General features: G+C 42.6%; 1 protein-coding gene and 1 pseudogene across 6 annotated transcripts; both read right to left on the reverse strand.

Annotated features, from left to right (window-relative positions):
• Positions 1-410: 410 nt before the first annotated feature.
• Positions 411-1,646, reverse strand: LOC129037821 (large ribosomal subunit protein uL3-like; annotated as a pseudogene).
• A 23,455-nt stretch (positions 1,647-25,101) lies between these two features.
• Positions 25,102-71,036, reverse strand: OSTM1 (osteoclastogenesis associated transmembrane protein 1). Of its 6 annotated transcripts, none has more exons than XM_063667055.1 (9): positions 70,495-70,993; positions 60,255-60,369; positions 50,651-50,748; positions 47,139-47,306; positions 45,374-45,539; positions 40,654-40,992; positions 38,720-38,901; positions 36,510-36,636; positions 25,102-26,767 (listed from the first exon to the last, which is right to left on the reverse strand). In XM_063667055.1, the coding sequence occupies exons 1-6, from the start codon at positions 70,894-70,896 to the stop codon at positions 40,937-40,939; spliced, it is 1,005 nt and encodes a 334-aa protein (XP_063523125.1). In that variant the 5' UTR covers positions 70,897-70,993; the 3' UTR covers positions 25,102-26,767; positions 36,510-36,636; positions 38,720-38,901; positions 40,654-40,936. The 6 variants fall into 6 exon arrangements, with proteins under 6 accessions (XP_063523125.1, XP_054345963.1, XP_054345970.1 ...); XM_054489995.2 differs by lacking the exons at positions 25,102-26,767; positions 36,510-36,636 and adding exons at positions 37,643-38,060; positions 38,280-38,433 and having other exon boundaries at positions 70,495-71,036; XM_054489988.2 differs by lacking the exon at positions 36,510-36,636.
• Positions 71,037-144,179: the final 73,143 nt, after the last annotated feature.

The raw sequence follows: 144,179 nt of genomic DNA on the forward strand, positions 1-144,179 counted from the left end.
GTGTGGGAAGGGACAGGGACAGGGGGTGATAGTCTACATTCCTGCCACCCCCAGCCTCCCTATCTAGTTTCTGCAACTGACTAAACAGCCCAGAGTTTACAAAGCGGAAATTCACTGGGGAATGTGACATGTCAAATCATAATGTTTATAAGACTTAATGAGTAGGAATAAAACCACAATTTTCCAAGTAGTGATATCTGGAAGAAAAATCATGGAAACCATATCCACAGGGGCTTCAAGCAGAGCTGCTTCCCTGAGGCAGAGGAAGAGTCTGGCTCCACGTGAAAACCAATGTTCACTGCTGCCCATGTATTGTGGAGTCACACCGCTTGGAAGACACAGCCACTTTTCTTTATTTTCCAGTGGAAAATAACTTTTATTGAGACCACACCAGCTGCGAAATTTGTTCCTGGCATTAAGCTCCTTCTTTCTTTGCAATTTCGTCTTTCTTGAGTGGTCCCATGAATGCTTTCTTCTGCTCCATGGTCTGGAAGTGGCCATGGCCAAACTTGGAGGTGGTGTCAATGAACTTAAGGTCAATCTTCTCCAGAGCCCGCCGCTTCGTCTGCACCAGCAAGGACTTGCGGAGGGTGAGCACCCGCTTCTTGGTTCCCACCACACAGCCTTTCAGCATGACAAAGGCATTGGTCACTTCACCATAGTGGACAAAGCCACCCGGAGGGTTGATGCTCTTGTCAGACATGTCACAGTCAGTGGAGGCATTGTTCTTGATCAGCTTGCCGTCCTTGATAAGGTAGCCCTGGCCAATCTTATAGATCTTCTTGTTGATCTCAGTGCGGTGATGGCAGCCTTTCTGCCAAGCACGTGCCACAGAGAAGGCCACACGAGCAGGATGCCATGCCCCAATACAGGCCACCTTGCGCAGGCCTCGGTGGGTGTTGCGGGGCAGCTTCTTGGTGTGCCAACGACTGGTGACCCCTTTGTAGCCTTTGCCCTTGGTCACCCCGATGATGTTGATCATCTCATCCTGCCCAAACGCTTGGTTCACACTTACCTGCTGCTCGAGCCTCTCACAGGCCCAGTCCAGCTTCTCAGCCACGGTGCCTCTGTTCACCTGGATCTCCATCAGGTGGGCCTTCTTCTGGTGCAGAAGAAGCAGGCGCATCTGGGTGTGGGCAATGACGCGGACGACTTGGCAGTACTTCTTCATGCTGCTGAAGTCCTTCTCCAGCTGCTTCTTGACATCCTTATCTGCCATTTCTTGCAGTACTTCGTAAAGGCCTTCTTTTTAGATTTATGTCAGTTCTTATAGAAACGCCTCTTGCAGTCATCACTGATGTGCTCAGCGAAGACAGTCTTGAAGGTCCAGAGGTCTCGAGGGGTTTCCACATAGCCCACAATGCCCACAACCACCATGGGTGGCGTCTCCACAATGGTCACAGCTTCCACCACCTCCTTCTTGTTCACCTTGGATCCTGGCCTGTCGACTTCCCTCATGATGTGGGTCATGCCAGCCTTGTATCCCAGGAAGGCTGTGAGGTGGACCGGCTTGGACGGGTCATCCTTAGGGAAGCTCTTCACCTTCCCACGACGCCTGCTGCTGCACTTCCGGGCAGGAAGCCGAAGGACCCATGTCTGGGAGCGGAGAACTTTCTGTGAGACATCACGCAGTCAAATCCCGCCGGTAGAGCACAGCCACTTTTCATCAACGATTTTTTTTTTTTTTTTTTGAGATGGAGTCTCGCTCTGTAGCCCAGGCTGGAGTGCAATGGTGCGATCTCGGCTCACTGCAAGCTTCGCCTCCTGGGTTCACGCCATTCTCCTGCCTCAGCCTCCCGAGTAGCTGGGACTACAGGCGCCCGCCGCTGCCAGGATGGTCTTGATCTCCTGACCTCGTGATCCGCCCGCCTTGGCCTCCCAAAGTGCTGGGATTACAGGTGTGAGCCACTGCACCCGGCCACATCAATGAATATTTTGTAGGCGACCATTAAAGACTGAAAATATCTATGGTAAGGCAAGAGATGACAGAAACCTGGACAGGCCTGGAGGAGAAATGGTGTCACCCAAAAGGGCTCTGTAGTTATAAGCGAGGAAGCAGCAGCTGGGTTCGTCAAGGGTCTGTGTCAGTCACATCTGTATTTAATGGTTTAGTGTTATTTTTTCCCATATATATTAGTCCATTCTCACACTGCTGTTGTCAGAGGTGTTCTAACCAGAGCGACTCCATCTTGAGTGAGGGCTACGAAAATGAAGCTGGGACCTGCTGGGCTGCATTCCCAGAAAGGTATTCCTAGCCTCTAGATGTTTACAGTTAATGAAACAGATTGGTAATGTTTACTAAGCAGACCCAGACTTGGGAATGTTCTAATATCCTGATATCTGGAGAACAAAGACATTCCTAATTTTGTTTTAAAGATAATATTCTTTTTTTTTTGAGACAGAGTTGTTTCGTTTTTTTTTTTTTTTTGAGACAGAGTTTTTTTTTTTTTTTTTTTTTTTTTTGAGACAAAGTCTTGCTCTGTCGCCCAGGCTGGAGTGCAGTGGTGCAATCTTGGCTCACTGCAAGCTCCGCCTCCCGGGTTCACGCCTTTCTCCTGCCTCAGCCTCCCGAGTAGCTGGTACTACAGGCGCCCGCCACCATGTCTGGCTAATGTTTTTGTATATTTTTTTTAGTAGAAATTGGGTTTCACCGTGTTAGCCAGGATCGTCTCCATCTCCTCGTGAGCTGCCTGCCTTGGCCTCCCAAAGTGCTAGGATTACAGGCATGAAAAAGATAACATTCTTGCAAAATATAGTAATTAAGAAAATTAATCCTTTATCACAAACTCTTGTAGCAGAGCACATCTCCCCATGATCTTTTTTCTTGGTGGTGGTTGTTGTTGTTTTGAGACAGGGTCTTGCTCTTTTGCTCAGGGTGGAGTGCTGTAATGTGATCTCAGCTCACTGCAACCTCTGCACAAGAATCAGGGAATTCTTGTGCCTCAGATACCCAAGTAGCTGGGACTACAGGCTAATGCCAACACACCTGGCTAATTTTTGTATTTTTAGTAAAGACGGGGTTTTGCCATGTTGGCCAGGCTGGTCTTGAATTCCTGACCTTGAGTGATCCACCTGCCTTGGCCTCCCAAAGTGCTGATTTGGGAGCCACCGCCTGGTGCATGATTTTTTAAATTTTATACACACACACACACACACACACACACACACACACACGCACAAGCATTGTACGTTGGGTGGATGCATTCCTCCTCTTATTTATGGGAATGCCCTACTCTGTCTGTGGAGTAGCTGTTCTTTCACCACTTTACTTTCTTAATAAACTTGCTTTTGCTGTGCACTGCGGACTCACCCTAAATTCTTTCTTGCGTGAGATCCAAGAACCCTCTCTTGGGGTCTGGATTGGGACCCCTTTCCTGTAACACTATTAAGAAATACCCAAGCCTGGGTAATTTATATTTAAAAAAAAAAAAAAAAAAAGAGGTTTAATTGACTCACAGTTCAGTATGGCTTGGGTGGTCTCAGGAAACTTACAATCATGGCAGAAGGCACCTCTTTACAGGGCGGCAGGAGAGAGAATGAGTCCGAGTGAAGGGGGATGCCTCTTATGAAACCATGAGATCTCCTGAGAACTCACTCACTGTCACAAGAACAGCATGGGGAAAACTGCCCCCCATGATTCAATTATCTCCACCTGGTCCTGCCCTTGACACGTGGGGATTATTACAATTCAAGATGAGATTTGGGTTGGGACACATAGCCAAACTATATCATTGTGCCCCGGCCCCTTTCAAATCACATGTCCTCACATTTCAAAACACAGTAATGCCCTTCCAACAGTTCCCCAAAGTCTTAACACATTCTAGCATTAACCCAAAAGTCCAAGTCCAAAGTCTCATCTCAGACAAGTCCCTTCTGCCTATGAGCCTGTAAAATCAAAAGTTTGTTACTTCCTAGATATAATGGGGGTATTGGCATTGGGTAAATACACCCATTTCAAAAGGGAGAAATTGGCCGAAACAAAGGGGCTACAGGCCTCATGCAAGTCCAAAATCCAATAGGGCAGTCATTAAACATTAAAGTTAGAAAATAATCACCTTTGACTCCATGTCTCACATCCAGGTCACACTGATGCAAGAGGTGGGCTCCCATGGCCTTGGGTATCTCTGCATCTCTGGCTTTGCAGGGTACAGCCCCTCTCCCAGCTGCTTTCATGGCTGGTGTTGAGTGTCTGCAGCTTTTCTAGGCACACAGTTGTTGGTGGATCTACCATTCAGGGGTCTGGAGGATGGTGGCCCTCTTTACACAGCTCCACTAGGCAGTGCCCCAGTGGGGACTCTGTGGGGGCTCCAACCCCCATTTCTCTTCCACACTGGCCTAGCAGAGGTTCTCCACGAGGGCTCTGCCCCTGCAGCAATATCCAGGCATTTCCATACATCCTCTGAAATCTAGGCAGAGGTTCTCCAACCTCAATTCTTGACTTCTGTGTACCTGCAGGCCCAACACCACATGTAAGCCACCAAGGCTTGGGGCTTGCACCCTCTGAAGAAATGGCCCAAGTTATACCTTGGCCCCTTTTAGCCACAGCTGGAGCTGAAGCATCTGGGGCACAGGGCACCATGTTCTGAGGCTGCATGGAGCAGGGGGGCCTAGGCCTGGTCCATGAAACCATTTTTCCCTCCTCTGGACCTGTGATGGGAGGGGCTGCTGTTAAGGTCTCTGACATGCCCTGGAGACATTTTTCCCATTGTTTTGGTGATGAGTATTTGGCTTCTCATTACTTACATAAATTTCTGCAGCCAGTTTGAATTTCTTCCCAGAAAATGGATTTTTATTTTATTTTATTTTATTTATTTATTTATTTATTTGAGATAGAGTCTCACTCTGACACCCAGGCTGGAGTGCTGTGGCATGATCTCAGCTCGCTGCAAGCTCTGCCTCCTGGGTTCATGACATTCTCCTGCCTCAGCCTCCCGAGTAGCTGGGACTACAGGTGCCCACCACCATGCCTGGCTAATTTTTTGTATTTTCAGTAGAAACAGGGTTTCACCATGTTAGCCAGGATGGTCTCGACCTCCTGACCTCCTGATCCACCTGCCTTGGCCTCCCAAAGTGCTGGGATTACAGGCGTGAGCCACCGCACCCAGTGGATTTTTCTTTTCTATTGCATCATCAGGCTGCAAATTTTCCAAACTTTTTGCACTGCTTCCTTTTGGATGGTTTGTTGCTTAGAAATTTCGTCCACCAGATACCCTAAATCATCTCTCTCAAGTTCAAAGTTCCACAGATCTCTAGGGGCAGGGGCAAAATTCCACCAGTCTCTTTGCTAAAGCATAGCAAGAGTCACCTTTATTCCAGTTCCCAACAAGTTTCTCATCCCCATCTGAGACCACCTCAGCCTGGACTTCATTGTCCATGTCACTATCAGCACTTTGGTCGAAACCATTAAACAAGTCTCTAGGAAGTTTGAAACTTTCTCACATTTTCCTGTTTTCTTCCGAGCCATCCAAACTTTTCTAACCTCTGCCTGTTACTCAGTTCCAAAGTTGCTTCCACATTTTAGGTACCCTTTAGGCAGCACCCCACTCCTGGTACCAATTTACTGTATTAGTCTGTTCTCATGCTGCTATGAAGAAATACTTGAGACTGGGTAATTTATAAAGAAAGGAGGTTTCATTGACTCACAGTTTAACATGGCTGGGGAAGTCTCAGGAATCTTACAATTAGAAAGGTACCTCTTCCCAGAGCAGCAGGAGACAGAATGAGTCCAAGTCAAGGGGGAAGCCTCTTATGAAACTATCAGATCCCATGAGAACTCACTATCATGAGAACAGCATGGGGGATACTGGCCCTGTGATTCAATTATCTCCACCTGGTCCTCACCTTGACACATGGGGATTATTACAATTCAAGGTGAGATTTGGGTTGGGACACAGAGCCAAACCCTATCACTATGTCTTCTCTGTATTCTTATAGCTCCTACAACTTTATATAATGGTCCTATCAACACAATGTGCCATTGGATGTTCTGTTGTAAAGAAGCCTGCATGGATCTACACAGTTTTTACCTGATGTGTATAAGATGTTCTCTGACTAGAGTAGAGAAGGGAAGTTGGGAAGAGATCCATTGTAGGTGAAGAACTGAGGAAGTGGGACCTGAGATGTTTGAAACAAGAGCCTGTGGTGTCATGCAAAGAGCATGGGCTCTGTCATTAGAAACACCTGGATATGACTCATGGCTTACACTTACCAGTTGTGTGACCTTGGACAAGTTTCTAAGCTTTTCTGAGTCTCTGTTTCATCATATGTAAAAGTGAGTATAACATAATCAGAAATACTTTGAGAGAAAACCAATATAAAAAATCCCCTAGCAGGAGCTCAGCAATGGGTAGTTTTTATCACTATTCATTTTGAAACACTGGACACTTTAGTGGTACCCAAAGTGTCCTAGCTTTTAATGCTGAAGGATTCAGCAACCATTTCAACATCATATGGTGCAGAACAACACTGCTGTTACTGCTTCATGTGCTAATAAAAAGCCTGTGTACCAGGCAATTTGCAAAAAGTAAAGCACCTCATGTCTTCCCTTACTAGATTATGGGATTCTATTTTTTTTTTTTTTGAGACAGAGTCTCACTCTGCCCAGGCTAGAATGTAGTGGTGCCGTGTCAACTCACTGAAACTTTCGCCTCCTGGGTTCAAGCAATTCTCCTGCCTCAGCCTCCTGAGTAGCTGGAATTACAGGCACCCACCACCACACCTGGCTAATTTTTGTATTTTTAGTAGAGACGGGTTTTCACTATGTTGGCCAGGCTGGTTTCCAACTCCTGACCTCAGGTGATCCGCCTGCCTCAGCCTCCCAAAGTGCTGGGATTACGGGTGTGAGCCACCGTGCCCAGCCCTAGATTATGAGATTCTTCTTTTTTTTTTTTTTTTTTTTTTTGAGGCAGAGTTTTGCTCTTGTTGCCCAGGCTGGAGTGCAATGGCACAATCTCGGCTCACCACAACCTCCACCTCCTGGGTTCAAGGGATTCTCCTACCTCAGCCTCCCAAGTAGCTGGGATTACAGGCATGCGCTACTATGCCCGGCTAATTTTTTGTATTTTTAGTAGTGACAGAGTTTCTCCATGTTGGTCAGGCGGGTCTCGAACTCCCGACCTCAGGTGATCCACCCACCTCAGCCTCCCAAAGTGCTGGGATTACAGGCGTGAACCACCACACCTGGCCATGAGATTCTTAAAGAAAAGAATGGTGGCTTATTCATCTCATCAACTTCAGGACTTAGCATCAATAGGCATATCACAGTTCCCAATACTGTATGGGCATTCTCACTGAAGAATTTAGACTGATGTGTGAAAAAACCCTAATGATATGCCATCTTTGTTTTTTTAGTTTTTAATTTAATTTTTATTTTATTATTATTATTATTTTGAGACCATGTTGCCCAGGCTGGAGTGCAGAGGCTCAAGAGATCCTCCCACCTCAGAATCCCGAGTAGCTGGGACTACAGGTGTGCACCACCATGCCTGACAATTTTTTTTTTTTTTTTTTTTTTGTAGAGACAGGGGTCCCTCTATGTTGCCCAGGCTGGTCTTGAACTCCTGGGCTCAAGCAATCCTCCTGCCTCAGCCTCCTAAAGTGCTGGAATTACAGACATGAGCCACTACACCCAGCCGACGTGCCACCTTTCAAGATGATGAGAAACACTATGAGGAACTGTCAGAGTGCAGCCCCAGTTTAGGAAGAATTGCTATTAGAACCAATTGCTTTGGGATGATTGAGTCTATGTGTCTTACTGCCCACACTGATGTTCTTGGGAGCTTCGTTCCTGGCAGACAATTCCGATTCCAGTCAACATCATAATTGCAAAACCCATTGCTATTTGAACAACATCCACAAACCTCCAGCTTGTTTTATTTTATTTTTATTCTTATTTTTGTGTAGAGACAGTGTCATTATGTTGCCCAGGTTGGTCTTGAACTCCTGGCCTTAAGTGATCCTCCTGCCTTGGTCTCTCAAAGTGCTGGGATTATAGGCATGAGCCACCACACCCAGTCTTTGTTCATTCATATATTCAACAAGTATTTATCAAGCATCTCCAACAAGTATTTATCAAGCATCTCAGGTACTATCTGAGATGCTGGGAATACATATGGTGAACCAGACAAGCAAATGCTTATGGAGCTTCAATATCACTAAGCATCAGGGAAATGCATACCAAAACCACAGTGAGATATCATCCTACCCAGCTAGACTGGCTGTTGTTTATTTATTTATTTTTTAGACTAGGTTATGAGACTGGCTAATTTTTGTATTTTTGGTAGAGACGGGGTTTCACCGTGTTGCCCAGGCTGGTCTGGGCTCAAGCAATCCACCTGCTTTGGCCTCCCGAAGTGCTGGGATTACAGGCATAAGCCAATGTGCCAGGCCTAGACTGGCTATTGTTAGAAAGATAAAAAACAAACAAAAAACCAGATTCTGGCAAGGATTCAGAGAAAAGTAAACTCCCATACACTGTTGGTGGGAACAAAAATTAGTATAGCCAAGGGGCTAAGGTGAAGGTGGGGATGGTTATTGGGTACAAAAAAAATTAGGAAGAATGAATAAGACCTACTGTTTGATAGTACAACAGGGTGACTATAGTCAGTAATAACTTTTTTTTTTGAGACAGGGTCTCACTCTCTTGCCCAGGCTGAATTGGAGTAGCGTGATCTTGGCTCACTGCAACCTCTGCCTCCAGGACTCAGGTGATCCTCTTACCTCAGCCTCCTGAGTAGCTGGGACTACAGGTGTGCGCCACTACACCTCGCTAATTTTTTGTTTTTGTTTTTTTTTTTAGTAGAGACAGGGTTTCACCATGTTGCACAGGCTGGTCTTGGACTTGTGGGCTCAAGTGATCCACCCACCTCGGCCTCCCAAAGTGCTGGGATTACAGGTGTGAGCCACCGCACCTGGCCTAATAATAACTTAAAAGCGCATTTTTAAAAACTTAAATAGTGTCATTGGATTGTTTATAACTCAAAGGATAAATGCTTGAGGGGGTGGATACCCCATTCTCCATGATGTGCTTATTTCCCATTGCATGCCTGTATCAAAACATGTCATGTACTCCATAAATATATGCGCCTACTATGTACCAACAAAAATAAAATTTTAAAAAATTATACAGAAAGATAATTAGTGCAGCCATTATGGAAAACTATATGAAGATTTCTCAAAAAACTGGAACTAGAACTACAATATGATCCAACAATCCCACTGCTGGGTATCTACCCAAAGAAAAGGAAATTAGTATATCCAACGGGTGCTTGCACACTCATGTTAATTACAGCACTATTCACAATAGCCAAGATATAGAATCAACCTAAATGTCCATCAATGGATGAATGGATAAAATGTGGTATATATACACAATGGAGTACTCTTCAGCCATAACAAAGAATGATGTTCCCTGGAGTTCATTATGTTAAGTGAAATAGCCAGTCACATAAAGACATATACCACATGTTCTCACTCATATTTGGAAGCTAAAAAAGTTGATCTCATGGTGGCAGAGAATGTATGGTGGTTATTAGAGACTGGAAGGATGTGTGGGTGGGTCAGGGGGATGAAGAGAGGTTGGTTAATGGGTACAAACATACTGGTATAAGTATGAATACTTTCTTAAATGTTCAATAGCAGAATAGGGTGACTATAGTTAGCAACAATGTATTGTATATTTCAAGATAGCTATAAGAGAGACTTGAAATATTCCTGACACAGAAATGATAAATACTTTAGGCAATGGATAAATACTCTGACTTGATCATTACACATTCTATGTACGTAACAAAATATCACATGTACTTCATACATATGTACAAATATGCACCAGTAAAAAAATAAACTCAATGATTTCAGGTCATGGTAGGTGCTATGAAGGAGACAAATAGGTTGATGAGCTGGAGACTGAGTGGATAAAGGTGGAGCCTCCTGCAGATAGAGTGCCTCAGAAAATTTCCACTGGAGGAGAAGGAGGCAGTCAAAGAGAGAAGGGAAGGGTCCAGGCCTTGAAGCAGTGAACAGTGGGCGGAATGCAAGGAACAGAGTGGAAGACAGCTGGCTGGAGCATGGAGTGAGGGGAGAGCATTAAGACACGAGCCTGGGAGAAGCAGGCAGTGTCAGTTCACAACGGCCAAGCAGGCTAACCAAAGTGAAAGGTTCAGGCTGACCACAAGATTCTCAGGGTTCTCTCACAAAATGTTTGGTGGTTACTTTCTGTGTGTGCACACTCTGTTTCTTCTGCAGGGTACCAAAAGGGCAACCTGGACCATGAGAAATGTAAACCTGTTCTTCATCCAAGTGATGAAAAATTACTCATCAACTGCACAAGTAAAAAAAAAAAATTCTTTGCTCTCAAATTATACTATAAGCTATTACTTTTAAGTCAGTTTTTGTCTAGCCTAATGAACAAGGCCCTGTGTTTTCAACCCATTCTTAAGGACTGAATGGGAAGCAGGCCTCCCTGGGAACAGTTTATCAAGAGTAATCTCTTTGATATTTGTATTAATCTGTTTTCATGCTGCTGATAAAGACATACCCAAACTGGGAAGAAAAAGAGGTTTAGGGACTTACAATTCCACATGGCCAGGGAGGCCTCAGAATCACGGCAGGAGGTGAAAGGCACTTCTTACACGGCGGCGGCAAGAGAAAAATAAGGAAGAAGCAAAAGCAGAAACCCCTGATAAACCCATCAGATCTTGTGAGACTTATTCACTATCACAAGAATAACATGGGAAAGACCAGCCCCCATGATTCAATTACCTCCCCATGGGTCCCTCCCACAACACATGGGAATTCTGGGAAATACAATTCAAGTTGAGATTTGGTGGGGACACAGCCAAACCATATCATTCCACCCCAGCCCCTCCAAATTTCATGTCCTCACATTTCAAAACCAACCATGCCTTCCCAATAGTCCCCAAAGTCTTAACTAATTTCAGCATTAATCCAAAAGTCCACAGTCCAAAGTCTTATCTGAGACAAGGCAAGTCCCTTCTGTCTGTGAGTCTGTAAAATCAAAAGCAAGCTAGTTACTTTCTAGATACAATGGAGGTACAGGTATTGGGTAAATATACCCATTCCAAATGTGAGAAATTGGCCAAAACAAGGCAGTTACAGGGCCTGTGCAAGTCCAAAATACAGCGGGGCAGTCAAACTTTAAAGCTCCAAAATGATCTCCTTTGACTCCAGGTCTCACATCCAGGTGACGCTGATGTAAGAGGTGGGTTCTCACGGTCTTGGGCAGCTCCGCCCCAGTGGTTTTGCAGGGTACAGACCCCCTCCTGGCTGCTTTCATGGGGTGGTGTTGAGTGTCTGCACCTTTTCCAGGTGCATGGTGCAAGCTGTCGGTGGATCTACCATTCCGGGATCTGGAGGACAGTGGCCCTCTTCTCACAGCTCCACTAGGCAGCACCCCACTAGGGATTCTGTGTGGAGACTCCAACCCCACATTTCCCTTTCACACTGCCCTAGCAGAGGTTTTCCATGAGGGCCCCCTGCAGCAAACTTTTGCTTCTGTCTTCTTCTGAAATCCATACATCTTCTGAAATCTAGGCAGAGGTCCCCAGACCTCAATTCTTGACTTCTGTGCACAGCAGGCTCAACACCACGTGGAAGCTGCCAAGGTTTGGGGCTTCTACCCTCTGAAGCCACAGCCTGAGCTATATGTTGGCCCCTTTCAGCCACAGCTGGAGTGGCTGGGACACAGGGCACCAACTCCCTAGGCTCCACACAGCATGGGGACCCTGGTCCCAGCCCACAAAACCACTTTTACCTCCTGTGCCTCTGGGCCTGTGATGAGAGTGGCTGCCATGAAGGTCTCTAACATGGGCTGCAGACATTTTCCCTATGGTCTTGGGGATTAATATTAGGCTCCTTGCTACTAATGCAAATTTCTGCAGCCAGTTTGAATTCCCCAGAAAATGGGTTTTTCTTTTCTACCACATAGTCGGGCTGCACATTTTCTGAACCTTTATGCTCTATTTCCCTTTCAAAACTGAATGCCTTTAACAGTACCCAAGTCACTTCTTGAATGCTTTGCTGCTTAGAAATTTCTTCCACCAGATGCCATAAATCATCTCTCTCAGGTTCAAACTTCCACAAATCTCTAGGGCAGGGGCAAAATGCTACCAGTCTCTTTGTCAAAACACAACAAGAGTCACCTTTGCTCCAGTTCCCAACAAGTTCCTCATCTCCATCTGAGACCACTTTAGCCTGGATTTTATTGTCCATATCACTATCAGCATTTTGGGCAAAGCCACTCAACAAGTCTCTAGGAAGTTCCAAACATTCCCACATTTTCCTGTCTTCTTCTGAGCCCTTCAAACTGTTCCAATTTCTGCCTGTTACCCAGTTCCAAAGTTGCTTCCACATTTTCGGGTATCTTTTCATCAATGCCCCACTCCTGGTACAATTTACTATATTAGTCTGCTCTCATGCTGCTAAGACATACCCAAGACTGGGAAGAAAAAGAGGCTTCATTAGACTTTCAATACCACGTGGCTGGGGAGGCCTCAGAATCATGGCAGGAGGCCAAATGCACTTCTTACATGGCGGCGGCAAGAGAAAAATGAAGAAGAAGCAAAAGCAGAAACACCTGATAAACCCATCAGATCTAATGAGACTTATTCACCATCACAAGAATAGCACAGGAAAGACCAGCCCCCATGATTCAATTACCTCCCCCTGGGTCCCTCCCACAATACGTGGGAATTCTGGGAAATACAATTCAAGTCGAGATTTGGTAGGGACACAGCCAAATCGTATCAATATTTTTGTCTCAACTTTTTTATGGTACACCAGAGTAAGGAGACACTTGGATGGACACCTTTCAAACACCTGAGAATGCAGAAGGAAAGTAGTTAACCAAATCCATAAAAAGAAAGTAATGAGTAAGGCATGCAGAAAAGTTCTAAGCCTCCTGAATTCATCCAGAGCTGAGGGTCCCTATTGCTCCATGGAGTTGATTAGGATGTTATCAGACCTTTGTACCTGAGAAATACTGGGCCACTGACTAGCTAACTGGAGGAACAAATTAGAAATCTAATGATTAAACTGATATTAAAAGCATTTTTATTTCCTACTTTAATTGGGATTTCTTTTTTATTCTATCTTACATGAGTTTTGCTCTTTAACTCAAGAAACATATTTTGAAAGCAAAAATGCATGTGTGATACTGCTATTATTTTTTTCCAACAAAAGAAAAAAAAATTCATCCAGGCACAGTGGCTCACACCTGTAATCCCAGCACTTTGGGAGCCCAAGGCGGGTAGATGGCTTGAGCTCAGGAGTTCGAGACCAGCCTGGGAAACATAGCAAAACCCCATATCTACAAAAAATACAAAAGAAAATTAGCCAGGCGTGGTGGCATATGCCTGCGGCCCCAGCTACTCAGGAGGCTGAGGTGGGAGGATGTCTTTAGCCTGGGAGGTGGAGGTTGTAGTGAGCTGAGATCATGCTACTGCATTCCAGCCTGGGCGACAGAGTGAGACCCTGTCTCAAAAAAAAAAAAAAAGAAAAAGAAAAAGAAAAGAAAAAGAAAATTTTTTCTTCAATGCCTGGAGTTTTCTTTCATTTTACTGTTATTTTAGAGAAGCAAGGCAGTGTGACATAGTAGAAAGAATTGAGGGCCATAAGTCAAAAGACTTGGTTTCTAGCTGTCATGGGAAATCATTTCATCTCTTTGAGGCTTGGTTTCCCTCAGGAGCTATTAAGCCATATACAGAAGAGTTCCTTGGGTCCCTTCTAGCTTTAAGAGTCTGTGATTCTAGAATCAAGGAGCTGTTTCTGAAAGGAGCTGTTTCTGAGGGAAGATAAAGGAAACACAGGCCGGGTGCGGTGGCTCAAACCTGTAATCCCAGCAGTTTGGGAGGCTGAGGCAGGCGGATCTCTTGAGTTCAGGAGTTGGATACTAGCCAGCACAACATAGTGAGACCCTGTCTCATTGCTGTTTTAACATTTTTTTAATTTAAAAAAATGTAATGAAAGATGAGAGAGGCAAGAAGAGACAGAATCTAAGAAAAACAAAGCTTTGAAGAGCAAGGATCCTCAACATTGTACTGTAAAGTCAACCTGCTCCCTGTTAACTTCCTTGGAAAAGTGGAATCAACTTTTTGAGCTTTTTATCTTTTCTTCTGTGTCCTGGCTGGTGAAGTTCAAATAAGCACTAAATTGGAGAAAGGCAAGGAGCTGGAGGAATAAGGATGAGAAATGGAAGGATGGATCATTTAGACACTGCAATGCCAGCCCCAAAGTCTTCTAGGTATGAAGGTGACAATTTGGTCCTAAAGTTCAAAAAGGTTAAAAAGGATTTTTTTTGTGTGTGTCTGCCTGGGCTGCTCCCAATAACCTTAATTCAAAAGGATCCCCATTGTTTAATTTATCCAGAATCTTCTCTTAAACCTTTTGCAGTGTGCATCAGCTGGGATTTCAACAAGAGATAGTTGCCCTGAAGGTACTTTGATAGGCGAAGTTTAGAAAAGTTTCTTGGTCCTAAACGAAGTCTAATCTTTTACTGTCTAAACCGATTTGAATTCATTTCAGGCCAGCTTATTCTTAGAAATATATTTACAGAGGCTGGGCGCAGTGGCTCACACCTGTAATCCCAGCACTTTGGGAGGCTGAGGTGGGTGGACCACTTGAGCTCAGGAGTCTGAGACCAGCCTGGGCAACATAGTGAGACCCCATCTCCACAAAAAATTTAAAAACTAGCTGGGTGTGGTGGTGGGCACCTGTGGTCTCAGCTACTTGGGAGGCTGAGGAAGGAGGATCGCTTGAGGCTGCAGTGAGCCATAATCACGCCAGTCTGGGCAACAGGTGAAGACCTTGTCTCAAAAAAAAAAAAAAAAAAAAAAAAAGAGATGTTTATTGAAGGAAAAACTAACAAGAAGGGGTGATACACAGCATAAGGCATGTAGGAGAAAGGGCGTGTTTCAGTTTGAGCAACTAGGTGGGTATTGTTACCTGTTTAGTGAGATGGAAAATCAGGAATTTGGTTTTAGACACGTGATGTTATGAGCTATAACTCCTAAACTAAACTATAACTCCTCCTGGGGAATATGTGCATTTTAAAGAAGAAAGCTCTCAAGGATCAAAAAAGGTGAAACTAGAGTGGTGGATTGGCAGGCAGCTGGGTTGTCATTTTTAAATCAGGGATTCAAAAATGGGCTTGGAGAACTGCCTATGGAGAAGGCTACCAGGGCATGATGACCACATCGTTATAGAGATGGGCACAGACTCTGGAAGAAAGCCTGGGACATTTCTTCCTCTACCTCCTCCAGTCTACATCCATCCCTCCCCTGCCTTTTTCCCTAAGATTTGTTCTGGTGCTACGAACCTGCGGTTTAGCGGAAAATATCCCCTCAGTTGCTCCTGACTATACTTTGATCCAAAAGGCTGGGTGAGATCTGCCTCACCCTGCAATCCCTCCCAGAGCAGCCCTCACCCCTAGTTCCCAAGCTCGCCACCCTTGAGGGAGGAAATAGCGGATGCTTCCAAAAAGCTGCCAGACTCTGTCCCTGGGAAAGGAGCCCAATTCATCTGAAAATCAGTGACAGGAAGAAGAAGCAGCTGGAATTGCTGGAATTGAATATTCACACAGAGCAAGAAAGAGAAAGAGGCAGGAGCCAGGTTTCCTGAGCTCTGATTCTCAGAAGCCTTGCTCTTCTCCAAAGTTATCCAAGCCCAGCTGTTTCTCCCAAACAAGAGGAGCCCCTTGAAAAAACAACAGTCCTTAGAACAAAAGAATTTATACCCAAAAATGTTCCTCATAACAAATTCTTGTCTCTTTCCATCTAAATACCTACCACTTACTTGGCATTTGAAATGTTTCAAGTTATACCAGCTTGAAAAAACTTATTGATCTCCGCTTATTATACTGAAGTTAGACTATGAAGCCATCAAGAAAACTTGGTTTATATTACCTACAGAATCAGTTAATCTAGAGGAAATCCTCATGCTTTTATAAAAGCAACTTTGCTTTTCATGTAAAATTATAATTATTTATTAAAATGGCAAAAGAAACAATAACCACTCCATTAAAAAGATATGCAAGTCTGGGTGTGGTGGCTCATGCCTGCAACCCCAGCACTTTGGGAGCTCAAGGCAGATGGATCGCTTGAGTCTAGGAGTTCAAGACCAGCCTAAGTGGCATGGTGAAACTCAGTCTCTACAAGAAAATACAAAAATTAGCCGGGCATGGTGGCAGGCACCTGCAATCCCAGCTACTCAGGAGGCTGAGGCACAAGAATCTCTTGAACCCGGGAGGTGAAGGTTGCAGTGAGCTGAGATCGCACCACTGCACTCTTGCCTGGGCAAAAGACTGAGACTTCATCTCAAAAAAAAAAAAAAGATATGCATTTTAAAGTTTTATATAAAATGTAATTGCCCATGTACAATTAAGTTCCATTCTCACTGATTGTTAATGAGTAATCCCTGGTTTCTCACCCAGTATCTGCCTGGGTCCTGTTCTGGGCCCAAGACTCCACCATTGGTATACTGGTATGGCATTAGATCTCAACCTCTGCAAGGTCAGGTCTGCTTCCATCAGAGTCTCTGCTGCAGCTCCAGTGCCTGGCACATGGCCTGCCTTGTCTTAGGGGACCAGTGATATTTCTTCAAGAATGAATGAATGGACACAATCCAGCACCAGGACTTCAGGATAAACTGAATCTGGTTGGATTATTTCTGGAGAGGCTGAAAGGAGATAGAATTTAAGGGATAAATGTGAATCAAAACAGAAGAACTAACACCAGAGGAGTATCGAATATGCTGTGATTCTGTTTTCTCCTGTGAGAGACTTTTGTGAGGACAATGTAAGAGATAAGGGGAAAGTTTGGGCAGAAAAGGTCAGGAACTTGGGGTATCAACAGGGAAGTGAAAGTTTTCCTAGGCTCGAAACAAAGCGTGGGACCTGGGTGTCACTCTTGCTGGTGCTGGTTTTGTGACATTTGACAGGTCATCGGCTTCCAGATGAGATCTGGTCTCCATGAAACCTATCTAGAAATCAGACTCCTTCCAGGATGGCTTAAACATTTCAAAACAAGTTGACAACATACATCTTTACAATGAGTTATACTGAAATTAAGGAAACTTCAGTTCAAGGCCACATTCCTCAAAGAATGTTTTTAATTTTTTCTTAATACCTTAATAAGGTTTTGTGGAAGAAAAAAGGGGTGGGCAAAACCAATGTTAACCTGATTTCTTTATTGTAATTCTCAGAGCCTTTTATATATATTATATATATTATAAATATATGTATATTTTTTAGATGGAGCCTTGCTCTGTCGCCAGGCTGGAGTGCAATGGCGCCATCTCAGCTCACTGCAACCTCCACCTCCCGGGTTCAAGCAATTCTCCTGCCTCAGCCTTCTGAGAAGCTCTGACTACAGGCGTGCCACCACACCCAGCTAAATTTTTTATTTTTAGTAGAGATGGGGTTTCGCCATGTTGGCCAGGATGGTCTCAATCTCTTGACCTCGTGATGCGCCTGCCTTGGCCTCCCAAAGTGCTGGGATTACAGGCGTGAGCCACTGTGCCCAGCCTAATGTTAATGTACATATATACATTATGAATCGCCAAGATTGTGTGTGTGTGTGTGTGTGTGTGTGTGTGTGTGTGTGTGTGATCTCTGAAGACTAGAATTCTGCAGAATCTTTTTTTGGGAAATACTGACTTATTGAGTAATTCTACCTTCCTCTTATATACTTTTTTGCTGCAGAAAGTGTCAACACCTTTCTCTTCAGTGTCAACACCCATAAACAAAGTGTCAACACCTTTCTCTTAAGTGTCAACACTCGTAAGTGTCAACACCTTTCTCTTCAGAGGTCTTCATTTTCTTTGTGTGTGGCATGGCAAAAGCCAAAAAGAAAGTTTAGAGACCCAATATATCTAGATATATATACATATACAGATAGATAGATTTTTTAAATTTTATTTATTTATTTTGGAGACAGGGTCTTGCTCAGTCACCTAGGCTGGAGTGCAGTGGTGTGATCATGGCTCACTGCAGCCTCAACCTCCTGGGCTCAAGCCATCCTCCCACCTTCGCCTCCCAAGTAGCTGGGACTACAGGTGCATGCCACCATGCCTGGCTGATTTTTGTATTTTTTGTAGAGATGGGGTTTCGCTATGTTGCCCAGGCTGATCTTGAACTCTTGAGCTCAAGCAATCCATCTGCCTCAGCCTCTCAAAGTTCTGGGATTACAGGCGTAAGCCACCATGCCTGGCCAAATATGTATTTTTAAATAAGAAGGAAGTAAGTTTTTCTTACAAAGTAGGTTTTGTCTTTTTGCCTATTGAAGCCAGGACCTTTATTATTCCTTTTTTTATGTATAAAATAGTCCCTCAGTGACCATCACAAACAGAAAAATATAACAAAACTGCTTTCCAAAAGACCATGAAGTTAGAAAAACAATTTTACCAAAATATAACTTTAAAAAATACACTTAAATAAAACTACCACAAAACAGAGATATAATGTGATTTTACTACCATATATTTGAAAAGTAGAATGACTCATTATTTTAATATTTCCTAAGAGTATTGTTTTATAATTTGCCCAAGGATTTGATTTGATTTTCTACTGGCCCCAAAGGTGGCAATATCTGCTTATGAAAGCCTTGATTTGGGCTGTGTAGGCTGCCAGAGTTTTTTTCAGACTTTTTTTTCATTAAAACGAGATTGCACTATAGGTCAGCAGCATCACCCATGCTTCCTAGATGCTTATATGATCAGAATTTACTTTTTCCTTTTCCTTGAATAAGATTTTTTTTTCATACTTAATGAGTGTAAAGTATTCTCTGAGAGGAATCCACCAATGTTGAAATTTCTTCCTCCTTAGGAAAAGACAGTAGATTGTCAGTTTATTTACCCTTTGTTTCACTCAAAATATTTTCTTACAAATTCCCTGCAGGCTTTCTCTCTTCCCTCCTTTCTATGGAGATTTGTGAAAAATGTGACACACACACAACTGATAGCAGTGGCATGGGCCTTGGCCCATCATCGTTTGTCTTTTAAGAGGTGTCCTAAAAAAAAAATTTACAGAAATTAGCTGGGCGTGGTGGTGATGCCGGTAATCCCAGCTACTTGGGAGGCCGAGGCAGGAGAATCTTGTGAACCTGGGAGGCAGAGGTTGCAGTGAGCCAAGACTGTGCCACAACACTCCTGCCTGGGCAACAAAGGGAGAATCCATCTCAAGAAAAAAAAAAAAAAAAAAAAGAGGTGTCTATAAGAGTTTGAAACTAAATTTTTAATTCCTATTGGTATAATATTTATAGATTCTTTTTTTGAGTCAGGGTCTCTGTCATACAGGCTGGAGTGCAATGGCATGATCTTGGCTCAGTGCAGCCTTGACCTCCTGAGCTCAAGATCCTCCCATCTCAGCCTCCTGAGTAGCTGGAATTACAGGAGCGTGCCACCACGCCTGGCTAATTTTTTATATAGACAGGGTTTTGCCATGTTTCCCAGGCTGGTCTTGAACTCCTAGGCTCAGTGATCCTCCCACCTCAGCCTCCCAAAGTGCTGGGATTACAGGCGTGAGCCACTGTGCCCAGCCTTATTTATGGATTTTCAAAAAATAAACAACCTGCCATCATCCTTAGCAAACTAACACAGGAACAAAAAACCAAACACCACATGTACTCACTTAAAAGTGGGCGCTGAACAATGAGAACCCATGGACACAGGGAGGGGAATATCACACAGTGAGGCCTGTCAGGGAGTGGGGCGTGGGGAGGGGGAGTATAAGGAAAAATAGCTGAAGGATGCTGGGCTTAATACCTGGGTGATGGGTTGACCGATGCAGCAAGCCACCATGGCATACATTCCCTGTGTAACAAAACCTGCACATCCTGCACATGTACCCTGGAAATAAAAATAAAAATAAAAATAAAAATAAAATAAAAAAAGAAAAGAAAAATGTCTAATAAACGTAAGACATTTTCAACTTCACTTGTAGTCAAAGGAATGGAAGTTAATAAGTTATCACTTATCTAAGAAAGAAAAGGAAAATAATTTAAAAAATAAAAACCACACTAGGCCCAAGTAGGCCCAGATAAGAAATACATCTTGGCCAGGTGCAGTGGCTCATGCCTGTAATCCCAGCACTTTGGGAGGCCGAGGCGGGTGGATTTCCTGAGGTCAGGAGTTCGAGACCACCCTAGCCAACATGGTGAAACCCTGTCTCTACTAAAAATATAAAAATTAGCCAGGCGTGGAGGCGGGCGCCTGTCATCCCAGCTACTCAGGAAGCTGAGGCAGGAGAACTGCTTGAACCCGGGAGGCCGAGGTTGCAGTGAGCCGAGATTATGCCACTGCACTCCAGCCTGGGTGACAGAGCAAGACTCCGTCTCAAAAAACAAACAAACAAAGAACAAAACAAAACAAACAAAAAAATGAAATACATCTTAGTAACTCAAGCAACTCTTATTTGACTATCGTCTGCTCACTTTTATACTCTGACAGATGCTTCTCCTCCCTGTAGCATGAAGGAATACAGCAATAAGGGCTGAGGCTGTCCTGGAGGATAGCTAGAGAGGCGGCACTGAGGAAAGGCGCACAGTGAGACTCCAGGATGAGCCGCCCATGCAGTGCTGAAGATTCTGGGCTGCCCTGTCAAAGCACGGTAAGAAAGTGGGTGGTCCCGAGCTCTGAGAGCTGCCCCCACTCCAGTAGGAGTTCTTCCTCAAGAGAGATTCTTCAGAGACAGAGTCGCACTCTATGGCTAAGGCTGCAGTGCAGTGGTGCAATCATAGCTCACTGAAGCGTCAAACTCATGGGCTCAACTGATCCTCTCACCTCAGCCTCCTGAGTAGCTGGCATATGTCACCATGCCTGGCTAGTTTTGTTTGTTTGTTTGTTTGTTTAGACAGAGTCTGGCTCTATCACTCCAGTTGGAGTGCAGTGGCATGAACTTGGCTCACTGCAACCTCCGCCTCCTGGGTTCAAGTGATTCTCCTGCCTCAGCCTCCTGAGTAGCTGGGATTACAGGCGTGCAGCACCATGCCTGGCTAATTTTTGTATTTTTAGTAGAGACAGCGTTTCACCATGGCCAGGTTGGCCTTGAACGCCTGACCTCAAGTGATCCACCTGCTTCGGCCTCCCAAAGTGCTGGGATTACAGGCATAAGCCACTGCATGGTTCCATTTGCTGTACAAGTTAGAGCGGTGGCTGGATTACAGAGCTGTTGTGTAGCTCTGAGACAACTGTGCAGGTTATAATTTCTCTACTTGCCTCCTGGATTCGTTTTTCATCCTTCCTTGCCCTGCTCTGGGCCCAAGGAGACTGAACCAACCCCTTCAGATCAGAGGGCAAGAGGAGAGAGGGGTCAGGCTTCATTCTCTATGCCTTTGCTTAGGAGCTGTGTCTGTTGGTAGCTGTCATGCTCCGCACCTATCACTCCCATCAGGTGGCCCATGTCACCAGGCTCTAATACCACTTTTCTCTCCCCTTGCTCCTTTAGTCCTAAGGGAAATAATGGCTTCCTGGAGCCAGACTTTGGGTGCCTCATGCCACAGGGCATGGATTTAGCTAGTAGCCATGGCAGTTGCCTGGCAAGACCATTCTGTTGCCTTCTGGCAACCTCCATAAATCACAGGACTGGATTTATGTGATATTTAAAATCTTAAAGATTTAATTAAAGATTTTCGAGTAGATGAGCACATAAGATCAGATATGTAGTCTGAGAATATTAACCTGGTAGAGTATTAAATGTATGGGAAAGGGAGAGAATGGAGATGACACCAGTGAGCAGATACTGCCATGGTCCCTGTCAGTGGTGATGACAGGTGAGATACACAAGGTCAATGGGAAGGCTCCAGATAGACATCTACTCCAAAGGAACCAAAAACCGATTGTCTTCAGGGGACACAGTGGAAGGATGTTTCAAGTAGGAATCTGCCAATGTTGTCTTTTCTGAATTTCCTTTTGTGAGGAACTGCTCCTCTGCTACTCTGCATGATTTTGATGAGGCTGTCAATTGCAGGACTCTGTCCCTCTGACCACAGCGGGGTGTGTATGTGATAGTGGTAGGTGCGACCAAGAATAGTACCTCAAACCCAGCCCATCATAGTGCCTCATTCTCTTGGGCAGTGTGATTGATCTATTGGTGGTCATGTGCCTCAATCTAGGCCAATCAATGCCTTTTTTGGTGACTTTTCCATTTGGAGCTGAAGGAGAAGGGGCCTTACTTTCAGAAATATGTGAATGGGGATGCTGCAGCCTCTTTTTTTTCCCCACAACAAGAAGAACAAAGACAACATAGACAAGTGGGTGGAGAGTGAAGATGGTGACTTCCTTCAAGTTCTTGAGTCTGGTCAAACTAGAAGCGAGATCAATTTCTGGACTTCTCAGTTATGTGATCCAGTAAATCTCCTTTTATGCTTAAGCTAGTTTGAGTTTTGAGTTGGGTTTCTGTCACTTGTAATCAAAACAAGTCTGAACTTTAAAAAAAAAAAAAAAAAAAAAAGCGGGGGCTGGGCACAGTGGCTCATACCTGTAACCCCAGCACTTTGGGAGGCCGAAGCAGGCAGATCACCTGAGGTCAGGAGTTTGAGACCAGCTTGGCCAACATGGAGAAACCCCGTCTCTACTAAAAATACAAAAATTAGCCGGGTGTGGTGGCATATGCCTGTAATCCCAGCTACTCGGGAGGTTGAGCTGGAAGAATTGCTTGAGCCTGGGAGGCAGAGGTTGCAGTGAGCCAAGATTGTGCCACTGCACTCCAGCCTGTGTGACAGAGCAAAACTCCATCTAAAAAAGAAAAAGTAACATGCTCTTCCTATTAGAAATAGGCTTAAGAAACTTCCATGAGTCCACAGTAAATTCAACGGAATGAATGTTTAAGCAGATACGATCTAAGGAAGTTTTATTAGCAAACTATGGATAAATCAAAGGTGTTTAGGAGAATGTTAGGGAAACCAGTTTTGCTCATTTTCATTCTTTATTTTCCTTCTTATGCTAGTAGTTTCTGCTTTTGAAATTCTAAGAGGAAAAGAAACAGTAAGTGTAGCCAGCCAAGGGAAAAGGAATAGACTGAGAAGCAGTAGAGGAAGCCTGGGAACAGAGTGATGGAGAAGGGAATCATGAGAAACGCCATGGCGTATGAGACAGCTCCAGCCTGGGAGTCAGGACCTGCGTACAGTCCTGGCTCTGCCACAAATGTGCCATCTGCTTGCATAAGCTAGTGTGACTAAGTTGTAATTTCTACACTTGAGAAATAAGGAGACCTGGAATAAAAGATGATTAATATTCCCTTTCAACAGTCTATTATTCTAGTGTGTCCCTATTTTTAGCAGGAACATGAAGGAAGCAAGGGATTAGGGAGCATCACTATTGGATTCATAGCTGTGAAGACAGTTTCCCAGAAGGGTTCCCAGGAGGTCTGGCTTGGAGGGCAGCTGCTCCAATGCCCCCGGACCCAGGCTCAGATCAAACCACAGGCATCTGAGGCTCTGGCTTTATCCTGGAAGGGTTAAGATGTGGTCAGTAAGCGGGGGAACCAAGCAAGGTCTCCTTGTTTTGCTAAATAGTTAATGTAATCCCCTAGGCAGAGAGGGTAAAACCAACCTAATTTCCTCCTTCCCTCCTCACCCTTTTCCCACCCAATGAAGGAATCCTGACTCAACCTAAACCCCACCCACAGCAGCATACCTGGAACCCATCCAACCTAGCAAGTGCAGCCTGCCTAGTGGCGACCTGAGCAAACCAATTTCTCACCGGAAAATTCAATAGCCTGCTATTATCACAACCAGGAAGACAGGGAAGGAGCAGTTTCATCCTCACAGCAATTTAAGCAGGAGGAGAGAAGAGTATGGGGAGGAGTGGTGAATAAACACACAGGAAAAGGAAGTTCTGCAGAAGTTTGCTCCTGCTCCAAAGTTGGGTTTGAAGGGTAGTGTATAAGAAGAAATGAGTCTTCTAGCTCTTTAAAACCTTCTGCCATTTCTGCCAAAATACCACCAAAGAGTTTCTGAGTTCTCAGATTCCTGAGAAACAAGACCTGCCACACAGTAGGTGCTTGGTAAATAATAATTTTATGTTATTTTAAATTATTAATTTAAACACTAATTGAAAGTTAAACTAAAGGACGGGTGCGGTGGCTCACGCCTGTAATCCCAGCACTTTGGGAGGCCAAGGTGGGCGGATCATGAGGTCAGGAGATCGAGACCATCCTGACCAACACAGTGAAACCCCGTCTCTACTAAAAATACAAAAAAAATTAGCCGGGCCTGGTGGCGGGCGCCTGTAGTCCCAGCTACATGGGAGGCTGAGGCAGGAGAATCGCGTGAACCTGGGAGGTGGAGCTTGCAGTGAGCCGAGATCGTGCCACTGCACTGCCGCCTGTGACAGAGCGTGACGGAGCGTGACAGAGCGAGACTCTGTCTCAAAAAATAAAATTAAATTAAAATAAAGTTAAATTAAAATAAATTACTAATTATTAAGCATCTCGCTCTGTCACCCAAGCTGGAGTGCAGTGGTGTGATCATAACTCATTGCAACCTCAAATTCCTGGGCTCAAGTGATCCTGCCATCTCAGCCTCCAGAGTAGCTGGGACTCCAGATGTGCACCACCACACCTGGCTGTTTTTTTTTTGTTTTTTGGTAGAGGTAGGGTCTTGCTCTGTTGCCCAGGCTGGTCTCTAATTTCTGGGCTCAAGTGATCCTTCCACCTCCCAAAGTGCTAGGATTGTAGGCATAAGGCCCAGCGATAAATATTTACTGAGTGGATAATTGAACAAATGGATGGACACATCTGTTGGTCATCATATTGACTCTTTGTGGTGCCAGATGTGATGAGCCACAAAAGTAAAATATGCTCCATGAAAGAGAAGGGAGGATCAGGAGAGGGGCTCACGCACACTCAGCTGAAGCTGCTTCCCCACTCTGGACTATCCAGGCAGAATCTTAATATTGGTCACAGTGCACAGAGGGTATTTCCTTCAGTCAAGGAGCTTCCTATGGGCCCTTCCTATAGGCCCAGGACCACGCAGTTAGTTATTAGTCCCTGACTTATAAGAGCTTGCAGTCTAAGTGAAGAGACAGTGTTAGCTCGGAGGAAATAATGACATGATTTGCACAAATCAATAAATAATTGGCCTTAAGTAATGTAGGGAGATGTATAATTATAATGAGTTCGAAGAAAAGAGAGATAAGTGGGGCTAGAACAGTCCAGAAAGCACCATTAAAGAAGTGGGATTTGACTTTGATGCAGAGAACAGGCAAATGCTCATTCACGTGGGGGAATGTGGGTTAATTTTCTGAACCCTGATCCCACCTGGGGCATCACAGTGCTATTTTCCAGATGCATGCCCAAGTCCCCTTTCAATTTTCCATCCCTGGTCTGCATGGCAGGCGAGATTTCCATCACCATTAGAGCAGACGGGGCTTCACAAAGAGCAGTCCAATTTGAGTGCTGATGAGGCCAACAGGTTTGATTCAGAAGGTTGTTATTGCTGCCAGGCTGTAACTTAGACATATAAATTTGCTGCTTCAAATGTTCCATCAGGAGAATCAGCTGGGGAGCACTAATCCTAAGTGAAACCGTCTTGATTACAAAGGAAGAAATGACAACACCATATCATTTAACTGCTGAATCCTTAAAATGAAACACAAAGCAGCATTAAAGTTCTCTGCCTGTAATGCCATGGTTTAAGCAGTTAATCTTATTTTAGCTGAATGGCATGTTCATTACAGCAAATAAGTAGATAATGTGTGGGATTACTGAAGTGGGAAGATAAATTAAACCAGTTATGGGCATCATGTTGGTTTTTTTTAACTGTCTGATTTAACTTGGTATTTTTCAACAGCCAGATCTAATAAACACTCATTTAGCAGAGATTAAGGAGATGGGACTCTTGCCCAGAAAAGGTATTATATATGACTTGAGATGCTAGTTTTAAGGGCAGTAATTCATGATACTCAGCACTGGCTCCAGCCTGGAATCTTCAGCGCTTTAACAGGAGGGGTTCATGAGTGGCAAAGCAGTGCTTCTCACTTTCCACTAAATAGTTACGTTTCTACCATTTATACTTTTCACAGGCAGCTGAAGGACTTTTCTTCAAGGTCTCAAACATTCTTTTCTGTAGACCTGCTACAAAGACACCTTCTAACATCATACAGTGTAGTTCAGGAATGTATTTTATCTTTTCTCAAACAAGTGCTACTCTAACTTCAAAAACCATTCATTGAACTATGGGTACAAAGGACAAAGGAGATAGAGTCCTTGAATTGGAAGAGATTACAATGTAGTCTGGAGAGGAGGAATAACAATCACACACAGTAAAGAACAATAAAGAAGCTGGTAACAGCATGAGCGGGTGCATAAACAAGTGCCAAATTACATAGCCAATTTGTGCAGTGTAGCCCATAAGGAAACAGATGGACAAATACTTACTGAGCAGCATGAAATACTCCAGGTTGGGTATTGTGCTGTAGGCTTTTTGTATACTTAATTTGTGCAAAATTTTTTTTTTGAGGCAAGTATTATGAACTCCCATTTCACAGGTGTAGAAACCGAGGCTCAGAGAACCAAATTGCTTATCCAAGTAGGAGGAAAGCCCCAGGTCTGATTTCAAAGTCCTTGCCTTTTCCTTTATGGCAAGTTGCTTCTCTGAGAAATATGAAGAGTCAGGAGCAGAAGAAAATCATGTAAGATGTCATGGAAGGAGTGGAATTGGATCTGAGTCTGAATGTACCCTTCAACCCAACTTCAAAGCAGCAAATGCCTTGATGCAATCTGTTTGACAGTCAATTCTGCTTCCAGGAATTCAGCCTAAATAAATAATTAAGAAAATGTCCCTTTAGAAAGTTTGTATCTGTTTGCACTCACACCATATATTATGTAAATTCATTGTTCTCATGCCAATACCAGACATTATCATTCCTTTTCAATATCTGCCAGTCCATTAGATGGAATATAGTATCACCATGTAGCTATAATTTGTGTTTCTTTAGTGGGTAGATATGAACACCTATTCATATCTTTGCTGCCTAACTTTGTTTTAGAATTCTCTGTGCCTTTTCCTTTGCTGATTTTTTTTGAGACAAGGTCTCGCTCTGTCTCCCAGGCTGAAGTGCAGTGGCATGATCTTGGCTCATTTCAGCCTTGACCTCTTGGGCTCAAGCAATCCTCCCACCTTAGCCTCCCAAGTAGTTAGGCACATGCTACCATGCCCAGCTAATTTATTTTTTTATTTTTTTTTGTAGAGAAGGTTTTACCAGGTTACCCAGGCTGGTTTTGAACTCCTGAACTCAAGCAATCCTCCCGCCTCAGCCTCCCAAATGCTGGGATTACAGGCATAAGCCACCATGTCCTGCTTTATTTTTCTATATTTATTTACCTCTAAATAATTTTATTTTAAATTTAATTTTATAAATTAAAATTAATTTTCATTATCGCATTTAGAACACTACATATTAAGATTTTTGAATTGTCATATATGCTGCATATTACTTCTAGTTGATTTTTTTTTTAACACAGACAAATCTGAGTCATTTTCTTTATAATTTCTGCAGTAGCATCCTGGAAATACAGTTACAGCAAGAGGTAACCTTCAGAGTAGACAGCTTTCTCAAAATGGTAGCTCAGGTGAAGGGATAGCCAGGGCAGACTTGTACAACTTCTATCTGCAAGGACAATCCCAGTTGTGCAGACTCAGGGCTCCAATGAGATTCATAGTTGTTAAAAGGACAAGTAACTCCTGATGGCTATACAACTAAAGGTCGCCTCAGTTACACTGATTTCTTAGTAACTTGAATTCCTAGGATAATATCTAATTTGTTCAAAGTGTACTATTCTTTTAGCATACTGTTAAGTCCACAAATACTATATGTGACATTTTGTCTTCAGATTGATGCAGGATTTTTCTTGGCTCCTTCACTGGACTCCCAACCGGAGGGAAAATTTACTCGGCCCACCATATTCAACCCCTTGTGGGTGGGAGCCTGTCAGCAAGTAAGTGCGGGATCCAGCCGGCCGCTCCGGGCACCAGCAGAAGCAAGCTCCATGTGGGGCCCATGGCCAAACCAGACATGAGCAAGTGAGTGTGGGATCTGGCCAGCTGTTCTAGGCACTGGCAGGAGGAGGCTCCATGTGGGGCTCATGGCCAGATCAGGAGTGAGCAAGCGAGTGCAGATCTGGCTGGCCACTTTGGGCACTGGCGGGAGCAAGCTCTGCAGGACCCATGGCACCACCGAGGTGAGGATGCCCATGACCCCAAAACCCCAGGGGGCATGTTACAGTGCTCTCTTAGTGCCGCCATCTGCAGATGGCTATGTGTTAACAGCTCAGCTGTCCCCTTGTCTCATCACGTGGGGTGGCTGCCCTCTAACAGCAAGGGCGAAGGGCTGGTGTGATAGCCTTTTTGGGTCCCCACAATCGGTGAGTCCTGAGCTCTTGTCCATCCAGCATCCAAGAAGAATGAGGTTGTGTGGACACTTGAAGGATGGTGAGGGTAGAGAATTTAATTGAGCAGTGGAAATGGCTCTTGGCATAGAGGGGAGCTGGAGAGGGGATGGGAAAAGCAGATAGTCTTCCCCAAAATCTGGCCGTCTCTTCCCCAAAGTCCAGCCATCTCTCCTTTCTACTGACTGAGTCTGGGATCTTTATAGGCACAGGATGTGGGTGGGTGGAGTGGGGTGGTCCACAGGTAGTTTTGGAAAAGACAACACTGGATTGGTAAAAAGACATTATTCAGAAAGAACCAATCAAGAGAGAGTGAGCAAACAGGAATAGAAGTTCTCACTTTGGACTGCAGGTTTCAGGCTTTTAGGATTGAAGATGGGGTTTCACCAGGGACTCATCTGTTTGCCTAGGCGTTTGGCTGCCTCCTGCCACTCTCAATATTTTTGTTTGTTTGTTTCGTTTTCACTCTCAATATTTTTTAGTGAGTTTTTTAGTTCATTTTTGTGCTATGTTCATCAGGTTTGACATCAAGATGATGCTGACTTTGTAAAATTAATTGGGACTTCCTTCCCTTCCTCCCTCCCTCCCTCTTCCCTCCCTCCCTTCCTTCCTTCCTCCCTCCTTCCCTCCCTCCCTTCTTTCCCTTTTCTATTTAATCTACTTACTGATATTTGAGTTTAACATGTCATGTTACTATTTGTCCTGTCCTGTGTTCCTGTTTCCCTCTTTTTTTGATTTCTGTTATATTGATATTTCCCCCTTCCTCCATTAGTTTGGTAGTTATACCCTCTTTTACTTTTTTTTAGCAGTTACCTTAAACTTTTCAACATTAATCCTAATCTTCAATGTTACTTGAATTTTTGTCTTATTCCCAAATAATGCAATAACCCTAAAACATTTTAACTCCAAGAATATTGTGATGGTTAATTTTATGTGTCAACTTGACTGGGCCACAGGGTGCCCAGACATTTGATCAAACATTATTCTGGGTGTGTTTGTGAGGGTATTTCTGAATGAGCTTAGCATTAGAATCAGTAGACTGAATAAAGCAGATGGTCCTCTCCAATGTTGGTGGACTTCATCAAATTAATTGAATACCTGAATAAAATAAAAAGGCTGATAAGAGGAAACTTCTCCTGCCTGACTTGTGAGCTGGGGCATTAGTCTCCTGCCCTCATTGGAACTACATCGACAGCTTTCCCAGGGCTGCAGCTTGCCAAATGCACATCTTGGGATGTCTCAGGTGCCATAATCACATGAGCCAATTTCTTACAGTATGTATGTATGTCATAGGAGACATTTATATGCTAAATATATATATGTCATAGGAGACACATAATAGAGAATATATAATATATAGATCATATAACATGTAGATTATGTTTCATATAGAATGTTATATATGTAGATTATGTATTTCCTATGACATATTAAACATAAAACATATATAAAATATCTTCTATGACATACATATTAATTATTAAATAGTGGCTTATGGCCAGGCGTGGTGGGTCACGCCTGTAATCCCAGCACTTTGGGAGGCCGAGGCAGGCAGATTACCTGAGGTCAGGAGTTTGAGACCAGCCTGGCCAACATGGTGAAACCCCATCTCTACTAAAAATACAAAAGTTAGCTGGGCGTGGTGGCATGTGCCTGTAATCTCAGCTACTTGGGAGGCTGAGGCAGGAGAATCGCTTGAACCCAGGAGATGGAGGTTGCAGTGAGCCAAGATTGTGCCACTGCACTCCAGCCTGGGCGACAGAGTGAGGCTCTGTCTCAAAAAATAAAATTAAATTAAAAGTGGCTTATATATTATCATATATAATATGGCTTATATACCATATAGCTCTCTCTCCTCTTGGTTCTGTTTTTCCTGGAGAACCCGAATACAAATCACCTCTTGACTTTTATGTAACTTGTGCATTTTATTCTTTCTCTGTGTGTATGTGTGTGTGTATATATATATATATATGTTAACTCCACATGACATCATTGTATACAGCCAGTATTTATTTAGATTTATCCATATAGTTACCCTTTATACTAATTTCCTGTTCTTGCCCCTGTGAGTTTCCAACTGGGTTTATTTATTTATTTATTTATTTTTCTGAGGCAGAGTCTCGCTCTGTCTCCCAGGCTGGAGTGCAGTGGCTCGATCTCCGCTCACTGCAAGCTCCACCTCCCGGGTTCGTGCCATTCTCCCGCCTCAGCTTCCCGAGTAGCTGGGACCACAGGCACCCGCCACCATGCCTGGCTAATTTTTTGTATTTTTAGTAGAGACGGGGTTTCACTGTGTTAGTCAGGATGGTCTCGATCTCCTGACCTCGTGATCCGCCCGCCTCGGCCTCCCAAAGTGCTGGGATTACAGGTGTGAGCCACCGTGCCCGGCCCCAACTGGGTTTATTTTACCTCCACCTGAAGACGTCTTTAGCGTTTTTTTAATGCAGTGCTACTTGTGATAAATTCTTTTTGTCCTGAAATGCCTTTATTTCCCTTTTAATTTTGAAGACCATTTTTGCTAGGCATGGAATTCTAGACAATTGGTTACCCTCTTTTTTTTTTTTTTTTTTTTTAAGCAGACTCTTGCTCTGTCACCTAGGCTGGAGTGCAGTGGTGCAATCTCAGCCCACTGCAACCTTTGCCTTCTGGGTTCAAGCAATTCTCCTGCCTCAGCCTCCTGAGCAGCTGGGATTACAGGCATACTTACTACCACGCCCGACTAATTTTTGTATTGTTAGTAGAGATGGGGTTTTGTCATGTTGGCCAGACTGGTCTCGAACTCCTGATCTCAAGTGATCCGCCTGCCTCGGCCTCCCAAAGTGCTGGGATTACAGGCATGAGCCACCACACCTGACCAATCAATTACCTTCTTTCAGCACTTTGAAAATATTCCATTTGTCTTCTGGCTTTCATTATTTCTTTGGAGAATCCAGCAGTAAGTCTAGTGGTTGCTCTTTTGATGGTGATGTCTTTTTTCTCTAGCTATTTTGTAAGATTTTATCTTTGGTTATCAATTACTATGAATGTGCCTGGGTTTTTTGTGTATTTTAGATTCTGCTTGGGTTTTTTAATCTGTGACAATGCTTTTCACCAATTTTGAAAGTCCTCAGCTATTATCTTTTCAAAAGTTGCTTCTAGGCTGGGCACAGTGGCTCACACCTGTAATCCCAGCACTTTGGGAGACAGAGGCGGGTGGATCACCTGAGGTCAGGAGTTCAAGACCAGCCTGGCCAACATGATGAAACCCCGTCTCTACTAAAAATACAAAAATTAGCCGGGTGTGGTGGTAGATGCCTGTAATCCCAGCTGCTCGGGAGGCTGAGGCAGGAGAATCTCTTGAACCTAGGAGGCGGAGGTTGCAGTTAGGTGAGATCACGCTATTGCACTCCAGCCTGGGCCACAGAGCAAGATTCTGTCTCAAAAAAATAAAAATAAATAAATAAAGTTGCTTCTCTCACATTTTCTCTGTTCTCTGCTTTTCAGGGACTCTAAATACATTTATATTAAATCTTCTCATTGTATCCCCTATATCTCTTACCCCCTTGTCTGTACTTATGACTTTTTTCACTCCATGTTTCCTTCTGGAAATGTTCTTCTAATGTATTCTTAATTATTATTTGCTATAAAATCTTTCCATTTAGTTCTTAATTTCAGCTACTATTTGTTTTTGTTTGCAATTTTGTTCTTTTTATGGTTTCCATAATTATTAATCTTGTTTCTTGTTTTAGCTCTTCAAACCTATTAAACACATTTCAGAGCAATTTTCTGTCAAGTAAAACTTGACAAAAAAAAAAGCAATCAATAAGTTCCAGTTCCACTTATGATACAGAAAGCCAAGAAGCGTTGCTTTCACAAACTACTTTGCCTTGGGCAGAGTACAGGATGAAAGATAGCAGCAAATTAAAAAAAAAAAAAAAAAAAAGAGAAGAAAACTGAAATTTTAACAAATGCTTCAAGAGTAAGTGTGGGCTAGTGTGACAGCTTAGAATCCCCGGAAGCCACAGATACAAGGAGAGTTTAGCCCCAATTACTGGCTCTTTTTCATAGCCTCCACTGGGTATTCATAAGAAAAACTGGGGACAGAGCAGGAGAATTGAAAGAGACTCCTTTTGGTGACACAGGCATGCAGGTGACAACCAGCTACCACTGTGAGAGAGACATGAAACCCAGGTCCTTCTCTTACATAAAGAAAAAGCCATCTGCCACCAGGGAAGTGATACAAAACCTCCTATCCCCTGGTTTCAGCCAACAAAGTTGGCTGTAGGCAGGGAAGAGTTAAGCAAAAACCATCTGCCGTTGGACGGGGCAAGGAAACTCACACTTGTGACCATGATCCTGCACTGATACAAAGCAGAGGTTTGGCGCCAGTGAGAGAGGGACAGGAAACTCACTCTCACCTAAGACCCCACAATTACAAAACAAGTCCTGAGTGCCACGGAGAAAGGGGACCCAGCCCTGAAGCTCACAAACCCATGGTTTGCATGAGACTGAGGCTGGAGGAGGAGAACCGCCTCCTGCCCCAACCGTAAGCCTTGCACAAAGTAGTAAGCAATAGATTTCTACAGCTGAGGAGGAGCAGGGGCAGAGAGAAAGAGATATCATTGGTGGTACAAGTGTGCAGAGTCTGCTAAAACCTGAGGGTGGAGCAGGAACACAGAAAAACTCTGGCACTGTAGGCCATACACTAAGCCCACAGCATCAGCAGTCCACCACTGAAGAATTTGAAATCTGTGATATACTGAAAGTAACTATAGCAGCAACAAACTCAAACCCAGATCAACTATTTATTAGAGTTATTTGCCTCTCCCCCAACACTAATGGCCTAATAGAAGGACAGCTGTGCCCATTTCCAGATATAAATACTATTTACCTCAGTTTCTACTGTTCTTTAACATGCAACATCCGACATTTAATCAACAATTATAAGACATTTTAAAAAGTAAGACTTTGGGAGGCCGAGGCAGGCGGATCACGAGGTCAGGAGATCGAGACCATCCTGGCTAACATGGTGAAACCCCGTCTCTACTAAAAATACAAAAAATTAGCCGGGCGTGGTGGCAGGCGCCTGTAGTCCCAGCTACTCGGGAGGCTGAGGCAGGAAAATGGCGTGAACCTGGGAGGCGGAGCTTGCAGTGAGCCGAGATCATGCCACTGCACTCCAGCCTGGGTGACAGAGCGAGACTCCGTCTCAAAAAAATATAATAAAAAGTAAGAAAAAAAATGATCCATTATCAAGAGATAAAGTAGTCAACAGAACCAGATCCAGAGATGACCCAGATATTGATATTATCAGATAGAAACTTTAAAACAACTATAATTAAAATGCTAAAGGACCTAGTGGAATGGAAGGACACCATGCATAAATAGGTTGGGAATTTCAGCAGAGATGGAAACTGTAAAAAAAGAGTTAAATGAAAATGTTAGAAATAAAAATATGATATTAAGAGATAAAGAGCCGGGCGCAGTGGCTCACGCCTGTAATCCCAGCACTTTGGGAGGCTGAGGTGGGTGGATCACAAGGTCAGGAGTTCGAAACCATCCTGGCTAACACAGCGAAACCCCATCTCTACTAAAAATACAAAAAAAAATTAGCAGGGCGTAGGTGGTGCATGACTGTAGTCCGAGCTACTCGGGAGGCTGAGGCAGGAGAATGGCGTAAAACCCGGGAGGTGGAGTTGCAGTGAGCTGAGATCACGCCACTGCACTTCAGCCTGGGAGACAGAGCGAGACTCCGTCTCAAAAAAAAAAAAAAAAAAGAGAGATAAAGAATCTCTTCAACAGGCTTATTGGTGGACTAAACACAGCACAAGACAGAATCAGTAAGCCTGAAATAGGTTAACAGAAATAATCCAAATTGAAACACAAAGAAAAATAGAGTGTATAAAAGAAAACAGCACATCCAACAGAGCCGTGGGACAATATCAAATGGCCTAACATAAATCTAATTGCAGTCTCAGAAGAACATTTGATCATATAATGGTTGAGAATTTTCTAAAATTAATAAAAAACAACAAACAGATCCAAGAGGTTTGGAGAATCTCAAGCAAAAGAAATACAAAGAAAAACACACCCAGAGGCTGGGCACGGTGGTTCACGCTTGCAATCCCAGCACTTTGGGAGGCCAAGGTGAGAGGATTGTTTGATCACAGTTGTTCCAGACCAGCCTGGGAACATGGGGAAACCTCATCTCTACTGAAAAAAAAAAAAAAAAAAAGAAAAGAAAAAAAGCTGGGTATGGTGGCACATGCATGTAATGACAGGTACTTAGGAGGCTAAGGTGGGAGGATTGCTTGAGCCCAGGAGGCAGAGGATGCAGAGAGCTGAGGTCACACCACTGCACTTCAGCCTGGGCAACAGAGTCGACCCTTCGTCAAAAAAAAAAAAGGCACATCGTAGTTTAACTGCTGAAAATTAAAAAAAAAAAAAAAGGATATCTAGAAGGCAGCAAGAAAAAAAAATTACATATAGATGAACAAAATTTAGAATTACAGCAGAACTCTCAACAGAAACTTTGCAAGCCAGGAGGCAATGGAGTAATTTCTTTAAAGTATTAGAAAACTTAGACTTTACCACAATCCTACCAGGTAACTTGAAATCTTGGTGTTGGTGAGGCTAATCAGGGCTAGAATTGAGAAGAAAGATGGTGGTACTGTGGGAACAAGAGTAAATGACAGGGCTTAGATGCAAGGTGCTGGGGTGTACCTGAGAGCCAGAATGACATGGGTATGCCTCTTGAAATCAGACCATCAATAAGCAAGGTCCCCAAACCCAAAATGGGTTCTTCAGAGCCAGACCACATCAGACTACATTCTCTAAATCACTTTCAGCACAGTGGAGTTGGTTACAAGCAAAATTGCATAACTGCAGTGCTCAGCTAAGCACCTATTCCCCAGTGTCTCAAAGACATAGAATGAATGGTACAGATTGTGACAAAAGCCAAACTACAAAGGATAGTTCCTATGATTTCATCTATTGTGATATCAGGAGACAGGAAGAAGGTGAACAGATAATCCACTGATGCAGAGGTCACAGACCTAGGAGGAAATGAAGCAGCTAAACACCCATGTGCTCCTATTTGAGATACTGGGTTGAAGCAAGGGGTAAGTCCTGAATGGATGGTGGGCCAAATGTGCCAAGTAGTGCAAGGTCAAGCAGAACTTCAATTCTTTCCACAATCTCCATCATTTCCCAAAAGCTTAAAAATATACAATCTAATTTTACAATTTTTTTAATTTTTATTTATTTTTTGAGATGGAGTCTCGCTCTGTGGCCCAGGCTGGAGTGCAGTGGCGCGATATCAGCTCATGGCAAGCTCCGCCTCCCGGGTTCACACCATTCTCCTGCCTTAGCCTCCCAAGTAGCTGGGACTACAGGCGTGCACAACCACGCCCAGCTAATTTTTTGTATTTTTTAGTAGAGACAGGGTTTCACCATGTTAGCCAGGATGGTCTCGATCTCCTGACCTTGTGATCCGCCCGCCTCGGCCTCCCAAAGTGCTCGGATTACAGGCGTAAGCCACCATGCCCGGCCTAATTTTACAATTTCTATGCATACACTCTTCCAAGACAAGTGACCCCCAACTTCCCTTTTCCATGTGGACTGCTACCTCTAGTTCCCTCATATACATTCAGGAATCACAGGATGGAGCCACGATTGGGGGTAGTGGAAATTCGATCTAGAGATTCTACTTGCTTATTTACCTTCTTTATGCTATCCTTATGCTAGTTGTTTGCCTGCACCACAGTAAGAGAAAAGCAGCAAGAGGGAACGTGAGCATGGGGTGGGGAGGGAGGTGGGTGGGTGTTGGATTTTGACTGCTCAGAATCCCTGGGTTATACAAATAAACATTGTGCCTTATTTAATGGAGGACAGCCAAGATATAAAGAGGGTTTCAAAAAGCCAAGGCCAAGCAAGCCCTTGGTATCTCAGCTTCTATTACATTACTGGCAATAGCACTACAAATCAATGTAGAAAATGAGGTACTAGTAGGAGAGAGAGGAAAAGGAAGAAATAGCTGATCACCTCTGGAAAGAGGGATGGCTGCAAGGCTTTCTGCTGTGGGCCCCTGCCTCTAAAGATACCCAATACAGTGACAGTAGCCTTCTCCTACCTTCTTTTTATTTTTTTGCTGGAATGCAGTGGTGTGATCTTGGCTCATTGCAAACTCTGCCTCCTGCGATTCTCCTGCCTCAGTCTCCCGAGTAGCTGGGATTACAGGCACGCACCACCACGCCTGGCTAATTTTTAGAAGAGATGGGGTTTCACCATGTTGGCCAAGCTGGTCTCAAATGATCCACCAGCCTCAGCCTCCCAAAGTGTTGGGATTACAGGTGTGACCTACCGCACCCAGCCCTTCTCCTACCTTTGTGTGATCACTCTTCTGTTTCAGAAGTCAAAACAGGACAAGCAACTAATAATTTTCAATTCTGCTTATCTATACTCTAGTTGTATACAATTATCTGAGAAATTACAATTGAATTATTTTCCACTTCCAATGCTATTGGGCAGATCTTTCAGACATGATCCTGAGCATTTAAGACAATGGAGGAATTACCACAATTTCTAGCTAAAATGAACCTATCATTCCTTTTACTTTTTAATTTTAAAAATATGAGATGGGGGTCTCACTTTGTTGCCCATGCTGATCTTGAACTCCTGGCCTCAAGCGATCACCCTGCCACAGCCTCCCAAAGTGTTGGGATTACAGGCAGGACTCACTGCACCCAGCATCATTCATTTTAAAGCTCTGAAATTTTTTGATTGCATTGGGGTACTGACATGGATTTTTTTTTTTTTTTTTTTTTTGAGACAGGGTCTCGTTCTGTCACTCAGGCTGGAGTACAGTGGCACAATCTTGGCTCACTGCAACCTCTGCCTCCTAGACTCAAGTGATCCTCCCACCTCAGCCTCCTGAGTAGCTGGGACTACAGGTACACACCGTGATGCTCAGCTAGTTTTCTAATTTCTTGTAAAGACAAGGTCTCACTATATTGCCCAGGCTGGTGTCAAACTCATGGGCTCAAGTGATCCTCCCGCCTCAGCCTCCCAAAGTGCTGGGGTTACAGGTCTGAGTCACCAAACCCAGCAGATTTTAAAAAATACCTGTTTATCACAAGAAAAACATATTTAAAAAATAATTATTGCAAAGCTCCACACTATATGAAGCATGGATCAGTCAAATTATCTTTTAAAAGCCCTCTTTAATTCCAAGGAGACAAAGAAAGTTATTGGTCATTAAACATGTTACATGTATGACTAATATTTATTATAGCTAATATAATAGTTTAGAACAAGGAAATTTAGTAGAGTTGTAACATTTTGGTGCTACATGTATAATTCAGCATAAGCCAAAGCCTTTTTAAAATAACCAATACTATCATTTTATGAAATCTTTACAAGATAAGCACAGTAGTACAATATTTAAGCATCTCAAGTCTCCATTTAAGAGTTGACTATCAAAGAATGACTGTTATAAATAAAGAGCTCTATGATGTTCTGCTTATTTAGTTAATAAGGTAGGGACATAAGTGACACACTTTTTAGAGGAATCCATGCAGCCGACAGAAAGTCAGATTAGGTAGTCTCTAGGGATCCATCCAGCTCTGGGACTCTATGATCAGATGGCCTCTAAGGTTTCTTCTAGCTCAGAAAATAGAGGTACCTGGAACATAATTTTTTAAATTTTAAATGGTTATATAGGTTAATAGTATTTTTTGCTTTTCAAAATTCATTGCTGGTGATGTCTATTACTTATTTGATGTCATGTCTTTGGCCAGGAATGCAATCGTAATTAGCATTGTCCCAGGAAAACATTTCATTTTATAAGGAGCATATCCCAGAAACATTAGAAAATACTAGTCCCAATATAAGCAACATTTACCAACTAGACTCTGGGCTACACTTTAAAATATCTGATGTTCAGCCAGGTGCGGTGCTTATGCTTGTAATCCCAGCACTTTGGGAGGCTGAGGCAGGAGGATCACTTGAACTCAGGAGTTCAAGACCAGCTTGGGCAACATAGTGAGACACTGTCTCTACAAAAAAAAAAAAAAAATTAATTATCAAAAAAAAAGAAAAAATATATCTGATGTTATTTCTATCTCTGAAGTTCAACAATAAATAAATAATCCAAAGTACATTTTTATTTGCAGCAAAATTTAAGACAGATGGTACTTTCTTTTTTTTTTGAGACAAGGTCTGGCTCTGTCGCCCAGGTTGGAGTGCAGTGGTACAATCTCGGCTCATTGCAACCTCTGCCTCCCGGGCTCAAGACATCCTCCCATCTCAGCCTCCCAAGTAGCTGGGACTATAGGCACTTACCACCATACCCAGCTAATTTTTGTACTTTTTGCAGAGACAAGGTTTCGCCATGTTGCCCAGACTGGTCTCGAACTCATAAGCTCAAGCGATCTGCTTCAGCCTCCCAAAGTGCTGTAAATACAGGTATGAGACACTGTGTCCAGCTGATGGTACTCATAAAAGTAGGCATCTAAACTCAATACCTGAAAAACAAATGTGATGTTAAATTACATCTGAAATTTTAAAAATGTATTTAAAAATCCAAATAAAGCTTACAATTCCTTATTTCCTTTAATGTGTCAAAAAAACACTTAAAGATATTCTTGTGAATACATATAAGCTGTGTCTCAGCATTCAGTACTATGCAAATAATTTTTCAACATGACAAAATGAAAAATTTACACACTTCAGGGTAGCGCTTCATACTTATCTTCGAAATCTATTGCTGTTGCTGGATCTAAAGAGCAATGACTCAACCAGAAAAAATAGTAAAGGCTGCCTTTTCCTTTTTAAAGTGCTTATTAGCTTTATATCCAAAAACAATGGTTTTTACAAATACATAATACTGAAAGGTGCTCAAAAAGTCACCACTTACAGAATTGAACATGTCATTTTCTAACTCTGCACATGTAAACTTGTTTTATCTGCATTAATGAAGATTGCTTCAAATGGCTCTCAATCACATGCTTCAAACCAAGACAGTGCTAAGTTCCAGCAGCATGAACAGTGACAGTAGAACAAACCCCAGCACATTTTCAGTGGATCACAGCAGATCAGAAAAAGTGTAACAGCTTTTGAGTATGTTATACATCCAAGAGCCTTATATTTCACTCCACATATACAGTAAACATAAAAGAAAAAAGAAACACTTTGTCTCCCTATAGAGCATTTTATAGGATAGGAAGGGATTCAAATTCTCTTATTATTTAACAAAACTCTTGTTTCTACATAGAGATTTTATATTCTTCATGTTTACAACAAAGCCTATTTCCACCAAAAAAGCAAGAAGAAATTAATAAATGAAATCCTGAACTCTAAAAACCTAAGAAATAAAATTGTGAACAATTCTGAAACGAAGTGTTTTTTTTTAAAGGCGAATACAAACATACCAAAATAGAATTTCTGAGCATGAAATATGTGATTTCATTTCAATCGTATCACTTTCATCTGATTGAAATAATTTAGAAACAATAAGGATGATCTTAATCTCACTACATTCTGCATGAGACTATCGTTCCGATTCATCCCCTCAATACACACCACTGTCCAACAGTCTTACAGTGAGCATCCTCTCAGGTCCCTTTCTGCTCGCTGAACCTTAAGCTGGTTTTACCCCTCCTTTCTCTCTTCTCCAAAATCCTCTATATATCTTAAGAGGAAAATATTCCTTTAAAAAATGACAATTTAAATACAGTGTGATAATGCTACATTTGATTTAAAGTAGTAATAAATTATAAATTGCCAAATAACTTAATGTAATTCACGATGCAAATCCTTGGTATAAAAATAATCCATATTGCCCTGAATATAATAAAGCAATCCAGTGATTTTTAAATTACTTATGAAATAAAGGCAAAAATAAGATGTAAAATACTATTTATAAAAGTCAAGTAAGAAACCAGTTACCATAAATCTTTTTTACAAAGATAAATGTAATGTGGCTTACTACTTTTAAAAATTGTTAGGGAGGTTTGGAATCAGTGGTTTCAAAAATAACTCTAGGGAAAATAGAGACTGAATTATATATTATTGTGATGTACAACATATTAACTATAACAATAATACTGCAATGGGGGGTAATTAATCTTTGGGTCTGTTACTTTCTAACAAGTACATTTCTTTTTCAAAGTCTTTGCTATAACTGATTAATTTTTAAATGTTAATTTTCAAAAACTTTTCTACTTGAGATACTTATGTTAATAAGACACCAGAAGTCTAGAATAGTAATAAAATACCTATAAAATAAAATAATGATTGTTCTTGCATCTTCTGTTATTGTGACAAATATACATTAAAATAGATAACATTGCTACACCTGGAAATTAAAAATATCCAAATCTGTTAGAAAGAAGTGGAAAAGGAAAGAAAAATGGAAAATTCTTATTTAAAAATGGATCTGAAGTCCTTGTATTTCTTAAGAACTTGACTTGTCAAATCACAGTTTATCTTCTTTCTGAAACCAAATTGTGTCTTCCACCATTCATTCACGTGATATGTCAATTCTCCATTTTGTAGGTCTCAGTTTGAATTTTCCTGAATGTTTGCAAAACTGGTACTGGACTTGAGACGTTTGGCTAGATAAATAAAAAGAATTATATTTTAATTTAAATTTAATTATCAAACATGATTATTTACTATTTTTATGTAATCTATAGTATTTGTCTATTAATTCTATGTTTGAATCCTAACAGTTCCAGCCTTATAAGAATTAAAACCTAATTGAAACTTTTTTCTACCAACCTCAAAAAAACATAACTTTGTTAGAAATTGCACATGACTTTGTTAGAAGCAGTACAAATAAAACATCATTTGTATCTTCTTGAACATCACAATCTTAAATATGTAATGTAGATGAAATAAATGTACTTAGACAATGAAAGTGCTATAAGGTAGAATAACAAAATTATACATCTAAAAGTCTAAGTTAGAAATCCAAATCTGAATTTCTCTTAAAAGAATTCAGTGGAAACTTCCCCAACCTGATAAAGAGCATGTACAAAGATTCTATAGCAATCATTATGCTTAACTGTGAAAGACTGAATGGTTTTTCGCCCTAAGATCTAGAATAAGACGAAAATACCTGGTCTTGCTTGACATCATGCCACTAATTTATCACCAGTGCAATAAGGCAAGAGAAAGAAAAGGAAAGGTATACATATTGGAAAGAAAGAAAGAAAACTGCTTCTATTTTCAGATAAAAAAAATTCAGTGAAAGAACTCTGTAATGGGAAAAACAAAACAAAACATTTTAATGATCCTCAAAGAAAAGTGAGTTGTATATTATTATGGAACTCTGTATTGTAAAAAACAATTTTTAATGACCCTCAAAGAAAAGTGAGTTTTATGTTATATACACACACAAACACATATGGCTGCTAACAAAATACGTTACCATCAATTCTGATTTGATGCTAATGGGACTGAGTCATTAGGGTTAATAAAACAAATCATGGCTATTTGGCTTGGTAATATGTTTTGTACTTATAGTTAAACATGAATGTTGCTCATGTTCTAGAAATGAAAAACAATCATGCCCATAGTGAGAGTATTTTATACTGAGTAACTAAGAGTCTCCCTACTTCAGAGCTTCACAAAACTTGGGTAGAGGTTATGATTTAGAAGCTCTGCAATGGGACTCTAGTACCTGTACTTTTTTTTAAAGCTCTGCAGATAATTCTGATGTGTAGCCAATGATGAGAACCAGTGTTTCTGGTTTCTTTATCTTATTTTATTTATTTATTTTATTTTTTTTGAGACGGACTCTTGGCTTTGTCGTCCAGGCTGGAGTGCAATGGCTCCATCTTGGCTCACTGCAAGCTCCACCTCCTGGGTTCACACCATTCTCCTACCTCAGCCTCCCAAGTAGCTGGGACTACAAGCACCCAGCACCATGTCCGGCTAATTTTTTTTTTTTTTTTTTGTATTTTTAGTAGAGACGGGGTTTCACTGTGTTAGCCAGGATGGTCTCGATCTCCTGACCTCGTGATCTGCCCGCCTCGGCCTCCCAAAGTGCTGGGATTACAGGCATGAGCCACCGCGCCCGACCTACCAGTGTCTCTGGTTTCTTTCTTTTTTTTTTTTTTGAGACAGAGTCTTGCTCTGTCGCCCAGGCTGGAGTGCAGTGGCACGATCTCGGCTCACTGCAACCTCTGCCTCCTAGGTTCAAGTGATTCTCCTGCCTCAGCCTCCCGAGTAGCTGGGACTACAGGTGCCTGCCACCACGCCTGGCTAATTTTTTGTATTTTTAGTAGAGACAGGGCTTCACCGTGTTAGCCAGGATGGTCTCGATCTCCTGACCTCATGATCCACCCGCCTCGGCCTCCCAAAGTGCTGGGATTACAGGCGTGAGCCACTGCGCCCGGCCTGTCTCTGGTTTCTATCAACTGTAAGTGGAAAACCACAACATGACTTCCTGGACGAGTGTACTGCTTCAGCTTAAAATAAAGGGAAAACTTAAACTAAAACATTGACCTAAACTAAAATCTACTTCTTAAGCCTTCAGTAGATTTGGGAGGCAAACCAAATCAATGTTTGGGTTTTTGAGAATTACTTTGTTAAAAACTGCTAGAAGTGATCTAGCTTCTGACTAAATTTAAAATGACTTAATAAACTGGCCAAGTTAAATACGAATGAGTACATACACCTACATCTTCCTTGCCTTTATATTCCCTACCTGATAAATCCCCACATCCTTTAAAATTCTAGCCCAGGGATCATCTAACGGTGAATTTCAACACCTCTAATGCAGTTAGCTCCTCCCTCCAGGCAGGGAAGACAAACAAATAAAGTAGAGAATAAATGAAAAAGATGATTTAAATAACCAATTATTTAATTTAAATTAGTTTAAGTGATTAAGTGCCATTAAAGAAAGACGGCACAGAAGAACGAACAGAGAGGTGTATTCTTAGACTGAGGAGTCATAAAAGGTCTCTTTGAGCAAGTAACTTTAGAGCTAAGACCTGGCTTGCAAGAAGCCAGGTAAGGAAAGAGGGAAGGAAAAGGGGCAGTGTGAATGAGCTTGGTAGCGGAGAAGAACAGAAAGGAATCAGATTGTCCACGGCACCATGAGCAATGAGGAGAATGGATGTGACGAGTTTAGAAAGGTGGCTATGGGCCAGGTCATGTACAGCTTGGAGAGCAGACCCTGGAAAGTAAGTTTGGATTTATTCTAGGTACAATGGGAACACATTAAGGGTTCCAAGTTAGTAGAGAAACATGGTGAATTTGTGTTTAAAAAATTATTCTAGCCACTATGTGGCGTATGGATTTTAGCAGATCAAGAAATGGAAGGAGGGATACCAGTTAACGGGCTTTTGCATTAGTACAGATAAGAAATGAAGATGGTTTGGGCTAGGGTTTACCAGTGGAGGGAGAGAGACAACTGACTAAGTAGGACTGGCAGCATATTTGCTAATGAATTAAAAGGGTTTAAGGGGAATGTGGGAATGGAAAAATAAAAGAAAGAAAATAATTAAGAAATGACTACAAGGTTTGTGGCTTCCATAGCAAATAGTGACACTAGTAGTGACTTTTACTTTGACAGCAAACAAAAAATCCTGATCACAAGCAGTAAATACTTTCCATAAAGTTAAATAGATTTGCAAGGCAAATAAGATGCTAAACTTTAAAAGTATACCAAGCTCTGAAAAATAGTTTCTCAAAGGTGAGGTGCCCACAATATTTTGCTATTATTCTAAGTAAGTGCTTTAAGGACCTGAGCTACTACATATTTACAGAATGCTGGCAGCCTTCAAAAAAGCTTTAATAAATACACCCATGACAAAGACTCTCCCCTCTAGTAGCTAGCATTTTAAGGTTAACAAAACATTACAAATTCAGTTCAAACTGATCTACAGGTAAACTTTTTTTTTAAAATTAGATATATTAGAAGTGAAGTTAGATGAAGTAGTGATCGAAATTTATAGGGAAAAGAATTTTTATATCAGACATTCCTAGACAACAAATAGTATTTGAGAGAAAAGAAAATTAACCTTTTCCCCTAAACAGTTCTCTTTTTTAAAAACTACAATTATTAAGGCATAAACCCATACTTTCATTCTGATAATAAACAAGAAAGCCACGTGACTTAGAAGCCACTCTTCCTTAGCTGGATGGGATCTTTAGTTAGTGCTTCTTTTGCTCTGGCCTATTTCATAGGGAGAAAGAAAGGGAATTAATATGTATTGAACATATACTACTATGTCAAGTAATCTCCTTGGAACTACGATTCTAATTTGTTCACAAACAAACTGTATGTCAGCTATAGTTTCTTCCTGCCTGCCACACTTTCAGGTGGTTCTACCATGACTCCAATGGGTCTAAGAGCTGTCTGTATCTCCCTGCTATTGCCATGTTAGGAGTGCAAAGCCTCTGTTGTTATTTTTCTGTTGTTGCCAACCTTATTCCAGGGGTAATCTAGCTTTCTCAATTTAATCATCTGAAAGACACTGTGTTTTAATTTTTTTTTTTTTTTTGAGACAGTCTCACTCTGTCTCCCAGGCTGGAGTGCAGTGGTGCGATCTCGGTTCACTGCAACCTCCGCCTCCCAAGTTCAAATGATTCTTCTGCCTCAGCCTCCCGAGTAGCTGGAACTACAGGCATGCACCACCATGCCCGGCTAATTTTTTGCATTTTTAGTAGAGATGGGGTTTCACTGTGTTAGCCAGGATGGTCTCGATCTCCTGACCTCGTGATCCACCCGCCTCATCCTCCCAAAGTGCTGGGATTACAGGCATGAGCCACTGCACCTAGCCCTGTTTTAACTTTTTATTGTCTACACTTACAAAATTTTCACAGATCTCTTTCACTAGTAAGCATGATTGTAAAACTTAAAGCAGAGAGTCCTTTTAGGCTAATCTACTTTGAGTTCTCAGAGTAGCTATCATTTCTAAAACAAGCCTAAATTTTAAAAATACAGGCTTTTATCTATAAAATAAATAATTGTAAAAAACTTACGCAGAATGAGTTTGCGTTTCTTTTGCTCTGAGTGAAGAAAGCTACTAAGGTAGAAGACAACAGGTAGAAAGAGAATGAACACAGAAACAGCAATTACAGGCACTGTGTCACTGCAAGGGACTGAACAGTTGAAAGTTCGACTCCATAGTTTTCGAGTGATGTTCATCTGGAACAAGAACAAACAATATCATTCTATTTTATATTTAACTTGTCTTCAATTTCTTGTAATTATTTTGCTAATAACTAAACAGGAATTAGAATTTAGACTAAATACATACCTCTAAAAACCTACTGATAGTTGAGGACAACTTCTTCTGCCAGGAAAAAAACCTGGTTCACAATACAGTCATTGTATAAATTTATATCCATACAGAAATTTCATATTCTAAGTCCATAATACTGACCAAAGTATTCTAGAATGTCAACTATTTGTACATTCAAACAAACAACTTGTATGAAGAGGAATATAGTTAGGCCCTGTTTTATTCATTTACAAAATATTTATTATTTATTGAGAGCCTACTAGAAACCTGGTACTGTTTTAGGCAATACGAATGGAGCAGTAAAAACAAACAAAAATCCACACTGTACATTTCATTTTAAGTACTTTTTACCATCTCGAATATTATTGGTTCTTATAGTTCCCTCTGAGCTGCTGTGATAATTCACACTCATTCTCAATTTTTAAGCTCATTAATTCTGACCTCAAGTTCTCTACTTTGAGCCAATAATTTCTCAGTTTCCTCTAATGCCCCAAAACGCTGTTATCATAGTGCCTAAAAAGGCATGATTGCCATCTAGTGGCACCCTATGTAAAGGCAGGCTATAAAATGGAGAAAAAAAAATTTTTTTGACCATTCAATTAATACATGTTTATTAAGCCCATTATATGCTAGACTGTCCTAAATACTGAATGGTGAACAAAAACAGCCTAAGTCCTCGTCCTCATGTGGCTTATATTTTAGTGAGGAAGACAGACTAAAAATAAATAAACAAATAAATATTTTCAGATGGTAATAGATACAAGAAAATAAAATAATGGAATAGGAAGTGATTGAGGAATGGCTTCTGAAACATGTAGTGAAATCCAGAAACGTCTTTTTTTTTTTTTTTTTTGACACGGAGTCTCGCTCTGTCGTCCAGGCTGGAGTGCAGTGGCGCGATCTTAGCTCACTGCAACCTCTCCCTCCCGGTTTCAAGCGATTCTCCTGCCTCAGCCTCCTAAGTAGCTGGGATAACAGGCGTGTGCCACTACGCCCGGCTAATCTTTCTAATTTTAGTAGAGATGGGGTTTCACCATGTTGGTCAGGCTGGTCTTGAACTCCTGACTTCGTGATCTGCCCGCCTCAGCCTCCCAAAGTACTGGGATTACAGGTGTAGTCACCGTGCCCAGCCCAGAAACTTCTTAAATTAGCAACAAGTGCACAAGAAACTGAAATATAAACATATAACAATACTTACACCTCTGCAAATGGCACATATTTTCAAATTTAAAAAGATTAAAATGTACCAAATCATCAACTCACTTATGAAGTGCCTAATTAATTTCTGTTTTATTTTTATCCTAACCACGAGACTACTGAGGAAATATCCATTTTGGTTTAACAGACCAGGATATTCTAAAACTTTACTACTTTATAACTAGTTATTTTTGGTTGAAGACAGAATATGCAGATTCCACCCTATCTCCAAAAAGAATAATCATACTGAAGGTACATTCAATAACACTCTAAAATATGTATCACATCAGAAGCAAAGTACTTACTGCATCTTCCACATCAATGCATAAATGTGTTCCAGGTTCAGCCTTATTCTCAAGTTCATTCATTTTTTGCATTTCACTGTACAGACTACTCAGAGTTTTGTATGCTTCACGGCAGTTTTTGCATACTTCTGAATAATTTTTTGTCTGTAAAAGACTATGTGCATTCTCCTAAAATGACAAAGGCACATGTAATATATACAATAAACATTATACGCAATATCTCTTTAATGTAAGCTATTTACCCTTCTAGAAGACGGGAAACAATATGGTGTGTTAAAGTGCTAAGCTGTGATGTTGAGTAGGTTACTAAATCACTCTGAGTCTCAGTTTTATCATCTATAAAATAAAACAACCTCTACCTGTATTATAAGTCCAAAGGATTAGAGACCCGGTATGTGAAGCAGATGGCAAACTGTTTGGAACTTTCTAGGTGCCTCTAAACTAAATTTTGAAAACTGCTGCATTAGCTAATGTTAACTGAGGATAACAATAATTCATATGCCAAATGACTAGTAACTAAATACAAAATTTCCTAAATTATCTCATCATCACAAACCTGCACTTATCTATCCTACTCTCACTGAATAAATAAAATAGGTTCCTGCCTATGCTGACTCCAACACCATAGTTTATCTTACTGAGACAGAACTTTTTAAATGGAAAGGGAAAAGGCACCAAAACTGCATCCCCACTCAACTCTCTTATCACAAGGCTCATAATCCAGGCCTTTCTAGTCAACAAAAAGGGCCAAATACCAAAGAATTGTATAACCTAAAATAAGGATAGTGGAGGTACATAAAATATTATGCTAGTAAATCTCAATATTTTGTACTTCTAGACTGACACTTGTCTTTTCAAGAATAAGTTTGCTAAACACTCAATTCACACCTTTGCTTTCTATGCCCTTTATTCTTTACCGTGTAGTATGAAGAAAGAATATTAACTGAACATTGGGATGAAAGAGAAAAGAGAAAAATCAAAGTAATTACACTGATGTTGGCCCAACAAGGTTAACCTCACCATCTACTTGACAGAAAAACTAAGTCTTTCCTTAGTCTGCTACAAGAAATAGCCCATTGCTTGGTTTTCACAGAACAATTGTGCACTTAGCTAAAAACTGAGCACAGGGCCAGGCGCGATGGTTCACGCCTGTAATCCCAGCACTTTGGGAGGCCGAGGCGGGCGGATCACGAGGTCAGGAGATCGAGACCATCCTGGCTAACATGGTGAAACCCCGTCTCTACTAAAAATACAAAAAATTAGCCGGGAGTGGTGGCGGGCGCCTGTAGTCCCAGCTACTTGGGAGGCTGAGGCAGGAGAATGGCATGAACCTGGGAGGCGGAGCTTGCAGTGAGCCGAGATCGCGCCACTGCACTCTAGACTGGGTGACAGAGAGAGACTCCGTCTCAAAAAAAAAAAAAAAAAAAAAAAAAAAATTGTGAGCACATAATCCATTTAGCTAAAATTGTGCACATAATCTTGATGGGGAGTAATTTAACCTTTTTTTTTTTTTGAGACACGGTCTTGCTATTTTGCCCAGGCTAATTTCTGACTCCTGGGCTCAAATGATCCTCCCACCTCAACCTTCCAAAGTGCTGGGATTACAGGCAGGAGCCACCATACCTGGCCACAATTTTTATTCAAATTTAAAATGCACATATCTTTTGATAATATCAAAGTTGCAGACATTAGGATGAAATCACCTTTGTCAGACCCAGACAAAATAGAGACACAAAGAGTCCTTGTTTCCAAGGACTTTCTAAAAACCCCACAAGAAACCCTTTCATGCCCTTCATGCAACTCCTGCTTTCACATGGTTTATCACTGCCATTCTTTAGGACTGCAGTAATTCAGATAAGATGCACTCAAAAGAACACTTGCCCAGTAATGGCATCTCCACCAATGAACTGACAACATGGCTTTGAGCCTCTGGAACCAATGAACTCAGTTTCTAAGCAGCTTGTGTGAACCTCTCCCTTTTTGCTAATAAAAGCTTCCCTTTACCCTTCCCTCACTGGATGTACTGGTGGTTTGACAGTGCATTCCAAATTATGATACTCCTTTCTTATTCCCTAATACTCATCATATTTGCAGATAATTTTCTCTAGTGTCTTTTTCTTAGGTTGACAATATAGTAATTCCACTTCTAGAAATCTACCAAACTCATACAAGTACTCTAAGTTAAATGAAAAGAAGACTGTTTATGGTGTACAGTTTAAAACTTATTATTTCCAGAATTTTCCATTTAATATTTTTGGACTGCAGTTGGCCACAGATAACTGAAACTGTGGAAAGTGAAGCCATATATAAGAGGGATGACTTTATAGAAAAATTGCTATTTGAGTGTTATAACACACATCAGTCCACTAAAGGCTCTGAAGTCCTGTAGTAAAGCATTTCCCAACCTTAATGGAATACTAAACCCTTTCTGATAGGACATCTATCAACATGCTGCAGAACAAATTCTGAGAAACGTTCACCTAATTTTTTTTTATTTTGTTTTTTTGAGACAGAGTCTCTCTGCAACGCCCAGGCTGGAGTGCAATGGCACGATCTCAACTCACTGCAACCTCTACTTCCCGGGTTCAAGCGATTCTCCTGCCTCAGCCTCCCAAGTAGCTGGGACTACAGGCGTGCACCACGCCAAGCCTGGCTAAGTTTTGTATTTTTAGTAGAGACAGGGTTTCACCATATTGGCCAGGTTGATCTCAAACTCCTGACCTCAAGTGATCCGCCCGCCTTGGCCTCCCAAGGTGCTGGGATTATAGGCATGAGATACTGCACCTGGCCCAATTTTTATTATTCTCAGGGAAATTCATAATTCAGTGCTACCACATTTATTACAGAAGAAATCATACATGCTTATATCCTAAGCATGTGTACATCTACTATGGGGATTACTTACTTGTTATGTAAGTTTCAAAACTACATTTTAACCAGAGTTCCAACCTCGTCCTTCACCACGACCAGGCAAGTTCCAATACCAAAATTCAAGAGTCAGAGATAGAGATGGCAATAATCTACAAGGTTAAGATTCTTAAAGCTACCTTTTATTATCATAATTCAATACTCAAAGTTATCTTACTAAACAGTGCTTTTTAAGGTAGGTAAAACATATTTAAGCAAATTTCAGGCAAAGAATAAACTTCCTATAGACAGAATCATACTACACTGCAAAATACCTACGTAAGTCAGATTGAAAACCACTGTTTTAATTAAACAATCACACACCTCAATCAATGTTTTCACACTCATTATCTCACCAGATTCTCATTACAAAATACTTGAAGATAGGCAGGATAGATATTATCTCCATTTTACAATGAGAGAACTGAAGTTTTCATGATTTGTAAGTAGAAGAACTTACTTAAGAGCAGAAATACAGGTCCACTAACTCCTCTACATCATGAATTTAGATAAATATCAGTAATTAGTGCTATAAAAACTTGGAACTGCACATTATTCCTTTGTATAAGGCAGCATTTTAATTTTAAATATTATATATAAAATACCTGAAGGTTATGCTCAAAGCAGGTCAGGGTGTGATTAAATAGATTAAGGAAATATACTGTGCTGTTTGATAATTCTTCACTGTTGTTTGTTAAACAATCTGTCAAAAAAATTCAAAAAGTATATTAATATAACTCAAGGAACAATTATATGTTGTCATTTATCTCTTAAGCTATCAGCTTTGTTTCACACTACAGTAATTCTTTATTCAAACAAGCATGAATTTTCCAAATATATGAAGCTTACCCCTTTTATTTTCCAAAAGTTAAAAAAAGTCATAACCATTTTCATGAGCATCTTAAAATAATCACATACTCTCCTCTTTTCATAAAAATATACCAAATAAAATTCAAATGGACTTTTGATGGCACAAGGTCATAATCACGGAATATCAGCTATCAAATGCTGCCTTAACAGTGCTATTTAGGCATAAGACTGTTTACCCTGCATTAATTTTACCGAAACTCATATGCCTTATCATTTTTTGTGTCAAATTTCATAGCTCTCTGCATCTTCCCACTTCACTAATGAGTCATTTATTGTACCTAACAGGGTAACTTTTAAAATTTGCTCTTTCTAATCCATCATGAGTTGGGAGCCCAGAGAAACAAACTGGTGAGAATTTTGCCTAAAATACTGACGTGGGGGCTTCAAGTAAAGTCTAGAAACAAAATTATTTTACATTTTTAAAAATCCTACATAAATGGTATTTCTCTGCAACTGGCTATTCTTGCTTAGAGTTAGCTCAAGTTCACTCATTCCTTTTATTTTCTATGTATGTGTATATCACAATTTATGTATCCATTTTCCCTTCTTCAGGGAATAATCTATTCTTTTTTTTTTTTAAAGAAACGGGGTCTTGCTCGGTTGCCCAGGCTGGAGTGCAGTGGCACAACTGCAGCTCATTGCAGACTTGAACTCCTGGGTGCAAGTGATGTTCCCACCTCAACCTTCCAAAGTGCTGGGATTACTTAAAGGCATGAGCCACTGCGCTCAGCCAGGGAACCTAGTCTTTATCCTCAGGTAAACCTTTGTCTTTACCTCTCCTTGTGTTCTCAGCCTGCCGTCTCCAACTGAGGTTCAACTGCCTGGTTCCAGATCTTGGAACTTGTGGTCAGCCGTTTCCATCTGACTCTCCTAGAATCCTTGCCCTCTTTATCTTCCACATACTCACAGACATTTTCATCCCTGGACAGTCCCCATCTACTTTCTGTACTCTCAGTCTGGTTATAGAATACTACTACAGAAATTCTAAAATGATAATGAAGGGACTCAATTCAAATTCATGTGTTCTGATCTCAGGGCAACAAAATGATCCCTGTAGATGCCCTACTAATTGCTCTACAAGGGATGTTCCACATATTTTCTCATCTCTAGTCCCAGCGCTACTCTTGTTCCCCTTAATTTCAACAGATGGCTTTGTATTATGCCCACCTTATTTAGAAATTCAGGGCCATCCGATAGGATCTCTCTCAACTGGAAGTGGAAAGACAACATGCGAAGCTATTGCAATTACCCAGGAGAAAGGCAGCAGGGCAAGTAGAATTCGTGGAGAAAAGAGAGACTGACTAGGTAGACACTAGGATATGACACACTAAGGTACATCCATGTACTCTGATAGACAACAATCACTACAACGAAAGTTAACACTTACTAAATACTTGCTATGTTCTAAGAACTATGCTTATACTGCACTTTAAACACATTTGCCCATTTAATTCTTGCAGTGATTCCATGAGGCAAAAATTATCATTATCTCCATTTTATAAATAAGGAACAGAGATAGGTTTAGATAAATTAAGGAAGTTGCCCAAGGACATAAAACTGGTTAAGTAAAAAGCTAGACTCTGTACTCAGTCTGATTCTTGAGGCTGCACTCTCGAACACTGCAAAATAAACATATTTATATCTACATTCTAAACCATTAAAAGTTCAAGACTCGGAATCTACAAATACATGCCACTGCCTACTCCCTCCACTACCCATGGATATCTTACACCATACAGGGATTCAGGCAGTCCCCACCAACTGATCAGAGTTAGCAACTGAGATGAAACCTAAACCTGGTAGACAGTGGGCAGACAGCACAGTAAAGCTCCTTTGTGTAAATCAGAAAAAGATATTCCCTCTGGGTGGATAAATTACAAAAGGTCATTCCTGCCTCCAGAAGCTAAGCTGGAATTCAGCCCCATTCACCTTCTTGCACAACCCCCTGTGCAGGGCTCCTTCTGCACCCATTGTACACAGGATCCTCTTGGTAAACCTATTTCTGGAGTTGTCCCCTCTGAACTCACATACTCTACATTCTCTGAAGCTTTATCTTCTCCAGAACATGAATCTCATTCTAACTTCTCACCCTTATTTAAATAATCTGAGGGATCACTACAAATTAGGAAACTAAGCCACAAAAATAGGTGATATGCTGATGATCATACCACAAGTTAATAAGCCACTGAAATAAAAATAGGCCAGCACGGTGGTTCACACCTGTAATCCCAGCACTTTGGGAGGCAGGTGGATTGCCTGAGTACAGGAGTTCAAGACCAGCCTGGGCAACATGGTGAAAACCTGTCTCTACAAATAATACAAAATTAGCCAGGCATGGTGGTGTGCCTCTGTGGTCCCAGCGGCTTGGGAGGCTGAGAGGGGAGAATTGCTTCAGCTTGGGGAGGTTGAGGCTGCAATAAGCTGTGATTGCGCCACTGCATTCCAACCTGCATGAAAGAGTAAGACCTTGTCTCACAGCCCCTCTTAATGCTAGTTTAATATCATCATGAAGTAGCCCGCAATCCTTTCAGGGATGAGGCAGAGTTGATAAATAAAAACAAACAATTACATAGTTTTTGTACATGTTTATAAAAACAATTATATAGTTTTTGTAGTTGATGTGTTGCAGGGAAGTTGAGGGAACACAATTTCATTCACAACAGTTGTACCTCTGTGTTATAATGAGCTATGTCATGACAATTGACATACACAATATAGGGATAAAAGGGGTCCACATACTGCCTGCAAAAGTAGTATAAAGTGCATTATCATGAGAGAGCAACAGCAAATTTCTTCTATGCAAGATACATAATTAAAACAAATAATTTCTTCCTAAAAAGTAATTTATAAAGAAAGCTTCTCTGTAGAACAAAAGAACTTAATTTCTTCTATCTTATTGACAGTCATTTACTTTTTATATAAAATAATTTGAAAATTAAACTAAAAGCCAATATAGACTGGTCATCTTGTTAAGTACTACATTAATGCAGTACTATCAAAACTTTTTCAATGATCATTAAGACGGTGGTAACATAAAGCATAAAGCAGTTCATTTATATAATGGGGTTAAAAAGTCTTCATTATTAAAAAGCCGTGACTTTCTGAATTGAAATAACACATCTCTAGTAAATTCCTTTTTTATCTTTTTGCAGGAATTGGGAGCTTAAGATTATAAACAGTGAAAAGCTATATGTTTTAGAAATTGGTGAGTTAAAGAATATTAATAATAATAAAGCTTCCTTTAAGCACTAAGTGAAGTGGTCATTATGAATTTCCTTCATCTTAGATAATCAATGGAGCCTCATCAAGGACAGATTAGCAGAGTGGCTTTCTCAGAGAAGGCTCAGGCATCAGCTTAAGAGTCATTCTTTTTTTTTTTTTTTTTTTTTCCTGAGACAGAAGAATCTCACTCTGTCACCCAGGCTGGAGTGCAGTGGCATAATCTCAGCTCATTGCAGCCTCCACTGTGCCCGGCCTCAAGAGGCATTCTTAAAGGTATTAAGGATTCAAGTTAAGACCTCACAGAGAAACCTACTAAATTATCATAACAGGAATTATGCATCTTTAAATAAAGCATTTGGCATCTCTTAGGAATTTTACAAAGATCTTTGCTGTTTTTCAAAACTAGTTTTATAGAAAATAGCAGAGATAATCACCAATTTAGGGTAAGCTTCAGAAAATAAAAATAAACTATGGAAACTTTGTACCTAAATGACTTAATTAAGTTTAACAAATATGAAAACTAAGATACTTAAGATTATAAGATACAAATAATATGATTATAACGCTTAGTACATTTCCCTCTGGATAAAACATGGGAAAGAAAGGTTTTGGGCTGGGCGCGGTGGCTCACACCTGTAATCCCAGCACTTTGGGAGGCCAAGGCGGGTGGATCACGAGGTCAGGAGATCGAGACCACGGTGAAACCCTGTCTCTACTAAAAATACAAAAAAAATTAGCCAGGCGCGGTGGCAGGCACTTGTAGTCCCAGCTACTCGGGAGGCTGAGGCAGGAGAATGACGTGAACCCAGGAGGCGGAGCTTGCAGTGAACTGAGATCGCGTCACTGCACTCCAGCCTGGGCGTCAGAGCAAGACTCCGTCTCAAAAAAAAAAAGAAATGTTTTGGTTAATTGACTTTCTGGTTAACCATTAAGTACTACTGTTGTTGCTTTTTAAAGCATCGAGACATACATTTTATGTATTAACTGAAAGTTAGTTTTCCTTTGATGAATCAGAATATACATCGGGATTACATAGTGGTTCAACAGCATCATTATGCTCATTAATTATCACCCAGATCACCTGTATCACTGAAGATATAAGTTGCTCATAAAGAAAGAGTTTTCAGTGTGTAAGAACAAATATCTGAACTGATAATTTTGAGGCCTATCTTATTACAATAATGCTTCATACTGGATACCGCTTACCAAAGAACCAAAACACTAAAACAGTCATGAACTCATCAAATCTGGTCATTCTGCTGATTATTTAACTGTTGTATGCACAAGATAAGCAAGAAGGGTCTCAATAACAAGGCTATCCCTATGTCAACAATACACAGCTTTAAAATTCTGAGAAACCTTTAATATACTCTCTTTACTTTTTAGCAGTCATTCTCCATCAGAAAGAGCTAGTTTCCATGTTATTTGTAGTATGAGTAGAAAGAGTTGCACTCTTAACACTTCTTTTGACCTTCCATCGATTTCCAATAACCAGTTTCCTACCAAGACTAATGCCATTTGAAGACACAGGAATTCTGAGGAGAAAAGGGATGGGAGTAGTACATGGATGGCATTCTCTGCTCTCTTGGATTCCTAGCCTTCCTTTCATGAATAATAACTGCAGAGACTAGATGCCACCCCTATTTCAAGGTAAATTAAGCAGAACAGAAAGATAGTTTTGGGCAGTATACTCATTTTAATAATATTCTTTCTAGTAATATTTTACCTTTTATGTTTTTACATTTTTTCTGTTATTTAATAATATTATTTTACAAAAATTCTAATAGCCCCTGTTATGGTCTGAATGTGTCTCCCAAAATTGGTATGTTGAAACTTGATGGCCAATACAATAATATCAAGAAATGGGGCCTTTAGGAAGTGACTAGGTCATGAGGGTTCCTTCTTCACAAATGAGATTTACTCTTCCACTCTTCTGCCATGTAAATGGGATGATGAATGACGATAATTTTTAATGCATAATTCTGGAAAATGAAATAGCTAATCTCTCTAACCACATCTGACATACAAATACTCATCACAGATTTGAACATTCTTTTACATTTTTTAAATTTCTATATATTTTTGAATAGGTATTAAATGTATATGGCATAAAATCCAAAGGGTACAAATGAAAATACAGTGAAAACTAAACCTTCCTTCCTTTCCTGTCCACGCAGCTATCCAACTGCCTTCCCTCAAAATACATATGTATTTTTAGAACACAAAATATCATACTTCTCTGTACCTCACTTCTTTTACCTGAGACCATATATCTGGGCCAAATTAATTTTAATTGGGAAGAGTCTTTTAAGTAAGTCATATCTAATTGCTTAGCATTTTATTTGGTCCTCAGAAGTTCAATGTAAGGAATATTTTCAAGATAGGATGCCGCACAGAAGAACAAAATGCCCTAAGAATTTATTCTAAAGCATTTTATACCTGCCATCCTGAGTAAAACATTTTCTTTTCAACTAACTGGGGAAAAAAGGTCTGTACTTCGAATTAGTGAAATCTTTATTACAAAACACCTTTTAAGCCAGGCACAGTGGCTCACACTTTCAATCTCAGCACTTTGGGAGGCCAAGGAAGGAGGATTGCTTGAGTCTAGGAATCCGAGACCAGCCTGGGCAACATGACAAAACACCATCTCTATTAAAAACACAAAAATTGGCCAGGCATCCTGGTGCTGCCTGTAGCCCCAGCTACTTGGGAGGCTGAGGCTGGAGGATCACTTGAGCCCTCAAGAGGTGGAGGCTACAGTGAGCTGAGATTGTGCCACTGTATTCCAGCCTGGGCACAGAGCAAGACTCTGTCTCAAAAATCAAACAAACAAAAACACCTTTTAAAGAAAAAAAATGCCGTGCCTAAGTATATAAATTTAGTCACATCCGTCAAAAGAAGTGAACCCCTGGCTCGTCTGAAGGTAGTGAGTTATCTCAATTAATTGTTCAGTCGGTTACAGACTGTGTTCTACTCTTTCCCCTCTTCTCACTGCTGCACTTGACTAGTCTTAAAATAAAATTTAAAAATAAAGAAGTGAATCCCAGTAGATATCCACTTATTCCAGTTAACTGATTTTAAATTATTTATAATTAACATATTTTTCTATGTTAATGGATTTTTCTAAAAAGCTTAAGAATACTTAAAAACAGGTCTACATACATTAAGCAAATGTTCTTCAATCATATTTATACTAGAAAATTTTACTCTGAAAAGTAAAGGATAGCTAAAAAGAAAAAGTTGTGTTAGTCAAGCTTCGGAAACAAAATTTTAAAAGTCAATATTCAATATACCATGGTATACTGACAAGGGAAAAAAACTGGCTGGGGCTTCTTATCCCATTTTAGTTTTTCTTCATATGAACTAAACAAAAAGACAAGTCTTTATAAAAGCTAAGCTACTTAATGACTTACAGGTACACAAATTTTTAATCTATCCTTCTATTTCCAAGGCCCCTCCCTACTTCACATTTTCTTTCCTTCTTGCCTAACCTATAGCAGTAAACTTCTTCCTGGTCTCTTTCTCTTCCAATGAGGTTCCATGAAAAAAGGATCTTTGTAGTTTTTTGTTTTTTGTTTTTTTTAAAGGCTTAGAAAGTGCTAGGTTAAATGATGTTTAAAAAACCTTTTTCTTTAAGACAGGCTCTTGCTCTGTTGCCTAGGCTGGAGTGCAGTGGCGCAGTCATAGCTCAATGTGGCCTCCAACTTTTGGGCTCAAGCACTCCTCTCACCTCAGCCTCCCAGGCAGCTGGGACTATAGGCGTTTGCCACCATGTCCAGCTAATTTTTTTCTTTTCTTTTCTTTTTTTTGTAGAGACTCTGTCTCTACAAAAAATGTTGCCCAGGGTGGTCTTGAACTTCTGGGCTCAAGCAATACTACCATCTTGTCCTCCTGAAGTGCTGGGATTACAGGTGTGAGCCTCCCCATTGAGCCAAAAAAAAATCCTTTTAAAAAAATCTCAATGCATTTAATATTCCAGGTGCATTGTAAATCCCAAAGATATTACAACATACAGTAGTCAACTCTTATCTTCAAGGGATATATTCCAAGACCCCCAATGGATGCTTGAAACCAAGTATAGTACCAAACCTTCTATATACTATGTTTTTTCTATTTCTATGTTTTTTTTTCAAGTATAGTACCAAACCTTCTATATACTATGGTTTTTTCTGTTTTCTATATCATACCCATGATAAAGTTTAATTTATAAATTAGGCACAGTAAGAGATTAAAAACAAAAACTAATAATTATGTTACTATTATTAAAGAATTAGTAAGTAAACTAAGGGTTACCTGAACACAAGTAGTGCCATATCATGACAGTTGACCTTATAACCAAGATGCTCCTGAGTGCCTCACAGGAGGGGCAGCATCTACAGCATAGATATGCTGGACAAAGAGATGATTCATAGCCCAAGTAGATGAAGCAGGATGGCATGGGATTTCATTATGCTACTCAGAATAATACACAATTTAAGATTATAAATTGTTTACTTCTGAAATTTTGCATTTAATATTTTTGGACTGCAGTTGACTGCAGTAACTGAAACTACAGCAAGTGAAACCATGGCTAATAGAATACTATATAATCATAATAGGAGAATACTGTATAAGCCTTTCTTTTCTTTTTTTTTTTTTTTGTTGTTGTTGTTGTAGACAGGGTCTCGTTCTGTTGCCCAGACTGGGGTGCAGTGGCAGAATCATGATTCATTGCAGACTTGACCTCCCAGACTCAAGTAATCCTCCCATCTCAGGCTCCCAAGTTGCTGGGACTATAGGCACATGCCACCAAGTCCAGCTAATTTTTTATTTTTTGTTGAGACAAGGTTTTGTCATGTTGCCCAAGCTGGTCTTGAACTCCTAGGCTCAAACAATTCTCCCACCTTGGCCTCCCAAAGTGCTGGGATTACAGGCGTGAGCCACCATGCCTGGTCTATAACCCCTTCTTAATAATATGGTGATATTCTAAGCAGTATAAAAAATGTTGGCCCAAATAGTAAACTACTCTATCAGTCAAGGTCCTACTTTCCCTTGCCAACTTTACCTCCCACTACGCTTCCTGGAACATCTGTTGCCCTTTTATACCTCTGTGCCTCTGCCCATGCCACTGCCTGCAATGTCCTTCTCTCATTTCTACTTTTTTTTTTTTTTTTTTAAAGACAGGGTCTTGCTCTGTCGCCCAGGCTAGAATGCAGTGGCACAATCATATCTCACTGCATCCTTGAATTCCTGGGCTCAAGGGATCCTCCTGCCTTAGCCTCCCAAGTAGCTAGGACTACAGACACACACCACCATGCCCACCTAATTAAAAATACACATATTTTTGTACAAACGGGGGTCTCACTATGTTCCCCAGGCTGGTCTCAAACTCCTGGGCTCAAGCAATTCTGCCTTGGCTTCTCAAAGTGCTGGGATTACAGGCGTGAGCCACCTCACTGGCGTCATCTCTACTTATTGAAATCATGTGCAATAGTACAGGCCTAGGTTCAAAAGGTAGCTCCTCCAGGAAGTCATTTCAAATTCTCCCCAGTAAGATTTATTTTCTTCTTCCTCCAAGGACTCTATAACTTTATTAAAGCATGTATGTGTCCGTCCTAGGTTGTATTTGTAAATATATCTTTCTCACTCACTAAATTATAAGACTTGAAAAATAAGAACTGCCTAGCACACAGTTGGTATTCAAAACCTTATCTGAATTGGAATAGTGATTTTAATTTTTCCAAAGAATATCTAAAAATAGATCTTATTACACAATTACACACAAACCTGCGAAGAAGGTAGAACAGATGTTATCATCCCACCCCACCCCCTGCCACACACCACTTGAGAGATTACGGTAAACATCATAATTATTATTATACTAAACAGTTAACATTTCTTGAACATTAAGTATGTGTCAGGAGTTGAGCTAAGTGCTTTATAGTAACTGCTACACTTTTCTGCCTTTCGCTATTTGCTCAGTTGCCATTAATAAACCATGGTGTCCATGACAGTTTATTTAAACTTAGCAATAAAAAGTATTATCTAGCTTCAAAGATCCCAAAATTCACTAAAATAAAATCTGAAATCTGTACTACTGAACCATAACTGCAACATGAAAATGAAAGAATTACTTACTTGCACAATTTGCCTCCTGCCATGTGGTATTAAAAAACTCTGAGAGAATCACAACTATTTGCATTCTATCTGCCATTAAGAGACTTCTGGCACAACTCTGACTCTCTGAAGCATTCTGTAACAAAAAGAAGACAGAAAAATACAATCTGAGTATTTTTAGACTTTGCAAACAACTTGAGAGGCAAAAACCTTACAAAAAATAACACTTATTATAAGCTTTTTAACATTTTGTTTGATATGATCAGATAATGTTAACATTAATAATAACAATGACAATAAAGTAATTAGCAGCTAACATTTATTGGTACTAGGTTCACTTGCAAAGGAAGAAAATCTTTGTATCTAAATAGTTTGTACCCAGATGGAAAAATATGCTTTTGCAGATCATTTTAATAATGAAAGAAACTCATGCTATGCAAATAATAAATCCAAGTTCCCAAATCATTTGATCCTTATCTATTTCCTTTCCCTTGTGCCCCAAGCAAAGAACTAACTCCTGCTGACCCTTAATTCTTTCAAAGTTATTTAACTCCTACTATTTACTAGGCATTATAAAAATCCTGAAGTTCTGAGGATATAAAAAATATAAAAGAATGCCCTCAATTCTGGGGCTTCAAGAACCTCTCACAGATACACAGACGAGTTATACAGTGTGATGAATAATGAAAGAGAGTGGTAACTCCTGGGAAACAAATGATCAGTCATGTGGGAGAAGAAATGGAAAAAAGGAGAAAAGAGGGAGAAAAGGAAGAATTTCTGCTTTAAAATATTTGCTGATGTTCATTTTGGGAAGGTTATCTTCTTTGTAGCTTAGTTTTGTCATCCCATTAAAAGGTACATTTGAATGAGTGCTTGCTTTTAAAATAGATAATTGAACAAAACATTTTATTTATTATTATTATTATTATTTGAGACAGAGTCTCACTCTGTCACCCAGGCTGGAGTGCAGTGGCAAGATCTCAGTTCACTGCAGCTTTTGCCTCCCGGGTCCAAGTGATTCTCATGCCTCAGCCTCCCAGGTAGCTGGGACTATAGGCACATGCCACCACACGCAGCTAATTTTTGTGTTTTTAGTAGAGACGGGGTTTCACTATGTTGGCCAGGCTGATCTTGAACTCCTGACCTCAAATGATCCACCTGCCTCAGCCTCCCAAAGTGCTGGGATTACAGGCATGAGCCACTGCACCTGGCCATGAACAAAACATTTTAAAACACTTTTTTTTAGAATTACCTTCTGAGCAATACCAGTCATAGAAGAAAATTTTCTATTATCATTTTTTTTTTTTTTTTGAGATGGAGTCTCACTCTATCGCCCAGGCTGGAGTGCAGTGGCGCAATCTCAGCTCATTGCAACATCTGCCTCCTGGGTTCAAGTGATCCTCCTGCCTTAGCCGCCCGAGCAGCTGGGACTACAGGCACGTGCCACCATGCCTGGCTTATTTTTATTTTTAGTAGAGATGGGGTTTCACCATGTTGGCCTGACTGGTCTCGAACTCCTGACCTCAGGTGATCCACCCGCCTCGGCCTCCAAAAGTGCTGGGATTACAGGCGTGAGCCACCGTTCCTGGCCTATTATCACTTCTTAAGTAGAAGTAATAATACTGTATTGATACAAGCCTGGGTCACTAGCTAGTCACCTTGGGCAGCTGACCCAACCTCTCTAAGGTTCAGTTTCAAAATCAAGGGTCCTACAGTTACTGTATTAAATGAAATAGCATACATTAATCACTCAGCACACTGTCTGGTACACAGTGACTGATAATATGCTATTTCACCTAGCTACCATGCTGCCAACCTGAGGTGCTCTAAGTAGGTTTAGTTGGATAAATGTAATTAGTTGGTTAAGTTGAATCTTCATAAGTAGGTGACTGGCTATTTTAAAAATCAATACAGTAGAGCCTGTATGAGTGTTCAATGTGTGGAATAGTTCAGTTGAGGAAGATATCAATGTAGTTTTGAGAAATTAGGAAGGAGTTCATGAAGGAAGCAGGATATGAACTAAGCCCTACATTGAGGAAGAGAAGAGGATTCGAAAATAGAGGAATTAAATGATCATGGGGTGAAAGTGATAATGATTATGTGGTATTCGGAGAGTATTCAGTAGTCTATGAAAGTAGGGCTATTAAAGGGCTAAGTTAGAACAAGGTTATGAGAGGCCTTGAGGGTCATGAGAGTTATAGCCAGTGAGAAATTCTTTAAGATTTATGAGGAGGGTGTCATGAAAAGCAGTTTTAGGAATATATCTTTAGGCCGTGATATATAGGGTGAGGAGGCAGGGAGACTCATTACACTACTTCCATAGCTCAGGTATAATGAAAGGATGATGGCAACAATGAGGACAGAAAGGAAATGATTAATAATCCAAATGATGATGAGGTACTTATTTAGTACTTACCACTTCTAAATGTTCCAACTGCATTTCCTTATTTAATCCTTATAACAACTCTATGAAATAGGTAGTGTTAGCTGGGTAGAGGGTAAACTATCAGAGGTGACTGAGAAGGAAGAATTGGAGAGATAAAGAAAAACAAGGAGAGCATGATGTCCTGTAAATCAAGGAAAAGGGAAGGGGTGGTTATTTGTGTCAAATCCTGCTGAGAGAATTGGAGGTATATCTGTCAACACTGGCAGTATTGGTGACACTAATAAGAATGAGTTTGATGGAGTCCTTGGGTGTGAAAGTGAGATCAGAGTGGGTCGAACAGGGAATGGAAGATGAGGACGTGGGAAGAGTGAACCTAGACAACTGCTGAAGAGTTTGGCCTTGATAGAGAGATAAGAAAGAGAGGTCACCAAAGAGCAATGTGGGACCCATGTGTCACTACCCTGATGCATGGTTTCTTAAAGCATGATATCCACCTATATATGTTTAGGTTTCTCTTCTGGACAGATGTCCCCTTACAATGGAAACTGTCACATCTTTGTATTCCCAACACCTCGCCAAGTGACCAAAAAATCAATGGTCCTTGTTTATACTTAGAACTCTTAATACTCAAATCTATCCTAACCACTTAGCAGAACCCTAACCATCATGAAGCCAGCCATTTCCTTTGATCATGCCTGCACCCAGGAAGTCAGGAGCTGCTGGCAAAAAATTAACAACACAGATTAATTCCACAGTAAATCCATAATCCCAAACCATACCCCTCACTTTTCTATCTGCTCATTTTCTCCTTTTTACAACCGCTATTTCAAATCCTCTCCACTCTCCTAGAAACTCTGATCTCTCTCCCACCCTTTACTCTCAAAAGAAGATCTAGCCTCCTGGATGATAGAAGCCTTCGAGCTGAAACTCTAACCTGCCTACCTCTACAAGCAACCTCTCCTTCTACCCTCCTATTATGGTGGGAAAGCACCTGTCCCTTTCAAGGCCCTTCTCTCTGAGAATGCCCTAGATCCCATCTACCCTGCCTTTTCTGGAAACTGACCTTGTCTGCTTCCCACTGCCTCCTACAGAATCTTCACCTTCTCTAAAGGACCCTCACAATCAGCATTTAAACATGTCCAGCTCTCTCCCATCTTGGGCAAGGAAGAAGGGAAGGCAGGACAGAGGAATGGAGGGACAGGGGAATGGAAAGAAATGACAGAAAGTCGGCCTGGCACCATGGCTCACGCCTGTAATCCCAGCACTTTAGGAGGCCAAGGCAGGCAGATCACCTGAGGTCAGGAGTTCGAGACCAGTCTGGCCAACATGGTGAAACCCCATCTCTACTAAAAATATAAAAATTAGCCGGGTGTGGTGGTGCACACCCATAGTCCCAGCTACTCAGGAGGCTGAGGCTGGAGAATCGCTTGAACCCGGGAGGTGGAGGTTGCAGTGAGCCAAGATTGTGCCATGCATTCCAGCTTGGCTGACAGAGCGAGCCTCTGCCTAAAAAAAAAAAAAAAAAAAAAAAAAAGAAAGAGAGAGAAATAAAAGCAAGCCTCTGAGTCCCACATTTCTCTTTAGCGACCTCTGTTTCTTATCTCCCCATCAAGGCCAAACTCTTCAGCAGTTGTCTAGGTTCACTCTTCCCACGTCCTCATCTTCCAATCCCTGTTCAACCCACTCCAATCTCACTTTCATACCCAAGGACTCCATCAAATTCACTCTTGTTAGTGTCACCAATACTGCCAGTATTGACAGATGTATCTCCAACACGCTCAGCAGGATTTGACAAAAATAACCACCCCTTCCTTTTTCCTTGATTTATAGGACATCATGCTCCCTCATTCTTCCTTATCTCTCCAATTCTTCCTTCTCAGTCATCTTTGAGAGTTTACCCTCTACTTAATCTTAAACTCTTAGTGTTCCTACGCATTCCTCAGGTATGTTCACCCATGTCATAATTTCAAATGCCATTTTTCTGCCGACACTCCCAAAGGTGTTATCTCCAGTCCAGTCCTCTAGATGTGCAATATATCCACTTAGAAAGCTCATAAACACCTCAAAATCAACAAGTTCAAAACTGAGTTAATGATCTTCCCCCACTAAACAGAATCCTCCCTCCAGCTCAATAAATGACAACCCTATTCACTAAGCTGCTCTTATTAAAACCCTGGAAATCACCACTATCTTTTCCTTACTCCCCACATTCAGTTAACCTCCAAGCCTGTAATTTCTGCCTCCTAAGTATCTCTGAAATCTACCCATTTCTCCACATCATGACGGCCCCCACATAGCCTAGCCACCACTGTCTCTCATACCACTGCAACAGTCTTCTAATTCATCTCCCCACATATCTTCTTCCCCTACCCTCCCCAGCCCCTACCCTTTCCATTTTCTGTCACATAGCCAGCATAGCCTTTTAAAGTACAAATCTGATTATGTCATTCCACAGAATTAAACCTTTCAATAACATCATACTGCTTTAAAATCAAAGTCTAAGATCCTTAACATACCCTACAAGGCCCACATGACCTGGCACCTGTCTACTTCTTTAGGCTCAGACCACGGGTCTCCTTCTTGCTCACTGTGCTGTGTTCTAGACCTCAAATACACCACAAACTCCTTCCCATCTCAGTCTTCATGCCTGCTATTTCTTTGCATGTATACCTTCCCTCCCCTGCCCTGTGTTTTCTCCAATTGTAGGTGCCTGCTTTAATCACTGACCATTCTACCTATCCCCCAGTCATACTCAAGATCAGCACTCTTGTCATATGCATTGGTAGCATCTGGGTTTTTTAATCAGCAACACTTATCACACATGAATTAAATAATTATTTGTATAATGAGATGCTTAATGTCTGTCATCAGACTACAAGCTCTGCTCATTCACGCTATATCCCTAGTAGCTACCAGAACCTGTACATAATAGGTACTCAATAATTTTTTTGAATGAATGCAGAAGAAATATTACATTTTCTGATCTCTAATGAAAGACATAGATTATTATACTATGTTCTGGTTTTCTCCCTATAGTCCTCAGAATTTAATAATCTACAGTAAAAGTATATTGAATACTCACCAAATACATAACCCAAATGACTAGCACTTCACAAAGATATACAGATACATAGATACATAGAGATAGATAGGTAGATGGATGGATCTATAGATCTAAATTTTAAACACTATCTAAATTTTAAACAAACCAAATAGAATAGCACAGAGCCTACCAATTCAGAATCTGAGGGGGAAAAAGCATCCTCAGGACCATTCTGATAATGCTGAATCACAATGAAACTATGTCCCTATCAGTTTAAACTAAAAGGAGAAAGTATGACTCTAAGGAAGAGGGAATCCCTCAGTTCTATCATTCAGGTTTCAGAAATCACTGTATTTTTTACCTTGAGATAATAAAACTATATGCGATCCCTGTCCCAGAAATTCTAAAAGGAAGTGACAAGAACCTAGGATTGTTATCAGGGAATTCTATTATAGTTAAACTAATTATATTGCTGTACCACATAAATAGCTTACTAGTTTCTGGCTTTGATTCTTTTTTTCTCCTTGTTATACTCCTCTCCTCTCTCAATCAATCCATGTCCATTCACACTAAAGAAGGGTAGAAAGAATGCCTTGAGATTCAGCTTGTAGGTTTCCCCTGATGAACCAGCCTTGCTCTGTTCTCTCATTTTTTTTTTTTTTTTTTTTGAGATGGAGTCTCGCTCTGTCACCCAGGCTGGAGTGCAGTGGTGCAAACTTGGCTCACTGAAACCTCAGCCTCCCAGGCTCAAGTGATTCTCCCACCTCAGCCTCCTGAGTAGCTGGGATTACAGGCACACGCCACTACTCCTGGCTAATTTTTTGTATTTTCAGTAGAGACGGGGTTTTGCCATGTTGGCTAGGCTGGTCTCGAACTCCTGGCCTCAAGCGATCCACCAGCCTCAGCTTCCCAAAGTGCTGGGATTACAGGCATGAGCCACTGCATCTGGCTCTGTTCCCTCCTTTAACTTGGCATTCCTTTCACTCTTTTGCTCTAAATTGCTATGGTACAATTTATAACACTCACTGATATTTTCCTATTTCCCCATATAAGGTACTTTATTTCCCGTAACTATTCTGATAAAGGCCTGAATCTTACCTTTCTTTTCCTTCTTATCCTTTTACCAGCCCAATATTCAAGAATAGTAGGTGCTTGCTAAAAACTGATTTAAATAAAAGACTGAGTCTGAGTTAAACAAAATACATTACACTGGATAGGCTGGGCGTGGTGGCTCACGCCTGTAATCCCAACACTCTGGGAGGCCAAGCCAGGTGGATCGCCTGAGGTCAGGAGTTCGAGACCAGCCTGGCCAACACAGTGAAACCCTGTCTCTACTAAAAATACAAAAATTAGCCAGGCATGGTGGTGGGCACCTGTAATCCCAGCTACTTGGGAGGCTGAGGCAGGAGAATCGCTTGAACCCGGGAGGCAAAGGTTGCAGTGAGCCGAGATCCCGCCATTGCACTCCAGCCTGGGTAACAAGAGGGAAACTCCGTCTCAAAAAAAAAAAAAAAAAAAAGGGCTGGGTGTGGTGCCTCACACCTGTAATCCCAGCACTTTGGGAGGCAGAGGTGGGCAGATCATGAGGTCAGGAGATTGAGACCATCCTGGCTAACATGGTGAAACCCTGTCTTTACTAAAAATATAAAAAATCAGCCGGGCATGGTGGCGGGCACCTGTAGTCCCAGCTACTCAGGAGGCTGAGGCAGAAGAATGGCATGAACCCGGGAGGTGGAGCTTGCAGTGAGCTGAGATCGCACCACTGCACTCCAGCCTGGGTAACAGAGCAAGACTCTGTCTCAAAAAAAAAAAAAAAAAAAAAGAAAATACATTACACTGGATAAATAAACCTCCCCAAGGGACAACTAATTCCTTCAAGTTCACTCATGACACATTTTTCCATAGGTTTTTGTTTTGTTTTTTTTTTTTGCAACGGAGTCTTACTCTGTCCCCCAGGCTGGAGAGTGGTAGCACTATCTTGGCTCACTGCAACCTCCACCTCCCGGGTTCAAGCAATTCTCCTGCCTCACTCTCCTGAGTAGCTGTGCACCACCATACCCGGCTAATTTTTTTTTTTGTATTTTTAGTAGAGGCAGGGTTTCATCATGTTGGCCAGGCTGATCTTGAACTCCTGGCCTCAGGTGATCTGCCTGCCTCGGCCTCCCAAAGTACTGGGATTACAGACATGAGCCACCATGCCTGGCCTCATAAGTTCATTATTATACATGATGGTTCAACTCCCAAACCAGTCCATATAGCCTTTTAAATCTATAAAGTACCTCAGAACTGTAGAAGTCACACTTTTGAGCTAATGAATCATACCCAGCTCTACTGGGGAAATAAGGGGAGCCAAGACCAAGGCCTAGGATGAGTTGGAGAGAAAATAAAAAAAAAGTTTCCCTGCCTCTTTTCACCTTTTTATCTACTTCCTTTCACATCAGGGTGAGTTGAGCTGGGTACCCGGGTTGCTGTTAGAATCTGAGGGAGAGGAAGGGGGTTTCTACAACTCCCCCACTGGGAAGCCTCCTCTGGGTAGTGGGGAATTCATATGGAAATTCATATGCAGATTGGGTGATGCCCATAATACTGCACCCTAGAGTTTGAGGTGCTACTTTTAGCCTCTTTTTAATTCCACAGTACCTACACACATAAGAAAAGTATTTGCTGCCTTCAAAGACCCAAACTTTGCATCATGATCCCTGGCCATTCTGCCCACAGTAGCACTTGTTCTTCAGAGTAAATGGAACCCTAAAACAACTCATCTTAACCGCTCAACACTGAATATGATGCTATATCGTATCCTGCTGTAGTTGACAGGGACATGTCTTGGGTACTTTATTTTAAAGTGATAGTAAGATATATATTCCTTGCTATACCCAATGGAAGTGTGCCTGGAAAATACTGCATGTAAGCCTGAATTTATTTACCTTGAAAATATGTCCTTGGCCAGGTGTGGTGGCTCACACCTGTAATCCCAAATCTTTGGGAGGCTGAGGTGGGTGGATTATTTGAGGCCAGGAGTTCGAGACCAGTCTGGCCAACATGGTGAAACCTGTCTCTACTAAAAATACAAAAATTAGCTAGGTGTGGCGGTGCACGTCTGTACTTCCAGCTCCTCAGGAAGCTGAGGCAGGAGAATCACTTGAACCCAGGAGGTGGAGATTGCAGTGAGCCGAGATGACACCACTGAACTCCAGCCTGGGCAACAGAGCAAGACCGTCTCAAAAAAAAAAAAAGAAAACAGAAAAAAAAACATGCTCTTTACAGAGAGATTGACCACAGAATTTATTTAATGCAAATAAATTCCCCATTTATGTAAAATGACAGATTTTTATTTTATTTTTATTTATTTATTTATTTTGAGATGGAGTCTCACTCTGTTGCCCAGGCTGGAGCGCAGTGATACAAACTTGGCTCACTGCAACCTTGGCCTTCCAGGCTCAAGTGATTCTTCTGCCTCAGCTTCCCGAGTAGCTGGAAGTACAGACGTGTACCGCGATTCTTCTGCCTCAACTTCCAGAGCAGCTGGGACTACAGGCACATGCCACCAGGCTCGGATAATTTTTGTATTTTTAGTAGAGACGGCGGTTTCACCATGTTGGCCACGCTGGTCTCGAACTCCTGACCTCAGGTGATCCCCCCTGCCTCAGCCTCCCAAAGTGCTGGGATTACAGGCATGAGCCACCGCACACAGCTATGACACATTTATTTTAAATAATAACAGGCTGACTTAAAGCAGGATACAACTAGGTACAAATTTATATTTAGTGCAACTATAAACAAGTTTAGACAAGTTTAAATTTATGGAATAATTCCAACCACATTTTCATGAGACTACTTGCTGTCCCCGTAATACAAGAGGAACTTTCTCATTCTCCAATCCCAATGTTATTCCTCATGTTTTTCCTTTACCAAGCATATCCGGCCCACACCTCGTGACTCCACCAACCCTGACACTCTAATCTTTTCCTAGTCTAAACTTTATAAAGTGCTTAGGAGCAGGAATTGTGTCTGTTTTTCTTTTTAAAATTAAGTCCCTCACAGCAGCTACCACACAACTAGAAAACCCTGAAGGTACCAAGAATGAAGAGCAGTCTTACAATTTCTTAAAAATTTACCTCCCATTTACTTAGAGGTATTACTATGTGTCGTTTTCTAAAACCTCCTTTTATCCCCATTTTACAGATCAGTAAACAGGCACAGAGAATGTAACTTGCCCAGAGTATACCGCTAATAAGCAGAGTGGAACTGGAGTCCTGGCCGCTAGCTCCAGGCTGTTCACATCACTAAAATGAAGTCACAGGCAATATCTCTTTTAATTCTTCCAACAGCCGCATCAGGCAGCTGTTCTTTCCACTTTATAGAGGAGGAAACTAAGGTTCTGAGAAGATAATTAATCCAAAGTTACATAGTTAGAAGTTGGTGGACATGAACATTTCTGGCTACAAAGCTCAAATTCCTAACCACTACCAGTGTCTCCACCCCACTTGTTTCAGAAAAGGATCCTTGCTGGGAACTCCAGGTGAAGATGAGAAGAAGCTGTGGTGGAGTGGGTGGAGGAAGAGGAAGAGGGTTGGGGAATCAGGACCCCCAAGAAAACCAATCACATCTATATGAACCAAAGATGTCCAACAGCATTCTTGGAAGCAAAAACCCAAATCTCAAGCCCCATAATGCCACCCCCTTTTTCTGATGCCCCAACTCCACAGACCCAGTCCAACCCCTTTTTCTTACTGTTGGGGAAACTGAGGCCCCCAGCGTTGACCATCATTACATCCTCCTCCTTTCCCAACTCTCCCGCGCCACAGTCCCGGACGTGGTCCTGTACCCACCCCCGCGGCTCGGCTGATGTTGTCCATCTTGCTGACGACCTGTTGGAAGAGGGGGTAGCAGGTCTGACAGACGCGTACGGGCCGGGCGCTGCGCACCAGACACCCTGTCAGCTCTGCGCTGCTGTTGGCGAAGTCCAGCAGGAGCTCCCGGCACTCGGGATCCAGATCCGGCAGGTCCGGGGGCAGCGACAGAGGCCCCAGCCCTCCACCGTGCAGGAGGGACAGGGACAAGTCCTCCACCTCCATCAGCTGCTGCTCCGACAGGAGGTCGTGGAAGACCCTGTGCGGACTGCTGCCGAAGGGGAGCGCGCCCAGGGCCAGCCCCGACCACAGCAGCAGCCCCAGCGGCAGCCACGGCGGCAACGAACACCTCCGCTGCGCGGCTGTCGGGCCCGGCGCCATCACCGGGCTCACACACCCCAGCGCGCCCACCGCCGCCTCTCCGCCCCCAGCCGGCACCGCGGAAAGCCGCCGCTTCCGGTTTCCGCGGGCGCAGGCCGAGAGCCGGGTCACGAGGAGGGCGCGTCACGGCCCCGCCCCCTGCGCGCGGCGCCCCGCCCCATTGGCTGCCGGCTGCCTCCGGGCCGCGGGCCTTCGCGCGTGCGGGAGCGCGCCCACCCTGCGGCCGCGCGCTCTCCAGGCGGCGTTAGGCTCGGGGCGGGGCGGAGTGGTGCACTGGGGGATCCCGAGCCGAGGCTCGCAAGCCGGTGACTACGAGCACCCACCGCTTTGGACAATTGCATCTCGAGGGTCCTGACCCTTGAACGCCCACCCCTCTGGGAGTTCCGGGCGTCCTACAAGTTTCTTACCTCGCTGGACCGACGACGGCGTCCGCTGTGGAAATGGCCGTCGGCTGCGTTCGCAGAGAAAGCCCGCTGGCTGGTGCCTCGGCAGATTTTCTGCATGGTGTTCCTTAGCGTAGTTTTTTCCTCATCCCATTTGGAGAGAGTAATAATGCCCGTTGGTTATTATAGGTGGTGGAGACTAGCGGTTTCCAAGCTTTTTGTTTTTGTTTTTTAAAAAACTCTCAACTGTCTGCCTCAGCGTTGTCAGAACTCTCTGAGATGAGGGAAATATTCTATATCTGCGTTATTAAGGCAGCCACTGGCCACATGTGTGGTGTTGAGCCGGCTGAAGAACTGAATTTTAAATTTAATTTAGGGCCGGGCGCGGTGGCTCACGCCTGTAATCCCAGCACTTTGGGAGGCCGAGGCAGGCAGATCGCTTGAAGCCAGGAGTTGGAGACCAGCCTGGCCAACATGGCGAAACCCCGTCTCTACTAAAAATACAAAAATCAGCCGCTGGGCGTGGTGGCGCAAGCCTGTAGTCCTAGGTTGAGCGGGGAGGATGGCTTGAGCCAGGAGGTCGAGGCTGCAGTGAGCCGAGATCGCGCCACTGTACTCCAGCCTGCACGACAAAGTGAGACCCCATCTCAAAAATAAATAAGTATTTAACTTTAAGTAGCCACATCTGTGTAGTGGCAACTGTACTTGACGCAAGTCTGGTCCTACAGTGGCCAACAAGCAGGTTTGCTTGGAACTGAAGGGGTACCAGGGACGCAGTGCGTTCAGTGCTAAAGCCCGGGAAATCCTGGACAAACTGCTCAACTTCAAACTCCTATCCAGTTTCTGACATGCCCGAGGCAATAGCAGGGGACACTCTAAAAAGCGTCCTGATACCGTTGCCAGTCTGTAAAAAGAATTTAAGCTCATAACCTGGAAAACAGTTTTCTGACAAGTATCTGACCAACCAGACTGGTAGAAAATTATTTCCGGGCTTTGTGTCATCCTGCTTTTCAGGGTTGTAATTTTTGCCTTGTAAATTGCAGAGCTGCTGCACTAAAGTCTACTTAGCTTAGGGTCCTAATTTATGTTTCTGAGGGTTCTTCAAAAACTTTTTTGTTGTTGTGTATTTTGTTTGGTTTGGTTTTGAGACATAGTCTCGTTAGACTGCCCAGGATGGCCTCGAACGCCTAGGTTCAAGGGATCCTCCTGCCTCGGCCTGCCAAACAATTGGACTACAGGCACAGGCTGCTGTGCTCAGCCTGGGGGTTCTTATAGTTACTTTTTACCCCGTCTGTTTGGTTATTGTTTTATGTTCCTAAATTTGCTTGGGATAGCTAAATTTTGTTTCATTTTTGTTACTAAGAAACTGAATAGCAGGAAATTTGATTTGTGTAACAATAAATGTATTTCCAAAAGAGAAAATAAGTTGTCTTAAGTTTTGCAAAAGTCATCATGTAACTCTTAGGTCTTTCTACGTATTAGAATTATCTTTCTTTTAAATTCTTTCAAGCACCATCCTGTGTTGCAGGTGGATGTGTAAATTGTTAACTTCTATGGAAATCAATGTGTAGAACCAACAACCTTGCAAATGCACGAGCTCTTTGATGCAGCAAGTTCACAACCTTGTCATAGACACTTATTCATTGCAATATTGTTTGTAATGGTAAAAGGATGGCTTCAAAAAGCATGTTAAGGGGCCGGGCACGGTGACTCATGCCTGTAATCCCAGCACTTTGGGAGGCCGAGGCGGGCAGATCACCTGAGGTCAGGAGTTCGAGACCAGCCTGGCCAACATGGTGAAACCCCGTCTCTACTAAAAATACAAAAATTAGCCGGGCATGGTGACGCATGCCTATAATCCCAGCTACTCAGGAGGCTGAGGCAGGAGAATCTCTTGAACCTGGGAGGCAGAGGTTGCAGTAAGCCAGGATCACGCCACTGTGCTCCAGACTGGGTGACAGAGCAAGACTCCATCTCAAAAAAAAAAAAAAGTTAAGGAAATTACAGACACTTTCCCTCTTCCTTTCCTTTCCTTTCCATTCCTGGAACAATTCAATCTTAAAGGTCAAGTAGAGCAAGATAAGCATCTGTGCTTGGTAGGAATGGGGTGTCAGAGGCCCAGAGAGATGTGTCAGAGCACAGGTAAGCTGAAGAGGACAGTGGTGTGAGGGAGGGTGGCAGCATCAGCCTGATGCAGAATATTGGGTTCTGAGTGGATAAGAAGGGTCTCCATGCAGAGAATTGGGCAGCAGTGACTGGGAGGTTGCTTACATTCAGAAGGATTGATGGAATCAATAAATATATTAAGAATAATTGGAGTCCAGTTTCAGACTGTCAGAGAAGAAAGTTACAAATATGAAAAGAGAGAAATGAACTCTAACGTTGGATTAAAATTAGAAATATCAGTGCAAATTCATAGCTTAAAATACATAGTCATCCCTTGACACCAGCAGGGGAATGGTTTCAGGACCCCCCCACAGATGCCAAAATCTTCAGATCCTCAAGTCCCTTACATAAAACGCCATGGTATTTGCATATAACCTACACATTTCCTTCCGTATACTCTTTTTCTTTTTTCTTACATTCTGTTAAAGCATCTTCTTTATACCTTTAAATCATATCTAGATTACTTATAGTACCTAATACAATATACATGCTATGTAAATAGTGGTTATACTATGTTGGGTTTTTCATTTATATTATTTTTTATTGTTACTTTTTTTCTACTAGGAGATACTACTTTTTAAAAAATTATGGTAAAATATACATAACATAAAAGTTACCATTTTTAATGTACTTTCAGTGGCATGTTACTTTTTATTGTGGTTTTATTTTTCTCTTTTTTTTTTGTAGAGATGGGGTCTTCCTGTGTTGCCCAGACTGGTCTCAGACACCTAGGCTGTAGTGACCCTCCCACTTCAGCCTCCCAAAGTCCTGGGATTAGCAGTATGAGCCACTGTACCCAGCCCTCAAATATTTTAGACCTGCAGTTGGTTGAATCCAAGGATGCAGAACCCATGCATACAGTGGGCCAACTATATATAGTATAGAAATAAATACAGATGTAAATTTATGTATATATATTTTATATGTGTATGTACATATATGAATATATGGTATATGTATACATATATACGTATTTGTGTGGGTGTACTTCCTCTGGCTTTGTCCACTTAGAACACTTAGTAGCAAAGGTACCCCAGTGATAATGAGCATGCATAATGCCCAGATCTTGGATTCTAAGTATCATTCTCCACTAAAAGGAACCAAGGATCCTTGGAGAAATGGCTGATTCAGAAAAAGCACAAATTGAGACTGGATCATCTTGTGCCAGAAAGTAAGGAAGTGCTCAAAGAATAATGTTGGAAACATGTTAAGGGCATACAGAAACAGCTTGAATGGACTCCCGCTGGTCAAATCTGAGTCACTCTCAACATCGAAATAATGATGGTTAACAAACTATAACCCATTACATAAAACCACAAGCTCATAGTGATCAATTTAAATAATAGATTGATAAGGACTAATACATTTACATACTTTCATAGATTCTCCCCACCAAATACTTATTAATTACAAAAGGGGGAAAAGGAGTAAATTTACAGTGGAAAACCTTGTCCAGTCCTATGTTAATCAAATGATCAACATGAACATCATCATAATGGAACATATAGAAATTGTGTGCACCTGATAGGCTGCAATTAGAAAAATACAGTGTCAGTTCTGTTATATTCCTGCCAAAGATGCATAATCTGATTCTAATCATGAGGGAAGTGTCAGACAAACCAAATTAAAGTTCGTTATATAAAATATCTCGACTATAATCTTCAAAAGTGTTACAGCTACAAAAGTCAAGGAAAGATTGAGGAACTGCACCTGACAGGACATTACTGGGACAACTAGCAAAATTCAAATAGGGTCTGAGAATTAGATGGTAGTTATGTACATTGCTGATGAGATTAATGATTATGAGAGATTATATTCATCATGATACAATAGCCCCATAGTGTAAGAATAAGGAAAGGTCTTGTCTTGAATGTAAACCTGATAAAAAAAGTAATGCTATTGCCTAAATTCAGGTCCTTTGCATCTCTTGTCTACGATATTGTAACAGCAAAAACTAGCAATCAAAGGGAAACGTCTGGAAAACCAGAAAAGATGGGAAATTGACCTACAATGCCACCTCACATTCCTCTTGTAAATTCAAAATGTTAATCAAGACTCTGTGAGACTTTAAAAAAAATGTTTTCATGAGAAATTGTTAATAAAAATTACCTCAAATTTGGAAATAAAGTAAAAAACAATCAGCATACTGGGGCATATTTTCTTATTCTTTCTTTGTCTTTTTCATATGGATTAATTAAAAAACCTTGTCTTTGAGCTCTGAAGTTCTTTCTTCTGCTTGTCAATTCTATTGCTGAGACTTTCCAGAACATTTTGCACTTCTATAATTTTTGCATCCATTGTTTCCTGAAGTTTTGATTGTTTTGTATTTATGCTATTTCACTGACAATTTCTCCCCTCATTTCTTGTATCATTTTTTATTTCCTTAAATTGGACTTTGCTTTTCTCTGGTGCCTCCTTGATTTTAGCTAATAACTGAACTTCTGATTTCTTTTTCAGGTAAATCAGGGATTTCTTCTTGGTTTGGATCCATTGCTGGTGAGCTAGTGTGATTTTTTTGTGGGTGTTAAAGATTTTTTTGTGGGTATTACCAGAATTGTTTTTCTGGTTCCTTCTCAGTTGGGTAGGCTGTGTCAGAGGGAAGGTCTAGGGCTCAAGGCTGCTGTTCAAATTCTTTTGTCCCATGGGGTGTTCCCTTGATGAAGTACTCTCCCCCTTTTCCTAGGGATGTGGCTTCCTGAGAGCTGAGCTGTTGTAATTGTTATTTCTCTTCTGGATCTAGCCACCCAGCAAGTCTACCAAGCTCCGGGCTGGTACTGGGGATTGTCTGCACTGGGTTCTGTGATGTGAACAGTCTGCAGGTGTCTCAGCCATGGATATCAGCACCTGCTCTGGAGGAGGTGGCAGGGGGGTGAAATGGACTCTGTGAGGGTCCTAGTTTTGGTTGTTTAATGCACTATTTTTGTGCTGATTGGCCTCCTGCCAGGAGGTGGCACTTTGAAGAGAGCATCAGCTGTGGTAGTATAGGGAGGATCAGGTGGTGGGCAGAGCTCTAGAACTCAGGAGAGTATATGCCCTTTGTCTTCAGCTACCAGGGTGGGTAGGGAAGGAGACCATCAGGTTGGGGCAGGGTTAGGCCTGTCTAAGCTCAGGTTCTCCTTGGGTGGGTCTTGCTGCGGCTTCTGTGGGGAATGGGGATGTGGTTCCCAGGTCGATGGAGTTATGTTCCCAGTAGGATTATGGCTGCCTCTGCTGTGTCATGCAGTTAGTCAAGGCAGTGGGAGAAAGCTGGCAGTCACAGGCCTTACCCGCCTCCCAAGCAACCCAAAAGGCTGGTCTCACTCCCACTGTGCACCCCCCAACAGCACCAAGTGAATTTCCAGGCAGTGGGAGAGCAGGGCTGAGAGCTTGCCCCAGGCTACCAGCCTCCCACTGTGAAAGCCAGCTGGGTTTTTGTTCCTTTCAGCCTGTGAAGTCTGCACACCAGATTCATGACCTCCACCGGGTTCTGGCCAGGAGACTTCACATTCAGTTGGAATTGTTACAAAGTTCAGCTAGAGGTTTCCTTCTCCCTGTGGTCTTTTCCCTGGCAGTCCTCCTCAAGGACCCTTGTGAGACAAGGCAGAAATGGCTACCCAGGGGACCCAGAGAGCCCACAGGGGTTTTCCTGCTGCTTCCTTTACCCCTGTATTTTGCTCTGCTCTCTAAATTGACTCAGCTCCAGGTAAGGTCAGAATATTCTCCTGTGATCCAGACCTTCAGGTTCCCCAGTGAGGGTATGTGTTCAGGGGTGGACAATTCTCTTTTCCCACTACCGCAGCTTGGGCACTCACACACAGTATTTGGGGTGTCTCCAGTGTCCTGCAGGAGTCATCTGCTTTCTTCAGAGAGTCTATGGGTTTTTTCAGCTTTCCTGGTTTATTCCTGCAGTAGTTCTGGAGCAAAAGGTTACAGTGCGAGTCTCAACATACTGCTCCGTCTATCTGCGTGGTAGCTGCAATCTAGTCCCACCTCCCATCCACCATGATCCTCTATGCTGTCCGGCAACCTAATTCTAACATTACTTTTTCAGTGCCTATACCCAGTTTGAGAGACACTGAGTTAATATTAATGAGTTAATAAACATTCGACACATTTTCATTCTATATTTGTATGAGTCACATTTTTAACTTTTTGAAAATTATACTTTGATAATTTTTCCCATTAAAACATGGAATAGTGGGGAAGCAAGAATTTAGGCCAAGAAGGTAGTCGAAGATGACCAGAAAAGGCCCAGGAACCAAGGCCAATAAAACAGTCTGCCTATTGATACTCTTTCTCTCTCATGGATGGTTTATTCTAACTACAGCAGACAAAGTGATCCTTTCAAAACCTAAGTTGGATCATGTCACTCTTTTTATTTTGACCCTATCAGTGGCTACAGATATCACCCAAAGTTAAAGCAAAGGTCTTGTTATGCCTTAGAAAAATCTGGGATCTGCTGCTTTTATCAGCATTCCCTTTTCCCCAACCTGCTTTATTTTTTTTCCATAGCACTTAGCACCATACGGAATCCTATACACTTGTTTATTTATGTCTCCCTGCACTGAAATTTAAGTTCCTTGAGAGCAAAGACTGTGTTGTCCACTGCTCTCTCAGTGCTTAGAAGAATGGCGTGAAATAGATGCTCAATAAATATTTATTGAAATATGATTTCCTTTAGAGAGGGGTAGAATATAAGCAGTTTGAGGCTCAAAAAGAAGGTATGAAATAATTATTCTGGAAAAAATAAACTTACGAAAAAATAAATGTATTAGGTATATGTAATACCATTGCCAGGCAATATTGAATGCCTATTTGAGATCCATGGGCACAGTTTTAAGGTATAATCAATAGACCTAATTAAGTGTTCTCGTCAGCAATGTTTAGTTGTTCAGGTGACAATGTAGAGCAGCATAATGGTTGGGCTTAAAATTGTTGGGACATTGCCTAGGCCAGTATGATGAAAGGAGAGTGCACCATATCACCTTACACATCCCACCTGACCCAGTTTCCAACGCCTTCCCACCTTCCCAAACCATTCCACTGGGTCCTTTGGAACTCATGATCTATCATCTGTAATCTCTATTTTCTTCAATATCTTCTCTAAACAGTCCCTTTACCCTCTTTGATGGAACGAAAGCTGACTATCTCTTGATGACCTCACTTTTGCTATGCTTCATGGCCTCTATAGATTTTGTGGAGCTTCCCCAGGAGCAGCCCCTAGTTTGAGGGTAAGAGGAGCTCAGTGAGCATTCCAGTCCCCAAGCGGAGCAGCCCACTTTGACCTGCTTTCATGATTGGAATTTCACAGAAGATTATTTTCAAGTTTCCCCTGGGGCAAAAAATAGTTTGGAAACCACTGTTTTGTTACATTTTGCAGTGGGCTAATGTCTGCTATGTGTCTCCAGTCCCCATTTCCTAGGTTATCCTGATCCTGTTCCATCACTGTGCATTGGTATATGAGGAGAGAGAGCTTAGCCTTTCAGCTTATAGGTCTCTGGATCTGAAGGAGCCACATTTGAACCTGTTGTAGAAACTATCCCACACACTACCCAAACATTCTAGACTTTGAACTTTATACTATGACATGATCGGCATTTTGGGTTGTCTCCCTTGGAAGAGGTTTATTACCACAGTAAAACCTAGTCAACCAGATACATCTTTGCTGGTTTCTGAGGTTATCCTGATTCCCGACTTTGAGATTCTAGACTGAACTTTATACTATGACATGGTCAGACTTTTGGGTTGTCTCCCTTGGAACAGGTTTATTACCACCACAGCAAAACCTAGTCATCCAAATATATAGTTCTTTGCTGATTTCCTCTCTGCTATTTTCTCTGGTTCACTCTTTTGGAATGTGTTTTTATTTGGATGTTAAATCTTTTTTCTTTTTTTTGGAGACAGAGTCTCACTCTGTTGCCCAGGCTGGAGTGCAGTGGCAAAATCATAGCTCACAGTAGCCATGAACTCCTGAGCTCAAGGGATCCTTGGCCGTCTAAGTAGCTGGAACTACAGACACATGCCACCATGCCCAGCTAAAATGTTTGTGTTTATTTTTTGTAGAGATGGGGTCTGACTATGTTGCCCAGGCCGGTCTCGAATTCCTGGCCTCAAGCAATCCTCCTACCTCTGCCTTCCAAAGCACTGGAATTATAGATGTGAGCCGCCAGACCCAGCCAGATGTTAAACCTTATAGTGGAGATTGCTCAACTTCCTCCAACATCCATTCTCTCTTTCCTTTTAATGATAGAACTCCTGAGATTTAGCCGAACATGGCAAGACTATGTAATCTTGGCAAGACTACATGCTCCAACCTCCCTCGCAGCTAATTGTGAACTGAAGTGCATATATCTTACTAGTCGTATCTTTAAGTCATGAATTGTATCTGCCCTTTTCCTTTTAGTTAGGAAATGTTTTTTGTTTTGTTTTTTGAGATACAGTCTTGCTCTGTCACCCAGGCTGGAGTGTAGTGGTGCAATCTCAGCTCACTACAACCTCTGACCCTTGGGTTCAAGCAATTCTTCTGCCTCAGCCTCCCGAGTAGCTGCGATTATAGGCACGTGCCACTGTGCCTGGTTAATTTTTGTATTTTCAGTAGAGACAGGTTTTGGCCATGTTTGCCAAACTGGTCTCAAACTCCTGACGTCAGGTGATCCACCCGCCTCAGCCTCCCAAAGTGCTGGGATTACAGGTGTGAGCCACTTCGCCTGGACAGGAAATGTTAATAACTGAAACATCAGGCCTGGATACAGAGATGGAGATGGATGCAACATGTTTAGCATGACGGAGCCAGCTGGTCGTAAAGCAGAGTTATCTACCTACTCTAGGCCACAGAGAAATGAACTTCTGTGCTGTTAATACCACTATATTTTGGAGTCTCTGTTACAGCAACTTAAGCTGATCCTAATGCAGTCCTCCTAGATGGTTATTTAAATTTTCTCAACTTCTATGTCCTCCTATTTTTTCATCTCTTTGTATATTTTTATTGTACTTCCTAGAAATTTTGTTAACTTTGTTCTTCAATGCTTCTACTGAGTTTTTTCATTTCTGCTATATTTTTAATTCCCAAAATTTCTTTTTTTTTTTTTTTTTTTGAGACAGAGTCTTGCTCTGTTGCCCAGGCTGGAGTGCAGTGAAACGATCTTGGCTCACTGTAAACTCTGCCTCCCAGGTTCAAGTGATTCTCCTGCCTCAGCTTCCTGAGTAGCTGGGATTACAGGCACACACCACCACGCCCAGCTAATTTTTGTATTTTTTATAGAGGCAGGGTTTTGCCATGTTGGTCAGGCTGGCCTCAAACTCCTGACCTCAGGTGATCCGCCCTCTTTGGCCTCCCAAAATGCTGGGATTATGTAGATGTTACATCCTTTTAAAGTTTTTTTCTTCCTCCTAGCCTGTTTCCTCCAAGTTACTTTTATTTATTTATTTTATTTTATTTTTTGAAATAGAGTCTCAATCTGTCACCCAGGCTGGAGTGCAGAGGCACGATCTTGGCTCACTGAAACCTCCACCTCCCGGGTTCAAGCAGTTCTCCTGTCTCAGCCTCCCAAATAGCTGGGACTACAGGCGCCCGCCACCACACCCAGCTAATTTTTGTATTTTTAGTAGAGACAGGGTTTCATCATATTGGTCAGGCTGGTCTCGAACTCCTGACCTCAGGTGATCGGCCCACCTCAGCCTCCCAAAGTGCTGGGATTACAGACGTGAGCCACCACAGCTGGCCAAGTTACTTTTATTCCTGTTTGTTTTATCTATACTTTTAAGTGTCTAGTGAACCTTGGCTTTCTGCTTACATTTAAGAGAGAGGCACTACAAAGCTGAATGGAAACTCTGTGTTCATGGATAGTTCTTTTTGACTATGAGTTTCAATATAGGCCAGTGGTTCTCAATGGGGACAGTTTTGCTCCCCACCCTTGTGGTATATTTAGCAATGTGTGGAAACATTTTTGGTTGTCAAAACTGGGAGAAGGTTATGCTACTAGCATCTAATGAATAGAGACAAAGAACACTGCAAAACATCTTAAAATGCACAGGATGGTCACCCAAAACAAAGCATTGAAAACATCAGTATTTTAAATCATTTCTCTTGGGCAGATTATCCTCTTCACAGAAGACTCTGCCAGCATGCTACCTTGCTTCCAGTAATCTCTGATCCTGGCAGTGGAAAAAGGCTGGCAACTCAACTTCAGTGAATGAACTTTTACTTAATCTCCCTGTTTTAGCAAAATGTCCCTGCCCTCAAATATGCTTATGTCTCTTGGTCCAGACTCCCTTTGCTTCACTTTCTCCAGATATCAGGATTTTAGTGGTATTCTGTTGGAGTTGGGATGGGACATAGAATAGTAGGGAGGGTATTGTAAATAGTCTTTCAATCATCTTGTTTTGGTTCTTCTTTTATCTACATTTTCAGAGGTACCTGATGTCTTTCCACTTCTTGGGCTCTTTGAGGGTTCTAAATATGATTCAGTTGCCTTTTTTTCCTACTACAGGCATACAAATTTAGCTTTTCTGCTTCAGTTCTGCTAAGTCAGTTTTTATTAGTCCACCTGCTTTCCAGCTTCCAATATATTTTTGAAGAGATGGGGTCTTGCTATGTTGCCCATGCTGAATTTAAACTCCTGTGCTCGACCGGGCGCGATGGCTCACGCCTGTAATCCCAGCACTTTGGGAGGCCGAGGCAGGCAGATCACGAAGTCAGGATATCGAGACCATCCTGGCTAACATGGTGAAACCGTATCTCTACTAAAAAATACAAAAAATTAGCCGGGCATGGTGGCAAGCGTCTGTAGTCCCAGCTAATCAAGAGGGTGAGGCAGGAGAATGGCGTGAACCTGGGAGGCGGAGCTTGCAGTGAGCCGAGATCGTGCCACTGCACTCCAGCCTGGGCGACAGAGCGAGACTCCATCTCAAAAAAAAAAAAAAAAAACAAAAAAAACTCCTATGCTCACGTGATCCTCCTTCCTCAGCCTCCCAAGTAGCTGGGACTACAGGCATGCACCACCGTCCCAAGCACCAATATTTTTACTTTTTCTTTTCTCCTGTTCTCTATGTTCTTATGTGTCTTTTTAAAAATCCTTTTACAAATCTTGTGGGATTTCAGGAAGGAACAGATCTAATCATGTGTTCAACTTGCTGTCTTAAGTGGCAATCTTTTCTGTATTTTACCTTGCTCTTTATTAAAGTCAGCATGTATATCTTATGTCACCTCCAGCCATGAGATGATCTTATGGAGGATGTGGACTGAGTCCTATTTATATTTGTATACTTAGAAGCACTTAGCCTGATGTCTTGTACAGAGAAGGCACCCAACACAATTGTTACATTGAATTTGTATAATACAAATGCACATCTGCTTTAAGTGCTTTTCAGATTGATACATCAATGGAAACATATTTTTATTTTTGTAATTCTTTAATGGGCAAAACAATGCTGTAAGTAAATGCCCATAAGCTTTGCATGCCTGAGCAGAATGACCTGAATACATGGGACATGTAAATCATATTGTTCATTCATGATACTTTGCAAAAGTCTAATCTACTCACTCCAGTGGCCAATCTCATTTCCAGATCTCTCACCTAAAGATAGATTTTTTTTCACCGGAAGATAGATTATCTTGTAGCTTCGGCATTAGGAGATATTTTTAAAACAATGAAGTTGAATCACATTTACTTGACAGACTCTCTGGTTGTAAATGTATATTACAACCAGAACTTTGAGTTTGTATCAACATAATTTTAATAAATTTGTTCAATTTACAAATGAAAATATACATTAAAAATATGTGTGCTTCAGTAGATATATATTATCAGTGACCAAAGTCTGATCACTGAACCCATTTCCTAATATAAGAGAAACTCTCTTGTTAATTAGATGCCTAATATGTGGTACTATTTCTTGGAGAGCCAGCATTCATAAGTAGAAATGAGAATGGCACCACTCACTATTACTCCTAGTGACCCACTAGCAAAATTTTTGCTTCCTGTTCTAATGACTTTATGCCCTGCTGGGCTAGAGGTCTTAGTCCCAAAAGGAGGAGTGCATCCAGCAGGAGATACAAGAATGACGGAATTGGAATTTAAGGTTGCCACCTGGCCACTTTGGGCTCCCTCTAAATCAATGGTTAAAGAAGAGAGTTACTGTGCTGGCTAGGGTGATTGATCCTAACTTTCAAGGGGAAATTGGACTACCACTCCACAGTGGAAGTAAGGAAGAGTATGTCTGAAATACAGGCGATCCCTTAGGGTATGTCTTAGTATTATTATGCCCTATTATTAAGATTGATGGAAAACTACAACAAGCTAATCTAGGCAGGACTGTGAATGGCCCAGGCCTTTCAGGAATGGAGGTTTGGATTGCCCTACAGGTAAAGGATCACCACCAGCTGAGATGCTTGCTGAGATCAAAGATAATACAGAATGGGCGGTAGAAGGTAGTTATAAATACGAGCTATGACCATGTGACCAGTTATACAAATTAGGAATATAATTATTATGAGTATTTCTCCATATTTTGTTATGAATATGTATGTGTGTATATATATATACACATATATATATACATACACATACACATACATATATACACACACACACACACACACCCCCCCCAAAATCTTTATTTTCTTCTCTCTTTTATTCTCTTATAAGATATATTGACTTTAGGCTGGGCGCAGTGGCTCATGCCTGTAATCCCAGCACTTTGTGAGGCTGAGGTGGGTGGATCACCTGAGGTCAGGAGGTCAAGACCAGCCTGACCAACATGGCAAAACCCCATCTCTACTAAAAATACAAAAAAAATTAGCCAGGCATCGTGGTGTGTGCCTGTAATCTCAGCTACTCCAGAGGCTGAGGCATGAGAATCGCTTGAACCCAGGAGGCAGAGGTTGCAGTGAGTGAGCCGAGATCATGCCATTGCACTCCAGCCTGGGCAACAAGAGCGAAACTCCATCTCAAAAAAAAAAAAAAAGATATATTGACTTCATATTATCATACTATAATATAATATGTAAGTATTGTTAATTTTATATCATAATATTTAAGTTACAAAATATCAAGGAGAAGAGTTAAACATCACTCAAGGACTTTATCTCCTTTTCTGGAATAGGGGTTAGTGCATGTTCAGTTGTATGAAGATAGTTGTATCATACTAAGTATAATTATGATCTTGCTATTGTCTTTATTTGGAGATACATATAGATGCCAGGTTAACAAGGAATGGATTTATGATGGTTAATTTTTTGATCAAATGTCATTCTGGGTGCATCTGTGAGAGCATTTGTGGATGAAATTAACATTTGAATTGGTAGACTGAGTAAAGCAGATTGCCTTTCCTAGTGTGGGTGGGCTTCATTCATTCAGTCCATTGAAGACCTGAAGCGAATAAAAATGCTGAATAAGAGGGAACTCCTCCTTCCTGACTGTTGAGCTGGTACATTAGTTTTTTCTGCCTTAGGACTCAAACTGAAACATTGACTTTTTTTGAATCTCCAGCCTGCTGGCTTTCAGACTGGAACTACACATTAACTCTCCTGGGTCTCCAGCTTGCAGAATGCAGATGTTGGGACTTCTCAGTGTCCGTAGTCATGCGGGCCATTTGTTGTAATTAATCTCATTGTCTACCCATATCTAGATACATATGTTTCCTATTGGTTCTGCTGTGACTCATAAAGATACATTAATTATATGTAGAAAAGTGATTGCACTATTTAAAAATCTTGTTGTTCAGGCTGGGCATGGTGGCTCATGCCTGTAATCTCAGCACTTTGGGAGGCCAAGGCAGGTGTATCACCTTAGCTCAGGAGTTCAAGACCAGCCTGGCCAACATGGTGAAACCCCACCTCTACTAAAAATACCAAAAAATACAAAAATTGGCTGGGCGTGGTGGTGCATGCCTGTAGTCCCAGCTGCTTGGGAGGCTGAGGCAGGAGAATCACTTGAACCCCAAGTAAGCAGAGGTTGCAGTGAGCCAGGATCACGCCACTGCACTCCAGCCTGGGCAACAAAGCAAGAGTCTGTCTCAAAAAAAAAATTGTTTTTCAATGCTTATTAATAACCACATATGGATTTTATATGTCTCTTGACAGTTTTAAAGTATGTTTTATTATTTATTGCTTATTATCCATTTAATTTCCTAAAATATATAGATTATTAGAGAAATCAACAAGATGTTATTTCTATGCAGCATGTCTTTAAAAATATATCAACATTTAAATATTCTTTGTAAATAAGTTATATTTCATATTCACTGTGTACATAACAAGAGAAGCATAGGAAGCAAATGTTACAGTCAAGATGAAGTGTACGAATGTTCATGTCTCAGAGAAGTGGATGTTCCTGAATTTACCTATGGCAACATTTGGAACAAGTACCACTTGTTACCATCCTTATGCTATGCTTACTTGAAGACAGGGCCAGTGTTAAAATGTTTGCTTCTTTTATAAGCTATTTTATTTTCCTTTCAATTCTAATTTTGCCCAATTGCTCTATTCAAATAAAGTCATTTAATCTCTGCTCTTCTGATTGATATTTTAATTATTCAGTCCTTTCCAGCTATGTCCACCCCAGCTCCTTATGAAGAATGGAGAACTATGCTTTCTATATTTGAATGATAAAACTATTGACAGCGTCATTTTTTTCTTCCAAAAAAAAGAAATTACCCACCATTCTGCTGCTCAGAATACCACAGGGAAGATGGTTGCATATCAGTTCCCTTTTATTGGTCTATTAACATTTTAAAGACTATGACAACTATTTAAACTAATTATTTGGTTTTACAACAAAGAAATATGTATACATTAATGTATACATATAAATCTTGGATTAGTCGGATGTAAGCCAAGTTCTCATTTTGATTCTCCTGGGGTACCTTGTTTGTATTCCTAGGTCTTCAGAGACTAGATTCTCTGTGCATCTGAGGATAACTACTGGCTGATCTGGTAGAGGCAATAATGTGACTCTGGGACTGACCAATGGACTTCCATCAAGACAGCCTATCTGTTGGATCTTTATTGGTTTTAAGAAACAGAAACCAATGCAAGTTAACTTCAGCAAAAAGTGAGAAATTCAAGGATGAAACCAAGACCATGTCTCAGAATGGGACTGGAACTATGGACCAAACACTCTGGAACTATGGACCAAACAGTCTGTCTGTCCTTGTTCTACTCTACATGTCTTCCCAGGCTTTGTGGTGGAAAATATAGCTACACAAACTCCATTATTATGATATATATATATTTTTTGAGGCAGAGTTTCGCTTTTGTCACCGAGGCTGGAGTGCAATGGTGTGATCTCAGCTCACTGCACCACCGCCTCCCAGGTTCAAGTGATTCTCCTGCCTCAGCCTCCCGAGTAGCTGGGATTACAGGTGCACACCACCACACACAGCAAAGTTTTGCGTTTTTAGTAGAGACAGGGTTTCACCATGTTGGCCAGGCTGGTCTCGAACTCCTGACCTCAGGTGATCCACCCGCCTCAGCCTCCCAAAGGGCTGGGATTACAGGTGCGAGCCACCTTGCGCAGCCCAAACTCGTTTTTATATGTCTTGCATTAAAGATTTCAACCCAGACAAAGACCAGACCTCTTATTCCCAACCCCAGATTTTCCAAGGAATCTTTATTTAGCCCAGACTGTAGCCAACATGATGGTTATGGGCCATAATATATGTCTCAGGTGAGCAGCAACTATCTGGGCTGGTGGTGAGGCGTGGGATTTGGGGGGGATAAGAATTTACCAAGGCAGTTGTAGGTAAAGAAAGGCAGATTCATTAAAGAAAGTATGAGAATATGTTGCCAGGGAGCAGTGGGCAGAACCAGCAGAAGAGGAGCTGACTACAAGGAAACAAAGGCTTGCTGGAGATTTTACTGGATGGTTCTTGGGCTGATTGATAATGCGAAGGTAGCAGAAAGCCAGCTTGTATTCTTCTGTCAGCCAATGTGTTTGATGATGAATTGAAGCGTTTGGTGATAAGCAGAAAGTTTGTGAGTTGTGTATGTTATTTGCTCAGGAGGACTATATGTCCTGGGCCATAAAAAAAGACAGACTTGTAGTTTATCTGCTTCCTCTTTTTGTTTATATGTTCTGGACCATGAAGAAAGGCAGACCTATAGCTTATTTGCTTTATCTCTTTGCTTTCCCTTCATCCTGCCAGTCTGGCTCCTTTTCCCTAATTAGGACTCCACAATATATAACCATGGCTGCTTGAAAGCCAACCTGTGACCATGTGGATGAGCAGAGAAGAGAGAAGTTTGTAGAAAAGAGGAACTGGGTGCCAAACCTAACAGGTGCCCAATGCAAGGCCCACTCTTCCCTCTTAATGGAAAATGGATCTTAAACAGTGCCCTTCTGGAGACCATACTGGGGAAAAGGAGGTAGATGGTATTAAGTAGGTTTGGTAAAGGGAGGAATTTTGAGGCAACTGGACCTTTCTGGGCCCCTTCAATTCATACCATATGTATGGTTCTTTAAAAAATATATAAAGCTCATTATTTGGGCCATTCTTTTTTAAACTTACATTTTGTGTTTTATTTTTAAATTTTTATCTATTTACCTATTTTGAGACCAGGTTATAAGACAGGCTAATTTTTGTATTTTTGGTAGAGACAGGGTTTCACTATGTTGCCCAGCCTGGCTCAAATTCCTGGGCTCAAGCGATCCACCTGCCTTGGCCTCCCAAAGTGCTAAGATTACAGGGATGAGCCACCACGTACAGCCGCATATTTGGGACATTTTTATACAAAAAGATTTAATTGATTGTGGCAAACTTATTCTTGGATTATGATCCATCTTCAAATGCAAATATATGTTGATTATCTGGATCATCTTTGCAGAGATTCAACTCAGTTACCATAGTGCCTGAAATGACCATAATGTACATGCAGTGACTCCGTTGTTTCCATTCTGTAAACCAATGGGTTTCAGCCTCAAATCCCGGGACATCTAAGGATCTACAAGGAAAAAACTGAAGATCCATAAGGTATTTCTAGTATTTCATAAAGTCTAAAGCAAATGATACACTTACCTGGCACAAAGCCATGATGGACTACCTAAAATATCAAAACCATCAAATTTCTCTGCTTTAGAATGAAATGATATCAACTCAGGACAGCAAGTCTGTTATTCCACGCTGGTCTTAAGTTCTGTTTTAGTGCGTGTGTGTGTATGTGTGTATGTGTATCCTTGGTTATACATTCTGAGCAAATGAATGCCATCCTGGGAGAAATGGGATTTAATGTCATCCTGGGAAGCATTATATGTGGCCACTACTATTCAGGTTATATTCTAAAAATTGTAGAAAAAGAAATTTAAGGCTCAAGGTTAATAAAGTCATCTTTCCTGGAGATCTTTAAACATGAGATAATTAGCCACCTCTCTAAAATAATTACCTCTAGAAGATCCTTCTACTTCCTCTCAAAATATATTAATATATCATCTACCCCATTATTAGAAGTTGTACTGATTAGGATAGTATATTGTCTTAATGACAGAGACCTGTGGATAATAAATTGTCTCCAGAGATGCTCTGCATTTACAGCATAAATTCTGGGCCACCCTCTGAATGTCAAGACTTTGAGTGTTCTGGATTTCCTGTAATTTCTGGTCTCCATGTTTGCAAGCACTTGGTTATTTCTCTGCTTCATCCCATGATTGGGCCCTCTGGACTTGGATGTAAAGAACAGGATGGATAGAAAAGATTTCTATGATACTAATCTACTTATAGTCCAGGTTATCAGAAACCTTTCAGGACTTATACATATAATTTCCAGAAATCTACTTTGGAGCAAAGTCACTCCTCTTTCTTACAGTCAACTGATATCAATAGGTCATTTTCGGCAGCCTCACCAAAGCTCACAGGTCTACGCTAAATTGCTATTCCAACCCATCATTCAGAAAAGCAATTAATCTCAATTCAAATGAGAAGCATGTTTAGGGTGGTATGGTTGTAGATGCAAATCACCTTTAAATATACCCTCTGTTTCAGTCTTTGAAATGGTATTTCTAAATTTGAAAAAAAGTTAATGGTATTTCTAAATTTGAAAAAATGTTAGAAGACCCAAATTCTAGTAAGTATTAGTTTTTGAAAGCATTGTTTAAAGTTATATATTTATTAAAAATCAATTCATATGTGATGGACAAATCACTTCCTAAACATGCATCTTTGTGAGGCTATAAAAAAGTGGGAGAGGACCAGGCGTGGTGACTCATGCCTGCAATCCCAGCACTTTGAGAGGCCGAGGCGGGTGGATCACGAGGTCAGGAGTTCAAGACCAGCCTGACCAACATGGTGAAACCCTGTCTCTACTAAAAATACAAAAATTAGCCAGGCATGGTGGCGCGTGCCTGTAATTCCAGCTACTCAGGAGGCTGAGACAGAAGAATTGCTTGAATCTGGGAGGCGGAGGTTGCAGTGAGCCGAGATAGCACCACTGCATTCCAGCCTGGGAGACAGAGAGAGACTCCATCTCAAAAAAAAGAAAAAAAAAAAAAAGGTGGGAGAAGTAGGTAGGACATGTATTAAGGAGAGTAAAGTCTTCTTCTCACCCTTGAATGCTTGTACAGGATGTTCTTTGTAAAGCACGTGTGCTGAAAATTCCCCTTTTCTTCCTTGAAGCATCTGTGAGCCTTTCTTTTTTAGATAAAATGAATTTTTTTGGTGGACACATGACAAGGAAGAGGTTCAATGTAACAAGTAATCATGTTATTTTAAAAAGCTCCATCTCAAATTAAGTTTACATATGGTAGCCTTTTAAGGCTGTGGGTTGCAACATGTGAACAATTTTAAAGTGTAACATTTCATCTACAGGTTCAGAGTAGCTTTCAATTCCCTTACTAGTGTGCTTCTAATTAAATCTTAATTGTACCATTCATTGTGAAAAGAAAGAAATGCTGTTATACTGGGTTTTTCCTAAGGGGAAATCAAGATGGCCCTCATAAAAAACTAAGTCATCCATGGAAAAGGAATAAAACTATGTGGAAATGAGCCATAAAATTAAAGCCTAACATTTGGATTTGCATAATTAAAAAATTATCACAAGTAATACCTTTTTTGATAGACCCAAGTGATTTAAATATAGGTGATTAGTTATTATAAATCATTTGAATGCATGAAGAACACTGAGTAAGTGGCAGGCAACATGTAATGAAAATGACATATTCAATAATTTAAGTTGCTACTTTACCATATACTAATTTTAAAATATATCCTTGTGAAATTTTTTTTTTTTTTTGAGACAGAATTTCACTCTTGTTGCCCAGGCTGGAGTGCAGTGGCACAATCTCAGCTCACTGCAACCTCCACCTCCCAGGTTCAAGCGATTCTCCTGCCTCAGCCTCCCGAGTAGCTGGGATTACAGGCATGCACCACCACGCCCGGCTAATTTTGTATTTTTAGTAGAGACGGGGTTTCTCTATGTTGGCCAGGCTGGTCTTGAACTCCTGACCTCAGGTGATCCACCCACCTTGGCCTCCCAAAGTGCTGGGATTACAGGTGTGAGCCACGGCACCCAACCAATAATTTTGTTTTTGAGACAGAGTCTCACTCTGTTGCCCAGGCTGGAGTTCAGTATATGATCACAGCTCACTGCAACCTCGATCTCCTGGGTTCATGATCTTCCTGCTTCAGCCTCGTGACTAGCTGGGGCTACAGGCATGTACCAACATGCCTCACTAATATTTGTGATTTTTAGTGGAGATGAGGTCTCTCTATGTTGCCCAGGCTAGTCTCCAACTCCTGAGCTCAAGCAATCCTCCTATCTCAGCCTCCCAAAGTGATATGAACCAACACATGTGACCTTTATTTTATATAATTTTCTATATCTGACCTATTCCAATTTTGTGTAGGCTTTTGTGCCACTCTATCACTATTTTAATCAATGTCATTAGTGTTATTCATAACTCTCAAACTGAAGCAACCAAGATGTCCTTCAATAGGTGCATAAACTATGGTATATCCACATGATGGCCTATTTTTTGGCAATTAAAAAAATATCGGCGAGGGAGGAGCCAAGATGGCCGAATAGGAACAGCTCCGGTCTACAGCTCCCAGCGCGAGCGACGCAGAAGACGGGTGATTTCTGCATTTCCATCTGAGGTACCGTGTTCATCTCACTAGGGAGTGCCAGACAGTGGGCGCAGGTCAGTGGGTGAGCGCACCGTGCGCCAGCCGAAGCAGGGGCGAGGCATTGCCTCACTCGGGAAGCGCAAGGGGTCAGGGAGTTCCCCTTCCAGAGGTGACAGACGGCACCTGGAAAATCGGGCCACTCCCACCCGAATACTGTGCTTTTCCGACGGGCTTAGGAAACGGTGCCCCAGGAGAGTATAGCCCGCACCGGGCTCAGAGGGTCCTACGCCCACGGAGTCTCCCTGATTGCTAGCACAGCAGTCTGAGATCAAGCAGCAAGTCGGCAGCGAGGCTGGGGGAGGGGCGCCCGCCATTGCCCAGGCTCGCTTAGGTAAACAAAGCAGCCTGGAAGCTTGAACTGGGTGGAGCCCACCACAGCTCAAGGAGGCCTGCCTGCCTCTGTAGGCTCCACCTCTGGGGGCAGGGCACAGACAAACAAAAAGACAGCAGTAACCTCTGCAGACTTAAATGTCCCTGTCTGACAGCTGTGAGGAGAGCAGTGGTTCTCCCAGCACGCAGCTGGAGATCTGAGAACGGGCTGACTGCCTCCTCAAGTGGGTCCCTGACCCCTGACCCCCGAGCAGCCTAACTGGGAGGCACCCCCCAGCAGGGGCAGACTGACACCTCACACGGCCGGCCAGGTACTCCAACAGACCTGCAGCTGAGGGTTCTGTCTGTTAGAAGGAAAACTAACAGAAAGGACATCCACACCAAAAACCCATCTGTACATCACCATCATCAAAGACCAAAAGTAGATAAAACCACAAAGATGGGGAAAAAACAGAGCAGAAAAACTGGAAACTCTAAAAACCAGAGTACCTCTCCTCCTCCAAAGGAACGCAGTTCCTCACCAGCAACGGAACAAAGCTGGATGGAGAATGACTTTGACGAGCTGAGAGAAGAAGGCTTCAGACGATCAAATTACTCCGAGCTACGAGAGGATATTCAATCCAAAGGCAAAGAAGTTGAAAACTTTGAAAAAAATTTAGAAGAATGTATAACTAGAATAACCAATACAGAGAAGTGCTTAAAGGAGCTGATGGAGCTGAAAACCAAGGCTCGAGAACTACGTGAAGAATGCAGAAGCCTCAGGAGCCGATGCGATCAAATGGAAGAAAGGGTATCAGCCCTGGAAGATGAAATGAATGAAATGAAGCGAGAAGGGAAGTTTAGAGAAAAAAGAATAAAAAGAAACGAGCAAAGCCTCCAAGAAATGTGGGACTATGTGAAAAGACCAAATCTACGTCTGATTGGTGTACCTGAAAGTGATGGGGAGAATGGAAACAAGTTGGAAAACACTCTGCAGGATATTATCCAGGAGAACTTCCCCAATCTAGCAAGGCACGCCAACATTCAGATTCAGGAAATACAGAGAACGCCACAAAGATACTCTTCGAGAAGAGCAACTCCAAGACACATAATTGTCAGATTCACCAAAGTTGAAATGAAGGAAAAAATGTTAAGGGCAGCCAGAGAGAAAGGACGGGTTACCATCAAAGGGAAGCCCATCAGACTAACAGCAGATCTCTCGGCAGAAACCCTACAAGCCAGAAGAGAGTGGGGGCCAATATTCAACATTCTTAAAGAAAAGAATTTTCAACCCAGAATTTCATATCCTGCCAAACTAAGCTTCATAAGTGAAGGAGAAATAAAATACTTTACAGACAAGCAAATGCTGAGAGATTTTGTCACCACCAGGCCTGCCCTAAAAGAGCTCTTGAAGGAAGCGCTAAACATGGAAAGGCACAACCGGTACCAGCCACTGCAAAATCACACCGAAATGTAAAGACCATTGAGACTAGGAAGAGACTGCATCAACTAACGAGCAAAACATCGAGCTAACATCATAATGACAGGATCAAATTCACACATAACAATATTAACTTTAAATGTAAATGGACTAAATGCTCCAATTAAAAGACACAGACTGGCAAATTGGATAAAGACTCAAGACCCATCAGTGTGCTGTATTCAGGAAACCCATCTCACGTGCAGAGACACACATAGGCTCAAAATAAAAGGATGGAGGAAGATCTACCAAGCAAATGGAAAACAAAAAAAGGCAGGGGTTGCAATCCTAGTCTCTGATAAAACAGACTTTAAACCAACAAAGATCAAAAGAGACAAAGAAGGCCATTACATAATGGTAAAGGGATTAATTCAACAAGAAGAGCTAACTATCCTAAATATATATGCACCCAATACAGGAGCACCCAGATTCATAAAGCAAGTCCTGAGTGACCTACAAAGAGACTTAGACTCCCACACATTAATAATGGGAGACTTTAACACCCCACTGTCAACATTAGACAGATCAACGAGACAGAAAGTCAACAAGGATACCCAGGAATTGAACTCAGCTCTGCACCAAGCAGACCTAATAGACATCTACAGAACTCTCCACCCCAAATCAACAGAATATACATTTTTTTCAGCACCACACCACACCTATTCCAAAATTGACCATATCCTTGGAAGTAAAGCTCTCCTCAATAAATGTAAAAGAACAGAAATTGTAACAAACTGTCTCTCAGATCACAGTGCAATCAAGCTAGAACTCAGGATTAAGAATCTCACTCAAAACCGCTCAACTACGTGGAAACTGAACAACCTGCTCCTGAATGACTACTGGGTACATAACGAAATGAAGGCAGAAATAAAGATGTTCTTTGAAACCAACGAGAACCAAGACACAACATACCAGAATCTCTGGGATGCATTCAAAGCAGTGTGTAGAGGGAAATTTATAGCACTAAATGCCCAGAAGAGAAAGCAGGAAAGATTCAAAATTGACACCCTAACATCACAATTAAAAGAACTAGAAAAGCAAGAGCAAACACATTCAAAAGCTAGCAGAAGGCAAGAAATAACTAAAATCAGAGCAGAACTGAAGGAAATAGAGACACAAAAAACCCTTCAAAAAATTAATGAATCCAGGAGCTGGTTTTTTGAAAGGATCAACAAAATCGATAGACCGCTAGCAAGATTAATAAAGAAAAAAAGAGAGAAGAATCAAATAGATGCAATAAAAAATGATAAAGGGGATATCACCACCGATCCCACAGAAATACAAACTACCATCAGAGAATATTACAAACACCTCTATGCAAATAAATTAGAAAATCTAGAAGAAATGGATAAATTCCTCAACACATACACCCTCCCAAGACTAAACCAAGAAGAAGTTCAATCTCTGAATAGACCAATAACAGGAGCTGAAATTATGGCAATAATCAATAGCTTACCAACCAAAAAAAGTCCAGGACCAGATGGGTTCACAGCCGAATTCTACCAGAGGTACAAGGAGGAGCTGGTACCATTCCTTCTGAAACTATTCCAATCAATAGAAAAAGAGGGAATCCTCCCTAACTCATTTTATGAGGCCAGCATCATCCTGATACCAAAGCCTGGCAGAGACACAACAAAAAAAGAGAATTTTAGACCAATATCCTTGATGAACATTGATGCAAAAATCCTCAATAAAATACTGGCAAACAGAATCCAGCAGCACATCAAAAAGCTTATCCACCATGATCAAGTGGGCTTCATCCCTGGGATGCAAGGCTGGTTCAATATACACAAATCAATAAATGTAATCCAGCATATAAACAGAACCAAAGACAAAAACCACATGATTATCTCAATAGATGCAGAAAAGGCCTTTGACAAAATTCAACAACCCTTCATGCTAAAAACTCTCAATAAATTAGGAATTGATGGGACGTATCTCAAAATAATAAGAGCTATTTATGACAAACCCACAGCCAATATCATACTGAATGGGCAAAAACTGGAAGCATTCCCTTTGAAAACTGGCACAAGACAGGGATGCCCTCTCTCGCCACTTCTATTCAACATAGTGTTGGAAGTTCTGGCCAGGGCAATTAGGCAGGAGAAGGAAATCAAGGGTATTCAATTAGGAAAAGAGGAAGTCAAATTGTCCCTGTTTGCAGATGACATGATAGTATATCTAGAAAACCCCATTGTCTCAGCCCAAAATCTCCTTAAGCTGATAAGCAACTTCAGCAAAGTCTCAGGATACAAAATCAATGTGCAAAAATCACAAGCATTCTTATACATCAATAACAGACAAACAGAGAGCCAAATCATGAGTGAACTCCCATTCACAATTGCTTCAAAGAGAATAAAATACCTAGGAATCCAACTTACAAGGGATGTGAAAGACCTCTTCAAGGAGAACTACAAACCACTGCTCAAGGAAATAAAAGAGGATACAAACAAATGGAAGAACATTCCATGCTCATGGGTAGGAAGAATCAATATCATGAAAATGGCCATCCTTCCCAAGGTAATTTACAGATTCAATGCCATCCCCATCAAGCTACCAATGACTTTCTTCACAGAATTGGAAAAAACTACTTTAAAGTTCATATGGAACCAAAAAAGAGCCCGCATCGCCAAGTCAATCCTAAGCCAAAAGAACAAAGCTGGAGGCATCACGCTACCTGACTTCAAACTATACTACAAGGCTACAGTAACCAAAACAGCATGGTACTGGTACCAAAACAGAGATATAGATCAATGGAACAGAACAGAGCCGTCAGAAATAATGCCACATATCTACAACCATCTGATCTTTGACAAACCTGAGAAAAACAAGAAATGGGGAAAGGATTCCCTATTTAATAAATGGTGCTGGGAAAACTGGCTAGCCATATGTAGAAAGCTGAAACTGGATCCCTTCCTTACACCTTATACAAAAATCAATTCAAGATGGATTAAAGACTTAAATGTTAGACCTAAAACCATAAAAACCCTAGAAGAAAACCTAGGCAATACCATTCAGGACATAGGCATGGGCAAGGACTTCATGTCTAAAACACCAAAAGCAATGGCAACAAAAGCCAAAATTGACAAATGGGATCTAATTAAACTAAAGAGCTTCTGCACAGCAAAGGAAACTACCATCAGAGTGAACAGGCAACCTACAAAATGGGAGAAAATTTTCGCAACCTACTCATCTGACAAAGGGCTAATATCCAGAATCTACAATGAACTCCAACAAATTTACAAGAAAAAAACAAACAACCCCATCAAAAAGTGGGCAAAGGACATGAACAGACACTTCTCAAAAGAAGACATTTATGCAGCCAAAAGACACATGAAAAAATGCTCACCATCACTGGCCATCAGAGAAATGCAAATCAAAACCACAATGAGATACCATCTCACACCAGTTAGAATGGCAATCATTAAAAAGTCAGGAAACAACAGGTGCTGGAGAGGATGTGGAGAAATAGGAACACTTTTACACTGTTGGTGGGACTGTAAACTAGTTCAACCATTGTGGAAGTCAGTGTGGCGATTCCTCAGGGATCTAGAACTAGAAATTCCATTCGACCCAGCCATCCCATTACTGGGTATATACCCAAAGGACTATAAATCATGCTGCTATAAAGACACATGCACACGTATGTTTATTGCGGCATTATTCACAATAGCAAAGACTTGGAACCAACCCAAATGTCCAACAATGATAGACTGGATTAAGAAAATGTGGCACATCTACACCATGGAATACTATGCAGCCATAAGAAATGATGAGTTCATGTCCTTTGTAGGGACATGGATGAAATTGGAAATCATCATTCTCAGTAAACTATCGCAAGAACAAAAAACCAAACACCGCATATTCTCACTCATAGGTGGGAATTGAACAATGAGAACACATGGACACAGGAAGGAGAACATCACACTTCAGGGACTGTTGTGGGTTGGGGGGAGGGGGGAGGGATAACATTGGGAGATATACCTAATGCTAGATGACGAGTTGGTGGGTGCAGTGCACCAGCATGGCACATGTATACATATGTAACTAACTGCACATTGGGCACATGTACCATAAAACCTAAAGTATAATAATAATAATAATAATAATTACAATAAAAGAAAAAAAAAAAAAAAAAAAAATCAAGCCATAAAAGATGTGGATAAACCTTAAATGCATATTGCTAAGTGAAAGAAGCCAGTTTAAAAATACTACATGCTGGCCGGGCGCGGGGGCTCATGCCCGTAAATCCCAGCGCTTTGGGAACTTTGGGAGGCCGAGGCGGGCGGATCACGAGGTCAGGAGATTGAGACCATTCTGGCTAACACAGTGAAACCCCGTCTCTAGTAAAAAATAAATTTAAAAAAAAAATTAGTTGGGTGTGGTGGCGGGTGCCTGTAGTCCCAGCCACTTGGGAGGCTGAGGCAGGAGAATGGCGTTAACCCAGGAGGCAGAGCTTGCAGTGAGCCGCGATTGCACCACTGCACTCCAGCCTGGGAGACAGAGCGAGATTCCGTCTCAAAAGAAAAAAAAAAGAAAAAGAAAAAAAATACTACATGCTATATGATTCTAACTATATGGCATTTCTGAAAAGGTAAAACTGTAGAGACAATAAAAAGATTCGTGGTTGTCAGGGGTTTGTGAGGAGACAGGAGGTCTGAACAAGTGAAGTACAGGGGATTTCGAGGAGTGATGAAACTATTCTGTCTGATACTCTAATGGTGGCTACATGATTACTATGCATTTGTGAAAACTGTAGAAGTTTCTAGCAGAAAGGGTGAACTTTAATATTAGGCAAATGTAAAAAAATAGTCATTTAGGATGCTGGAGGATAACAGGACAGAATGCATACAGTGACAAGAAAATGAAACTGTATTATAAATGTACAAAACAACCTCACTGAGGAGGATGGGCAGTAGAGAGGGTTCTGATCTAAGTAACTTTGGAAATGAGTAGAATCTGTAAGACTAAATACATCCTAGTCAACATACTACTGGAAGTCCTAGCCAGAGCAATTAGGGAAAAGAAAGAAATAAAAGGCATCCAAATTGGAAAAGAGAAAGTCAAACAATCTCTGTTTATTGATGACATGAAAACCTCAAGACTTCTCCAAAATACTCCTAGACTTGATAAATGATTTCAGTAAAGTTTCAGGATACACAATTAACGTACAAAAGCGAGTAGCATTTCTATACACCAATAATGATCAACTTGAGAACAAAATAAAGAAGTCACTCCAACTTACCATAGCCACACATAAAAATAAAATACCTAGGGGCCGGGCGCGGTGGCTCACGCTTGTAATCCCAGCACTTTGGGAGGCCGAGGCGGGCGGATCACGAGGTCAGGAGATTGAGACCACGGTGATACCCCGTCTCTACTAAAAATACAAAAAATTAGCCGGGCATGGTGGCGGGTGCCTGTAGGCCCAGCTACTCAGAGAGGCTGAGGCTGGAGAATGGTGTGAACCCGGGAGGCGGAGCTTGCAGTGAGCCGAGATCAGGCCACTGCACTCCAGCCTGGGTGACACAGCGAGACTCCGTCTCAAATAAAATAAAATAAATACCTAGGAATACACTTAACCAAGAAGATGAAATATCTCTTCAAGAACCATAAAACACTAATGGAAGAAATCATATGACACAAACAAATGGATAAACATGCTCATGGATTGGAAGAATTAGTATCACTAAAATGACCATCCTGCCCAAAGCAATCTACAGATTCAATGCATTTCCTATCAAATTACCAATATAACTTTTCACAGAATTAGAAAAACCAATCCTAAAATTCATATGGAACCACACAAAAGCCTGAATAGCCAAAGCAATCCTAAGCAAAAAAAAAAAAAAAAAAAAAAAAAAAATCAAAGCTAGGCCAGGTGTGGTGGCCCATACCTGTAATTTCAGCGGTTTGGGAGGCTGAGGCAGGATGATCGCTTGAGCTCAGGAGTTTCAGACCAGCCTGGACAACATGGTGAGAACCCATATCTACAAAAATCATAAAAAAACAGCTGGGCTTGGTGGCACTCACCTGTAGTACAAGCTACTTGGGAGTCTGAGATGGGAGGATCACTTGAACCTGTGAGGCTGAGGCTGCAGTGAGCCAAGATCATGCCACTGTACTCCAGCCTGGATGGCCGAGCAAGATCCTATCTAAAAAAAAAAAAAAGAAAAAGAAAGAAAGAAAGGAAGGAAGAAAGAAAGAAAGAAAGAAAGAAAGAAAGATAGATAGATTAACAAGTAACAAAGCTGGAGGCATCACATTACTTGACTTCAAATTATTCTACAGGGATATAGTAACCAAAACAGCATGGTACTGGTACAAAAATAGACACACAGATCAATGGAACAGAAAGAGAATCCAGAAATAAAGCCACATACTACAACCAACTGATCTTTGACAAAATCAACAAAAATACACAATAGGGAATGGACACCCTATTCAATAAATGGTGCTGGGAAAATTGGAGCGCCATATGCAGAAGAACGTAGCTGGACCCCTATCTCTCACCATAAACAAAATTTTTAACTCAAGATGGATTAAAGACTTAAATGTATGACCTGAAATGGTAAAAGTCATAGAAGAAAACCTAGGGAAAACTCTTCTAGACAATGGCCTAGGCAAATAATTTATGACTATGACCTCAAAAGCAAATGCAACAAAATCAAAAAGAGACAAATGGGACTTAATTAAATTAAAAACCTTCTGCACTGCAAAAGAAATAGTCAACAGAGTAAACAAACAACCCACAGAATGACAGAAAATATTTGCAAACTATGTGTCCAACAAAGGACGGATATCCAGAATCTATAAGAAACTCAAACAGCTCAACAAGAAAAAAAAATTAAAAAGTGGGCAAAAGACACAAACAGACGTTTTTCTAAAGAAGATACACAAGCAGCCAATAAACACAAAAAATGCTCAACATTACTAATCATCAGAGAAATGCAAACTAAAACCACAATGAGATATGATCTCAACACCAATCAGAATGGCTATTGTTAAGATGTCAAAAAAGATGTTGGTGAGCATGTGGAGAAAAGGGAAAGCTTATACACTGTTGGTAGGAATATAAATTAGTACATCCTCCATGGAAAACTGTATGATAATTTCTCAAAGAACTAAGAATAAAGCTAACATTCAACCCAGCAATCCCACTACTGAGTGCTTATCCAAAGAAAAAAAAATGTTATATCAAAAAGATACCTGCAAAAAAAAAAAAAAATTGTACAGGATCTGGATTTTATACAAAAAAAAAAGACACCTGCATTCATAGGTTTATCCCAGCACTATTCACAATAGCAAAGTCATGGAATCAACCTAAATATCCATCAACAGATGATTGGATTAAAAATATGTGGTATAGGCCAGGCGCGGTGCCTCATGCCTGTAATCCTAGCACTTTGGGAGGCCGAGGCAGGTGAATCACGAGGTCGGGAGTTTGAGACCAGCCTGGCCAATATGATGAAACCCCATCTCTACTAAAAATACAAAAATTAGCTGGGCGTGGTGGCGGGCGCCTGTAATCCCAGCTACTCAGGAGGCTGAGGCAAGAGAATGGCTTGAACCCAGGACGCAGAGGCAGAGGTTGCAGTGAGCCGAGATCATGCCACTGCGCTGCAGACTCCAGCTGGGGTGACAGTGGGAGACTCTGTCAAAAAAAAAAAAAAAAAAAAAGTGGTATATACACACCATGGAATACTATGCACCCATAAAAAAGAATGAAATTATGTCTTTTGCAGCAATGTGGATGAAGCCAGAGGCCATTATCCTAAGTGAACTAACTCAGAAACAGAAAATCAGATACCACATGTTTTCACTTTTAAGTGGGAGCTAAACAATGGGTATACATGGACGCGCAGAGAAAAATAATAGACACTGGGGACAGCAAAACGGGGGAGGATAGGAGAGGGGGAGGGTCGAACAATTACCTATTGGGTACAATGCTCACTGTTTAGGTGATGGGTACACTAGAAGCCCAAACCTCATCATTACATATATCCATGTAACAAACTTGCACATGTACCCCTTGAATATATAAAAATTAAAAATAAATAAAAATAAATAAATTGCAAAGAAAAAAGGCTAAAGACAAAAGGGACTCTACATGAGCAGTATACTCTGGTTGATGTCATTTCTCACAGGGGTACAGGTTAACAATTCTGATACTATTGTACATGTGTGCTGCAATTGAACAATTAAATAAACAAACCCTACATTGGTGGGAATATGTCAAAAGGACACAGGAGCCAACTGAAAGAGCTCCCAATGGTGAGAGGTGGAACAATTTGAGCAATAAAATAAAATAGTTCAAGTTGAACATCCCTAATCTGAAATGCTCCAAGTCCGAAACTTTATGAGTGCTGACATGATGCCACAAGTAGAAACTTCCACACCTAAGTACTTAACACAACTTTGTTTCATGCACAAAATTATGTTTAAATAATGTGTAAAATTGCCTTCCGGCTATGTGTATAAGGTGTATATGAAACACAAATGAATTTTATGTTAGACTTGGGCCCCATCTCCAAGGTATCTCATTATGTATATGCAAATATTCCAAAATCCAAAATCTAAAATATTTCTGGTCCCAAGCAGAATACTCAACCCACACTGAATTATACCATAAATTATAAACATTCAGGAGTTCATACTGATATAAATGATTGAATATATAAATGGGGGAGGAGACAAATCTCCCTTGCAGAAGAATTCCAAATAATTTATGTAGATGCTCTGTCCTCAAGAAGGTGGAATACAGCTCCCCATTCCTTAAGTGTGGAATATTTATAGTGGCCTCCTTCCAAAGAGTACAGTATGGAAAGGAGGGGGAAAAGAAGAGTAGCTTTATGGTGGAGAACTCTGACAAATACCACCTCAGCCAGGTGATCAAGGTCAAAGGCAACAATGGTAGAGCGTGTTAATAGTAGGAGCCCTTGCTATAATGTGATGAAAATGGCACTTTACCCTTGTGATATCCCTCATAAAAACCCATAACTCCAGTCTAATGATGCACAAAACATCAAATAAATCCCAGGAGAGGAACAGCACACAAAATATTTGAGTCATATTCATCAAAACTGTCAAGGTCATCAAAAATAGGAAAAATCTGAGAAACTCACAGTTAAGAGGAACCTAAGGAGACAAGAAAACCAGATGTAATGTGGCATCTTGGACAGGATCCTGTAACAGAAAACAAATATTTCCTAGAACAAAGGAAACCTGAGTAAATAGTGGGCTTTAATTAATAAGAACATATAAACGGTGGTATGTTAATAGTAATAAATTTATTATACTAATGTAAGATGTTAATAACAGGGGAAAAGGTATGGGGTATATGGGAACTCTGCACTATCTTCTTGGTTTTGTAAAATCTTTAAAAAAAATAACTGCTCAGAATATTTCCCTCTTTCACTCTTTTATTTGAAAATAACCTTTAATATTTTCTCTGAGTTTTTCTTCTGTTAAAATTTTGTTTTCTCAGGTCCCAATCTGATAAAATTGGGAGTTATTTGGGGCATATAATAAACCTATACAATAACTTTAGGGAGCAGCGCAATCAGGCATTCTGTATTACTGATTAATAGGAGACCCAGCTGTTCTAGCAACCAGGCATAGGAGACACCATATGAAAGAGTAAGGCTTTGCAGGCTTAGCCAAAACTTTTCCCAAACAGATCTACACCACAAACAACCATTGAATTTTGAAGTCAGGAGTTTCTATATAAACTGCTTCCACTATTCAACAAAGTTCATATTGTTCATGTAGAATGCTTAAGTTTGAGTAGTACAGTTACCTTAAGGATCTTAATAAGGTTCCCCTCTTTAATCGAAATGTTAATCTGATGGGTGGAGTTGTTTAAAATTACCCAACTGAGAATTGTGGTTTTCGAACTGTGATCTGAAAGTCTTCAAATACTATTATGAGTTGAACTGTGTCCCCTCCCAAATTCATATATTGAAGTCCTAACCCCCAGTACCTCAGAATGTGACCTTATTTGGAGATAGCCTTTAAAGATGTAATCAAGTTAAAATGAAGTCAATTAGAGTGGGCTCTAATCCAATGTGACTGGTGTCTTAATAAAATGGTGATAGTTGGATTCGGGGATACATAGAGGAAAGACAAGGTAAGGAGACACAGGGGAGAAGGTGGCCATGCACAAGCCAAGCAGACAAGCCTGGAACAGATACTTCCCTCACAGCCTGCAGAAGGAACCAGCCCTGCTGACAGCTTGATCTCAGGCTTCTACCCCCAGAACTGTAAGACAACACATTTGCTATGTAAGCCCCCTACAGTCTGTGCTACTTGGTCATGGCACCCTAGCACGCTAACACAAATAGATTTTAGGCACTTTCTGGAAGCAGGATACAAGTGGAAGCCCAGTTCTCTTTGTTTGTACCCTGGATTTCTGAATAAGATTTCTTTATATAAAGAGCTCCAAACTAATGTTTGAAAAACATTGTTGTTCAAAAATGATTTTGATGTAACTAATTTTGAATTATTTCTAATAAACAGGTCCAATTGTTTCTTGAGGCCAGGGCATTCCCCACCCCCCACCACCCCCACCCCCTTTTTTTTTTAAAGAGACAGGGTCTTACTTTGTTGCCCAGGCTGGAGTGCAGTAGCACTATCTAGCTCATTGCAGCCTTGAACTCCTGGCTTCAAGTGACCCTCCTACCTCAGCTTCCTGAGTAGCTGAGAAACTAGGACTACAGGCACATGTCACCATGCCAGGCTAATTTTTTTTTTCTAATTTTGTTTCTTTGTAGAGATAGGGTTTGCTATGTTGCCCAGACTGATCTCAAACTCATAGCCTAAGTGATCCTCCCACCTTGGCCTCCCAAAGTGCTGAGATTAGTGGCGTGAGACATTGCACACAGCCTGAAGCCATTCCTTGATAGTAAATTTCTGTCACTGTCTCAACCTAGATGCTTCCAAAAAACAGAGCTTGAATTAAAGACTTGTGCTGAGGCAGTTTATTTAGAAGGTGATTCCAGGGAGTTTCAGGTGCTTCTCCAGTGCTATGCATTCATTATTCTCCTTTTGAATAAACCATTGCCATCTGTGATGTATTGTTTTTGCTCAGTGTTTTTCTTCTTAGATATTAAACAGTTAGATTTCAAAACAGCATGTATCTAAAGAGTTAAAATTCCACACTAATAAAATTCTGAGAGGAAGCCAAACTAATTTGCAATATACACCATACATATGCTCAAAATTATTCTGGTCTATAAAGCAGATTTTATCAGTTAGGGTTCTCTGGAGAAACAGAACTAGTCGGATATATACTGTATATATTAGATGATTTCTTTGTGGAATAAAGGCATTGCCCCACACAATTGTGGCAGCTGGCTAGTCTGAAATTTGTGGGGCAGGCCAGCAGGCCGGAAACTCAGGCAGGAGTTGATGTTGCAGTCTTGAGGCAGAATTTCTTCTCAAGAAACCTGTTTTTGCTCTTAAGTCCTTCACTGATTAGATGAGGCCCCCCCTACCTATTGAGAGTCATCTCTCTTATGTAAAGTCAACTGATTGTACATGTGAACCACATCTACAAAATACCTTCATGGCAATATCCAGATTACTGTTTGATTAAATACCTGGGTACTGCTATATCTTAGCCAAGTTAATACTTAAAGCTGGCCATCACGCTGGTCAAGAACTAAAAACCTAGAGGCATGCATCTCCTTCCCTGTGTCACTCTGGGGAAGTCCGAAAATCTTCTGGTTCAGTTTCTTTTAAGGGGCAGCCACAGTGACACCATCATTTTAACCCACCTAAGTAGCATCACAGAAGAAAAGAATAAGGAGATAGTGAAACAAGTGTATTCTTGTAGGGAAAAAATGCTACCTTAGATAGAAATAATGTTTGCGACTATGATAGAACAATTTCTTTCTGCATCATCCCTGAACTATCCCAACAATGTATGAAAATACAGCCAAATAATCCTTAGGCCTACAGGTTATCAGCTCTTCAAATACTGGTCCGTCCTCTTTGTTTACAAGCAAGAGACAAAGAGGAATTAAGCAACATATAAGTGGCAGACCCAAAAATAGAACCCAGGTGTCCTCAGCCCTAGAATGCTGTTCATAACACCAAGCTACCTCTGTGGACAATAAAGATGAATATCAGTCGCTAGAGAATGGGTTTCTGTACTTAATGTTCATAATTCCATTTACCCATGAAATGACCATGTGAAGCTTATTTTGTAAAGTAGATATTAGAGAATATTTGCTAATTTTGTCAGGTGTGATAAGGCATTGAGGCTGTGTAGACAAATTGTTCTTAACTTTTAGGGATGTATACTGCATGTATTTTCTTCAAAATACTTCAGCAAAAAAAAAAATTAAGCAAATGAGGCAAAATACTAACAATTGTTACACATAAGTGATTGATATATGGGTGTTTATCATATTATGTCCTCACTCCTTGTAATGTTTTAAATTTTTCATAATAAAAAGAAAAAAAAGAAACAAGTTCACTTTCTCTCTGTTCATAGGCTTGTAGGCAGCTAATGCCTACATATATCCAAATACATCCATTTTCATACATCCAACATGCACTCTCCTTGCATGGTCACTGAGTCAATAAACTTATACCACAGACCTGTGCACACTCACTTTTCTAGACTAGGAAGTTTTTTTTTTTTTTTTGAGACAGAGTTTCTCTCTTGTCACCCAGGCTGGAGGGCACTGGCGCGATCTCGGCTCACTGCAACCTCTGCCTCCTGGGTTCAAGCGATTCTCTTGCCTCAGCCTCCTGAGGAGCTGGGATTACAGGCACCCACCACCATGCCCAGCTAATTTTTGTATTTTTAGTAGAGACAGGGTTTTACCATGTTGGCCAGGCTGTTCTCGAACTCCTGACCTCAGGTGATCCATCTGCCTCGGCCTCCTAAAGTGCTGGGATCACAAGCATGAGCCACTGTGCCTGGCCTAGACTAGGAAATCTAATTTCATGGCAGGGGATCCCAAATTGACCCTACTTTGGCATGCCCATTTCCTCTTGATACTTGTTCTAATATTTTCAAAAAGAAAAATTATCACAACGTGTTTATATCTCTTAAAAAGGCACAAAATCTTTGTATCCTTTCCTTCATGGGTCATCAAATTTTAAAAAAAGAAATTGAAGATTGAGCTAGAGAAAGAATGCTTACAGTGGTCTCTCAGCTTTTTTTTTTTTGAGACGGAGTCTCGCTCTGTCGCCCAGGCTGGGGTGCAGTGGCACCATCTCGGCTCACTGCAAGCTCCGCCTCCCAGGTTCACGCCATTCTCCTGCCTCAGCCTCCCCAGCAGCTGGGACTACAGGCGCCCGCCCCCAAGCCCGGCTAATTTTTTTTGTATTTTTAGTAGAGACAGGGTTTCACTGTGTTAGCCAGGATGGTCTTGATCGCCTGACCTTGTGATCCGCCTGCCTTGGCCTCGCAAAGTGCTGGGATTGCAGGTGTGAGCCACTGCGCCTAGCCTTATTATTATTATTTTTTTGAGATAGGGTCTCACTCTGTTGCTCCCAGCTTTGCTGCTCAGCATGAAGACAAAGTAGGAGCTCTGGAAAGAGGAAATAGGAGGTAAGAACCTCTTACAGCCTAAACTGGGATCCTGCTCAACCCAGCCACCTCCTCTCTCATGCCTCTGTACTACTCAGACCAATTGTGAAAACCATTGATTTGTCTGCCTACCATCCAATTTCCCAATCTGCAAAGTCAGTTTTGCCTCAAGCGATCCTCCCACCTCAGCCTGAGGAGTAGCTGAGACCACAGTCACTCACAACCACACCTAGCTAATTTTTAAATTTTTTGTAGAGATGAGGTCTCCTTATGTTGCCCAGGCTGGTGTCAAACTCTTGGGCTCAAGTGATCCTCTCCCCTCGGCCTCCCAAAGTGCTGGGATTACAGGCATGAGCCAGCATGCCAGGCTAATCTCCCAGCATTTTTATTCAGCCTGAAACTATACAACATACAATGAAGCTTTTATTATTAGTAGTACTTTGTGTGTAAAAAGATTTGATGGAGACGACCATGCTATAAAATGTTAGTTATCACCCTCATCATTAAGCATTAATTAAGCACCCACTGTACACCTATGTTAAGAACTGGATTTGGGAGGCCGAGGTGGGTGGATCACTTGAGGTCAGAAGTTCGAGACCAGTCTGACCAACATAGTGAAACCCCATCTCTACTAAATATGCAAAATTAGCCAGGCGTGGTGGTGTATGCCTGTAATCCCAGCTACTTGGGAGGCTGAGGCAGGAGAATCACTTGAACTCGGGAGGTGGAGGTTGCAGTGAGCCGAGATCGCACCATTGCACTCCAATCTGGGCAACAAAATTCTGTCTCAAAAAAAAAAATTAAAAAATAAAAAAAGCTAGATTGATTAACATGATAAAATCTAGGCTTTGGACTCTAAGTTACTCAAAATAAGCTACCTAAGGGTTCAAATGAACCAAATAATTACAAATCTCTGCTTCATTGACTGTTATTTGGTTATAGCCATCTCTGTGTTCCAAAGTCCCACAGCCAGCACTCACATTCCAGAGACATCTACTAACAGTATAGTAAACTGCATATAAACTGTATAAGCTAATGAATAAAAATTGCATTGTCTGCTACAGTAAAATTGGAAGCACTCCATTCCTTTGTGATTATCATTTGCTTGACCTTTAAAGAATTTAAAGATTGTGCCGATGTGGTAAGGGTTGGGAGTGGGAAGACAATGTTCAAACTGAAATTCAGTTTAGTTCACAGCTAAAACTCAAGATTACTAAAGAATTTTTACCTTCTCAAATTAGAATATGTACGCTAATGCTATATAGATATGTAAGTTCCCATTCAGATATTCCACTTTGTAAAAGTTTCACTTAATTTAGTCCTTTGACTAATCAACTCTGTGACTCTAGACTAGTCATTTAATCTCTCTGAGCCTCAGCTTACTTATCAAATAAGAGAGGCAAATGATTTTAAGGCAATCTTAAGATACAATGTTCTATTGGTATTATAATTTTTAAATTCGGTGATAATTTAAAACATTTTAAATGAATGTTGTTGCTTACACACAGTTTTGATGAAGTTCTCAATACTATTTCACGTATTGCTTTTTTCCTTGGTTTTCATACGTGTGGGACTATATTTTTCAGGCTTAGTATTAACTTTTTCTGAGGACATATAAGGTAGCAGAAAAATAGAAAAGCAGTGAAGCAGATGGCATACATAACAAAGGCCCCAGCAGATACATAGCAGATGTGGGCACAGGGATTTACACAGGAGCATGGTAAGGCCCTGGAGGGGAGGCGGCCCACTAGAGGACTGGAACTTGAGAAACCCAGGAGCTTGCTGGGGTGATAATGGCTTCCCAGGGGCAGGGACTTGACATTTGGTTCAAAGACAAAGGGCTGGGTAGAGGAGAGAGATGATATTGAGCACGCCAGGAAGTCTGACATGGACTCCCTTCCCAAGGCCAACCGCCTTCCATTTCTTCTGTTTCGAGCAAAGGGGCTGCAGTGGAACCAGCAGGAACTAAAAGATGTTGTTTTGTTTTAAAAATTATAGTAAGTTAAGAGGCACCAATATCCCCAGAGGCAATATCAACAACTCTACAGGCAGCATTAGGGACTTGTCATTGATGGGAGAAAGGCCAGCAATGTGTTCTAATGGTGGCATCAGGGGCCTTGCACAGCTAGGCTGTGCACAGAGACTAGAAGTGCTCAGCATGGGGACTTTGGCAGGCAGCCATGGGATATGTCACCAGAGTGCATCAGAGGAAAGGGGTTAACACCCCAGGATTGCCACAGGACTAGTTCTAGGAACAACATGCAACTCTCCCTAGGGCTCTCAGAAGCATAGGGCCTAGAGCTCTCATAAAGTAACGATAACTTGACTGTTATTGTGATGAACAGAATTCTTACTACCTATTTGGAAAAGATAAGTTATGTTTTTCTGACCCTAGACTTAGCCTTCTGCTCATTTCCACATTTTGTAGTTCTGCCTTACTTCTTTTCTTCAGACAATCCTTCCCCACTCAGAGGAGCTAATATTGGTTCTTGAATGGACATTACTTTCCTATTGCACTGGACCTCTTGCCAGCCCCCAGCTGCGATTCTCTTTCCCTGTTGTATATGAATGTTGAGGCTGTGGGGATGGTGTCTTTTATTCTGATATGAATATCCTGCAAAGGTCATAGTCAGGCCCCAATCTTGTGAATACACCTCTCAGCTGAAGAGGGAGGTCATTTGGGGAATCAGTCATGTGAGTAAGTTGTGGGAGATCGGACAGGGAACCAGAACTCTAGCCAGAATCTAAAGGGGCATACCTTCAAAAGATCTCTTTCCCTGGGTTCCCTGAATAATGGCATGGGTCTTTAATCATGGAGTATCAGCTGTGTCTGAAAAACTGGATTATTAAATCAAGAAAAAAAATTTTTTTTAAAGAAAAAACCAGAAACTGTATTATCTATGAGCTATTTGTTTCACTTTTATTATGCCTTTTGCTATTTAGCTTCCAGCAAAGTCTTTGGTTTTTTGTTGTTTGTTTGTTTGTTTTTGGAGATGGAGTCTCACTCTGTCGCCCAGGCTGGAGTGCAGTGGTGTGATCGCAGCTCACTGCAACCTCTGCCTCCTGGGTTCAAGAGATTCTCCTGACTCAGCCTCCCAAGTAGCTGGGATTATAGGCACCCACCACCACACCTGGCTAATTTTTGTATTTTTAGTAGAGATGGGATTTCACCATGTTGTCCAGGCTAGTCTTGAACTCCTGGCCTCAAGTGACCCACCCACCTCAGCCTCCCAAAGTGCTAGGATTACAGGTGTGAGCCACGGTGCTCAGTCCCATTTGTTTAATATTCTAACTAGAACTCTGCTGTGCTACAGGACACAAAAGGACTGATTTCTTACTCTTGGCCCCTGGAAGTGAAGAATCTGAACTTTATTTGTTAATATAAAAAAATGGTTTTTTGTAGGGACAAGCTCTCCCTGTGTTGCCCAGGCAGGTCTCGAACTCCTAGGCTCAAGAGATCCTCATACTTTGGCTTCCCAAAGTGCTGGGACTACAGGCATGAGCCACCGCATCTGGCCTGAACTTTATTTAAATTAAATAAGAATGACATTATTTTTCCTATCAGCCCTTTATATTTTGAAAAAAAAATTAAGTTAAGGTTAATTTTCCAGAACTATTTAAATTTTAACATTATTGCTAACTATGATACAGATTTTGTCCACTGTAACGGGGAGTTTCAAACATTCAAAAATCATATGTGGAAGATATTGAACAGAGGTAGCTAGAAATCCTGCTAAAGTGAAAATCTCTTGATGTCAGGGCTACTTTCTGACTCATGATACGCTGGCTTCTGTTTTGTTTTCTGCAAATCTGCCCTGGCCTCTCACTCTCACCCCAACTCCATTCTCATATCATTAATGTCCTCTAATATCCTTAAACCAACATAGAATTGTCAGATGAGTCAAAACCTAACTTTAGGCCAGGTGCAGTGACTCATGCCTATAATCCCAACACTTTGGGAGGCCAAGGTGGGAGGATCACTTGAGCCCAGGAATTCAATACTAGCTTCAGCAACATAGGGAGACCCCCATCTCTACTAAAAAATAAAAATTTTTAAAGTTAGCCAGGTGTGGTGGCACATGCCTGTAGTCCCAGCTACTTGAGAGGCTGAGGTGGGAGGATTGCTTGAACTGGTAGGTCAAGCCTGCAGTGAGCTGAGATTGTGCCACTGCACTCCAGCATGGGTGACAGAGGGAGACCCTGTCTCAAAACACACACACACACACACACACACACACAAAACTTTATCTACCTTAGTGTCTCGGAAAATACATGAGATGGGGCAATTTATAAACAATAGAAATTTATTTTCACATAGTTCTAGAGGCTGGGAATTCCAAGATCAAGGCACTGGCAGGTTTGAAGGCTGGTGAAGGCATATTCCTCATAGATGATGCCATTTAGGTATCCTTACATGGCAGAAGGAACAGAAGGGCAAAGAGGGGACAAATGCTGTGTACTTATATGGTGGAAGAGCAGTAGAGAGCAAACCCATTTCCTCAAGCCCCTTTATAAGGGCCCTCATCCTATCCATGAGGGCTCTGTCCTCATGACATAATAACCTCCTAAAGGCCCCCACCTCTTAATGCTATCACATTGGCAATTAAGTTTCAACATATGAATTTTGAGGAACACAGTCGGAACACATTCAGAACACAGTACTTAGCATCCAAGGTACTCATTCGCTCCTAGAGGTTGGAGGCAATCTTTGTCTGATTGCCATCTGTTTGGTCATTCAAAGTGGTTTATGGACACACTTATTCCTTTCCATTTGTCCTACAGAATGTATGGCTAGAAATTTATGAAAATGTAGGAGACAGGATATGTCAGAGGGCAAAGACAGATAACATTGGTGTAGGGGGATACGCATTTCACTTAAGTCCAACCCCCTTTTTGGCTCCAATATAGAGATTTAAAAGCCAAATACTGTTTCCCCAGCCTCTCCAGCAGCTCAGGATGCCACATGAGCCAGTTCTAACCCAAGAGAATTCTGCTAGGGGGACTTCTGATAAAGCACATGTTTTCCTATTAAAAGGGACAGAGGTGGCTGGCACAGCCCTTTCCTGCATTGAAAGCAGACATGGTGGTTGGAGAGGCAGTGGCCATCTTGAGACCAAGTGGACAAAGCTAAGAAATAACATGTGCCCTGTCATCACCAAGCTGCTTAAGCAAAGCCAGCAACTACTAATTTCTGGCCTTCTTGTGTGAGAAAAATAAAATTCACCTTTAAATGACATTGATGTGTGGAATTCACCTTAAAATACCCTAGCCAAACCAGAAGGGAGGTATGAAACAAGAAAGCAAAATATGGCGGGGTGCGGTGGCTCACACCTGTAATCCCAGCACTTTGGGAGGCCAAGGCGGGTGGATCAGTTGAGTTCAGGAGTTCGAGACCAGCCTGACCAACATGGTAAAACCTCGTCTCTACTAAAAATACAAAATTAGCTGGGTGTGGCAGCGCGTGCCTGTAACCCCAGCTACTCAGGAGGCTGAGACAGGAGACTTGCTTGAATCAGGGAGGTGGAAGTTGCAGTGAGTTGAGATCACGCCATTGTACTCCAGCCTGGGCAAGAAGAGCAAAACTCCATCTCGAAAAAAAAAAAAAAAAAGGCAAAATATGATGGTTATTAAAGCTAGGAGATGGATTTACAGGGAGTTATTATACTCTATTTTTGTGTATAGTGGAAATTTTTCTTTATAAAAGTTATGAAAAAGAAAGATTTCATGTGCTATATAATGCAGCATATTAAGTTTTGACACTTTGCATTGAATACTAATTTGTGTTCATTTTTCTTTTTATCTCAATATAACATGAGTGGATTTTCAGAGTTTGTTTCCAAAGGGATGATGGAGTCCCAACAAACCATTCAGAGTACTAAGCTTTTCCTCATACACTCTGAGAATACCCAAAAAGTTTCTCCTAAAGAGCAAGCTTGTATCTGTAGTGAATAAAGCAAAGAAAAATGAGACCATCATTGGGTGACAGAGAGAGTGGGGTACACAATTCAGGTGATTAAGTGTATATTCAGAGCTGAATCATGCACTTTGGCTGTCTCAAAACAAAAAGTGCTTTGGGGCTGGGTGTGGTGGCTCATGCCTGTAATCCCAGCATTTTGGGAGGCTGAGGCAAGAGGATTGCTTGAGCCCAGGAGTTCAAGACCAGCCTGGGCAACATAATGAAACCCTGTCTCTACAAAAATTAGTTGGGCTTGGTGACACACACCTGAAGTCCCAGCTACTTGGGAGGCTGAGGTGGGAGGATCTCTTGAGCCTGAGAGGCAGGGGTTGCAGTGAGCCTAGCAGAGATTGAGCCACTGCACTCTAGCCTGGGTGACAGACTGAGACTGTATCCAAAAAAAAAAAAAAGAAAAAGAAAAATGCTTTGATAATTGTACACTCTTCTCTCTGCTTTGTACTGTTTAGACTCAGTCCAAAATGGAAAAAAGAAATCAGGAAATCACCTTTTAAATTAGCCGGAGCCACCATGGGTGTTTTCAGGACAGTGGTTAAAATACTAGGATGAGCTGATGTGTCACGATGCTCTGATGAACAGGAAAGACTGAAAAGGATGCCAGCTAATGAGGGTTCAGGAAAGCCTTAAAGATGAGACAGAGTGGGCTGGGGAGAGTGCCCTGGGCCAAAGTCGGGTTGCCATAGCTCTGCCTCTGGCTCTGGTTCATTTGCCAGGGTTCTCTTTGTTGACCTGGTATTTCTCATCTCAAGTCTAAGTCATGTACTCTGCATGTCTTGCCCTCTTTCCAGCCCCACTCATGTTTGGCACTTCCATGAGAGAGACACAAGCACAGCATACAGTTGTCCTCCCTGTAATACTCAGACACAACCTCCAACAGCATCCTTGAATCACACCCATCAGCAAGGGCTGTTCTCAGTTGCCAAGGAGTGGCTGTGGTTCACACCAGAGATTACAGAAAAACCAGCCCAAAACCTCCCTGCTTCTAGCCTAGGTTATAAACTCAAACTCTGAATCTTAGAAAATAGTCAACAAGGCCAGGCATGGTGGCCCATACCTGTAATCCCAGCACTTTGGGAGGCTGATGCAGGTGGAACACTTGAGGCCAGGAGTTCGAGGCCAGCCTGGTTAACATGGTGAAACCCAGTCTCTACTTAAAAATACTAAAATTAGCAGGGTGTGATGGTGCATGCCTGTAGTTCCAGCTACTCTGGAGGCTGAGGCAGGAGAATCGTTTGAACCCGGGAGGCAGAGGTTGCAGTGAGCCGAGATCGCGCCACTGCACCCCAGCCTGGGCAACAGAGTGAGACTCTGTCTCAAAAATAAATAAATAAAAAGAAAATGGTCAACAATTCAACAAACATTTGCTGAGAACTGATGCAGGGCAAGGGCAAAGTCCTAGATTCAGTGCCATGGGCTATACTAGCTGCAGGTACTTACAAACTAGCAGAAAAAATAAAAGATTTATACAATTAACTGCCTTATGAGGTAGCTATGATATAAGAAGAAAATGGAAGGAAAAGTTAGTTATGACATGAGTAGAGTTTAAAGGTGGAAGAAATGACAAGGAAGTCGTTTTTGGAAGAGTGGCATTTGAGCTTTACTTTAAAGATGGGTAAGCCTCCAATAAATGAATGGATTAGGGTGGTTTCCAAGAAAAGAAAATGCTTGTGGCTTGACATGGATGCAGGAGAAATAGGATGTTTGAAAGAAGTCCCTGCGGAATATCAGTACACATAGGAGAGTATGGGAGAGAAGGTAGAAAGATGAGGGAGCAAACACGGAGGCACATAGTGATTGTGGATTCAAGAGAGGCTTTAGAAGGAGCTCAACCACACTAATGCCATCTTTGCTCTTCCTTGATTAACCCAAAGTGCTCACTCCAGGTAGACAGTGATACACTCACCAGTGAGATCTTGTCTCTGATTTCACTTTTTCTTTCTTTTTTTCTTTTTAACTGCTTGGCTCTGGACATCAGCAGAGGCTTCAGGACAGTGGTTCTTCCTTGTTTTTGTTTTGTTTTGTTTTTTTGAGATGGAGTGTCACTCTGTCACCCAGGTTGGAATGCTGTGGTGCATCTCAGCTCACTGCAGCCTCCACTTCCTGGGTTCAAGAGATTCTCCCGCCTCAGCCTCTCAAGTAGCTGGGACTACAGGTGCTTGCCACCAAGCCCAGCTAATTTAGCTAATTTTTTTTTTTTTTTGTATTTTTAGCAGAGACAGGGTTTCACCATGTTGGCCAGGCTGGTCTCAAACTCTTGACCTCAGGTGACCCACCCGCCTTGGCTTCCCAAAGTGTTGGGATTACAGGTGTAAGCCACTGGACCCAGCCCTTCCTTCACTGTTTTGCTCTAGTGTCTGAAATTCCTCTATCCCTTGGGCTCCAACCTGTGCCCCAGATGTTGCCTACTAAAATTGAATAACAAATAAATACTAGAGAGCAATGGGGCTTGTATTCTAGCCATTATAGATTGGAGTTTTGTCTTAGTTGCCATCACCTGTAGAAGACTGAGAGGTCAAGATGGGAGGCAGAGGTTTGTTTGGAAAAAAAGAGAAGGAATATTCTGGATGCTCTCTAGGGCAGGCAGGCAGACAGTAGCTGCAATGTCCAACAGAAACCTCGATCTGCCCTCTGTAATCACAGAACTTCCAGACTTACACTGGAGAGAAATTGAAAATTAGGTGTCCTTGCCTGACTCCTGACACTGGCCAGGCCACAAGGATTAAGGAAACAAGCTTGATCAAGGCATAAAAGGTCGGTCTCTCTGAGCCTCATTCCTCCCAGCTTTCTCCACCTGAATTCCATCTGCTATATAGCCTCTCCTGTTCTCCGTCTTCCAATTTTCCTTTTCATTATTTATCCTTTCCTTCCCCTCTACTCCCTCTTTCTTCCCCACACTTTCTTGTACAGAGGTTTAAGCATGCGATTCCCTCAAACCTTATATTCTTAAACTTTCGTTTTCTTCCACCAGGGGTCGGCTTTGTTTCTTTTTTCCAAGACTGATGCGGCTCCCCTACTGCCAGAGATCTTAGTCCAGAAACAGCCTTTTTTGGGAGGTGTGGGAGATGCCGTGGTCAGGCCAAGGGCGAGATGCGCCTCCGGGTCGGAGTCGCCCGAGTGGAGACTGGACACTCCACGGGGGAGGCTGGAACCCCCTGTGCCACAAATAAATGCTCGTTCTCCACCACATGTGAGGCATTTGAATAGGAGCAAGTCTCCCGGGTTGGGAATACCAGGAAGTGCTGGGGGACAGGCGAGGTCACGGCATCCAGGCTGCAATGCAAATGCCTAGGTAGTGCGCACGGCGGCGGTGATCCAGAATCCTGCCCAAAGAGGGTCCCGCAATCACCGCCCACTTCCAGGAGGGCTCAGGGAGCCAAGGGACTTCGCCTGCTTGGGTCAGAGCCCAGGAGGTGGCGTGGTAGTGGTGGAAGGGCCTGAGCGTCTCAGCCCTGACGGTCTAGGCCAGGTTTGTGCGCTGGGGCCAAGACTCAAAGGCCGAGGTCTGTGCCTCCAGCTGTCCCACCAGTCAGCCAGTGTACTAGGCGCAAACAACCAAAGCCCACTCCCCTGAGAAGCCAGGATGGGACATTCATCTCCAAAAGCCTTTTCTTCCTCTTCTTCTGTTTCTTCCCATTTGTATCCCTCTGGCTGCAAACCAAGAGAGGCCCCCAAATATAAAAGTCAAGTCGAATTGAAAGCGTATGGCTTGTGCGCTCCCAACGCCCTCCCCTCTTTTTAAAATTGTGTTTCAAAACAACATGGTGACTTTTGGACAAGATTTTTCTATTTCGCCCACACCACAATAGAGATGCATTGAATGCTGCTGGTGAAATGTTTGGCTGTGTCAAATTCAGTCCCGCAGGCTGGCTTGGGCCAGCACTGGGGCTCCGCTTTGTGTTATGTTCACGGAGAAGATATTAATTAAAAGAAATACATGATTAAAAAGTAATGAGTTGAATAAAAATTATCTCAGCTCATTTTCTGATTATGTTAATTGTTAAAAACCCTTCAATCACGCCGTTGCAGTCAATGGGCTTTAATGTGAAATTAGTGGGCTCTTGATAACTTACAGTCCAGAATAATCCTGGCGGTTTAGTCATCATTCCTAATAACAAGGATGTTGCTAAGAACAGAAATTTTACATGATTTTGATACATTCAGCCCTTCCCCCCACGTGTCATTAAAAAAAAAAAAAAAAAAAAGGCTTAGCCTGCCTACGATTTCCAACTTCTCTTTCCACGGATCGACCGCGGCCTTGGCAAGGACTTGAGTCTGTGTTCCAGCCCCTTCCGCTCCCAGCGCGTACGCAGCCTCTCGCCTTTGCGTCGGAGGGTTGCTGGTTGCCGGTACCCGCTCAGCAGCTAGGAGCCTTGGGGAACCCTAGCGCGTAGCTTCCCCGCCTGGCGAGGCCAGAGCGCCAAGTTGCTCACTGGGCTGTGCTGAGGGATGAGGGGAGAAAAGAACGGAAATCGCAGCTACGAGGGCTAGAGGGACGGCGCGGCTGCTTGAGGACGGGTCGCCTAGCGGTGGGCGAGTAGGGCTGTGCGTAAAAGGATCTAGACAGACAGTCGTGCGCCCGCAGGGTTGCAGGACAGGGGCAGGCCGAGTTGTGGCGCGTGTGTGTTTGTGTGTGTTCGCCTCCGGGTTGCGCGCTTTCAGGGCTTTGGATGCCAGGGATTTTGAGGACCCATTCAAAGCCCCGAGGGGGCGGAGGCTCAAGCGAGCCAGGGAAAAGGTCCCCTAAGCCTCAGAGCCTGGGCTGCGCCCCAGACAAAGTGCCTAATGCAGAGTAGGCTCTTAATAGGTTTGCATTGGATCTAAACGAAAGCTAGTGAAATTCGTACCTGATTCTAATGAGAGATGACGGCCAGGTGTTCTCAGCAGCCCCTGGCCCTCACGGGGCGACCTGAAATTTCCCACTCTACCCGAGACGAAACTCAGAGCCGAGGTGGGGGCGAAGGCTGGGTAATGCACTGATCGAGGATGAGGAGGGATATTTCATATCCTTTTCCGACATACCTCACGACAAAACACCTTTCACTCTAAGAGCAAAGGAAAGAAGAAATGTCCCATACCCTCTATTTTGACTTCTTGGGAAACACAATGCCTCTCAAATTGGGCCTGCGAGAAAGGTGTGACCCAGGAGGGTTGTGGGGTCCCGGGAACTTGGCCGGGTGTGGGTGACGGGACTGCCCGAGGCCAGAGGATAGGTTCTAGGTCTCAGTCCACCTGGTGCTGGACGTCGAGGAACCCAAAACTGTCCACTGGAGGCGCCCTGACGCTTTGGTCAACGAGGGCTGCTTCTGCACACTCGAAGGGACTCAAGCACCATTTTTCTCCCAAGAGAACTATGTGAGGGACATTGCATTTCCCGAGGTCGGTCTGAAATTAGACATACACACACGAAAGCCTATAGATACTGGTATGCAGAAAGAGGTGGGGCGGAAGGGTTGTGTCTGTGTGTGTGTGTGAGAGAGAGAGAGAGAGACAGAGACAGAGAGAGAGAGAGTTATTCCCAGAACATGAGGCTCTGTGTCTCAAAGTGCCTTTTTCGAGGCTTCCACCTTTAAGACTACCTGGATGGGGTGGGGGCCTGGTGTTTTAAAAATTGTCTTTCTATTTCTCTGGCCCCTTTACAAGAGCAAATTTCTTTTAAATACTTTTAAATATCTTTATTTTCCACCTTTTCAAGCCCCAGCAGTAAGGAGTCTTCCTTTGGGATTGGGGGCAATGGAGTCAGGGGCTGGCTGGGACGATTCCCAAGGCTAATTCTCCTTGTTCGCCTATTTGCATCCGCTGTTAGGCTGAGGATCATTTTAATAAATAACAATGAACAGGAATGGCATCTAGAGGGCTTGTCGGCAACATTTAAAAGCCAATAGAGTTTATAATTCTACTCTATCATTTCTTATTGATTAGAGTAATCAAGATAAAAAGCTAGCCGGGCTCGGAGAACTTCAGCAGCATATCATTAAAGATAAGAGTCAGTTAATTCTGGAGCTGGGGTAATGTGGCTGAAATGAAGAGTTCATTTGCATGAGATGCTGAGCCCAGTAACAAGGGGACAAAAATCACTAATTAGGATTGCAGAGTGTCGGCCTCTCGGCAAGCACCCTTTCCAGACTGCGGACCAAGCGGAGATTCGCATTAATGTAAATCTGAGGAGGACTAAAAGCTCTCACTGGCTTTGTAGAAGAGGACAATCACTCCCGCCCTCTACGACGTCCTCCCCGGCCCGGGCAGCCCAACTGGGGCGGGGATGGGGGTTACTCGGGTCGGATCCCCTTTTCTTCCCTGTCTATCCTACCTCCACTCCCGCGGCCACGCGAAGGCGTCTCACCCACCCCCTTAGGGGGCACGTGGGCGAGTGTCTGGTGGCCGGGTGAGTGGAACCGGCTGCCCAGTCCTTTCTGCGGGCTCTGGTCGAGTGGGTGAGGATCCCTGGGGAGGTTCCAACTCCGGTGCAGCGTCCGCGGGGTGAAGGGCGCGAGTGCATTCAGGCCCCAAGGGAAACTCGGGGACATCTGCACAGACAAGAATCCCCAAGGAGGCCCAGGTCCCACGGCCAAAGTCCTCGACCCCCACCAGGCTGTCTCCCTCTAGTCCTCCCCACACCTGACCTGCCATTCGGGACGGAGCCAGTCCGCAGGCACCCAAGGGCGCAAGCTGGTACAAAAAGCACCCGCAGGGGTGTGCCTGGATGCGCAGGAGTATGTGTGTGTGTGTGTATGCGTGTGCAGGTGAGTCCAGCTGTCGTGTAAATGTGACTCTACATAGGCTTGTTGCTGCGTAAATGTGTTTTTTCTTGGTATAGGCACAAACGTGTGAACGTTGGTCTAAATGGTATGTAGTGTGTGTAATAGTACACATGTGATGTGTGAGCGGTGTGTGATGTGCGTGTGGTGCGAAGAGGGGAGGTGACAGGCCAGAGAGATTTCCCCAAACGGAGAGGTACGCAGGGCTTCCAGGGTGAGGGTGCCCGGGGGTGAGGCGGGAGCTGGGCACTGCCCCCACCCAGCCCGGTGCCTCGAGAGGCTGAGGCGCGAGGCGGGAGCCGGGCCGCGGGGGGCAGCGGCGTCTCCTGGGCCGGGTGAGGTAGGACAAGGGGAAGAAGGAACCGCCTCCGCGCCTCCCGCGGCCCTGCCCCACCGCCCCGCGGCCGGCCGGTGGAGGCTCTGTCGACCCATCCCCTGGAAAATGAAAGTACCCCAGAAGCACAAGTTGGCCTGCGGAGCGCGAGAGCGCGGAAAGGCGGCTGACAGCAAGGACCGCGCGTGCACCTTGCGGCCCCGGACCCTTCTCAGCCAGAGGAGTTTGGGCTTCAGGCCCTCCCAGACACGGTGCAAGGAGAGGCTCGGGCTGCCGCCCCCGAGTCCATGAGCGCCGGAGCAGTTCCCGCCCTCGAAGTTCCTCTCCGGGAGAGAGGGAGAGAGCGAGGGAGAGAATGAGACAGGGAGGGAGGGAGAGAGGGGCGCGCGGCTTCTGGGGCGACCCCTCCCGGAGATGCGGCGGCCGCGCCCGGAATCCGCCCAGCGACCTGCTTTGCCCGGCCTTCTTAGAACTAACTTTGGCCCTCACTTGGCTGTAGCAGAAAGGAATCGAGGCCCCGGTCCAAAATCGCAGGTGTCGGCGTGGAAAGGAGCCATGCGTGCACACTCACGGGTCTCACCGCGCGGGCTTCCGCGGCGCCGCAAACCGCTGCGCCTGCTTCGCCCGCGGCCCACAGAGCCCGTCCGCGCGTGCCCCGCACACCTGCGCCCGCGCGAGGGACCCAGCCGCCGAGGCCGTGCGCCCGCGGGGCTGCGGGGGCCGTGGGCAGGGGGGGCAAGGGGCGCAGGAGGCGGCCGGCGCGGCGGCTGAATCCGGGCGGGCGAGGCCCAGCCGCCTGCGGGGCCCGGAGCGGGAGGTACCGGCTAGGGGCGCGTTTCTTTGGCATCCACACCCCGCCCCCAACCCTCTCTCCAGGGATTTCTTTTTTTTTTTTTTTTGTATCCAGACACAGCTGGGGGCTCCCTCACCACCCACCCCTGGCCTCCCCATACAGAATAAAGTCAGTCTGTATTTAATGGTTATGGCGGATGTGAGGGGGATTTGGCAGAGGCAGAAGAGAGGCCTTTCGCTCTCAAATATCGCCCCTTACGTCGTGTGAGTCTACCAACCCACCACGACCTCATATTCTTGTGCGGGTGTCTGACTCGAATGACAAGCGAGCTGATTTTTTCAGTACATAGCTGGGAAATGTAGTGAGTGATAATAGAGATTTCTCTTTCATTTTTTACGCTTGACTTGGTTATTGTTGCTTTTCTTTTCCCGTGATTCCTTCTGAGGATTAGCTCTGACTTCCCCACTATTGGCGGTCAAAGTGGCCCCGACTCGGGATGACAATTGACGGGGATCAAGGGATTGCCCATTCTGTGCCTGTAAGAACCGATTCGTGCCAGAGAAACTCATCAAGTGGAGGCGGAGAATAAAGACCGTTCGGGGGTAAATGTATTCATTGAGAAGGGTTCTCCCAAATTGCTTCTAAGTTTTTTTAATGAAAAGTAACGATTGCGGCAATCAGCGGCTTTTTGGCGGATTACAAATCTGAAGGGAGCTGCGGCGCTGCATTGAAAAGTGCCCCCGCCTTCGCACCGGGCAGCCGGTTCACAGGAGCAGTGCGAGGGGCGGGGGTCCGATCGCGGGACAAAGGCGGGGAGGGGGCGAGCGGAGGAGGGCGGCTCGGGGCGCCGGGGCGCGCATCGGGCAGGAGACGCGGAGGTGCCCACCCCAGCGCAGGCGTGGCAGGGCGCCCCCCACCGAGGAAGGCGAGGGGCAGGGTGCAGGAAGGGGACCGAGGGAGGTCTACCCCAGCACCACTAGCACTGGGGAGATTCGGGGCATCTGAAGCGAGGAAGGTGTGCTATAGGGGTTGAGTCCATCACCGTGGAAGTCCGGGGAATGGGAGGTGCGACTCGGTCCCCCACCTCTACCCCGGGCACGCTGGTGTCTTCTTTTAAAGACGCCTCACTTTGCAATTGGAATCGGAGCGTGGGCGGGTGTCGGGTCTTCCTGGTGTTACAGGCAGGAGGAGGGAAAACTGGGTCCTTCCTGGGGTGGGGCAGGACCCTCACACGCAAGAACCCACTGAGCTGGACTGGAGCGGGGGCGGATCCCTTCTCCCAAATGCTTCCGAATGGCGCGCGACCTGGTCCCCTCTGCCACACGGACCCTGCGCGCACGCCCTGGCCCTGGCGGCCTCTGGGGACACGGTCTCCAGGCCCGCACGGCGCCCCGGCCTAGGCCGCAACGCCCCCCGCCCAGAGGAGTTGCCTCAGAAGATGGGCGGGGGACACACTAGAGGGCAGGGACAAATCACTGTTCCCACAGAGGCCGAAATCAGCAGCAGCAGCCTCAGGCAGCCGCATTCAGCCTGACTTTTTATACATTTATTTTTAAAATAGTGTATCTTAGCAAGGGGGTGGGAGGTATGTTTCTTTGCTCCGACTTCTTTAAGGGTCTCTGAAGTAAATAGCGGGTGGGGGGGGGGGCGCAGAGAGACAAGGGTGGAGAAGAGGAGAAGAAAAAGAAAGACTCTCCCTCTTCTCCCCTCCTCAAGTTTAAGAATAAATCCAGCAGGCAAGTCCGCAGCCCTGAAGGTTTAACTTTTTTTCTTTGCAGCTTGTCAATGCGACCATTGCTTTGATGGGAGGCTCCTCAAGGTGACACATTTCTGAACTTCACCCTCTTTTCAAACTAACTCCCTACCTCCTTGTTAGTGGCCAGCTCTGAACTTCTGCAGAGTGTTTTTGTGTGAGTCAAGGCTCATTCACGGGCGCCTTTGTGGGCCTCTCCTCCTTTCAGGCCTCAGCGTGTTACACCAATTAAAGGGCGACGTGCTGTAAATGTAATGGGCCGCGCAGCGATTGTTTCTGACAAGCAACAAAACACATAGATCCACCCCTTAGATTAGGCCGTTGAAGGGGAGGTTGAGGCCGGTCAGTTTACTGAATAGTTTGTGAACTGTAATTCTGAGGGCTCATGTGAAAAAAAAAAAAAAAAAGTCTCTTCCCACCTCCCTCGCCTTGCTCCTCCTTCCCAAAAGCTAAAAAAAAAAAAAAAAAAAAAAAAAAAAAAAAAAAAAAAAAGAAAAGAAAAGAAAAAGAAAAAGAAAAAAACAAGTGACATCCATGGGGCAGAATGGGGTCACTAGAGAAAAAACCTATGTGAGGGGCTTGGTCTGTTACTTGGACAGTCCTGAGAGCCCCTTCAGCTCTTTGCCCTCCCCGCTTACTCTTTGAAAACGTCCAGCCTGGCCCTCAGTTTTACTGGCCACAGCAGCCTTCTCCTCTGATGGCAGGCCTGACCCCCCGCATGAGGACTTGAGATCAGGGTGGGAATGAGAGAAAGTCGGGTTGTCTTGGAGAATTCCGCTGGGGTTTGACCTGGTCCTGGTGGGACACTGATGAGTCACGGGCTGTGGACACCCCCACCCATTCCTCCCCTGGAAGGAACCTCGCCCTCTGTCTCTCCCTCCAGCCCCCAGTTCTTTCTGCAGCCCCGGGTGCTGCAGAGGCCTGGGCTGTCTCTAGCCTCCTGGGATTTCCTCCTCTTTTCCAGCACCTGGCATCCATCCTGGTTCCTGCAACTCTGTCATCACCTGAGTGTTAAGGAGCACGATTCACCTGGAAAGGAAAGGGTTAGAGATAATCTGCTCCACCATCCTTACAAATTCTGGGGCCCAGAGAAGTGACTGGACCAAGATCACCAAGCCAGGCACTGAGCTGCAACTGGAATTCAGCTCTCTCACCTGCCAGGTCATCCCATCCCACATATCACCACCTTCCCACACCTCACTGTCTGACCCCTGAACTTGCCCAAAGGACCTCCCCCCCCCCGCCCCCGCCCCAACCCAAGGATGGCTGACCTTTCAGCCCCCATCATCTTTGTCCTCAGGCGATTCCAGCTTGAGGCTTCACGCAGGTGTTCCTCCCCCAACTCCCCCAGCTCCTGTCCTTCCAGCCTCTGCCCATCTCCAGCCTTCTCAGCCCAGCTCCGTTCAACAAATAGTTATTGACTGTCAGTTATGTACAGCGGGTGTTTTGCCTTTTCTATGAAACTTCCCCAGCTACTCTTCCTCAGTATGCCCCTCCCCACTCAGACTCCTCTACCTCCCTTGTCCATCACTTTCTGTTTGGAAACCTATGCATTATTCAAGCCCCTGCTCACATAACACTTCTGTAAAGCCATGCCAGGGTGGAAAGACCCCGAGGGAGGAAAGTGAGCCTGATGGAGGAACTGAACGAAGTCCCATGTGGCTGGAACAGAATGAGGCTGGGGAGAGGGGCAAAGGTCAGGTCTCAAACAGCCTTGTGGGCCACACAGGGATTTTGGATTTCACCCTGGAAGCAACGGGAAGCTATGGAACAGGTTTGAGTAGTGAAGCCCCCCTTGTCTTGACTGAACTTCTGGAGAATAGAAATTACATGCTTTTCATCTTCGTGTTCCTCTACTCCTACCAATGTCTGGCACACGATGCTCAAGAAACTTTTGCTGAACCAGTGAACCCATAATTCATTAAGCATATACTACCCAGCTCTTCCTTAGCTCTTCGTGGTGGCTAACCAGGTTGTAGTAACCAAGAGGGCAGAAACCAAGTTATGGTGTTTCTGAATTCTCAACAGTACCTGATTGATACTGAATTCATGCTAGGAATACAGTATGGTCATCCTTTGGTATCCATGGGGGATTGATTCCAGGACACCACCTCATGCCAAAATTTGAGGATGGGCCGGGTGCAGTGGCTCATGACTATAATCCCAGCACTTTGGGAGGCCGAGGCAGGCAGATCACTTGAGGTCAGGAGTTCGAGACCAGCCTGGCTGACATGGTTAAACCCCATCTCTGCTAAAAATACAAAAATTAGCCAGGCATGGTGGTGTGTGCCTATAGTTCCAGCTGCTCGGGAGGCCGAGGCAGGCGAATCGCTTGAACCTGGGAGGCAGAGGTTGCAGTGAACCGTGATTGCACCACTGTGCTCCAGTCTGGGAGACAGGGTGAGACTTCATCTGAAAATAATAATAATAATAAGTTGAAGATGCTCAAGTCCCTGATATAAAATGGCATAGTATTTGCATATAACCTATGTACATCTTCCTGTATACTTTAAATCATCTCAGATTTAATACCTAATGCAATGCCTGCACATCAGTTCCAAGGAATTCAATGTAGTACTTAGTGCCACAGATTCAAATGTGTTTGCTTTTTTAAAACCTTGTGGAAAAAGTTTCCAAATATTTTGGATCTGCAATTGGTAGAATATACAGAGGCAGAACCCACAAATACGGAGGACTGACTGTCCTCTCCTGTCCATTGACTAAAGGTATGCAAGGGGAAGAATTCAAATCAGGAGGCCAGATTCTGAGGACACTTCTTGTCCTTGCCAGTAACTAATGGCCTCACCTTGGGAACACATTGCCTAACTACTCTGAAGCCTTGGCTTCTTCATTAATAAAATGGGGACAATGTCCCTTAATTCACAGATTGTGAGAACTAAATAGCATTCATATGTGAATGGCTTGATTTTGAAGGAATACATTAATGAATGAAAATTAGTGCATGTCCTGGAGCCAAGGTAAGACCAGTGATGACAGCGCCACTTTAAAATGACAAAAGACAGTCTCGGAGCAAGTGGGATCCTTGGAGAACTGCTCTGTCTCTCATAGCAGGCTTCCCCTCTTTTGCAGTTGGCCCAGGACCCAGCTGGTCCCCCATCTTCCCCCAAGGCGTGCCACCCCGGCTGACATCCTTCACACTTGGCTGCCTACGCTCCTGCTCTAAGAAGCCTGTTTCAAAGAAGCCCACATTCCCTTGTTGCACGTAGAAGGCTGCAGTTGGAGACGGGACAACTAGGTTCTGGGAAGCCATGGCAGAAATCACGCAGACTCTGATTCCCACCGAGAACCAGGCTAAAGAACCACTCATGGCAAGACGGGGGCCCACCGGCCTGCTGGCTCCTCACCAAACTCTACTCCGCATTGACTGTGGGCTCTTGTTCTAGAAGTCCCCGCATCCTCAGGATGAAATGTGAGTACAAGAGCAGAGACTGCCGGTGCTGGTGTGTGCGTGTATGTGTGTGTGTGTGTGTGCACGTGCGTGTCCACAGCAATTAGCCTCTGATACACATAGTGGGAGAAAAGAATCCCCAAAGAGGAAATAAACAAGTCTTTTTGTTTAAGTTTCTACATCCGAATCAAATTCTTCTTTACAAACTATCTCTACATTTCCACTCAAGAACAGAAAGGAGAGAGACACAGGCTTCTTACCCTCGTAGCGCCTTCATCTGAAGAGATTTTTAAGCTCAAAGAGCAGATGTAGAAGCTAATGTTTGTAAAACCTGATGAACTGTCAGCGAGCCACCACCCTGCCAGGGAGAGCTCCGGGAGCACAAGGGGGGTGCCTGCCTGGGGTGGGGATTGTCCGGCAAGCCTGTCCTCCCTGTGGAGCTGGTTTCCCGTCCCCGGGCTGAGCAGATGCCCAGCCAGAGGCCTGAGGTCTCAGAGGCTATCATGGGAACGAGTGCGTCCTTAGAAACCTTTCACTCCAACCTGTTGTAGGTACTGCTAAATCCTTTCCTGAGCCCCACACAACAAAAGCTAGGGATTCGTGCTCATGCTTCACGGATCCCTTAGCCACTAGGAATGCATGTTGCTTCAGCTCAGTGGCAGCTAGTGCAATCCTAAGTGATTTCAGTCAAGAGTTCTAGACTTTTTGTTCATATTTTCTCTCACTCAATTGCTCCCAGAGACTATCTCTTTCTCAGCAAAGGGGTCACTCATTTTCATAGTCGAGTAAACTTTGGTGATTGGGGTGCAGAGAGGTGGAGGGGGGAGTTGATAAGTAGATGGGGGAGTACAAACAAGGTCTGGAGGAATTTCTCAGGGGTGGGGGGAAAACAGTAGCTGTAGAAGAAAGGACTGAGAGCCTCAGAGATCTCTGGCCAATCCCTGGAGAAGTGGATCCCAACATGGCCTGCAGACTAAACCGTGAGCCCTGTGAGAGCTAAGCCACACTCGTATTGCCACCGGATGAAAGGTGGAGGAGGCAGAAACCTAAACAAGTGAAGTCAATTACATCTGAAAAAGAATAGGCTAAATTAGGATTCATTCCTTGGGCCAGTTCCAGGAAATATTTGTGAAAAGTTGGTTGAAAGAGTACCACCATCTAAACCCTAATTTTGCTATTACGTAAAATCCCCGATTCCTTTGCAGTAAAACATTAGAAAATGTTTTCCTCATTTGGTCTTTGCTACTCGTGTGTGACCTCTTAATTTAATTTTGGTTTTTGCTCATATAAATCAATGGCCGTGGAAACTTTTTCCTGTGGTGCAGCAAAGACAGGGGAAAAGTAGAACATCAGTAATTATATTTTAGGCACTTAATTTATTTAATGAGCAGTTATCAAGCACCCTTAATGGTTCCAGCCATAAACTAGGTTTATGTTAGAGGATATCAGCCTGCTTCAGAGATCCTTCATGTGTGTCTCCAAGATGCAGAAAGAAGGAGTGTGTTCTTAGGCGAGACATTAGTGGACTGAGGTTAGAATTCATCAGCCTGATGCCCCGATAATTTCCTGCTGCCTTCTGCCTCTGCTGTGCCCCCAGTTGGAGCCCAATCAGTGATGCCACTGCCCAATTTACCCAAATAGCCAGCCAGTGGGAGTAAAGACCCAAACATCTCATATTTTTAAAATTAATTTTTTACCTTTCTGTCACCTGCCTAAGGTGGTAAAGAAAATGTTTCTCGGGTTTCTTCAATTCCTCTTCTCAAGGAGTGCTGTTAACCCTTTGAGGGAACTCACATATCTATGGGATATGTTATACATTTGGAATGTTTTACACTTGGGAACAGAAACTAAATTAGGCAGATAGCTCAAATTTAGAATACAGTACATGCATTTTTTTGGTCATGTGCCATTTCATGGTGGATGGAATTCATAGCTGCAGCTTACAGTTATATAGGTTCCACATTGCACTGTGCTGGAGGGAAACATTCACACAGACTATGGGTGGACAGAATTGTGTCTTCTGCTCATGGCGGTAGGAGGTGAAGACAGAGGGGTCACTCCCATCCTTTATTTCAGCAACTTAAGAAAACTGTGATAGATGTTGAAAGTAGTGTACTTATTTGGGATGAAATAACAACTTTTTTTTTTTTGAGATGGAGTTTCATTCTTGTTGCCCAGGTTGGACTGCAATGGTACCATCTTGGCTCACTACAACCTCTGCCTCCTGGGTTCAACTCAGCCTCCCAAGTAGCTGGGATTGCAGGCGCCTGCCACCATGCCTGGCTAATTTTTTGTATTTTTGTTAGAGGCGGGGTTTCACTATGTTGGCCAGGGTGGTCTCAAACTCCTGACCTCAAGTGACCCACCTGCCTTGGCCTCCCAAAGTGCTGGGATTACAGACATGAGCTACTGCACCCAGCCTGAAATAACAATTTTTAAAGTTCTAGACTCAGGCAACTTGAGTTCAAACTGCCTCTGCCATATTGCTTAACCTCTCCATTTCTTATCTATGAAATAATAGACAGATAACATTAAATAATAAGAGTAACCACTCATAGGTTTATGAGGATTAAATGAGTTGATACATGTAAAGATCTTAGAATAGTGCCTGGCACATAGTAATTGCTCAATTAATATTAGCTATTGTTATCATTATTCTTTGATGTGTTGGAAAAGATGTGCATTTCCCTCCTATTGTGGGAAGAAATAGGAAAACAAAGTTCCCACTGTTCTGTTTAGAAAAGACTATAGGCCCTGCATGGTTAGGCAGGAAGAGGAAAGGCACTCAAGTAGGACAGAACTGGGTTTATTTCTGTTGTAACCACCTATTGTGATCTTGGCCACATCCTCTACAAGCTGCAATTTCTTCAAATGCAGATCGAGAACAGTAATAGTATCTACCTTGCAAAGTTGTTATGAGGATTAACGACAAAATATGGAAAGTGTCCAACACAGTGCCTGACCCTTCATAGGCTCTCAAAAATATTTGTTACTGTCAGATTGAAGTTAAACCAAGACATGGCATTTGGATACTGTTAAAAAAAGCAGGATCACTGAGAATATTCTAGCCTCAGTGACAAAAGAAGAAAAAACAAGCTTTCCAACTCCCAGCCAAGAACTGTGATCTGAAAATCTTGATGTGGGGTTTGTGTTCAGTCCCCAGCCCTTTTCTGGACTGCTGGACCCTCATGTTTGTCCTGCTTTCCCCACTTCTTTCTAGTCCTGGTCAAAAGTGACTTTGGAAGAGACTGAGAAAACCCATGAGGGAGAGGTGAAGCATCTCACCAGTGCCTTTTTAATGTATGAGGGTACTTCAATTACCAGATTGTCAGCTCCATGAGGGCAGGGGCCATGTTTGTTCCTGTTCAACAACATAGCCCTTGGTAAATATTTGTTGAATAAGTTAAAAAAACAGAATACATTATTAATGACTTTATTGTATAGTAGCAGCTCAGTTAAACCTGAACTCAATGAACTGAACCCTCAATTTGCTATTTTTTTTCTACATCTCACTTTGTGAAAGAAAGTGCTAACAGGACAAGCTCATATGAGGAATTTAGTATCAAGAAAACTAATCACAGTTTTTCAAACTGTGATCTGGGATTGGTACAGATTCAGCCCAATTTCCTAAGTCTTGTGCATGGAGCTCATTAGCACTGTAGAAATCATTCAACAAACATTTATAGAGCTAGTCCTATGTGCCAGTGGTCCCCAACCTTTTTGGCACCATGGACCGGTTTTGTAGAAGACAATTTTTCCACAGACAGGTGTGGAGGGATGATTTTGGGATGAAACTGTTCCACCTCAGACCACCAGACATTAGATTCTCATAAGGAGTGAGCAACCTAGATCCCTCGCATATGCAGTTCACAATAGGCTTCGCACTTTTATGAGAATCGAATGCTGCCGCTGACATGACAGGAAGAGGAGCTCAGGTGATCATGCTCACTCGCCTTCTGCGGCCCAGTTCCTAACAGGCCATGGACCAGTACTTGTCCATTGCCTGGGGGTTGGGGACCCCTGGTATATGCCAAAGACTAAAATAACAACATAACTTTCAATTTACTAATTACTTTCACATATAAATTTAAAGTAATTATCCCTGATGAAAAGGGCAAGTATGACCACCTTCATTTTCCCTCCCCATAGTAGGAAAGCAGGACTCAAAAAGGTTCAATGACATGCCTGAGGCTCCTCTGATGTCACCGCTGGGCTGAGGTGTGCTCTGACCCATAAACCCAGTTCTGTTTTAATTTCTTCCTGTGATCCCTTCCATGGGAACTGCTGTTTAAACTCATGACTCACACATCACCAGGAGAGCACAAATATTGTCACTATATTTACAAAGAGAGGAAAGTAAATATTTTAGAAACACTTTTGGGTACAGTTGTTTTTCTTTTCTTGTCTTTTTTTTTTTTTTTTAGAAAAAAGCATTTTCCAGTTAACTTGAAGTTTTCATCAGAAAATAAAATGAATCAGATTACTTCATTCCCCAGTGTACCCATTAATCCAAATTTGAATCTAGTTATTTAGGATTTAAAATAGAAAAAAAAGGTATATTTGGCTGTTTCTAACGATCTGAATAGGAATTTTCAGCATAAATTTCCTCAGTAGATGCTTGGTAACTTAAACCCCTTGCCAGGTCCATCCCTGACTGTTGTGGCTGAGAGAGCTATTGTGCAGAGGAAGTGGGCACAGCTGCCCGGGTGGTAAGCTAACACAAGAAGCTACAGGGCCACAGAGAGGAAAGACACACAGAGGGAGAGAGAGAGAAATACCTACAATTTCCCAAACGCTCTGCTATATTTCCAGTTTCCACTCAATAACCACCATCCCTTCTCCCAATACATAAGGAAGTTGGAAGGGTTCTCTTACCCTTTGATATGGTTTGGCTGTGTCCCCACCCAAATCTCATCTTAAATTGTAACTCCCACAATTCCCATGTGCTATGGGAGGAACCTGGTGGGAGGTGATTGAATCATGGGGGCGGGTCTTTCCCGTGCTGTTCTCATGATAGTGAGTGGGTCTCAAGAGATCTGATGGGTTAAAAATGGGAGTTTCTCCGCAAAAGCTTTCTTCTCTTGTATGTCGCCACGTGAGACATGCCTTTCACCTTCCGCCATGAGAGTGAGGCTTCCCCAGCCACAAGGAACTGTAAATCCATTAACCCTCTTTCTTTTGTAAATAGCCCAGTCTTGGGTATGTCTTTATCAGCAGCAGGATAACGGACTAATACTCTCTTACAATTTGCTCTGATTAGGACAGTTATGATAAAGGTCACCCTCAGGATGACTTGGATGGGAAAGATGGAGGGTTCGTTTGATCAGAAAGCCTGGGGGAAATGGCAATGCAGGCCAGGTTTGACTTGTATCCTTCAATCTCCCATTGCCCTCCCTAACCTGCTTCCTAGCCACTTCTCCCATGGGTATCCCCTACCCGTGCTGTCCTTCGCTCCTGAAAGTTTGTACCGCTACACACTTCCTGGGCTTGTCCTTTTTGGAAGTGCCTCAGGCTTCAAAACTACTGTCACAACCAGCTTTTTAGTTGAGTATTAAGATTATCTGACCAAGTTAACTCACTGTAACATGAATTATCACCAGAGAAGACACAATTCAAAAGAAGGTCTTCTTAACCTAAAGGAAGCTCTAATTTGTGGATTTCATGGGGGAAATGTTACAGGGGCCTATGACCGGGGTGGAGGTGCGTTACCTGGGTCAGGTGCTTACCTCTGGTCAATAAACTGAGGGCACCAGGAGCATGTGGCCCACAGGGCAGCTGGACCAGTGGGCCAGAGTGGGTTATTTTAAAAGGGAGCATGGGTTGGGGCAGTGATTGGTATCACCTTTGTATGATTCTTATATTAGTCTGCTCAGGCTGCCATAATAAAATACCATAGACTAGGTGAGTTAAACGACAGAAATTCATTTTCTCACAGTTCTGGAGTCTGAGAATTACAAAATCAAAGTGCTGCTTGATTCGGTTTCTGGTGAAGGCCCTCTTCCTGGCTTGCAAGTGGCTGCCTTCTCTGTGTCTTCACATGGCAGAGACAGAAAGAGCTCAAGTGTCTCTTCCACTTCTTTTAAGGGCACCAGTCCTATTGAATTAGGGCCCCACCCTTATGAGCTAATTTAACCTTTATCACCTTCTTACAGACCCTGTCTCCAAATACAGGCACATGGGGGTTTAGGATTTTAACAAATGAGCTTTGAGGGAACACACATATCCAGTCCATAACATTCTGCCCCCTGGTCCCCCCAAATTCATATCCTTCTGACATGCAAATACATGCATTCTACCCCAGTAGCCCCCAAAGTTTTAACTAATTCCAGCATCAACTCAAAGTTTCAGGTCCAAATCTCATCTAAATATCACCTAAATCAGACATGGGTGAGACTCAAGGTAGGATTCATCCTGAAGCAAAATTCCTCTTCAGCTAGCAACCCATGAAACCAGAAAAATCATATGCTTCCAAATTACAATGATGGGACAGGCATAGGGTTGACATTCCCATTCTAAAAGGGAGAAAGAGCAAAGAAGGAAAGGGTGATAGGTCTCAAGCAAGTCCAAAACCTGGAAAGGCAACTTCCATTAGATGGTAAGGCTTGAGAATAATTCTTCAGCTCAGAGGGTGCCTCACCTCTCCAGCTCTTGAGGAAGGCCCTGCACATATGGCTGTCTTCAAGTTCCCCACCTTCTGAAACTGAGGAGAAAATAGTCTTGCCTCTGGGCTTGTGGCGGGAGTGACAGCCTTGGTGATCTCTGAACTGGCTTCAGGTCACTCTTCTCTTTCTTAAAGGACAGCTCATGTTCACAGCCTTCCTTCATTCTGGCCAGATTTCTCCCAGCTGGTGATGTTTTGCTGGTATAATCCTACCTCTATTCCTGGCTTCTGCTGAGATGGCTGATTAGATCATGGTTCACATCCACATTACCTCATTATTAGTCACTCAGCCACACCCATAGTCTTCTCTTCAGAACATGATTCCTCATTTTTTTGCAATATGAATAGGCTAAGAATTTTCCACATCTTCAAGTTCTGATGCCTTTTCGTTTAACAACTCCTTCTTCAATGTATCGCTGCCCTCTTGCATTTTACTATAAGCAGTAAGGCAGACCCACGCCTCACTTTCAATACCTTGCTTGGAAATCTCTGCTAAATATCCAATTTTATTGCTCACAAATTCTACCTTCCACAAAACACTAGAACACAGCCCAGCAAAGTTCGTTTTCCCTTTACAGCAAAGAGCACCTTTCCTCTAGTTTCCAATAACTGTTCATCATTTCTGTCTGAGACCTTACCAGATTGGTGAGGTCTACATTTCTACCAACATTCTGTTCATTGCTATTTATGTGTATTCTCTAAGAAAATGAAGGCTTTCTCTCCAGCTCTCTTCTCTTTCTGAGTTCTCACCAGAACTGTCTTTAAAGTCCATATTTCGGCCAGCCATGGTGGCTCACGCCTGTAATCCCAGCACTTTGGAAGGCCAAGGCAGGCTGATCACTTGAGACCAGGAGTTCGAAACCAGCCTGGGCAACATGGCAAAACCCCATCTCTACCAAAAATACAAAATATAGCTGGGCGGGTGGTGTGCACCTATAGTCCCAGCTACTCGCGAGACTGAGGCAAGAGAATTGCTTGAACCTGGGAGGCGGAGGTTGCAGTGAGCCAAGATCGTGCCATTGCACTCCAGCCTGGGCAACAGAGCAAGACTCTGTCTCAAAAAAATAAATAAATAAAGTCCATATTTCTATCAACAACCCCTCCTCAGCAATCTAGACATTTTCTAGCATGCACCTCAAAAATTCTTTAGCCTTGGTGGGGCACAGTGGCTCATACCAGTAATCCCAGCACTTTGGGAGGCTAAGGTGGTGGATCAGTTGAGGGCAGGAGTTGGAGACAAGCCCAGCCAACATGGTGAAATCCTGTCTCTACTAAAAATACAAAAATTAGCCAGGCGCGGTGGTGTGTGCCTGTAGTCCCAGCTACTCAGGAGGCTGAGATGGGAGGACAGCTTGAACCTGGGAGGCAGAGGTTGCAGTGAGCCGAGATCCTCCAGCCTGGGTGATGGAGTGAGACCCTCTCTAAAAAATAAAAAGAAATTAACTAACATAGTTCTCAACTTCATAAATCTCGACTACATAAATCACCTTAGATTTAGATTTATAAGTGCACATTGGAATCCCCTGAGGAAGCTTTAATAAACATACCATACTCTAGTTTCCCCCACCAGAAATTCTTATGTAATTGGTCTGAGGTGCAGCTTAGGTCTTGGGAGTTTTTTAAAGCCCATCAGGTAATTCTAATATGCTGTTTAGGGGCAGACATGGTACCTCATCAAGCAAAGTTAGGGGGACGGAGGAGCTAGATGGGGCCACTTTATGTAGCTCAGCCCCAGAGCTACACCAATTGACTACTAACAGTCTCTTAGTTCAATTGGTTGAGGGCCTTTATACTCTTCTAGCTGTACCTGCAAAGGAATATCGAGCAATTTAACAACATAGGTGTGCTAAGTACACATGCAATAAAACTGAAATCAAAGGCACAGAGCTTTCGGGGGAAATAGAGATTCTTTGGATATGGGAATGGTGGGGTTTTGTTTAAACTATGGTGTTGGTGATAAATAGAGCTCTGGCTTATGTTTCATAATGTATGTAGTTGTTTCCATGCACTTATCATCATTTAGCTGATTTTTTTTGTTTCTTTTTGTTTTTGAGATGGAGTTTCACTCTTGTTGCCCAGGCTGGAGTGCAATGGCTCTATCTCTGCTTACTGAAACCTCCGCCTCCCAGGTTCAAGTGATTCTCCTGCTCAGCCTCCCAAGTAGCTGGGATTACAGGCTAATTTTTGTGTTTCTAGTAGAGACGGCGTTTCACCATGTTGGCCAGGCTGGTCTCGAACTCCTGACCTCAGGTGATCCACTCCCCTCGGCCTCCCAAAGTGCTAGGATTACAGGCGTGAGGCACTGCACCCGGGCCCAGCCCATTTGGCTGATTTTTGACAATTACTACTTTTTCTTCTGGGAAGTTGGGAGCATACCACCCTCCCTCATTTTTCCCACTTTTCCCAGCTCACAGCCAGGAAAAGAGGGATGATCCCACTAAAGGGCTACTGGGTCTAAGTTTGGCCTCCTGCAGGGTGGGGAGGAGATGGGGCTGGGAAGACGACAGGGAGAGAAGCTCCTCTCCATCCTAGCTGAGGAAGCCACTGGGCCTGGATGTAGGTGGTGTCACCAGATATGATTTTGTCTGTGGTTCTTTCCTCTGTGCTGCTAGGAGCGGACAGTGACACTTCCCTCTTTGCTAAGGGGCAGCACCTCTTATCCACTCTGCCATGAGGGAAGTAAAGCAAACCAAAATGGCAATGTACCGTCGAGGCGAGGTTTTGTATAATATTCATTAAATATCAATATGGTGAGAGGCCAAAAGTACACTGACATTTTTTGCATGGTAAACAAGGGCCATGTGACATTGTTCCAGCTTTTGCCATAGAGAACTACGCAAAAACTCCAATCCATTAAAAGATGCTAATTCCTTAAAGAGAATCCATTGATGATAACTTGAAAAAGATGGAACCAACCCTGCCATGTAGTTTCAAAAAGTTCCACCGTGCATACAGAGTTGCCATTCGGGAAGATGACAAAATTCTGGAGAGGACTGTGGTGATGGTCGCACAACAATACGAACGTACTTAGTGCCACTGAACTGTACACTTTCAAATGGTTAACATAATAAGAAGCAAAAAAAATCCACATTGAAAACTAAAGGCATCCCATACGCAGAGTTAATACCATCTTTAAATACATGATATTCAAACCGAAACCCTTTAAATACATGATATTCACACTGAAAGATACAGTCTTGTATGTGCAGGAGAGAAGGCGAGCGAGGGCATGGCAGGCGGGGCGTGTCTGTGCCACCACCAACACCAGACTTTCCATTCGCAAACAGCTTGTCAGACTGGAGCTCTTCCTTCGTTCAGCTGGTGTTTCGGTGCCAGACAATCAAAGGAAAAGGAGAGAGAAACCAGGGAAGCCCTAGAGAGACAGGGAGAAAACCTCAAAGCAACGGAGACAGAGCCGGGCCCCACCGCACGGCCGGAGGGCCGCCCCCACACGGAGCTGCCCCAGCCCAGGGCCTGCGGGGCCGAGTCGCCTCCCGGCAGCTGAGTGGCAGCCTCGGCTGCGGACCCAAGCGCAGCTTCCCCCAGAGGCCGGCGCTATTAACTCCCGGGGCCTCCTGCGGCGGCGAGGCGGTGGCACGGCTCCTCCCGCTCCCTCCCGCTCCCTCCCGCTCCCTCGGCCTCCAGGTTCAATAAGGATTACATCATGGAGCAAGTATGCGGGGCAGCCTGAGAATCAAAGCCGTCAGCACCGGCGGCTGGTTAACTGTACTGTTGCTGAAACACATCCTTCCCACCCCCTCCCCGCGCCCCTCTCCCTGCCCCGGCCCTCTGCTTTTCGTACCATTAAGGATAGCATTATTGGGGAGAGGAAAATCTGATCAAAACTGTCGACCGCCAACGACAGATTTTCTATGGATTCTATAAAGGCCACCTTAACGATTTCCCTAATTAATGGATGACATCTTTGGCTGAAGGAGAGGCGATGGATTCGACTCTGTCTTCGTCTTTGTTAACCTTCTAATTAACTTTCGTAGGTCACCCAGGTCTCCCAAACCTGAAAAGTGAAGAGGCCCATTGTGCGAGGAGCAGTAAACTTACTTTTTCTGCTGGGGTACTTAAAAGGGAGAGCGGCTATAGGCCGAGAAAAATAACTCCATTTAAAAGCTTTGTGGCCGCAGAGAATACATAGGTCCCTCCCTTAGAAAATAATTGAAACACCTTTTATACCAATATTTCTATGCATAATAAAAACAAATTAGCAAAATGCATCTAAATTCAGCAGCACTTTCAAATTACCTTTTTTGGAATGTAAGCCTCTGCAAGTCAACAAAAGGAGTTGGGTTTAGAGAGAAAATTGCAACTGCAACAGCTATCAGCCTTTATGCTGAGAGAGCAAGGAACTCGGATGCCTCCGAGTCAGGGCCAGGAACTCTCGTATACCTCGCAGTCACCTCCCTGAGGAAATGCTCCAAAATACACTGCCCTTGCAGAAGCTGAGCTATAAACTGCCTGAGGGACCTAAAGACTCTTCACAAATGAGCAGGACTTTTTCTGGATAGAGTGATCTTTTGGGGTTCAGAAATATTTTAATGGTGTCAGTGAAAAACAAACTGCAGTGGAAAAGCCAGAAAACGAAATAAAGCTCCACTGTGATCATAATATTGATAGAGCAGAGCAATTTATTTTAAAAAGTTAAAAAAAATTGAGTTTTATTTTTGGTAGATTTGCCAAACTATGCAGATGAGTTGTGGACACTACTCTAGTTCCTTGGCATCTTTGAGGGCAATGTAAAGGAGATACTGAGGGAACAAACAGCAGGTGCCCAGCCTAAAGTGGAACCAAATGGAGAATCCTTTAAATAATTTTGCTAAAGGAGCACTCCTCTGAGATAACTTGCAAGGGAATGAGATTCCTAGCCCAAGGACAACAGCAGCTATTTGATCATTGTTTTCTGGTTGTAAACAAAATCAGAGCTAATTATCGAAAAGCACAAATCTTTAAACACTGTCAATATTGTAATTTTATAAATTAAATTATAGTTTTATAAATTTAATTGCTATTAATATTTAATATTTTAATGCAATATTTTAATAGTGTCTGTTCATTTTTCTATGTCCCCTCAAATTTTTACATAGTTCAGATTATATTCTACTTTTTGTTACTTTAATACCTTAATACCATATCATTAGCATTTTTCTTTCTTTCTTTCTTTTTTTTTTTTTTTTTTATAAGGAGTCTTACTCTGTCACCCAGGCTGGAGTGTAGTGGCATGAACTTGGCTCACTGCAACCTCCGCCTCTCAAGTTCTAGCGATTCTCCTGCTTCAGCCTCCTGAGTAGTTGGGGTTACAGGTGCAAGCCACCATACTCAGCTAATTTTTTGTATTTTTAGTAGAGATGGTGTTTTACCATGTTGGCCAGGCTGATCTCAAACTCCTGTCCTTAAATGATCCACCCGCCTCCACCTCCCAAAGTGCTGGGATTACAGCCATGAGCCACTGCACCCAGCCTGTTTTTCTTTTTCTTTTTTTAACATTAAAAAAATTGTTTTTCAATTTAGAGATAGGATCTACCTGGTTATGTTGACCAGTCTGGTCTCGAACTCCTGGCCTCAAGCAATCCTTCAGCTGCAATCCTCCTGCCTCAGCCTTCCAAAGCCCTGGGATTACAGGTGTGGGCCACCATGCTTGTCCATCATTAGCATCTTCTGTTCCCTTTTTTTGTAAAAATGGGAACAAGATCCCTTTTGGGTCCACATACCCAGATTAAAGGTGGGGGCAACTTGATAATCTATTTCTAGAAAGCTCTCTGTCACTTGTGGGGAAATAAGTGCTCTCATGCACTGCCACAGGCATTTAAATTGTTACAATCTCTCTGGGCAATTTGGCATTATCTATCTTGGTAATTTTTGTAAATTTTGTAATCTTGCTTTGATGTAGCAATTCCTCTCTGGGAATTTTCCCTAGAAGTATATACTTGTACATGTAGAAAATATTATATGTAGAAGGTTATTCTTTGCAGCATTGTTATAATAGTGAAAGACTGAAAACAATCTAACTGTTCAACAGTAGGGAACTGGTTAAAGAAATATGCTACATCCTAGACAGGACTATTATGCTGCCATAAAAAATAGATGAGGGTGCTCATTATGTACCAATTTGGAATAGCCTCCAAAATAGCCTGCTAGGCAACAAAACAAGCAAACAACAGCAACAAGGAGCAGAACGTTGTGTAAAGTATGTCACTGTTGGTGGGGAAAGGTGGGATTTGACATAGAAATTTCCTAGTAGTAGTTGTTTTCAAGAAGAGAATGGAGTGGCTGAGGAATAGCTGTGGGAGGGACACTGCACTGTAACTTTCACATCTTTTGAATTTGCTACCATGTCAACACTGGTTAAGCATCCCTAGAGTCCAAACACCTTAAATCTGAAATGTTCCAATGAGCATTTTTTTTTTGAGGATCACGTCAGTGCTCAGAAAGTTTTGGATTTTGGAGCATTTCAGATTTTGGATTTTTAGATCAGAAATATTTAATGTGTATATTACCTATTCAAAAAATAAGTTAACTCTTGAGCCCAGGAGTGTGAGACCAGCCTGGGCAACATAGCGAGACCTCGTCTCTAGAAAACAAAACAAACAAAAAAATAAGTTAAAACATACATCTACATTTTTAAAAGAGAATGGGTTGCGATTTTCCAGTGCGCTCTCTGCATAGCTCTGTACAATTCAAGGGTGGCCCAGTCTTAAAAGTGTCGTTGTTCATTTCCGTATACTAAATAGCTCATTTTAGACTTCTCAAAGTCTACCTGGGTTAAAAGACCCCTAAAATGGAAGGTACACAGTCACTCTCTCTTTGAAATTTTTAAATGTTTTATAACAAAAACGGAATAATGCATTCTGTGATTTAATTGTTCAAAATTAAAATTCAACAAACTGTTAATTCTGTATAAATAAAACATTCACAGGCTTCATCAGCACGTGCGTCGGGACAAATGCTTTGGGCCTTGGAATTGTGAAAATATTTCCTAACATTTGAGATGTGCCAAGAAAGAGATAAAGAAATCAAATAAGATCTTGTATTATGCAAATTCTTCTTGCTCACAGGAGTCTGATTTACTTGTATCAATCAATGTAAGTGATTCACACTTCATGAGCTATATTAAGTGATTGAACTAAAACCTAGGGCCAATATTATTCTCTCCCCACCCCTCAACCCAGGCTGTCTGTTTAAATAGGATTGGAAATTACTAGGTTGAAGATATGAAATTAGTGCTGTGTCAGTGGTTCAATACCAGCACTTTTTTTCTTAGAGAGAGGGTCTTGCTTCGTCAGGCTGGAATGCAGTGGTGTGATTATAGGTCCCTGTAACCTCAAACTCCCAGGCTCAAAAGATCTTCCCCTCTTAACCTCCCTAGTAGCTAGGACTACAGGCACATGCCCCCATGCCTGGCTAATTGTTTTACTTTTCTTTTCTTTTTTCTTTTTTTTTTTGAGATGGAGTCTCACTCTGTCGCCAGGCTGGAGTGCAGTGGCACGATCTCGGCTCACTGCAACCTCCGCCTCCTGGGTTCAAGTGATTCTCATGCCTCAGCCTCCCGAGTAGCTGGGATTACAGGCGCACGCCATCACACCCAGCTAATTTTTGTATTTTTAGTAGAGACAGGGTTTCACTATGTTGGCCAGGATGGTCTCGATCTACTGAGCTCGTGATCCGCCTGCCTCGGCCTCCCAAAGTGCTGAGATTACAGGCGTGAGGCACTGGGCCTGGTCTACTTTTTTTAAAAGATGGAGTATTGCTATGTTGCCCAGGCTGGTCTTGAATTCCTGGCCTCAAGCGATCCTCTCCCTTCAGCTCCCAAACAGCTGGGATTACAGGTGTGAGCCACTAGGCCCAGCCCCAACAGCAGCAATTTTAAGATTCAACCCAATATTTCACATCATTATGATATTATGTATCACATCATTATGTATCACATCTGATACAGATATCAACAGATATCTGTAGCAGAGACACTGTTAGTTGCCTGTCCAACATCCATTTTTCCCTTTTTCTCTGTTAGTACTCCCATTTAATTCCCATTTAGGAAGGTAGTAAATCTCACTTCAGCTAAATCATAGAAATGGAATTCCAACTTCTTTTGCCTGTGATGGGTTTAGATTTGGGCATGTGATAAAGTTCTAGGCCCTTGAGGTGTCATAAAAGACAGCCAGAGGTTTCTGGGAAAGGTTTTTCTTCCACTGGATATTTTCAGGTCTAGAATTCCAGCGGCCACCTTACCACTACAAAGACAGTAAGCATACAGACAAAAAGCATGCTAAGGAGACACAGAAGAAAGGAAGGAAGTTGGGTCGCAATGATAGTACTGGGTCATTATATTAAACAACTATGTAATCCCCCAAACTTGCACTTTTGCTGTGTGAAATAATAATTTTCCTTATGATTTAAGCCATTTTGAGTTGGTGTTCTATTACACATTTTCACCACATAAAGTAGTGTGAGGCTCAGGTAGTATTTTTTAAAAGCTCTTCAAGTGATTCTATTGTGCTCCTCTGGTTGAGATTATTGTATTATTTTATTTTATTTTGAGACAGAGTCTTGCTCTGTCACCCAGGCTAGAGTGTAGTGGCGCCATCATGGCTCACTGCAGGCTCAATCTCCCTGGCTCAAGCCATCCTCCCACCTCAGCCTCCTGAAGAGCTGGGACCATAGGGGTGCACCACCACACCCAACTAATTTTTTTATTTTTTTTGTAGAGACAGGGCTTCTCTATGTTGTCCAGGCTGGTCTCAAACTCCTGAGCTCAAGTGATCCTCCTGCCTTAGCCTCCCAAATTACTGGGATTACAGGTGTGAGCCAACACCCCCAGCCAAAATTATTTTAAATCATAAAAATAAATGCCTCCTCAACATCATTAATCATTAGGAAAACACAAGTGAAAACCACAATGAGGTACCACTTTACACCCACTAGGATAACTATAATAAAAAGGATGGACGATAGCAAATGTTGTCAATAATGTAGAGAAATCAGAACCTTCATACGTTGTTGGTGGGAATGTAAAATGGTGCAGCCACATTGGAAAACAGTTTGGCAGTTCCTCAAGAAGTTAAACAGAGTTACTGTATGATCCAGTGGTTCTGCTCCTAGATATATGCCCTAGAGAACTGAAGACATACATCCATATGAAAACTTACACACGAATGTCATATTAGCATTACCCATAATAGCCAGAGAGTAGAAACAACTCAAATATCTATCAACTTATGAAGAGATCAACAAAATGTGGCATATTCACACAACAGAATATTATTTGACAAAAAAAAAAAAAAGAAATGAAGTTCGGACACATGCTACAAGATAAACTTTGAAACGTTGTCCTAAGTGAAAGAAGCCAGAGGCAAAAGGCTATATAGTGTATAGTTTTATTTATATGAAATGTCCAAAATAGGTGAATCCATAGAGATAGGAAGTAAATTAGGCTGGGTGCAGTGGCTCATACCCGTAATCCCAGCACTTTGAGAGGCCAAGGTGAGTGGATTGCTTGAGCTCTGGAGTTTGAGACCAGCCTGGGCAACATGGTAAAAGCCTGTCTCTACAAAACATTTTTTAAAAAATTAGCCAGGCATGGTGGTGTGCACCTGTAGTCCCAGCTACTCAGGAGGCTGAGGTGGGAGGATTGCTGAAGCCTGGGAGGTGGAGGTCGCAGTGAACCAAGATGGCGCCACTGCACTCCAGCCTGGGAGACAGAGTGAGACTCTGTCACAAAATAAATAAATAAAATAAAATAAAAAAGGAAGTAAATTAGTAGTAGTTGCCAGGGGCTGGTATGGGGAAATCGGAAGTGACTGCTAATGAGTATGGAGTTTCTGTTTTGAGTGATGAAAATTCTGGAATTTGAGAGTAGTGATGGATATGCAACCCTGAATGTATGAAAAACTACAGAATTGTAGACTTTGTAAGATGAGCTTTATAGTATGTGAATTATATCTCAATAAAGCTGTCATAAGCCGGCCGCGGTGGCTCACGCCTGTAATCCCAGCACTTTGGGAGGCCGAGGCAGGCAGACCACGAGGTCAGGAGTTTCAGACCAGCCTGGCCAACATGGCGAAACCCCATCTCTACTAAAAATACAAAAAATAGCCAGGCGTAGTGGCGTGTTCCTGTAATCCCAACTACCCGGGAGGCTGAGGCAGGAGAATTGCTTGAACCCGGGAGGCAGAGGCTGCAGTGAGCCAAGATCATGCCACTGCATTCTAGCCTGGGTGACTGAGCAAGACTGTCTCAAACAACAACAACAACAAAACAACAACAACAAACTGTTATAAAAAATTAAGAAAATAAATGCCTCTTATAATTATTTAAAAGATCCCAAAATTACCATACAACTAAGAGCCAACTTTCAAAATTAAATATAACCAGTTTAATAGAAAGACTACTTTTTCTCTAATTAGATTTGGATTTTTGTAGTCATTTAAGCAAAATCAGTGAAGATTCTATCTCCCAGCAGACTATAAGCTTCCTAAAGACAGTATCCACCTATGTGTCTTTGTGCCAGCATGTCCAAATGGATTACACATACAAATGAATGGATCTTGGTGTATCTTCTTAATGAGCACTTGTGGGCTTAGCCTCTAAAATTTAGGCCTCTGTTTATTTATCTGTAAAATGGGTTAAAGCAGTAACTACCTTACAGGATGGATGTGAGAGAATTAAATAAGATAATGGAGCTAAAGTTTTACGTAGTTCCTGGCATATAGTAAGAGTCAGTAAAAGGTAGTTATTGCCGTTTTATTATGTAGCTATTATGATGATTGTATTTTGGGACTTTGTGTCAACTCATCACAAGAGATAAGAAATTTCCTATCAGCTGGTGTGAGCAAATCGTGAGTGATTATTTTTAGAATATATAGTCATTATTATTACAAAATGGAAGAAAAAGGAATTAGCAATTTTCAGATTTTGAAACAAAAAAATTTGAAATTGGAATTCAACAATCATAAGATTTTACAAGTCTATGAGTATGTGAAAAAAATCTAAAATATAGATTTGAATTCCTATAAATGATTTAGTCTGAAATAGCTTTCTAAATTTCTACTGTTTTTTTTCAGTTACTCCATGAAGTTTAAATACCAAAGGCCTTTCTGTTAAATGGTGAGCTTTCGGCCTGTGCTGCTTACAACTGTTTGAGAGATGTCCCTCCTTCTCCCCAACCCTTGTATCCCTCAGTCATCAGGCTATAAGATGTGCCTTATTTGAATTCAATGCTTTTCACTTTGCATGAAGTTTAACACACACTGATAGGACACAAATTGAGTTGACAACTGTTTGGGGTAGGTAGGGGTGTGCTAGAGGCCAGACTTTGGTCCTTCCATCTCACACAGAGAAAAGCAAGCATAGGTAAGTGATTTACCCAAAATCATATAACTTGGTAAAGGGACTTTGAAAGGAAAACTCAGGACAAGCCACTTTTTTTCCTGTTACTACAACACATAAAGCTCCTCTATCATATAACACACAGATAAACAAGGGACAACAAGCACCCCCCGCAAACCATCTCCCAGCAGCCATGACAGCAAGTATTAGGAGAAGGGACAAGCACAATGGGGAAAAGCACAAGATTTTCAAGGAAATTCTTCGAAGTTTCAATGCAGGTTTTGATCATTTAT

Source organism: Pongo pygmaeus, chromosome 5, assembly GCF_028885625.2.
Source record: "Pongo pygmaeus isolate AG05252 chromosome 5, NHGRI_mPonPyg2-v2.0_pri, whole genome shotgun sequence".
Taxonomy (NCBI): Eukaryota; Metazoa; Chordata; class Mammalia; order Primates; family Hominidae; genus Pongo; species Pongo pygmaeus.

What these genes read in the sequence shown, in the direction of transcription:
- OSTM1 (XM_054489988.2), bottom strand. Translation starts at nt 70,896, where the DNA reads ATGGCGCCGGGCCCGACAGCCGCGCAGCGGAGGTGTTCGTTGCCGCCG. An exon ending in ACATCAGCCGAGCCGCGGGG is followed by an intron (nt 60,370 to 70,494) that starts GTGGGTACAGGA and finishes TTTTTGTTACAG; the next exon opens with AATGCTTCAGAGAGTCAGAG. An exon ending in GCAGGAGGCAAATTGTGCAA is followed by an intron (nt 50,749 to 60,254) that starts GTAAGTAATTCT and finishes TTTTTTTGACAG; the next exon opens with ATTGTTTAACAAACAACAGT.